General features: G+C 43.8%; 5 protein-coding genes and 1 long non-coding RNA gene across 21 annotated transcripts; 4 read left to right on the top strand and 2 right to left on the bottom strand.

Moving 5' to 3' along the window:
• The first annotated feature begins 2479 nt into the window (after positions 1-2479).
• On the top strand, positions 2480-41609 carry LOC149322914 (semaphorin-3F-like). Of its 3 annotated transcripts, none has more exons than XM_089484637.1 (19): positions 2480-2700; positions 3296-3365; positions 5569-5695; positions 20660-20820; positions 21116-21178; positions 22005-22124; positions 22692-22785; positions 26097-26216; positions 26848-26987; positions 29136-29250; positions 30338-30407; positions 30528-30672; positions 32091-32313; positions 33683-33771; positions 33904-33945; positions 34272-34429; positions 35942-36009; positions 40084-40214; positions 40742-41609. In XM_089484637.1, the coding sequence occupies exons 3-19, from the start codon at positions 5593-5595 to the stop codon at positions 41186-41188; spliced, it is 2289 nt and encodes a 762-aa protein (XP_089340763.1). In that variant the 5' UTR covers positions 2480-2700; positions 3296-3365; positions 5569-5592; the 3' UTR covers positions 41189-41609. The 3 variants fall into 3 exon arrangements, with proteins under 3 accessions (XP_089340763.1, XP_089340755.1, XP_089340771.1); XM_089484629.1 differs by having other exon boundaries at positions 2481-2700; positions 40081-40214; XM_089484645.1 differs by lacking the exons at positions 2480-2700; positions 3296-3365; positions 5569-5695; positions 20660-20820 and having other exon boundaries at positions 26848-26922; positions 40081-40214.
• Positions 41610-43621: 2012 nt separating this feature from the next.
• KDM5C (lysine demethylase 5C) lies at positions 43622-68147 on the bottom strand. Of its 7 annotated transcripts, none has more exons than XM_089484580.1 (28): positions 67350-68147; positions 62840-62917; positions 60950-61072; positions 60556-60726; positions 60161-60295; positions 57712-57780; positions 57191-57314; positions 56932-57113; positions 56209-56367; positions 55880-55999; positions 55315-55473; positions 55014-55195; positions 54250-54412; positions 54020-54139; positions 53614-53808; positions 53246-53427; positions 52308-52432; positions 51663-51810; positions 51277-51373; positions 50805-51163; positions 50510-50648; positions 50237-50416; positions 50014-50154; positions 49053-49592; positions 46381-46438; positions 45964-46163; positions 44597-44800; positions 43622-44468 (listed from the first exon to the last, which is right to left on the bottom strand). In XM_089484580.1, exons 1-28 carry the CDS (start codon positions 67749-67751, stop codon positions 44463-44465), a joined length of 4761 nt encoding a protein of 1586 aa, XP_089340706.1. In that variant the 5' UTR covers positions 67752-68147; the 3' UTR covers positions 43622-44462. The 7 variants fall into 7 exon arrangements, with proteins under 7 accessions (XP_089340706.1, XP_089340712.1, XP_089340719.1 ...); XM_089484586.1 differs by having other exon boundaries at positions 49053-49589; XM_089484593.1 differs by having other exon boundaries at positions 60161-60292.
• Positions 68148-69736: 1589 nt separating this feature from the next.
• On the top strand, positions 69737-100016 carry LOC149322912 (protein FAM3A-like). 7 transcript variants are annotated; one of them, XM_089484692.1, is made up of 11 exons: positions 69767-69818; positions 83326-83436; positions 86492-86515; positions 88389-88490; positions 89678-89801; positions 90826-90884; positions 91211-91261; positions 92927-93011; positions 94812-94938; positions 95122-95246; positions 97556-100016. In XM_089484692.1, the coding sequence occupies exons 1-10, from the start codon at positions 69782-69784 to the stop codon at positions 95215-95217; spliced, it is 816 nt and encodes a 271-aa protein (XP_089340818.1). In that variant the 5' UTR covers positions 69767-69781; the 3' UTR covers positions 95218-95246; positions 97556-100016. The 7 variants fall into 7 exon arrangements, with proteins under 7 accessions (XP_089340817.1, XP_089340818.1, XP_089340819.1 ...); XM_089484696.1 differs by lacking the exon at positions 97556-100016 and adding an exon at positions 83024-83147 and having other exon boundaries at positions 69800-69818; positions 95122-96056; XM_089484695.1 differs by lacking the exons at positions 69767-69818; positions 97556-100016 and adding exons at positions 76203-76254; positions 83024-83147 and having other exon boundaries at positions 95122-96056.
• LOC149322911 (uncharacterized) lies at positions 98540-112843 on the bottom strand. Its single transcript, XR_016272286.1, has 3 exons — positions 112746-112843; positions 100020-100133; positions 98540-98621 (listed from the first exon to the last, which is right to left on the bottom strand). It is a non-coding gene; the product is annotated as an uncharacterized LOC149322911 (long non-coding RNA).
• LOC149322910 (P3 protein-like) lies at positions 106687-118461 on the top strand. Of its 2 annotated transcripts, XR_016272252.1 has the most exons (2): positions 106687-108192; positions 118414-118461. XR_016272252.1 is itself a non-coding variant. In XM_089484678.1 (1 exon), the coding sequence occupies exon 1, from the start codon at positions 106694-106696 to the stop codon at positions 108005-108007; it is 1314 nt and encodes a 437-aa protein (XP_089340804.1). In that variant the 5' UTR covers positions 106687-106693; the 3' UTR covers positions 108008-108429. The 2 variants fall into 2 exon arrangements, 1 of the variants encoding a protein (XP_089340804.1); XM_089484678.1 differs by lacking the exon at positions 118414-118461 and having other exon boundaries at positions 106687-108429.
• A 7947-nt stretch (positions 118462-126408) lies between these two features.
• On the top strand, positions 126409-134364 carry UBL4A (ubiquitin like 4A). The gene is made up of 4 exons (XM_089484699.1): positions 126409-126645; positions 128265-128370; positions 131647-131852; positions 133804-134364. Exons 1-4 carry the CDS (start codon positions 126598-126600, stop codon positions 133912-133914), a joined length of 471 nt encoding a protein of 156 aa, XP_089340825.1. The 5' UTR covers positions 126409-126597; the 3' UTR covers positions 133915-134364.
• Positions 134365-141673: the final 7309 nt, after the last annotated feature.

Below are 141673 nucleotides of genomic sequence, written 5' to 3'. Positions count from 1 at the left end.
GCTTTACCACCCGACACCTGACATCCTGCCTTCTCTGGCTCTGTTGCCAGCGGGGCCTTCGTCTATCTCGCCCCCTTTCCAGGCCTCCACAGGTGGTGATGGTGCCGCCTTCCTCTTCCTCCTCCTTTTTGGTGGGGAGAATCCAAAGGTGCAGGCAAAGGCTCAAGATACAGCAAGTGGCAATGCAGGGGGAGATGGGCTCTACTCCTCCTGGTGCCTTCCTGCCCAATTCCTGGACAGAAAGGAGCCTGTGAGAGACCACTACCATCCTCCCCTGCACAATCCTGGGAATTGTAGTTTGTCAAGGCACCAGAGCTGTCTGACAGAGAAGGCAAAATGTCTCACAAACCACATTTTCCCCAGGATTCCCTAGCACTGAGCCAGGGCAGTTAAAGCAGTCTCGAACTGGGTTATTTCTGCAGTGTGTGTTGGACCATAGAGACGTAAATGCCTGCTGCTGAGTCATGCTCAGAATGGAGGACACTGTGGAATTCTTCCTGGATGGAATGTTGAAAGGGAGGACATGTCCTGGAAAAGGAGGATGTGTGGTCACTCTGGCTCCAAATCTCTTTTGCAAGATGTCCTCACAGAGAAGGAGGAAAACTTGGCACTGCAAAAAAAGTAAGACATTCAAGAAAAAAGTAGTAGGGGACATAACCAAAGAAAAGCTCAAAACACTCATAGAAATGTAAATTCATGCTTCTTGGGCCTGCTCCAAATGGAGGACATTCAAGAAGGATGAAAGACATGACCATATAAAAGTTTAAAACACTCATACAAATGTAAATTCATGCTTCTTAATCATGCTCAGTGTGGAGGACATTCTGGAATTCCTCCTGGACAGAAGGTTGGAATGGAGGACATGTTCTGGAAAAGGAGGACATCTGGTCAACCCTGGTCTGAGGGTAGTTGCAGGGTGGCAAAGGAGGACAAGGTGCTGCGAAAAAATGTAGGGCATTCAATAAAAAAAGGAGGACACAACGCAAGAAAAGCTCAAAGCACTCATGGAAATGGAAATCCCTGCTTCTCAGCCATGCTCAAAATGGGGACATTTTTGACTTCCTCCTAGGCTGAGGAGTCAAATGTATAGGAGATGTCCTGGAAAAGGAGGACGTCTGGTCACCCTGACCACTGCAAGCTGAGGGGCAGAATGATAGGAGCACCCCAAAACCCTATTTTGGATTTCCCGCCAAAAGCACAAGGCTTCAGAGAGGGGAGCAGTTACTTTTGGGATGAGGGAAAACTCTGGCCAAAGCTCTAGAAAGTTCTTCCTCTTCTGCTTTTATTTTGGATGGGGGCTGGAGTAGTGGTTTGGGGGTTGGAGTAAGACTCTGGAGGCCAGGGTTCGAATCCTGGCTCAGCCATGTAAACTCACTGGGGTGGCCTTGGGCCAGAAGTCACACTCTCTGGCCTCCTCAGAGGATGGCCATGGCAAACCCTCCTCTGAAGAAACCTGCCAAGAAAACCCTATGATATGATATGATATGATATGCAGCACTGAATTACAGTTCCTAGAATTCCACAGCATTTCTCTGTGGCAGTTAAAGTGGTGTCAAACTGGTCTATTTCTGAAGTGTGGATGCAGCCCCAGGAGGAGTCATCTATATGCGAAGGAGGTAAGCTTAGGCCTGTTACAGACAGCCAAAATAAAGCTGCTTCGAGTCACAATGGAGGTATGGTGTTTCAATGATGCATGCGTCCTAAGAGTCCAGAAGTTGCACCAAAGCCACGCTCCATCCCTAAGGACTCTGGACTCTTAGGACGCATGCATGCATCATTGAAACACCATACCTCCCCTGTGACTCGAAGCAGCTTTATTTTGGCTGTCTGTAACAGGCCCTTGGGTCCAAAACACACTGCAGAAACGATCCAGCTTGAGACTGTTTTAACTGGCCCGGCTCGGCGCTATGGAATCCTGGGAACTGTAGATTCTTGTGGCAGCAGAACTCTCTTTGAGAGAGAAGTCTTAACATATGTCTCACCAAATGACAGTTCTCAGCATTCCCTAGCATTGAAACCTGGGCAGTTAAAGCGGTCTGAAACTGGATTGTTTCTGCAGTGCGTTTAGGACCAGACGTTTACAGGGCAAGAATGCTATGATGAAACCCAAGTGAAAGAAAAAGGAAAGGAAAAAAAGAAAGAGAGAGAGAGAGAAAAAGAAAGAAAGAGAGAAAGAAAGAAAGAAAGAAAACGAAAGAAGGAAAAAGAGAGAGAGAGAAAGAGAAAGAAAGAGGCACCGTATAATCCAGTTTTGACAGCCCACCACTTTTGGCTGCCATGGGCTCAACGCTGTGGGATGCTGGGATCTGTAGTTTGTGTCGGCACCAAGGGCAGTGCTACAAATCCCGGAAGACTGAGCCGTGGCCGTCTGCCGGAGGGGGCGAAGGGGTTAAGGCCTCCTGCTGCTGCTGCTGCTGCTGCCAGCCTCTCTCTCTCTCTCTCTCTGGGTCTCTGCTCCGGGGAGGCGGCTTGGCGAGAGGAGAAGAGAGGGACTTCGCAGGGAGCCCAGGAAAACTCCCTCCCTCCCTCTCCAGAGCTTTAAATCCGGAGGAGCCTTTGCTCTGGGGGCAGAGAGCGAGAGAAAGCCATGCTGCCTTTGGCCCAGAAGAACATCCCCGGAGGAGCCCTGCTGGCCTTCCGAAGAGCCCCGGGGAGCTAAGAATCCCTAACAATCCCACCTGGAGAGGGCAGGAGTGGCGGGTAAGGAAGGCTCCGTGGGTCCACACTGCAGGGCTAACCCTCCGCTTTGAGACCGCTTGCACCGCCCTGGCTCAAGGCTCGGGAAAGCAAGCAAGCAAGGCGGGACGCTTCTCAAGAGAGAGCCCCAAGCAACTCCTCAACTTGGCCCCGCTGAGCCAAGGCAGTTAAAGCGCTCTCCAAGTGGAGTAGCAGCCCTGCAGTGTGGATGCAACGCCACCATTTAGGAGGGGCTTTGTTTGGTCTCCCCTTCTTTCCACCTTCACCAAAAACCCCTGCAGCTTTGTGCGCAAAAAAGATCGTGGGACTTGGTGGTGGACTACAACTCCCAGAATCCCCCTGGGCAGGGATCCCCCCAGGAGTGACTTTCTTGTTTCCTTAACAAAGGTTGGAATGGAATGGAATGAAAAAGGAGTTGTTGGAAAGGAGTCCCAAGACTTTTCCAAAGCGGGTTTCTGCCCCTGGGTGCCAGTTTCCCCCCCCCCCCCATAGCCGCCCTCCTCCACCACCTTTTATTCTAGCCACTCTCCGATAAGAGATCTACTCCCCCCCTCCTCTTAGTAGTAAGGCTTCGTTTCCCTTCTGCTTCCCATTCCAGACCTCTCTCCTTTTGCGTACTCCGCCGGCAAGAACAGGGTTCAGTGGGACTGGCAGTCTGTCTGTCTCGGGTAAGGAAGCCTTTAAAGGGTCGCCCCTTTCCCTGAACAGTAGCCCCTTCAGCTGGGGGAAAGGCTCCGGGGAGCCCCCTTGCTCCCAAGCCAAGCTCAGGGTCAGACACGTGTCCCTAAGTCACGTCGGAACCCGCCAGAGAAGCCAGGATTCCTCCTGCTACACATCTAAAGGGGGAAGGAAAGGAGAGGGAAGGCAAGGGTTGCTCATCATCACCATCATCATCACCACAACAAGAACAGCAACTACCACGACAACAATTCATAATCTTGGAAGCACACCACAAAATGATTAATAATAATGATGATGATATTGTGGGACTGTGGACTCCATGATGCATTACTTCCTTATTATTATTATTATGATTATGATTATGATTATTAATCGTTTTGTTGTGTGCTCCCAAGTCCTTTCCGACTTGTGGCAGCGACAATGAAGGCTTTGCCATGGCCCTCCTCTTGAGGCTGAGAGAGTGTGACTTGGCCAAAGTCACGTTTCAGGGGGATGAGCTGGGATTTGAACCTTGGTCTCCAGAGGCATCAGTCAACCCACACCACCACACTGGCTCCTAATAATAAGGGTTGTTGTTGTTATGGACTGAGTGTCTGGAGTAATTTTTAGTACGTAGAGAGACCTTGTAGTTGAGACTCACTGAAAGGAAGAAATTGGCAGCAGGAGCTTTTGGAGACTTCAGTCTACTTCCTCAGATGCATTACTTCCTTCACTCTACTTCCTCAGATGGGGTAGTTTTAGAGAGAGAGAGACCAAAACCTTGTTAAAAATAATAAGTTGTTGTTGTTGTTGTTGTTGTTGTTGTTATGGACTGAGAGCCTGGGATAAATTTTTGGAGAGAAAGATGTGACCAAAACCATGTAAAAATAACAAGGTTGTTGTTGTTGTTGTTATTGTGGACTGAATGCCTGGAGTAATTTTTAGAGAAAGATGTGACCAAAACCATGTAAAAATAATAAGTTGTTATTATTATTATTATTATTGCTGTTATTATTGCAATGAGGATGAGGATGGTGGACTGAGTTCCTGGGCAATTTTAATTAGAGAGATGTGACCAAAAGTGTGTAAAAATAATAAAATGTTATTAATGTTGTTACTGTTAGGGACTGAGTGCCTGGGGTAACTGTAATGAGAGAGATGTGTGTAAAAATGGGTGCAAGACAGGTATGTCTACAATCCAGAGAAAGCTGGCTCCGTTGGCACCTGGGGCTATATGTGGGACTCCATGTCCCAGCATGCACTGCTTCGGTGGCTGCACCTGGCTCAGGTATGAAGGCTGCAGGTTGGAGCAGGTTGCCTTGAGTGAAGTGGGGAGACAGGAAAGGGAAGGCAAAGACACAGGAGTGGCTGGCAAATGGATGCCCCTAGGGCCCTGCTGGCTGGCACCAAGTCCTGAACTGGTGCTTTGAAGAAGAAGAAGAAGGGTGGAGGGCGATGGCGACAGCGACAGTGTTGTTGGCATTGTCCCCTGGCACCTGTTCTGTGGCATGGGGAAGATTAGAGCCCGGCTGGGGCTCAGGGAGGGATTTCTGCCGTTCCTGCCCCCTTTTCCTGAGAGTGATGGCGCCAGGAGGCCACGGCAAAAACCCAAGCCTGGGTCCAGAATGGTGCCCTCTCCAGAATGAAGGGGGCTGTCTCAAGGCTGAGCACCCCCCACCCCACTGTGTCCACTAAATAGGCCTGTGTCTTAGCCCCAGTTAGGGGGCACTATGTCCAGGAGAGTGGCACTGGAAGCACAAGGCGCAGGATAGTCCATGAAAGTTGGGTGGCTGGCATTTCTTAAGGGCTTGGGCCCATTTGGGGCACTCCTATACTCTGCCCCCCCCCCCCCCCAGCTTCAAAGGACCGCCAGGCTGCAGGAAAAAGGAGGGCCTGGGGTGGGGGGAGAGTGTAGCAGAAGCTGGCAGAAGGAGACCAAGCCTTTGAAGTGCCCATCAGCCGCTGCCGCCACTCGGGTTACAGCTGCTTGGATGGGTGCCCAGGGTAGGATGGAGGAGGAAGGGCGCTTTGATCTCTGTTACTCCTAGACGCAGCGCACTCTAGGCCTCTTCCCAGCCACCCATCCCCTCAGAGCAGTACCCAGTTGTGTGTGTGTGAATGTGCATATATGCTTAAGCCCTCTTCATGCTTCTCTGGCACTGAAGTGCCCTCAGAAGTGCCCAGTTCCACATTACCTTTCTCTTCTCACAGGTCCCTTGAAGGGTTCTCACTACAATGGTGCTCTGGGCTACCCAGTTCCTGCTGGGGCTGCTGTTTGGTTGCTGTCGGGGCTACAACAGCCTTAAGGGTGCCCCTCGTGTCTACTTAACCTACAAAGGTAAAGGAGGCCCACAGAGGCCCAAGGAGGGTGGCTAAACTGGCTTGATGGATTTGAAACACTTATGGTACATTAAAAGTAATTAACAATTTAAAAACAAAACAAAACCTCCTACTAAGTTATTTACAGAGATATTTTCAGCAACAGACAGGCCAAAATAAAGCTGCTCTGGGTCATTTTGGAGGTATGGTGTTCAAATGCTGCATGCGTCCGAAGAGTCCGGAAGCCACGCCAAAGCCAAAGGATTGGAGCACAGCTTTGGCGCAGCTTCTGGCTTCTTAAGATGCATGTGTCATTTAAATAGCATACCCCCAAAGTGACCCGAAGCAGCTTGATTTTGGCCTCTCTGTTTGCGCCCTAAGATTTCTAATTGGTCAGTCTGATTGATCAGCTGCCCTTTTCCAGGACATGTCTTACATTTCAACCTTCTGCTTCCAGGGGGATTTCAAAATCCACTCTATTTTGAGCATGGCTGAGAAACATATTGATTTACATTTACAGTACATGGTCCAAAACACACTGGAGAAATAAGCCAGTTTGAGACCCCTTTAATTGTCATGGCTCAATGCTAGGGAATCCTGGGAATTGTAGCTTATTGTGGCCCCAGAGCTCACTGACAAAGAAAGCTAAATGTTTCACAAAGGTATAGTTCCCAGAATTCCCTAACATTGAGCCAGGGCAGTTAAAGTGGTCTCAAATTGGATTATCTCTGCAGTGTGTTTTGCACCTATGAGTGTTTTTAGCTTTCATTTGATCATGTCCTACATTTTTCTTGAATGCCCTGCATTTTGTGGTGCCCTGTCCTCCTTTGTAGTGAGGACATCTGGTCACCCTGGGCCAGGTGAGTCCTACTCCATGGTGGGCTGTGGTGGCATGTGGCCCACCTTCCAGGTGGACACTGTGCCTGGGTTGTGTGCACACATATGTGTATTCGGAGAAGTGGGAAAGCTGTGGGGTGGCATTGCATCAGTGGTGAGACAAGGGAGGCATCCAGGAGCAGAGAGGAAGTGTTTGGATTATGGATATCTGTGTGTTTTTAAATACAATTTGTATTGGTTATATATGAACCTGTCACACAATTAAACAATGCATTAATTAGAAATTAATTAATTGATCTTGTTTTGCTTATTTGTAATTGGTTTGCAATCCACCTGGTAAACCTGACTGCCCAAGTAAGGGATTTTGCAGCAGCAAGAGTGTAAGTGTAACACAAATATGACAGAACCAAATAATTAAGCCCAATTAAAAAAAATATACAGGGGATGTTGGTTAACTGTATGACTTTTAATTGATTAATTATGCCTGAGACTGCATGTGAATAAAAGTCATGTATGAAGTTAGGAAGACTTTCTTCTTTTCTTTTGTGGTGTAGATTCCCAATTTCAGATGTAGAGAGATCTTGTAGGACCTTTAAGACTATCTGAAAGAAAGAAGTTGGCAGCATGAACTTTTGTAGACTTAAGTCTACTCCCTCCGATGCATAGTATTATCTTATAATATTATCTTACTACCATTGTATGCTTATGCATCTGAGGAAGTAGATTTAAGTCTATGAAAGCTCACGCAGCCAATTTCTTTCTCTCAGTTAGCCTCAATGGTGCTACAAGATCTCTCTGCATATTGATTCTACAGACAAACACAGATGTATCTTTGAATTTCAGAACAGGTTTCCCTTTCTGCCTGAATGCTTTTCTACAATATTTATGGACTTCAAAATACTTATGGTACATTAAAAGTAATTAACAATTAAAAAAAAAACACCTGCTACTAAGTTATTTACAGGGATATTATCAGCAAGTAAGATTTCTAATTGGTCACTCTGATTGATCAGCTGTTAAAACAATTCAGACCTATTGATAACACATTATTATCACAGGGAGGGTTCATTGGGACAGGAGAGTGTTTATTATTCACACATCATGTGAGTATTAGAGACCTTTGTGGTTGCATTCCAGAATAGCTTACCTGGTTTCTCTCATACTCCTCACATATTAAGTTTTTGCTCTGTACTCCTGATAGTTCTGTGGGACTGTTTATAGCAGCTTGTTTGGGGCTGATTGTCTTTTGGTACTTTGTTGGGAAATGCTTATGTTCAATGTGATTATTATTATTATTATTATTATTAACCTTTATTTATAAAGTGCTGTAAATTTACACAGCGCAGTACATATGGCTGTTGTGGGATTGTTGTGGGACGTGGAAATGAGTCAGAGAGAGTTAGATGGTGTATTGCCAGCACACAGTTGTGTGAAAAACAGAGGCAGATTTGTTAGCAATTATGACAACTTGGTTCACAGCAAGACCTTTGAGTAGAGTATGTACATGTATATGTGCAAATCCTAGAAAATAATTGGAACAAATATAGTATGATGCAATGCAAGTGTAGTGTAGTAGCTAGGACTTAATTAACTTGAAAGTCAACAGGTAATGTTGGTCTAGTCACTGTGCTATGTGGCTCTCAATTTAATGTACCTCACAAAGTGGTTATGAGGATGGAATGGGATGACACACACACATATATGCCCATATACTGCCATGAGCTCTTTGGGAAAAGGGTAGAATATACGTTTGACGTCTGTCTTTAAGTGGAGAAGGGAAATGTGGATTTTTCCATGCACATCTGAGGCATGCCAACACCAATCCCCATATAACAGTCTGCAATTACTAGAAAATGTGAATGAGTCTTGTGTGAGTCCCAGAATCAAAAGGAAGGCATTTATGAGACTTTTCCTGTTTACATAAGTACCTGTGCAAAGGTTCTCTCCAGGGCAACATGTAGGATCCCCTAGTCAGGCCAAATGATTGTCTGTGTTGGGGTTAGAGGTTGGGAGTAATTAAATCCTATAGGCCTGTTACAGACAGCCAAAATAAAGCTGCTTCAAGTCACAGTGGAGGTATGGTGTTTCAATGATGCATGCATCCTAAGAGTCCAGAAGCCACACCAAAGCCACACTCCAGTCCTTAGGGCTGGAGCATGGCTTTGGTATGACTTCTGGACTCTTAGGACGCATGCATCATTGAAACACCATACCTCCACTGTGACTCGAAGCAGCTTTATTTTGGCTGTCTGTAACAGGTCATAGATTTCCTGGACTGCAGTTCCCATCGCCAGCCCTTATCCAGCATTGTGAATGGTGTGGAATGCTGTGACAGCCTGGGAGTTGCAGACCAAGAATATCTGGGGTGGACTCACAGTTTCCACACCTGGGTTAGACCCATGGCCTGTTTTTTGCTCAGGAGAGAAATGATTGCACTATTGGCAATTGGAGCCAATAGGTCTGTTTTCTGTAAACTAATCTATTTCCCTACCCCATTGTTTTTGTTTGCCTTGAAGTCATTTCCACCTTATGGAACCCTAAGGTGAACCTATCATGGGGTTTTCTTGGCAAGATTTGTTCAGAAGAGGTTTGTCTTTGTCTTCCTCTGAGGCTGAGAGAGTGTAACTTGGCCAAGATCACCCAGTGGGTTTTATGGCCCAGTATATATGTGTAGTCAAATAAGCAAAGCATGATAGAATTACTTGTGGCAATGTAATTCCCATAATTCACTCAGCCAGTGTGGACACTGGGGGATTCTGGGACCTGTAGTCCAATAAAAGTATTCTAAGCACTACTCATTGTGTGTGTGTGTGTGTATGTGTGTGTGTGTGCGCCAGAAAACGTAGGAGCAGTTAAGTATCTATAGATGGAGACACTGTAGTGGCAAGCAGATCTCTGGGTGAGGAGGGTCAACTGTGCATGCATTATCTTAAGTGCATTCAAAGAAAGGTGTTGAGACAAATGTTTTCCCAGTGGTCATCACATCATGGATATAAGCATCCCTTGATACATATTAATGCATTTATACAAAATAGTGAGGGTAGTCAATTTAATGCCCAGCCTGGAACAAGTTAGCTGGTATGGCTTGCCAGGGTTGCCAAAGCAGAATATAAGACAGGGCTCCTGTTTTTTAATGGTTGTGTGGAAGAAAGAATTTCCGCAGGTGTTGCTTGCCATGCATGGCCTTTTCTAAATAATCATTAAAGGAACAGTTGCCCTGTGCCTTATTCACCTGCAACTCCACCCCCTGCTGAACTCTTCCTAGGTCATCATGACATTTTGCCTGCCAGTGACAAGTTATATACACATTAGTGTCACCGTACTCTTCAAACCACATATAATTTTGAAATTGTTCTCTAGCATGCTGCTGAAGATAAGAGATTGTCTGGACGGTGTTCTTGCAGTTGAAAATGACTTTGTGTATAGGTGTATGTGTGTGTGTGTATTTCAGCTTTCAGCTGAAAAGGCCAACGTAGTGGATCCTGATGCTTCCTCTATCTCTTTTCAAGCCTCAACCCCCCTCCCCCCAAATCCATAGTCACCGCCATTGCCACCAGCCCCAGGGCCATATATCTCCTGTGACCTTGCTGGGTTCCCCCTACACACTCTCTCTCTGTTCTTGGGGATTCCGGGATCTGGTTACTTGCCAGCCACAGGGGGAAAGGATTTCCCAGAAGGGCTTAAAATACCCAACATGCCATTCAGAGAAGGGGCTGGAATACACTTGGATGGATTCCCCTTTTGAAAGTACATTGTGGGGAAAGGGCAGAGAGAAAGAGAGAGAATGCTTGGGACAGACATGAGGTTGCTGGGGTGTGCATGCCATTGCTCCCCCCCCCTTAAAGATACTATGTTTGCTGTTTTGCTGCATTGACTTCCCCCTTCTTTTCTAAAGCAATTGGGTCTAGCCCTTGGGTGTGTGTGAGTGTCACAGTGTCTGTATGTGTGTGTGAGAGAGATTTTTGGCTAAAGGACAATTCATTCCTTTCGGCAGCAACAGTCTGGCTATAAAAGGCAAAGCTCTGGACATCACTGTAACCTTTGTATGCATGCGTGCAGAAGTATGCACATGCACACGTGTGTTATTTGTTTGTGCATGCTCTACAGGGCTGTATATGAGATTCTGTGAGGATGTATAGCCTAGATTGAATAGAGGATTGGCTGTGCTGGCTGGGAGATGCTAGGAATGTAACATCTCCAAAAGCTAACTTTTCCAGGCTCTGATTTGGACTGGAATGGAGGGTGAAGGGAGGGGGGGTTGTATTTGTGCAGCAAAGTTTCTAGCTCATGGCAAATTTGATTACTGTGTGGGCTTGGCCCCAGGTGTGGCAAGTACCTGCTATGTATGCACCGTGTTCTGTGCTGCTTTTCCACACGTCTGCCACATAGAATCAGTTTATCTGTGCAGAGTGGGGTCTGGTTGTGCCTGATTTTGTTGAGAACAGCACTCAGGGTTTTACACAAAGTGAGGATGTATTTGGGAAGGTCCCATAACTTTGGGCTGTGTTTTAAGTTCCAAGGCTGCAGAGCACAGAATAGCTGTTGTTGTTGCTTCAAATAGTACTCTAAAGCTGCTCTAGTATAGTAGCAAAGAGAATGAGCAAGGAATGAAGAAGTCCCTGAACTGAATGTTGCCTCTGCTGTGAACTCATTAATATCCTTAAGCAAGCTTCTTTCTTTCACCTTCAGTCTTTTGGATCTTCTGTTCCCTCAGCCAGCTCTATCATTAAGCAGAATGAGAGAGATACCTGCAGTAGCAAACTCTGAGGTGTAGGGAAGTAATGGGATTTTCTGAAGACACCAGCCACAGATGCTGTCGAAACGTCATGAATAAACTCTTCTAGAACATGGCCACATAGCCGAAAAACCCACAAAAAAATTATGGATGCTGGCCATGAAAGCCTTCGACTTCTCATAATGGGAAGGGGTTTAAAAATGGAGTGATAGTGCTGCGAGTGACACTCCTTTTACTAGATTAGAAGTAAAATTCGGCTATATGATAAATCTGGTCATTTCCTGTACACATAATGGGGAAGGGAATACCATTTTACTTTTGTGTCCGGCACCAAAATGTCTTAAGCTGGCTGTGTCGCATGGCTAGCATATGCTACTGACCTACCTTATAAGGTTGTTGTAAGGAATGCAATTGCAGGATGCATGCAAAGTACTTTGAACCCTTGGAAGTATTATATGAAGGCTAAGGAATCTTTGGATCTCCAGATGTTGGGATCCAGTTCCCTTAAACCCTCCTCAGACTGTGTAATGGCCAGGCATGAAAGCAATAGTTTTATCAACACCTGGAGGACTGAAGGCTCCTCATTCCTGCACTGTACAAATGTAGACAATACTTATTATAATAACAATCTTTACTACTGGTAGTGGTGATGATAAGGCACGGTAGTCATATACAGAGCTTGGTTACAAGAATTATTTGAAGTTACTTCCTTTTCACAACAACAAAGATAGATCTACATTATACTGTGATTTATAACACAAAAAGGGACAAAGTCCTATCTTCTTGCCATGGTTTAGTTACTTTCGTACATCCATGTGGCCTCATTGAATATTAGTGAAGGAATTATCACATGGTTCACAATGTGCTATATCTGTGCTGGCTTGTGCTATACTTTGTGCTGTGTTGTTGGTGGTGAGATCACAATAAAGTGGACTGGGGAGAGTGAATTTTTGAACACATGCCAACAATTTGTGACATTAGATATCTTTTGCTTTTAAAAAGTGAATAAATGGTATGCACTATTTTAGTTATGCCTGAAATACAGGAAAGTGTCACCTTTTAAAGCAAGCAACTATAATAGTTACTCAATTTTTGAAGGTTCTTGGAAGGACAACTTTAATGAATTCCTTTTCAACAGCGACACATTCAAGCTTTTTAAATATAGCATTTTAGAGTTTTAACAGTCCTAATATGTTTGTGTTTTTTGAAGCAACTTGGAAAGTTAGACAACTTATGATCCCCTTGTTGCTGTTTCTGGGACTAGAGTTAGGGTTGCCATATCCCGCCGGGGGGCGGGACAATCCCGGTTTGGGCGGTGCCAACCCGGTCCCGGTCCGGTTTGGCGCCCAAACCGGGACGGCCCCGCCCACCGCGGCCACCTCAGGCCCCGCGGCGGCTCCAAGGCCTTGCTGAGGCCTGGGAGGGCTCTCCGCGGTTGGAGCTCCAGCCGCGGAGACGCTCCCTCCTGGGCCCCAGCGAGGTCTTGGAGGCGGCTCTGCGGTCGGAGCTCCGGCCGCGGGGTCCTCCAAGGCCTCCGCGAGGCCAGGGAGGAGGAGGAGGCCGCTTCCCACCGCGGCGATCGCCGCGATGAGGAGCGGCCCCTGCCTCTTTCCCGGCCTGGGAGCCGGCCGAGGCTTCCTCCCAGACCGGGAGGAGGAGGAGGACGCTTCCCCTCGCGGCGATCGCCGCGATGAGGGGCAGCCCCCGCCTCCTTCCTGGCCTGGGAGCCGGCCTAGGCTTCCTCCCAGGCCGGGAGGAGGACGAGGCTGCTTGGCACTGCGGCGATCGCCACGATGCCAAGCTTCCCCCCGCCCTTCCCGGCCTGGGAGCCGGCCTAGGCTCCCTCCCAGGCCGGGAGGAGGAGGAGGAAGCCTGGCACCGCGGCAATCGGCGCGATGCCAAGCTTCCCCGCGCCCTTCCCGGCCTGGGAGCCGGCCTAGGCTGTCTCCCAGGCCGGGAGGAGGAGGAGGAAGCCTGGCACCGTGGCGATCGCCGCGATGCCAAGCTTCCCCGCGCCCCTTCCTGGCCTGGGAGCAGGCCTAGGCTAGGGTTGCCATAAGCCGGCTGGGGGCGGGACAATCCCGGGTTTTGACCACTAGGGGGCGTCCCTGCACGGTTTCCTCCTTGTCCCGGGTGGATGAGGTTGCCTTTGCTGGCCCTTGCAGAGCTGCGCGCAGGGCTAATGAGGAGGACTTCCTCCTCCTCAGGCTGGGTCCTCCAGGCCTGAGCCTGTGAGGGCTGGCAGGGGGCGGGGCTGTTCCAGCCCCAGTCTGCCCCCATTGGCCAGCCAGACTCAGGAGGAGGAGTTCCTCCTCTGTTGGGCTGGGCTGCAGCCAGAGGGGAAAGGAAAGGGCCATTTCCTTTGCCCTTTTTTGGTGCCAGGGAGGAGGAGGAGGAGGAGGAGGATGAAGAGGAAGAGAAGGAGAAGGAGAAGGAGGAAGTACTGTATGTGTTTTTTAAACTGTATTTTTAAAGTGCATTTTAAGCTGTATTTTTAAACTGTATTTTAAAGTGCATTTTAAGCTGTATTTTTAAACTGTATTTTAAAGTGCATTTTAAAGCTGTATTTTTAAAGTGCATTTTTAAGGTGTATTTTTAAACTGTATTTTTAAAGTGCATTTTAAGCTGTATTTTTAAACTGTATTTTTAAAGTGCATTTTAAGCTGTATTTTTAAACTGTATTTTTAAAGTGCATTTTAAGCTGTATTTTTTAAACTGTATTTTAAAGTGCATTTTAAAGCTGTATTTTTAAAGTGCATTTTTAAGGTGTATTTTTAAACTGTATTTTTAAAGTGCATTTTTAAGGTGTATTTTTTAAACTGTATTTTAAAGTGCATTTTAAAGCTGTATTTTTAAAGTGCATTTTAAGCTGTATTTTTTAAACTGTATTTTTAAAGTGCATTTTTAAGCTGTATTTTTTAAACTGTATTTTTAAAGTGCATTTTAAAGTGCCTTTTCTGTGTATTTTTGATGCTTTTAATGCTAACAATTGTCCCTTGCTTCGACAAGGATAGTGTGGTGATGATGTGATTTGAGTCAGCTTCTGAAGTTGAGAGAGTGTCACCTTCCAAAGTGTGGCTTTGGTGTATTTTTTGTGCTTTTAATGCTAACAAGTCTCCCTTGTTGTGACAATGATGGTGATGATGATGATGGTGATGGTGATATTGATATCAGCAAGCCTCTCAGGCATGGCCAATGTTAGCTGCTCTGATTTTTACAAACTCATGTGCAGTGAAAAAAAATCAAAGTCCCTTGACTAAGTACACACTTCTGAGAAGTAGAGTTGGTGCAAGAAACCTGAAACGGCAAATCCACTTCTTGTGAAACCACCTTGACATGTTCAATATGCATAGCCATGTTAAACCATGCTAAGTGTTAAACTCAAGGGGTTTGATTATGGAATAAGCCTCTGAACTATGCAAGAGGCCATGTTAAGTAAAGCCACGGGAAGTGCCCAAATGTGCTGTTGTGTGTGTTTTGGAATGGAGGGGGGTGGTTTGGGCAGAAAAGGAAGTCCATTTCTGCCATCTGACTAGGAATAATGCCCAAATGTCCTCCATTTTGATCATGCCTAAGAAACATGCATTTATATTAACATTTTTAAAAAGCATCAATTTTTTCCGCATGTCCTCCATTTTTATAAAATGTGCCCTACATTTGAAAAGGTTGTCCTACATTTGCCCTACATTTGTCCCGGTTTGGAGGTCCTGACTTATGGCAACCCTAGCCTAGGCTCCCTCCCAGACCAGGAGGAGGAGGAGGCTGCTTAGAACCGCGGCAATCGCCGCAATTCCAAGTGCCCCCCGCGCCCTTCCCGGCCTGGGAGCTGGCCTAGGCGTCCTCCGAAGCCGGGAGGAGGAAGAGGCCACTGGAACCGCGGCGTGATTCCAAGCGGCCCCTGTTCCTCCTCCCGGCTTGGGAGAGATCCTAGGCGTCCTCTGAAGCCGGGAGGAGGAGGACAGGGTTTGAAAATGTAGGACTTTTTTTTTAATTTCCTAGCCAGGAAATTAAAAAAAAAAAGTCCTACATTTTCAAACCTGGTCCTACATTTGTCCCGGTTTGGAGGTCCTCCATTATGGCAACCCTAACTAGAGTTGATAGAGAGACATTGGTTTATTTAAGACCTCTTGGAGTGTGGCGACATTTGAACCAGGCTGGTCTCTAAGCACCTTTTTAAAGATGAAGAGGTAGTAACAAATGCAGCTGTAGGCAGCATATTTGGCTACAAGGGTTCATGGCCTCTGGAACTAGATTCCAGAAGCACATCTCCAACAGAGGTACAGCCAAGACCTATTGTTAAAGTTCATGGCCTTTAAAACGGATATCCACTCCTGTTGTAATACATGCCTTGAGAAGTTTTTTGTACCTTCTCCAGCTGGAATGCCTGTGGAATGGATGTACACGTCAGAGACTCTTTCTGCATAGTCCTGAGATAGTTAACCAAGTGCTTATTGGATGAATATATTATGTACATAATCTTATTTGCCTTTTCTGGTTTCCATCTACCCAGCCCAGCTTGTGCACACAGTTTTTAGCCTTTCCACTTTTTGCCATGAACACATCCAAAACACTAACAGTGAGTCTGGTGGCAGCCTAACCTTTTGTGGTAGGACACAACATCTTAGTCTCCCGTGGGTACCTTTTGTTGCAGAATCTACACAAAACTAGAGCTACAAATAGACATGACAATGTTGTTTGCATGTAAAGAATTCCAGCCATTTCCCATGTACCCAATTTTTTTTCCCTCTACACAAAAGCAAAATATATTTTGGACACAAAAATGTTCCAGTAAATATATTTCTTTTTGCATCGAAATACTTAATTGTCCCAGATATTTTGAGGACAAAATTGTGCCATTTTATTTTATTTTATTTTATTTTAAGTTTTTTGGTGGACCATGATGATGCAGCAAGGCAGAATTGTATATGCCTTGGTTGTCAGAAATGTGTCTATTTGAGGAAAAGTGGCATTCCCAAGCAAGGACTGGATGGGGAAGACATTAATTCACTGAGGTCAATAAATACCCCACCATAAAAGAAGTGTATTTATTTAAAAAGTATCTCACTTTATGTTTTCTCCATCTTAACATTTTCTGGCTCTGGATGTTTGGGTGATACACAGAACATACCAATGCTATTTAGAATATGACAGAGCCTGGAAGGTTGCTTTTAAAAAGTAAATCATTACCATTCCTGGAGGACTTTGGAGAGTGACTGTTGCCATTACTCGTTTGCATTATTAAGAAAGACTCTCATTATGTTGCTTGTTCCTAAAAACAACAACAACTTACGGGCATTCTAAGTTACTCATTGGACAATTATTTGTTGCTGTATGCCTTGAACTCAGTTTCGACATACGGAGACCCTAACATGGAGCCTTTGTGGCAGGATTTATTCAGAGGTTTGTACCGTTTTCCTTCCTCTTGGGCTGAAAGAGTGAGATTTGCCCTAAAGCCACCTAGTGAATTTCCATGGCTGAGCAGAGATTTCAACCCTGATCTCTCAGAATCCTAGAGCAACGTTTAGGCTATTACACCATGCTGGCTTTCCGAAGTAACTTTACCCTTGCTAGTTGGGTTACTTTTGCACTCCAACTTTGTTGCACCTGCTTGTTATTACTGGTAGCTGCTAGGTCCCATTTTAGGGTGACAGTGAATCAACTCTGAGCTTTACATCACATGTTAAAGATGTTAATCTGTTCTCAATTTGGGGTTCGGTGGATAGGGTTCATCATCTTGGATATTTCTTTTATAGTGTAAAATAAAACCAAGAGTGTACATTCACTGCTATGGAAAGCAGAGGCTATCACTGGTAGTTAAATGAGACACTACTGCTTTATTTGTGAGTCATTACTTCCCATTTTTAGGTCAAGGAGCATTTTTGTACCTGGCAATACAGTTGAATTCTTGTTGCGGTTAGAAGATGCCCCATAGCTCACCATGATCCAACTTTAGCTTTGTTTCATATCACAGTCCAAGAGGATTAAGTTCATTGAGTTTTGTTTGGCATACAATTTATCAGATGCCAGATCAGCTTATGTCAAATTAAGGTGCCACTAGATTCTTTGATGTTGTTTTGCCAGCTGGCTCACACAGCTACTCCTGTCCTCTGGAAATCCAAAACACCTGCTTGTCTTGGGGTCACAGAGACAGGATGGTGAGAGGTTTGTAGGGCATGGAGTGGCCCTTCTGCTTTCAGATTTATATTCCCTAGCAACTATCTCCTTGTTTACCTGGCAAAGGAATTGCCCCGCTCTGTCTAGGAAGACTCCAGATGTCTCCAATGTAAACCTCATGGGCAGACTGGTCCTTCAAAGAAGCCAGCAGTCTCTGGGGACCCATAGATAGATGGCTCCAACGGCCACCAATGGCATGGCAATAGCACCTGTTTTATCCCTCCCCACCCCAGGAATAAATTCAGGCAGTTTTACCTGATGCCCAGTAACAAAAGTGTAATCGCTGTTAGTATTCAATAGGCAGAACATTTATATTTTGGCACCATGACATGTGGTAACATTTCCAAGTTCTGTAATGGGTGTGTGTGTGTGTGTGTATGAGTGTGCAAGCACTGTGGATGCTGTGCCTTAAAGGTGTTAATCCCCTCTCAGGGCTTATCCAGAAAGGAAAAAAAGTCCTGGAAGTATTAAGGCTTTCCAGTTCTTTTTGTTTTACTTTTACCTGTATAGTCATGGTTTTGCAACCGAACTTCTTGTTTAAATATCCTGGGTTTCCCTCACTCCCCCATCTCCCCCCCCCCCAATCACATCTAATCTTAGGCAACATTTCAGATATTGCTTTTCCCTGGTGTCCACTGAGACTTTTTACATTACTATTCAGGAGTTTCAGTCCAAGTGTTAAAGTGCTTTAGCAACATTATACTAATTAGGCATTAGGATTATTTTCTTTCACTGCTTGCATTCCTCTTTCCCTTGCTTGATTTCTGTTGAATCTGAGTACGGGAAACAGTCCCTGTGTTTCTTGGCAGTGGCCATCTTAGTGACTTCCAGTATAATGTAAATAGACATGTCATGGAGAAGTGCATTTCATTTTGGGAAATACTGTGTCAGTTTAAACTGATCTGGGAGAGAGAATGAAAAGTCCTTGATAATGCTGGGAGTTCCTTGAGAATACTTCAGAACAAGAAAAATGTCATGTAGCTCTCCAAAATAAAATCAGTTTGTACAGGAACAAAATAAATAGTTGGCACAGGAGCAAAACCTGGGACTTTCAGACACTTTTTTCTTGTCTGGAGAGGCTGTCAGTCCTTGTTTTGAGCACCTGATAACCTTGTGTTGTTTCTGTATACATTCCTGAAAGGTTACCACTCCTGATATACCACCAGTGTTATATAATGGTTGCTGTACCTCAGATTTGTGGAGTGTGCGTGACAACACCCTGCCACTGGGCATCCTGCCATGGGGCTGCCAGCCATTTATTGTAGCTCTGTGTGGAGGAAAGGGAAGGCAATGGATGCCTGCCATGCGTGAATGTTTAGGGAATTCCATCAGCTTTCCTGGGTTGTATCCCCAACTTTAAGAATGGGCAGGTAGTGGCTATTCTGACTGTATTGGTACAGAGTGGAGGAATCTGGTGATTGTGTTCTTGAGTTGCCTTTTCTTTTTCTTTTTCAAACTGGGTTTAATTCCTTATCCAACTAGACTCATTTCCCTTCTCCCTCCCACACCTGTCCGGCTCTTAGCTCCCCGGAAATCTGGTCCTCTTCTAGGCTTTAGCCCACTTGTCCAAAGGGATTAGGCCAATTTCTGTCCCTGGTCTCTGAAATCATGCCCAGACTTGACTGCAGAAGGTAACTGGCTCTGGCGCTGATGGATGTCCTCTGGCCATCTCCCCAAGGGCGTTGCAGGTGGGAAGCTCACCATGCCACTCTCTCTGATCTCTAAACGTGGAATGTGGATGGGGGATTGCTGGGGGATTTAGGTTCTTTGCTGTACCAACCGCCGAATGCAGCCCCCCCCAAACCCACCCACGTCGGCTCCGCCTTTAGCCACTTCATGGGACCAAAATACCCATTGAGCTCAGCTCAGGCCAGCCCAGGCCAGGCCAGCCCCACCATTATCGGGATTAATATGTTCCAGCTGCTGCCCTTTCTATATCAGAGAGGAGGGTGAAAGAGGCAAGGAACAGAACTCAGAAATGTGACTTTTGGGTACCATAAATCCCAGTATCCCCCAACCAGCATGGCTGCTACTCATAGTGGCTGAAGAATTCTGGAGTTGTGCTCCATTTTCTGATCTTCCCTAAGCTCTGGAAGAAGGGAGAGTATGATATTGGGTCTTATCCCCCCCTTTTTTTTGTGGGGAAGAACATTCAGTCAGTGAGTCAGAGGGTGTTTGGGTTGCTTTGCGTCCTATTGTAAGAGAGTACAGTGCTCAGATTTAAAGTGTTCCCTCTTTGAAAGCCTGTCCAAAGTCTGGTTTAAAAATTTAAAATTTGCTAAGACCTTGTAGCTGCCCACCAACAGTTAACACCTAAACAGCAGCCACAGACACCATGGTCTCCTTCACTATGAGTGTAGACCTTATCACACTAGTGAAATCCCACTGAGACATGGGATTTAAAGTAGATCTAAATTTAAAAACCTGCAAATGAGGGAAGTTTATCACACGACGTTACTGCTAGAGTTAAATAATGCGCAGATAAAGTGAAAGCAAAAATGACAGCTTTTTACTTTCAGAACATCATGAAAGTAAAGTGCTGTCATTTGTGTCCCTTTTGCCTTCACTTTATTTCCGCGTTATTTCACCTTGGCAGTAACTTCGTGTGATAAACTTCCTGCATTTGTGTTTTCTTTTCTAATTTAAATCTACTTTAAATCCTGTTTCTCAATAGGATTTTGCTAGTGTGATAAGATCCTGTGTTGGGTTTCTAGATAAATCTAGGGGTGGGCAACTGTGATGAATCCAGGGTCCAATTTTCTGGTTCTGGGACCTTCCAGGAGCAACACAGACTGATAAAAATGCCAAAAATAAAGACATGAAACAAGACTAGAAACAGTCCATTTCTTGGTTTGGAAAAAATTGTACAGTATGATAAATTTTGCAAGGAGGTCTTGCAACCTTTTAAAAAAACCAGTTGCCTTCCCTGGAGTGATTAGAAAAGGGGTGATGTATGGAGAGATTGAGGGCCAGAAAAACAGTCTCAGGGACCACATGTGGCTCCAGGACTATAGTTTGTGCACAGTTGGTGTAGATAATAGTCATCATTCCTACATTTGCATATATAGGTATAAGTTAGTGCACACAAACTGTATGGAAGGGTGTGGGTATGTTTGGGCAACGTGTGTGAGTGACTGTTTTCTAGGGAATAGGTTGGCTTTCATGGCAGGAATTTATGAGATCTATTGAATCTGAGAATCTCTCCCTTTCTTCCCACCTACCCCTCCCCTTCCCCAGAACTGCTGGAAACCCGTACTGCCCGTCCCTTCAGCTTTGCCTTCAACACAAGTGATTATCGAATCCTGTTGGTGGATCAGGATCAAGAGCGACTCTACCTAGGAGCCCGAGACTTTCTTGTGGCCCTAGATCTCCACAACATCAACAAGGAACCACTCATTGTAAGCTTGCAGAAGAAACCAAGTTACACCTTGTCTAGGAGCATCCCTGTTTTCAGCTATGGCTGGCAAGATGCTTCTTAGAAGCCTTATGTTGGGCTGGTGTGCAGGTGACATTGGATAAAATAAAGAGTGAACTGAGGCACAGTGGAAATTTTGCAAGGAAAGTCGAAATGTGGGCTTCCTGGGTTCTAATCCAATGTCAGAAGGGGCAAAAATCTGCGGAAGTCCAAAGGTAGGAAGCAATTCCAGTGTCCCAAAGCCCTCTTAGCTCTTTCTCGCTCTTCTTTCCAACCAGATCCATTGGCCAGCTCTACCGAGCCACCAGAATGAGTGTCGTCTGGCAGGGAAAGGCCAGAGGGTGAGTGGTAATAAAAGAGTGCTCCACCACTCTTTTATTTTGTCTCAGCTCGTCATGTCCTTGTGACTGGAAAATTGTTGGCCAAACAATAGTGTGCTTCTGATTTTATTTCTATTTATTTATTTCCTTTAATGCCATCTATGCTGTCCCTTGATCCATCTAAATTCTGTGGTTTTCTTGCATCCCTGAAATTGTTGTTCTGTTGTTATGTGCGTTCAAGTTGTTTCTCACTGATGGTGACCCTAAGGCAAACCTATCATGAGGTGTTTTTGGCAAGTTTCTCCAGATGAGGTTTGCCACTGCCTTCTCCCGAGCCTGAGGGCATGCCTTGTCTAAGGTCACCCAGTGGGTTTCATGGCCGAGCCAGGAATTGAACCGTCGTCTCCAGAGTCACAGTCCAATATTCACACCATGCTGGTTCTATCCCTGAAATACAGGTGGGAATTGTGTGGCCAGTCCAGCAGATGTCATTGGATTGCAACTTCTATCATCCCTAGCCATTGTAGCCAGAGGGGAGTGATTATGAGAGGTGCAGTCTGAACAGCACACACATTCTGTCTGTACTGTGCGGAATGATGTTGCCACCGTGACATCTCCATTGCAGCCTTCTGATTCTCCTTGGTATATAGAAACCGCATGTTTCCAGCTGATCCAAAGAAGTTAATCTCTGTGGCCTCCACCTACCAGAACACATCCTCTCCTTCCCCAGTTTGCTGGGTTACTATTGTGGAAATGGCTGGGGTGAGAAAAGTGGAATTGCACCAGGTCCTGGCTTGCAATACCCTGCCTGCCAGATAATGCTCTATTTCCCTCTTCTGCCCTCTAGGGTGAATGCTTCAACTATGTACGGCTTATGGAGCCATTGAATCGCACTCACCTCTATGCCTGTGGAACAGGTGCCTACCATCCAGTCTGTGCCCTCATCAACCGTGGGTGGCGCTCTGAAGTAAGTAGTAATCTGAGTCATTTTCTATTGGGAAAGAGAAGGACCATATCAGTGGTTCAGGAGCAGAGCGTATTTTTTGATGTAGATCTCACCTCTAGTATCTGGGTATGAAACCCTGGAAGGTGGTTCTCGGTGTCATTGTAGACCTGTGTGTGTGTGTGTGTGTGTGGTGCAGATATTGTTGGAGTACAATTCCCAGCAGCCCTAGCTAGCATAGCCAGTGGTGAAGAATGCTGGGAGTTGGAGTTTAGAGGCATTGGAAAGATTGCTTGATTCCTATGTGTTGTGTAAACAGTACTAATCCAGATTGGAAAAGCACTCTGACCGGATACAAGGCAGTTCCTACATTTAGAAGAGGGTGGAATGGAAGGAGGAAAGGTAGATTAAGTATATCAGGAAGACAGTGGGCCAGGAGGCCCAATGAGAGTAGGATTCTGTGCCTTCCTACCACCAGCACTGAGAGTGGGTTAGGAATTGGAGTTCAAGGCAGGACATGACTTGGAGCTCAAGATAGGTTGTTTCCATGCTAACATTCCTGCTTTTTTCTCCCTTTTTGTCTCTGTGAAGGAGTATCTCTTCCGCATGGTTCCTCGTTCACTGGAGCCAGGAAAGGGGAAATGCCCTTACGACCCCCATCAGCACAGCATGGCCGTGCTTGTTAGTAAGTGGCCATGTGCAAATGAACAGTTGTCACTGGAATGCAATCCAGCTGCCATAGATGAAAGTACAGTTCTTCTGAATGAACTGGCCTGGTTTGTGTTTATCTGTATCTGAATGTTAACTCTTCATTTACTTACAAGTGAATTGTAGCTAGACATGTGGCCCATTTTCCTTATCCATCTCTCTCTCTCTCTCTCTCTCTCTCTCTCTCTCTCTCTCTCTCTCTCTCTCTCACACACACACACACACACACACACACACATACACACACACACACTGGGCCACATGGTGTCATGTGGAATCAAATATCTTGTCAGTGTACAACTAAAGTCTCTGTTACCTGGTCTTTCTTACTCCATTTCATTCCTTTGGCATGCCTTATTATTATTATTATTATTATTATTATTATTATTATTATTATTAACTTTTATTTATAAAGCGCTGTAAATTTACACAGCACTGTACATACAGTCTTTTTAATTAGATGGTTCCCTGCCCTCAGGCTTACAATCTAAAAAGACACCACACAAAAGGAGAAGGGAGTAGTGGTGGGGAAGGGGATGAGGTCCAACAGTTCCTCTCTACCTCCAAGGCCTGGACCAAGGCAGATGGACTGGAGGGAGGGCTTGGCTTCATAATGGATGGTTAATCTTCATCCAGGGAGGCAAGCGACAATTATGCAAGGCCTGGGAACGCTTCTCTGAACAGGACGGTCTTCAACTCCGTTTTGAAGCTGGTTAAAGAAGTGATGGCTCTTGCTTGTGGGAGAAGAAGGTTCCAGGAGTGAGGGGCAGCAAGTGAAAAGGGGCGAATCCGGGATGGGGCAGAGGAAATCCTGGGCTGGGATGGCCGACCATGACTACCAGAACAGAGGGCCCTAGTGAGAAGGTGAGGAGAAAGAAGGTCTGATAAGTAAGGAGGGGCCAGCCCATGGAGGGCTTTAAACGTGGACAGCAGGAGCTTATACTGAATGCGGAAAGGGAGGGGGAGCCAGTGAAGGGATGCCAGCAAAGGAGAGATGTGGTCAGAGTGGTGGGCGGATGTGATAATGCGTGCAGCTGAATGCTGGACAGAAATTAAAGGACGGAGGTGAGAAAGAGGAAGCCCAGCCAGGAGGACGTTACAGTAATCACGTCGTGAGATCACTAGGGCATGGACCAGGATCTTGGCAGTAGAGGCGGAGAGATATGGTCGGATTTTGGCAAAATTGTACAAAAGGAATCTACAAGCCTTGGCTGTGGTCTGGATCTGAGGGATACACGACAGAGAAGAGTCAAAGATAAAACCAAGACTGCGGGCTTGCTGGACTGGTTGAATAGAAATGTTGTCCACAGAGACAGAAAAGAAGTGTTGAAGGGTGGGCTTAGGAGGAAAGACAAGAAGCTCTGTCTTGGACATGTTGAGCTTCAAACGCCGATGGCGCATCCACTGCAAGACAGCAGTGAGGCAAGACGAAACTTGCTGTTCAAGCCTTGGAGAAAGGTCAGGGGTGGAAAGATACAACTGGGTGTCATCGGCATACAGATGGTAGGAAAAACCAAAAGAGCTAATGATTTACCTAAGGACAGTGTGTAGAGAGAAAACAGAAGGGGACCCAGAACAGAGCCCTGAGGAACTCCAACAGATAAGGGAACAGGAGAAGAAGTCTGACCACCTGCAACCACTGCAAAAGATCTGTCTGACAAATAAGATCTAAACCAGTCAAGAACAGAGTCTGAGAACCCAAGGTCAGAGAGTATGTCAATTAGGAGACAGTGATCAACGGTGTCAAAGGCTGCAGACAAATCAAGAAGGATGAGAACAGAGTAAAGGCCGTTAGCCTTGGCCTGTAAAAGGTCATTGGAGATCTTAGTGAGAGCTGTCTCTGTAGAATGCCTTGGGTGGAAACCAGACTGAAAGGGATCGAGAATGAAGTTGGCTTCAAGAAACTCAAGACAGCACGAATAAACAACCCGTTCCAAAACCTTAGGAAGAAAGGGAAGAAGAGAAATCGGATGATAGCTAGAAAAAGAGGAGGGGTCAAGAGAAGGTTTTTTCAGAATAGGGGAAATGAGAGCATGTTTGAAGTCTGAAGGGAAGGAGCCTGTAGAGAGAGAGAGAGATTGAAGATATGGAGAAGCAAGGGCAGAAAAGAAGGGGCGATAGAGATTAGAAGAGGAGTAGGAATTGGGTCAAGAAAGCAAGTTGCAGGTTTGGAAGAGTTCAGAAGTGAAGAGAGTTCATCCAAAGAGGCAGGAGGAAACACAGAAAATTTTTTAGGCAAGGGCGATAGAAGATTATGAGCAGAAGAAGAATCGGGGGGGACTATCTCAGAGCGAATAGTGGTAATCTTAGAGATGAAATAATTAGCAAAGTCATTAGGAGAGAATGATGAAGAGACAGGAGGAGAGGGAAGTTTAAGCAAAGTGTTGAAGGTGGAGAACAAACGCTGTGGGGGCCTCTCATTGGTGGAGATCAATGATTTGTAATAATTCTGTTTTGCCATAGAGAGGGAGCGTGAGAAGGACGAAAGAACAAATTTGTAGTGGATAAAGTCAGCCCACTGTTTGGACTTGCCTTATTAGGAAAAGAGCTGATTAATGCTAAAGAACAGATTAGGGAGGAACAAAGAACTGGGAAGGATATTAAAAAACAGTTGTTGTATTACCATAATAATTTTTGGCTTACTCGTGCAACTTTGTATGTGTGAAGTCTCATGTTCAGTGTCTGACATCTCCAATGAAAAGTGTCTTGGCTAGCAGGACTATGGGAGACCCCTGATATCCTAGGGAGTGCAAGTTAGAATAGACATTGTGTGGCATTATTCTGTGCACTGCATGCTCTCAGACATAAGAACTTTAGTGGATCAGATCAAAAGTCCAGCATTTTATTATTACAGTAGCCAACAAAATGACCCTTCCTCATGTTCCCCAGCAACTGGTATACAGCAATATCCTACTTCTGATACTGGGGGTAATACAGTTGGCCCTGTGTATCTACGGATTCAACCATCCCTGGCCTGAAAATATTTAAAAATAATATAAATTCCAAAAGCAAACCTTGTTTTTGCCATTTTATATAAGGAACACTATTTCACTATGCCATTGTATTTAATGGGACTTGAGTGTCCACAGAGTTTGGTATCCTTGTCCTGGAATTGGTCCTGGAACCAAACCCGAGTGGATACCAAGGGCCCATTAGGGGTAATAACCATAAAAAAGTCCAGATGTTAAACCCAGCTCCCTTGCTCTCAGCCTTCTCTTGGGTACATATGCATCTGTGTATTCATTTCATATTCATCAGATGCCCCATGTGTCTCTCTTCTTTCTCCAGATAACACACTGTATGCTGGGGTGCATGTGGATTTCATGGGCACAGATGCTGCCTTGTTCCGTACCATGGGGCCACGTCCAGCTGTCCGGACTGAGCAACACGATTCCCGTTGGCTCTATGGTAGGAGCCTGAGCAACAGTAGAGAAAGCCAAAAAGGGATAGAGTGGGCAGAAAATAGTGGATAGAGCTTTGAGGTAGAGTGAGACAGAACATAGAATAAAAGAGAATGCAGAGTGGATAGAGGGTTGGGATAAAATGGCATAGAACGTAGAGCGGGTGTGTGGGAATAGAATATCAGGTGGATAGAGTGTAGGAAAAGAGTGGCACAGATAGTGTTGCCTTAGGGTTGTCAGAAGTTGGAAATGACTTGAAAGCACACAGCAACAACAACAAGGTGAACATGTCATGGAGTTTTCTTAGCAATATTTGTTTGGAGAGGATTTGGGTTTGCCTTTGCTTCCCTCTGAGGCTGAGAGACTGTGACTTGCCCAAAGTCATCCAGTGGGTTTCAACAGCCAAGTGGGGATTTGAACCTTGGTCTTCCAGTGTCCTTCTAGAGTCTTAATCCAACTGTGAAACCACTACACCCTGGCTCTCTACGTATTGTAGTAGAGCATCAGTATTGTGTATTTTGGATTGGATTTGTTATGGAATACTTACCAGCAGGGTTGCCTACCACCAGAATAAAATGTTTGCTAGTGCTGCCTAGTGGTAAAACAAAGAAATAACATATTTCCCCCTCTTCCACCAGACCCTGTTTTCCTCCAAGCCCATGTCATTCCCGACAGCTCCGACCACAACGATGACAAGCTCTACTTCTTTTTCCGTGAGAAAGCACTTGAGGGTGCCGTGGGGCCTGCTGTGCTCGCTCGGGTGGGACGGGTTTGCCTGGTGAGCGACGCTTGGAGTGGAGCGCACACACACACCAGGGTCTTTTGCTTGAGGCATGGATGGAGTGCCAAGCCAAGAATAATGGAGAGGCTGGGGGCTGCTGTCTGAGGTCTCTGAGTGTGTATGTGTTTTATTTTGTGGGTGATGGCTGTTACTCCCTCTCATGCCCTTTGCTATGGAGCTAACATGGAGCTTGGAGATCCTTAAGAGGGGAAAAAAGTTCCCATCAGTGTGTTGGATTAAAGGAAAGCTTGGTCAAGTTCTCTTTTGGATTGCAACTCCTATAATCCTCCGACCAGCATGGCCAGTAGCTGGGGGATTCTGATGGATCTTGAGAGATCCTGGGAGTTATGAAAGCAGGGGAGAAAGGAACTTTTCCAAGCTGTGGAGGACTAGGACATGCTATGTGTGCTACACTAGTAGTTTAGAGATTGTGGTACTTGGAATAAATAACAAGAGCAGCCTATCAGCATTCCCTGTCAACTGCTCAGAGGCACTCCTTCAATTATAGATTCAGCTAGTGTGATTTGTAGAAGTAAAAATCTAGTGGGGGAAAGTCAATAGCAAAACATCACCAACAACAACCCCTGATAAATATTCTCTCACTGGCTACTGAATGTTGAGTATTACTGTTTTCTGGGATGTGGTGAGGAAGAAATGGAACAGAATATTCTGCAGGCAGCATGGCTATCTGGTTCACATGGGCTCTTAAGGATCTTAAACAGGTCTCATCAGGCTGTAACATAATTATGACGTGGTACCTCTCCAGTCTACACAGTAGACTCTTTTCTCCATCTGTGTTCCCACAACCGCACAGAGACATAGAAGCAATTACACAGGTCCTATACCTGATGTGAAACAGCTACTGTATATGCCACAGTGCATATATGTCATATGTCTAGCCATATGATGTACAGTGGGCCTTTGCCTTACACCGGAGATCTGTTCTGGACCCCCCTGCGTAAGACAAAAAGCACGTATGCTCGAGCCCCATTGGATTTAATGGGACTCAGGCTTGCACTGTGGCCGTGCGCGTATGCCATGGGCGCACGTGCCATTCTCAGATTTGCTGCGTGGCTTCAGCATAAGCATATGGCATGGGCTCACTGTATATGTTTTGCTCTTCATGGATCACAGGTTCCAAGCACAATTTGCTGAAAAAGTTTTCTGGCAAAAGCCTTGATGAAATTAAGGAGACTTGGAGTAAGAAGACCACAGACTCCTTCCTTTCACTGTAGGAGGATCATGCCCTACGAATACATCACATTTCCCTGGTAGTTGAAAACATGACCATGGTAATCCTGTCATGGAGTAAGGAAAAAGCCATTGTGTTCTTCTAAATTACAGGGAATTACTGGAGCACAATGCTGTATAGGTATAAAATGTTCTTGTATAATTACACTGACTACACAACCTGTTTGACTCTTGTGGCATGGGGTGGTGAGATACATATAACCTAATGATTAACTTGGCCTTAGTGAGGTCTGATGGCACCTTATTAAGGAAGCCTGCAAAGATTCTTTATGCTGTCCTGTTTGCCTGGGGTGAGGGATGTGTGGTCTTCCAGATGATGCTGGATCACAGCTCCCATCATCCCTACTCAGCATAGCCAACAACATGTGTGACATGGGAGTGGCATTCCTGCTTTACCCAGTTCTGAAAGAAAAAAAAGGTCTCTCCTAGGACCCTGTTGTCCATCTGGAACAGCCCTTGGTGATAGTATATTGCAAAAGAAGCGTAGGGTAGAAAATTTTGACCCAACCCACCTCCATAACACTAAAGTCAGGTTTCCAGATCACATCCAAGTCCCAGGGATTCTTCTGGGCTTCCTTTTCTTCCTTTCCCAACCTGACAAAAAGTCTCTTTAAGTGTTAAGTTTGTTGCTTCTTGAAGTTAGACAAGAGACACTTTCTTTCAGTGCAAACCAGAGCATGGAAAGGTTGTTTGTTTGGACAACAGTTCCCAGAATCCTAGTTGGGGGGATCCTGGAAGTTGTAATCCAGAGAAGCAACTTTTCCAAACTTTGGTAGAATTAGTGGGTTTCTCCATTTTGCAGCCCGGAGGTGATTATGCTCATCTGTTTGTGCATCTTACATTGTGGGGGCCTCCTTTGTACTAGTGAAACACCTTGCCTTCTCTTTTTTCCAGAACGATGACGGAGGACAGCGTTCCTTGGTGAACAAGTGGACAACATTTCTGAAAGCTCGTCTAGTTTGCTCTGTAATTGGAGATGATGGCGTGGAGACGTTTTTTGATGAGCTGCGTGAGCCACCATTTTGAAGTGGGGTTTTGTTTTGCTGGTCGGGAACCAATTATGTTGTGGGTGGGCAGACAATTAATTGATAAGCAGTGCTGACCCTACCCTTAGCCCAAGTGAGAAACTTGCTTCAGACATCAGATGACAGGGGCTGGGGAGTAGAGGTGAGGAGTTGGAGGTCAGAGCTGTATAAGCTCTACAACTTACCCTATCTATGCCTCTTAGTAAGACCTAGGAAATGTTACTGTTTAGGACTATAGCTCCCAGCATTCTCCAGCCAGTTACAAAAAGTAACTTTCTTTTTTTATATATATAATATTTTATTAAGTAACTTTCACAAGAAATATTGTGAGTTAGCTTGCTTCCCTGAAGAGAAATAGAGTGCTGTCCATTTCTCTGAAATGGAGAAATGGAGCACTGTCCTGTTGTTGATTTAACTGCTAGTCTGGTTGATTTGAAAACCCATAATTTGTGGAATTGGTCCCATTTTCTAGGCTACATCAGGAAGCAAAATGTTTGAGCTTAGGCCTGGGGCAAAGAGTTTAGGTTTCACCCTGAGAAGAAACCTGGATTTTAGTAAGGTGGGAGAGTAGAGATGGGAGAGAGGATTTTGCCACAAGGTTTAAAGAAAGACGTAGTTTGAATGAATTAAAGCTGAGGCAGAATTATTATTATTATTATTATTATTATTATTATTATTATTATTAACCTTTATTTATGAAGCGCTGTAAATTTACACAGCGCTGTACATGCAATCTTTTTAGAATGAAATGAATTCCACAGAATGACCATCTGTCAGGCATGAGTATATTTCAGGTGCCATTTTCTGTCAACTTTTATGTCCCCTTGAAGCATGGCACTGTAGTAGTTAGGAGCTGAATGTGAGGAAGTAGACTTAGGATGAATTCTAATTTTGAAACAGTTTGGACTAGAACTTGCTGTGTCCCTCAGCCAGCCAGAGCCAGGGTTTTTTTTTTTTTTTTTTGGAGGGGAGTTATAGTTCAAAAAATGAACTTTCCTATTTTCTAGTGAGACTGAGATAGATACACAAATGTGTGCACCACTTACGATCCTCAGTTTCTTCCTTCCCCAGGTGATGTTTTCTTGCTACCAACACAGGATGAAAAGCATCCATTGGTGTATGGGGTTTTCTCTACACTGGGGTGAGTGAGCATCTTGTGAGCTGGTCAGTTAACCATTTGGGTGGCAAGGGCTTGGCCTGTTCAGCCACCCACAGACCCTAAGCCCCGCTTCCTCATGTCTTTGTCTCTGTCTTCCGCAAGGTCTGTGTTCCGTGGCTCGGCAGTCTGTGTTTACTCCATGGCTGACATACGCACAGTCTTCAATGGGCCCTTTGCTCACAAGGAGGGACATAACTACCAGTGGGGCCCATACACGGGACGTGTGCCCTACCCTCGCCCTGGAGCTGTGAGTCACTGAAGCCTTTCTTTCCCCTGATGTTCCAGTCCACTCATGCCTAGATTTCATTTCCTGACTTCTTGCATTGTTCTTGTTGTGTGCCTTCATGTCGTTTCCAATTTATGGCAATCCTAAGGCCATATCATGGGGTTTTCTTTGCAGGTTTCTTCAGAGGGGTTTGACATTGTCATCCTCTGAGGCTGAGAGAGTGTGGCTTGCTCAAGATCACCAGTGGGTTTACATGGCTGAGCTGGGAATCAAACCCTGGCCTCCAGGGTCAAGGTCCAGCGCTCAAACCACCGCACATAGCTGGCTCTCAACTTCTTGCATTCCTTTGTCCTACATTCCTTAGCTCTTTCCTTACATTTAACCCCTTGGTTACAGTAATCAGTGCTTTCCCTTTCCATTCTGGATGAAATACATTTTAAAAAATCAGGATCAAAAACAAAAACTGAACTTTACATTCTTCCCTCTGTCCCCACAAATTTAAATACAACTAGTTTCAAATAAGTAATTTTTGGGAATTAATTCTTTTCCTCAGTTACAAAGGCATAATTACAGCTGCTGCCACACTGCAAATTACTGCAATTTGATACCACTTTAACTGTCATGGCTCTATCCTATGGAATCTTGAGAGTGGTAGTTTGTTGTGGCACTAGAGCTCTCTGACAGAGAAGGCTAAATGTCTCACAAAACTACAAGTTGCACAATTCCATAGCAATGAGCCATGGCAATCAAGCAGTATCAAACTGCCTTATTCCTGCAGCGTAGATGCAGCCTACATCAATTTACAGTTGTAACAAGAGATAATTGCATTCCCCTTGCAGTTTTAACTGTAACTTTTTAGTTACTTTTATAGTACTTATGGGGCACCCTCAATAGATGGTGGAGAAGGATTACCACAGGTTTAAGTGTTGGCGCCTCCTTGTGCAGTGTTGTGAGTGTTGAAGCGATAACAAGACAGACAGGAGGAGTGTGTAATTTGAACCACAGGTCATTGGTTTGTAGTATCCAGAGTAATTGCAAGCAGCTTTTCAAAGAGAATAAACATGTCACTATTTTAGCATTAAAAGTTGCCAAGGACTCTAGTAGCACCTTTGAGACTAACTGGAAAGAAGAAACATAAACTTTCATAAAGTACATAAATTTTCTTGGACTTAGTCCACATAAACTTGTGTTTGAAATGTCTTTTTATCAGTTAGTCTCAATGGTGCTACTGGATTCCTTGGTATCTTTTTACAATCAACTAGTTACATGTGAGAAATGGGACAGTAAACAGGTACTTTTAGCCACTATAATGGCACCTAACCAGTTTTGAGAGCCATGCCATATCAACTATAATAATTTTTTCTAAAATAACTTTATAATTTTTGACCTCAACTCACCACACCTAAGACTCTAACCCTGGGGCTCCTCTTTCATTTCAGTGCCCAGGAGGAACCTTCACCCCAGGGCTCCGCTCCACCCGCGGGTTTTCTGATGAGCTGGTGACCTTTGTGCGTGCCCATCCCTTGATGTATAATGCTGTTTACCCACTTCAGCGCCGCCCCCTCCTGGTGAGGACCAATGTGCCCTACAGCTTCACCACATTGGCTGTTGACCTGGTGGATGCCGTGGATGGGCGCTACGAGGTCCTCTTTCTTGGCACGGGTATGCCCGGAAAACATGGGTTTGACTTTTCAGCTCCAGGAGGGCACAAGCTGGGGAACCAGGTCCTGTTGGGCCCCATGTGTGCTTTTTCTGAAAGTGTTTTCTGTTCTTCTGCTTCTAAACAGGCTAAATGTTACCACACTCAGCTAGGTTATCATCTGACTCTAGCTGGGAGTCACTGATGCTGTGTAACTTTAAAAAAAAATGCAAAGAAATATTATTAAATTTTCCACCGAATTCCCATCTGTAACTTAAGACATTTTCTTAATGTCCCTGCTGAAAAGAAGAGGGGCAGTAAAGGAGAAAGCAGAGGTTTCAGTGAACTCTAGTATTTTATTGCATGCCAGCAGATTAAATTATTATATTTATAATGGCCATGCTCTCGAGGGATTCTAGAGGTTGTTGTCTTCAAAAAGAAGCTTTCCTCAGTTCTGCTCTAATCATTAAAGCCTGGAAGAATAAAAGGCCCTTTCTTTAGGTTTCATCACTATATGGTTTGAGACTTAAAGAAACCTCCATTCCCACATCAGCAGGTCCCTCTAATGAAATAAATAATCCTACAAATGTCCCTTCCTTCAGAAATGGGGAGAGCAGAATGGTGCCAATGTGAAATAGGACCTAGTCCCAACAAGAGAACAATACATGTCCCAGGCAAGGAGAGGAAGTCCAGAGATGACGAACCACCATTGAAAAGGTCCTATTTATTATTGGCATTATCCTGCCCTCTCCATCTCTGTAGTAAGGGACATTTGTAGGTTTCTTCCAAGTTTCAAACCATGGAGTGCTGAAACCTAAAGGAATATCTTTCCTGACTGAAGGGCACATCAGTGGGACCCAATGTCCCAACACCTTTCCTGACATGCTGCCCTCCAATGGTGAAAGACCTACAGTTCACTAAATGTGGTGGATCCTGCATTGTAGAAGGCTGATATAGGCCCTATACAGACAGCCAAAATAAAGCTGCTTCGAGTCACTTTGGAGGTATGGTGTTTCAATGATGCATGTGTCCTAAGAGTCTGGAAGCTGCACCAAAGCTGCACTCCAGTCCTTAGGACTGGAGCATGGCTTTGGTGTGGCTTCTGGACTCTTAGAATGCATGAATCATTTAAACAGCATACCTCCAAAGTGACTCGAAGCAGCTTTATTTTGGCTGTCTGTAACAGGCCATAGTGATTTGATAGTTAACAAGCACCAGTAACATTAATTGTGTTCAGAAATGGAAGAGAACAGACTACTATTGCTCTTCAATGCTCTTTACTGTTGCTGGAATAGGATGCTCTTGTGTGTCTGTCTGTGTGTGTGATTAAGAGAGAGAGATTTCTCAGAGAAGGTAGGCTCTGCAGTTAATGTCCAATTTTTATTTCTTCAGATCAGGGCACAGTGCAGAAGGTGATCGTGCTGCCAAAAGAGCAAGGGGTCTTGGAAGAACTGACCCTGGAGGAAGTTGAGGTGTTCAAGGTGAGCGACCAAGTGGCCCAAATCCATCTTGTTCTGATTCCAGAGTGTAATGGATTTCCCATTTCCCAGGCAACTCCCCACTCACCTTCATCAGTGTCCTTCTCATATCTGTTTCCATTTATTGTCCTGCAGGTTCCTGCTCCAGTGAAGACACTATGGATATCCTCTAAACGGGTAGGTGGCTGGCTGGGGGTGGAGCTGGGGCAAGTTCCTTTATGATTTTGGACTGCATCTCCTAGCATTCCCCAACCAGCATGGCCACTGTGAGTTGCAGTAAAAAGAAAAAAGCAATCTTTCAAAGCTCTGGTTGGGGTAGATGAGTGCTCTGAGATGCTTCATGAAGTGTTGCAGATCCAACCCCGCAACTGTGGTTCGGGAGCAAGAAGTTCCACTACATTTGTAAAGCTGGTGGAGAACTAGGATGCTGGGACCACAGGAGGGCAGGGAGTAGTAAGAACACACTGGTTCCATCCAGTCATTCTGCCCTCTTTCCTTTGTAGCAACAGCTGTATGTTTCCTCAGATGTGGGGGTTTCCCAGCTGAGTCTGCATCGATGCCGTGAGTACGGAGAAGCTTGTGCCGACTGCTGCCTGGCCCGGGACCCCTACTGTGCCTGGGATGGCCAACGCTGCACCCGCTATAGCCACACCACTAAAAGGTGAGGCCCTGAGTGTCATGGGCTGAGCTCAGTATGGTGACCAGTGTCTTTTGCATCAAGGATGCCGTCAATCTGCTCTGGGGTTTATTTCAGATATTAAAGGAATCTGTCTGAGGTGCTGAAACTGGACTCCCAAATCAGGTTCATTGCCTCAGGTAGTGCCTTCAAATTCTGGAATTTAAATCCCATAGCAGAAACATCACACCTCTGATGTGGAAGCCAATGGCCACCACTAATTCTCTCAATCCTTTGCTCAGCCTAAACTACCTCACATGATTGTTGTGAGCCAGAAAGTGGAAGGAGAACTATGTATAATACCTTGAGTTCATGCAGAAAAAAAGAGATATAAATATAATAAATAAGCATCTAAACCAATAAAAAGTACCCTAGAGAGTTGTGAGAGGGGCAAATGCAATAGGGAGGGCACTTCCTAGCAGGGCTTGGTCCCACTGAGATAGATATGCCACTGATGTATGAAAGGTGTTTCTATCATGCCCCCTCTTGAGGATTTTCCCATCAACCCAGCTACCTGTGAGCTGTGTGTAGCAGGAGCAATCCTGACTCCTTGGCCTGAATATATCTGTTCCACTTCTAGATTAGTCTGGCAAATTAGCAGCTTCCAAGGTAGGCTGTCCCTTTGCGATGCTCCTTCTAGGTGGCTCATAAGTGGGCTCCTAGATTTCTTTCCTGAAGTTCTGATCTTTGGGATCATTAGGCATAACAAGTCAACTACTTTTGGCCCCAGATGGTGTGATGGTTAGTAATGGAGTCTCCTTCAACAAGTTACTCCTTTCTTTTGGGGGAAAGAGCTATGTGTACCAAATGCTTATTCTGTGGGCCCAAAACCATACCCTACAACTGTCTCAATTTGGGAGGGACACTCCCGGTTAACCCTCTGCCATCACCATTTTTCAACAGCTTTTAAAATGCCCTAGTTTCTCCTTCCTCCACTTGCTTTCCGCCTTTGTCCTCAGCTTATTTCAGTTGCTGCAAATAGTTCTCACAATGCCAAAATAGTTTGCAATTATTTCAGCAAGGGAGAGCAGAGAGGAAGGACTAGCAATTTGTCCTTCTAGGTCAGTTCAGGCAAAAGCAATCTGCTGCAGCCTCTTCTAAGTTGTGTGTCATTCCTTGTTAACAATGTTTGCCATCTTGACCACAGCCTGATGTTGCTTGGCCACATGTGTTCCAGTTATTATCGGTGAAATGTTGGAGAGTGTACCTAAACTGGGCTACTGCCTTTGGGTGCAATGTCGGTGTCAAAGTGAGAGTCAGTGGCAAGTGCAGTTGAATGGAGCATGGAGCCATCTTGTCCCAGTGCCTCAAAGCAAAATATCTTGAACCTTCTCTGGCCAGCTGGCTGGCTAGCTGTAAGTCAGTTAAATAGATAAATAATAAATACCAAGGGTTGTTGTGCTTGCAGTTTGGTCTTTAATGTCTCAAGGCCTGACTGGGAAGGGATTTTTGGGTGGGAACAGGAATGAACCTGCTGCTCTTTTGCCTCCCATCCAGGAGGAGCCGCCGCCAGGACATCAAGCATGGTGACCCCCTGAGGCAGTGCCGAGGATTTAATGCCAAGGGTAAGCCTCTCCTCCATCATCCAAAGAATAATTCCCATTTGTCTGTTTTTGCATTTTTTCCTTATCATGAACATTGAAATGATTTGGCAAGTCTCAGAGAGTCGGCCTGTAGTTAAAAGGAAATAACCTTTCCCTGGGGATGAAAAGGCAAAGGCGAGCGCTTTGTTCCATCTCATAACTAGGAGAGGAAAGGTTATCCCAGCTCCCTGGAGCAGGACAATGCCTGGTCAGCACTCTAGATGGAAAAACACACGTCATCGCTTCTGCAGGGAAGGTAGTGTAATAAAGGTTGCAAGAAAACCTCATAAGGTTTGGCTGCTACAACCCTCAGCATCATAAAAGCCAGCTGTGCTGCCAGATGAAGAGGATAATGTAAGAAGAGCCTGTTGGGATCAGAATGAAGGCCAGTCTAGTCCAGCTTCTTGTTCATTCAGTGGCTGAGTAGTTGCTTCTGGGAAGCCCATAAGCAAGACATGAACACAACAGCACACTTCTCCTTGTTTTCTCCCAGCCTCAGCATTCACAGGGACATGATACGCCCTCTTACAATGGAGGCAACACTATGCCACCATGATTGCTAATATACAAAGGGACCTTATAGCACCTTTGAGGCTGTGTGGAAGAAGTTGTACCATAAATTTTCATAGGAGATTATCACGCAAAGCTTCCCTCCTGATGCTGTTGCCACTTTTTAAACAGCCGAAACGGCGATTATCACATTACCAAGCAATTGCGAATTGATAACAGGTTCCCCATGAATCTTATCGCACTACTGTTCCCTTTACTTGTCAGCTCTCTGAAAATCAGTAAAGTAGTCTAGCCTTTGGCAGTGGGCTGTGTACAATGAAAGTCCTTAAAACCCAGTTTTTACTGCCCCAGCTGAAATGGTTGCCTGGTCAGTACTAAGAAGTCTTGCTTCTTGAAAGCAGTGGTGGGAATGGTGTGCACATGTGTGTATCTGTATCTGGGTGATGAAAGCTCTTTAAATCCTCTTTCTTCTGCCCAAGCGGGATTGTCTCCTCAGCGGTAAGAAGTCTTGTGATCATTAGGAATGGGCAGGGGTTCAGCAAAACTTGTTTAAATCCCCTTCTCTCTGAATTACCTCAGAATAACCTATGGCACAGACTTCAATAATGGGCTAACTGTGAGATTGACAGCTATTCATGGAATTTTCCCATTCATTAAAAGCAGCAGCAGAAGCATGGCTTGACTGCAGGATGCCTACTGCCTGGCCACAATGTGGTGCAATAAGATCCGTCAATTACAATTTCAATTCTGCTATCCCAGTATTGAAGAACCATGTCATAATCTCCATAGATTTGGTCTACTTCCTCAGATGCAACCTAGTCATAGATCAAATTTATGAAGCTTAAGTTCCATTGCCTTAAGCAAGCCTTGTTCCCAAGTCAGTGGGCATAGGACATTGTTTAGGGAGTTTAAATTTTCTGTATTACTCAGTAGTGAAAAGTAAAGTAACCGCACTTCTGTTACTCCCTAAAGTATCGACAGAGTAATATATTGTATTCCTTGTTAATCACTTGTAAATTATATGGTAGAGGGGGAAAAAGTAAGATTAATAAGAAAATGGCATAAAACTAGGAAACCTCTGTCAAAATGCCTCTATGTCCTTTGATTGTTTCTAGTTACTTTCAAAGGTTACTTTTAGTCATTACATCACTGCGGTAACTTCAGTTTCATTTGCAGCATTACTTTAGAAATGCAGTTTTGTGACAGACCAGGAATTATGTGACACACACACACACACACACACACACACACACACACACACACACAAATACACACAAGCACACACAAAAGGCTGTTAAACTGCTCCTCCTAGCATATTTTGCCATTGGGTAGGCTGGCTAAGGTTTCTGGGAGTTGAAGTCCAACAAAAACTAGAGGACTGCACAATTGCCACCCATTGTATTTCCCCATTACGTCCTGAAGGGGATTAGTTTCAGGAAACAACGTGACTTGATTACTTCTAAGACCCTGTAGCCTTCTTTCCTTGTTCTTAGTAATGTCAGCTTCTGGCCAGGGCTCTTGCAGCTCAACTTTTCAGAGAGATCAGTCTATGAAAGAAAACATTTTGGAGATTTGATGGAAACCAGTGGGATAGGACTGAGGCAATCAGTCATTTATCCTGACGTAAGGTTTTGTTTTTAGTAGGCAGGAAATTGCATTCCACTTATTTTTTTGGATTAGTCAGGAACTTCTTGTAGCATGGGATTTTGTATCCACTGTGCCGCTTCGCAGGAAGGATTTGTCTGTGACGTCAGTCATAATGAGGGTGTCCTATAAAACATGGCTGGCAGCTAAGAAGATAGAGGGAAATGATGCATAATTCGATTTGATTCATGCTGTTTTGCACAGGGAATTGCTTCATTTAATTCATGTTGTTTTGCACACTCGGAGGAGAATGGCTTCCCATGCTTCACCCTGTTCATGTTAGTGTAGTTTCCTCTGGTATAAACAGTGGGAAATGTTTGCCAAAGATTTCCATGTCAGCTCAGACCAATTCACTGTTGAAGCCATTGCCAGATCTTTAACCAGTTTTGCTGAATAGGACTTTATGGTTTGCTTATTTTCCTTGCTGACTGGGACGCTGATATGCAAGGGGTTTAGTCATTTTGGCTTGATCCCATTAGTACTTCGGCACAGCTGTACTGTAGGAGCATCCCAATTTGGGTTTGTTTTGATCCCCAGGGGAGGATTAATAGAGGCTAGTGACTGAAGCTTTCATATTAACACATGGTGCTAGTTCCACTTCCCATTTTCAGCAGTTCTGAAAGTAGCCTTGTGTTAGATTTTTGGAGACCAGAAACTCCTCAAATATTTGGCTTGGATGATCCTCTTTCTGCTTGTAAAAGGGATATTTTTCCTGCACCTTTTAAAAGGAACTAAAATACAAAGCTGCTTTCTTTTCTGTATATTGAAGGTCGTTTTGCAATGTAGATTTCCCTTAAAAGCCCAAAACACTATCCCTGCATGTTAGAAAAATAGAATCATAGAGTTGGAAGAGACCCCAAGGGCCAACCAGTTCAACCACAGGGTTGTAGCCAGGATTTTGAGAAGGGTCCTTGCCAACCCCATTCTGCCATGCAGGAACTCTCAATCAAAACATCCCCATTGACAAATGACTATCCAGTCTCTATTTAAAGACCTCCAAGGAGGGAGACTCCACTATACTCTGAGGAAGGAGTGTGTTCCACTGTCGAACAGCCCTTACTGTCAGAAAGTTCCTCCTAATGTTGAGGTGGAATCTCTTTTCCTGCAGTTTACATCCATTGTTCCGTGTTCTAGTCTCTGGAGCAGCAGAAAACAAGCTCCATCCTCAATATGACATCCTTTCAAATACGTAACAGGGCTATCATATCACCTGTTAACCGTCTCTTTTCCAGCTCCCTAAGTTTTCCCTCATAGGACATGGTTTCCAGGCCTTTCACCATTTTGTTGGTCTTCCTTTGGACACACTCGTTTCTCAATGTCCTTTTTGAATTGTGGTGTCCAGAACTGGACACATGATTATTCCAGGTGAGGCCTGACCAGATCAGAATAGAGTGGCACTATTATTTCCTTTGATCTAGACACTATACCTCTATTGATGCAGCCTAAAATAGCATTGGCCTTTTTAGCTGCCACAGCACACTCTTAACTCATGTTCAACTTGTGGTCTACTTGGACTCCCAGATTCCTTTCACACGTAGTCTCCTCTTAAGCCAAGTGTCCCCCATCCTATATCATTGCATTTTATTTTTTCTACCTAAGTGCAGTACCATACATTTCTCCATGTTGAAATTCATTTTGTTAGTTTTGGCCCAGCTTTCTAATCTGTTCAGTTCATTTTGAACTATGATTCTATGAATGTTTGGAGGTCTATGGATCAAAAGTGAGAATGTATATATATTATTAGGGCGCTTGCTGCTATATTTTTAAACTTTCTCCAGCAAAAACTTTTATTCCTCAGCAAACCATAAACTATGCAGTGTTTACAGAAATAAAGCATAGGCACAGAACTCAAAAGCATCCTGGTTTCCCCTCCTTTGACTCCTTTTTCTTTTCTCACAGTAGAGCAGCAATTACGTGAGCAGGTTCAATATGGACTAGAAGGAGGGAGTGTGTTTCTGGAGTGCGAACCGCGATCTCCTCATGCATCTGTCAAGTGGCTGATGCAGACTGATGATTCTGACAAACGCAAAGTGGTGAGCCCTCTTTCACGTCTCTAGTCTGAACAACCCTCAACTGTGTGTGCATTTGGTCTAGGGAGATGTTAAAAGTATACAAGAGGGGGAAAAGCCAGAAGTTCGCTTACTTTTATTTTGACTTAAATTAAAAGTAAGCGAACTTCTGGCTTTTTCCCCTCTGATGGGGTCTCTGATATTACATGGATAATAAAAATGCATATACACAGTAGGCCTTTGGTATCTACTATGGTTTGGTTCCAGCATCCCCCCATAGAAACCCAAATCCATGGCTGCTCAAGTCCCACTAATATAGTGGTGTAGTAAAATGGTGTCCCTTACATAAAATCGCAAAATCATGGTTTGCTTTCTGGAATACATACATACATACATACATACATATATATATATATATATAGAGAGAGAGAGAGAGAGAGAGAGAATTTTCAATCCATGGATGAAGAAACTGTGGATACAGCAGACCAGCTGTAGTATTAAATAATACAAAAAAGAGCATGTTACTCATCTCTCGCTCTTTCTATTCCCAGTTGCCCCGAGATCGTGTACTGCTACGAACACCTCAGGGGGTGCTTTTAGGCCCTGTGACTCCAGCCGATGGTGGACTCTACCAATGCATTGGCACTGAGAATCGCTTCCGCCACACTCTCCGCCGCCTCCGTCTGCATGTCCTTCCACGTGCCTTGCTTGAGGGGGCCACGACCCAAGGACAGCCCCCTGCTCTTGGCATCTGCGAGAGCTACTGGCAGAAGCTCAACCGAGGGCAGGAGACCCGGCGTGGCCGGAGTGGCCGCCAGTCCCATGCTGGGCCTAGCCTGTGGGACTTGGAACAGCAGGCCAATTGGTACAGAGCATCACAGCATTCTCTGAACTGGACCACGGGAAGTCCCCAGTACTCCCAAAGCAGCAGCAATCGCCGCCGCCATCACCACCGCTCAAAGGCATGGACAGGCCACCGGTCCCCGCCTCGAAGCTGAGTAGGAAGGCAATGGGGGCGGGAAGGGATGAAGGGGCGCTGACCTAAAAGTTTTGGTGTAACTGAGTGACATTCCAATGGACTCTTTGTAAGAGCTACATGGATCTAGACATGGGGAAAATCTCTCCCCACATCTTCCCCAACTTGAGGGGATACTGTTGCTCACAGGGTGTGTTGTGTTGTGTGTCCAGGCTAATTCCAGGGTTTTGCAGGACCAGGGCTCGCTGGCTCTTTCCACAGATGTAAATATAACCAGCGCTGATTCCAGGGGCTTTGGTTTTAGTGTCTATTTTGTACAGTGCTCATTCCTCCTTCCTTATGGCAGGAAACTGGTGAGGCTTTTTTCAGCATTAACCCCATGATTTTATTAACCCTGTGTTTCAGGAACAGATTGCAGAGAATAAAAAAAGTACTGATTTATTTTCTAAGAAAATGTTTAAAGGACTATGCTGATTTTGTGACAGAACGTTTCCATGCACCATGATCCTCATGTTAAAGGAAAGGCAGCTGTAAGGCCTGATTCTCTTGGATCAAAGTCCTACGCTGAATGTCATCAACACAGAATTTTTAAAAAAAAGTAGTTTGAGCTAACAGGAATCTTGGCTATCGTACAAGCATTAAACCAAACCCTTGCTTCAGTGGTAGTAATCAGAAAGATCACTTGTTAGTTGTACAGTGTGTGGCCAAATGAGCAAGTATAATCAACATATATGAAGCGTCACTGAGAAGAGATACAGTTCTGTATGTATATCCACTGCTACTCCAGCTGAAACACAAAAAGCACCAGTGTGGAACTACAGAAGCCAATTCCAGCAGTGGTTATGACTAGGATGAGTGAATGTCTCTCTGTGGGAGGAAAGAGAGTCCTGGGCCACTGGATGTGAGCTGCTTTGTTCAGGAGGGGCCTGGAACACGCAGCAGTCTTATGCTGACTGGTGAGCTTGCTCTCCCAACTGACCAGAGGGAGAGCAAAGACTAGCTGCTGTACTTCAATCACTGGCACTATTCTGTGCACTGTCTGGATGAAAATTCTCTGCAACATGAGAATGACCATCCTCATGTCGGGTGTTTGGAAGTTCTACTTAGTGTCCTCCTGGCTGCTTTGTTCTTGAGATCAATCATCATCATCACCATCACCATCATCTACTGAAGCTTGGGTCTCTTGATATAAGCTTGTAGCAGTGAATTTCTTATGTTCATTACACTTAGTGTGAGACAGCATGTACCAAAAGTGGAAGGGTCTTCCAACATTCTTCCCAAGCTGCCTGGATTTTTCACTACATGAACAAGCTTCTGCCACTTACACAACTTGGCTACTTCCTATTCATTCCTGCCTTGCTTTCATTTTTAAAATGTTACCTAGCATTGAAATATGCTTATAAACAGACATTATCCATATTTTATAGCCAATCATTAATTTCCTCTTCCCAAGCAGCTTTAGTGAGAGGCTGATAAATATACTCATTTTGGAACTACAAGTACTGTATATGCAATGCCTCCTGGAAACTTTCTTGTCCTTTGAGAGGCAACATTCCAGGAAGGTATCGCATTAAGACATAAAAAGTATAAAATAGGGAAACAATTTTGTAATTTTCTTAGTTTTTTTAAACCACTATTGCAATGACTTTGTGTTTGATTTTTGGAAGGGCTGAAGGAGAAAGCATAGGATATAATCATTGTTTTAGTAATGGACACAGATGTCAACTTCCTATAGGCATACTGATGATAATGGCTAATATATCTAAGGTCAGGATCTTATTTGCCAATGTAGCTGCTGCTGCTGGTATTGTTGCACAGACTACTAGTTGCTTGGGAACCACCAAGGCAGTAGCTCTAATACACACAAGCTTTCAGTGCGGCTACATCTGGGTCAAAAAAGTGACTCGTGCCTGTTTAAATGACAAATAGGATTTCAATCCTAGAATTCCAAATCCTCCTCTTTGGCACCACCCTTCAATCCAGCTTTTGAGGTACATTCCCAGAATAAAAAGTACCACAGTTATTTTAGGGACAAAACAGAAAACTGATTAGCTTCTCTCTTCACCTACTGTTCCTATGAACCTCTCACTAGCTTTCTGATTCCAAAATATTTAAAGAAGTACAGTATTTAGTATTCATTTTTATAACCCTAACAATTTGCTTCTGAAGTCCATTCTGTGTTTGTCTCTGAATGTATCTCACCTACAAGCTACAGTGACCATCCATGTGATGTGATTCTCATGTTCCTAACTCAATGAAAATCAGGATGTTAACACCTAGATTTTCAAAGACTGGAAAAACAGCTAGTTGGAGCATCCAGTGATTCCACCACTGTCCATCCACAAAGTACAAGACAAGAAACTGGCCACAGATGTGTGCATGCACCATTTCATGTGACAATGATCAACACCATCCATGACTAATCAGATGGACCTCATCCCAAAAGCTGGGCAAGTTCATTAACCTCCAAAGTTTAATAATAATAAAAAAATCATAATACAATAAAATAACACACCCCTCCCTACCCCCAACAACCCACCCTCCTCTGCTGCAGAAAATAAAGGAAAAACACTAAAAAGAGAAAGACAAAAGACTTTAGTGTCAGAGCCTGAGGCAGCATGGGGCCTATGATTCGGGGGTGGGAAGGTGAGGGTGAAGTAGAGGTTGAAGTGGAACTAAGATTCCTTGCCCTTTCCACCACCCTAAAGAACAAAGTGGTTACCCCAATTCCTATAAAACCCAACAGGTACCAGAGGAGGATAGGGGTGTTTGGGGAGAGCTGCCCCTCTGTCCAACAGGAGGTGCCGTCCCTGTGGTATTCCATGGGATGCTGGTACGAGGAGCCCGGCCCAGCCCTCGGGAGGGCTCTTGACTCCTCCTTCTGCCTGAAGTGAGGCACTGGGGCTAGTCCCAGCACACACTGCTACCACCCAGAACAGGGCTCTGCAAAGCTTGAGTCCTTACAGCAGCAGGGTTAGCATTCTCTGCTGCTTCTGCCAAACGGGAACAAGCGGACCCTGCGTGTTGGTGACCCCTGCAATGCCTCTCCCCCTTCCGAGGTATCAACAATACAAAAGGAGGAAAAAGAAAACGAAATATTACATTGTCCGAAAATAGTCTGGTGCAGGGCCAGTGCTGAGTCCCAAGTGGGGAGGGGGAGTTGCAGTCCCCCACTTTTGGGGCTGGCTACCCCCCATGAAGAGTGCTAGTCAAACCAACAGCGTGACATGGGGCTGCCAGAATCCCTTGCAGTGCAGTGTAGTCCAGGAAGGGGAAACCCAGGCATCTTCTAGCTGTCACAACTGTTAGGGAAGAAGCAACAATGACTATACATGATACAACTGTTCAGTTGATTGGGGGTGGAGGAGGCAAGTGAACCACACTCCCTTTTGGGACTCTGTGCCCTCGCTATGCCCTCTTTACCACTCACCCCAACTCCATTGTGACTGCAATCTGTGCCTGCTGCAGGGGAAGCGCCACCCTGGGGCAGCCCTGGGTCTGCCCCCCGGATCTTCTTTGGCTCTAATTCCTCCTTGGGCAGGGGTGCATAGTCGCCCCGCTCCGTCTTGCGCTTCCGCCGTCGCTCTGAGTCCCGACCTCGCCCACGGGTGACACGCCGTTCTGCTTGTTCCAGCTAGAAAGGAATGAGTAGTCAGGAACTGAACACTCCTGTTCTTCTGCTATATAGGTGGGACTGTACGCACCTTAAACCTCTACGTGCACAGCAGAAACAGGGCTTAAATTACAGATTCATTTGTGATGCAAGACCATAACACACTCCTAACCATCCCAAATTCATGTCTTAAAGTTTGAGGAATCTTCTGAGGCACCAAAAATAAATAAATAAAGGCAACTTTTAATGTCTATGGTCTCAACAGCTCTTCCTTACAACCCAATTTCCCAGCCCACATCTATCTTCCTTCAGTGCTAGCTAACTTAAAATGTTTGCAAAAAATATTCCTAATGCTGCAAAATCTAGAAAACTGCCAACTTATTTGGAGTATGGCTGAAAACAAATGTGGTTTTTCTCACTGTTACGGGAGAAGTCATCAGCATAGGAATGCTACAAAATTGTCCATGTGTGAATGAATGAAGTTTATTGTTAAAAGCTAAAAGCCATCACAATATGTGTGAAGTTTCCAGGGTTACTGCAGAATTTAACACACACACCCCCCAGGAGGGGGGGGAGAAACCACCCTCCAGCTATCCAAAGATTCAAGCCTACTTCAAGATAATCCGCATATGATTCAGAATTCTCTGAGGCAGTTAATTCCATTGTTGGAAAAAAGGCAGGATATATATTTAATAAATAAACAAATTATCTCCTCCTACTCTGCTGTTACCTCATCAGTCAGCTGGCATGACAATGCCTCTCACCTGCACAACTCTATGAAAGTAGTACAACACCTAACATGAAATTCATGCAACATCATCAAAACTACACCACTTATTTTAGTACCTGCTCTCTGATTTTTCTGGACTGTTTATGACACTATCAGAAACGATTTCACAAATGAAAAATGTATTGTACTCTTGTTGTTAAAAAAGAAAAAGTATTCAGTCCCTGAGTGATACCAGCTTTGACAGAAAGTCTCTGAGGTTCTGTATCGTTTAAGCTACTGAGAAGTTACTATGAGGTTCACAGGTGAAATCCCTCCTGCACTACTTCTGTTACAGAAAGTATCATAATGCATTTAAGAATAGCAAAGGATAGAGCGAGGTTTCACACTGACACAAGAAGAAAGAAGATGTTTGCCGATAGTTACGATACACCATATATAAAAGGCAGTTACTCACATCTAGCAGTTGGCGAAATTTTTCAAGCTGGGGGGTATGAGCCGCCTGAACCAGGCGCCAAATGCTCTGAATCTCATCTAACGTCACCTCCAGAAGGTCCCCCTCCATTAGCAGCTCCTTCAGGGGAAGACGGATGGTATCAGGTAGCTCCAGTACAGGGCCCTGCAGCTTTGGCAGGTAAGAGTTGAGCATCTCCAGGTCTGTGAAGGGGACACAAAGATAGCTGAAGGGAAGAAACAGCCACAACCTAGGTTCCTTACCCCCATGCACAGAGCAAGAGACTCTGTTTTCCCCCATATACCTGTTAAAATGAGGTAAGGGGGTGACTGAAATAAGACCATCACCCATGCGTAGAAGTGAAAAGGAGAAATCAGACCACTTAGTCCTAACAATGGAAGGACTTTATTTGACCAATACCTGAGGCACAGGAGCTGTGCTTTTCTGGAGCTGTGGAGTTCCCATTCTCCAATGAAACCTGGGAAAGAAAGGAAAAAGGAGCAATGAAACGAGCAATGAAAATTTCTCTGAAGATGCCAGCCACAGATGCTGGCGAAACGTCAGGAAGAAACTCTGCTGGAACATGGCCACATAGCCCGAAAAACTCACAAAAAATAATGAAAAGAGATTTCTGAGTCAAAGATGCAATCCTCTACAGTATCTCATGCAAATATACTAGATGAAATACCGACTCCTATTGAGGTTATTTTGAGGCCATGACTTAGTCAAACCAAGTTAATGCAAAAACATATACTACATACAATGTCTGTAGTGATAAAACTCCGTGACTCCTCTCACCAACCCAGAGAATGGCTAAGTATCTATCTGCTCAGGCAATACAGCACTTTGCAGACCACCTTCTCTGAGAGGAACAATGTCAAGTTAGCTGAGGACAAAACTTAGTCAGAAGTCAATGATAGTCATAAGACTGCAAAGATGAACCAGAACATCAAGTAACTAAGGCAGAGGCAGGTAACTGCAGGCAGGCTATACTGGATACCCAAAAAAGATTGGAGGGGAGCTGTAGCTCACAGTACTGCTAAATTTTGGTGGAAAGAGTTAAGCCTTTTTCTAAGATCACAAGGCACACAAAAATCATAAGCCTTGTTTTTAAAGTGGATCATGCTCCTAGCTTCTGGGAAGTAAATCAATCTGAAAAACAAGACAGGTAGTATCTTGGAGATAGGACCCAAATTGATTTATGTTTCATACACAGCCTATATACACACACAACTTATAAAAAATACAAGAGATCTAGTTGCATCCAGGCCAAGAAGCAGCCCCAGGGCAGTCATGGAAGAATCTTCAAGCTCCTGTACCTCCAGAGAGCCCACCAGCCACCCACTTCTGCCTTGCAACCCAATCAGCAGGAGTGCTACAGACGCTGCCTCAAAGGCTGAAGTGGGTGTCTGGAAGGCTCCCTGGAGGTTTATCGCTACCTTTGCCCCACACCATTCTATATATAAGGACTTCAGCACAACCTGTCACATGAGGTAAAGTGTGGAATTTTCCACTTGTGGTGTATGTTGGTGTTCCAAAGTTTCAGATTTTGGAATTCTGGCTTAGGGATAATCAATCTGTACAATGAGAAACGAGTTTGGAAATAGAGTAAACAAAACTGAGAGTGGAAGAATGGCTGCAACCAAAAGAACCAATAGAAAATGAACATCAAATGATTAGTGCATACAAAAACCTAGAGACAGGAGAACTTTTTATTCTTGGCAGGAAAGAAGCATACAGGCAAAGGAGAGGTATGCTCTCTAGGAAGTTTTGCCATTAATGGCTTTTCCTGTGATTGTATCATAGGTACAGCAGTAAGGTTCTGTTATATCTGCTGAATATTACATGTTGATCTGGCCCAGACAACCAATTCTTTGGCTCTAATACAGATGGAATACTTTAAACCAATGCTTCTTATGTTCTCTGATGGAGAGAATGTGATTTTATTAACTTCTGATAAAAATTTGTTGCATTTATTAAATAAAGGTAAAGTTGGGTTATTTATGTGGGTATATTATAAGTAGTTAAGGGAAAGGACTGTCAGGAGGAGGTGACAGTATGGAATATTGAGGTGAGCATTGACTGGCTGAATGTTGGAAGGAATTTTTAATAGGCAGATGTGTATGACAGAGACAGAGTGGGAGATATCATTGGGAATATGAGCTGGAGATGTTAGGAGTATTAGGGTCAGAAGCAGAGATTAGGTAGAGTCAAATCAGTTAGGACTGTGAGTGAGGATATGAGTGAGAGAAAGATTAGTGTTAATGTGAGGCGTATTAGAGAAAGATGTGAGTTAGGAGTTAGTCAGGATTTATTCATCAAATAAATGTATTATTATTATTATTATTAAGTTTATTTATATAACACTGTATTAAATAAGTAATCTTTGATGTTATGCTCAGCTTCCATTTGATAAATTGTTGTATATTCACTTTTGTATATGCAAATACTACATAAGGGATACTGGAAAGCTTGAGTTTAGACACATGGAGTCTGTAAGGCAGCAGTCATTCAAAGGTGTGGTGTACAGTAAATTAGATGAATAAAGCTTCACACAGGAAGCACAAAGACATCCAGAAAGTCTCCATAACGGGTAGCAGCAATGAGGCTAGTGGAACCCTTCATAGGGGAATGGCAGCCCCACCCCTCCTTCCAAAGTATGCCAGGGGCTGTCACCATAGTTGTGTCCACTGACTACAACTGTTTCTTTCTTTTTTGGAAACTCTTCAGGGTCCAGCAACAGTCAAGGCCAACACTTTGAGTAAGACTGCTTTAAGCCACATGTGTAAGGTGAGGAATGGTCACCCAATATGGAACTTCAAGATAACAATTGCTCCATGTCCTTACCCCTTATCCTTTTCATTATAAAGCAGAAATTAAAAACTCTTTTAAAAAACCCACAAACCTAAATACTCCAAGTGTAAATTATGCAAAATGTACACTGTTTGGTGTACAGGCATTTGCCACTATTACAGATATTAACACAAAACATGTAAATGTCCCTATTTCTATATGCGAACCACATGTGTAGTATTCCCCTGGTGCTGCCAGCTAGCCAAGCTAGAAGGCAGCCCAAGGCCTCCTGTACTTACCTTGGTCTGTTCATTGCAGCTGCTCTCTTTGAGTGCACCCGCTTCCTTGGCTGAGTCCCCAAGCAGCCGCTGCCGCAGCTCTGCCAGACGCTCCAAGGCAGCTACTACATCGGAGGAGGATAGGAGTTGGCGGGCACGGTCCTGCCATGTAATGGCTCGCTCTGTCAAACACTGCAGGGCTTCTCCCTCAGGTAGCCGTACAGGGAGCTTCTGTAGGGCCACAAGCAGGGCCAGGATTGTTTCTAGGCGAGGCCGACGAGATCGCTGGCAGAGTGGGCACAGGAATTTTGCATCCCATTCCCACCATGCAGGAGAGGGACGAGGGTTGCCCAAGCGGGGCCAAGCCACACAAGTGGGATGGAACCAGTCCTGACACAGTTCACACTGCAGCATGGCAGGGCTTGGAGGCTGAGAACACACACAGTACTGGCCTCCAGGAGAACTGTGTGCTGACGGCACAGGCTTCTGGGCATTTGACTGACGCAGGCGCAGAATCCCAGCTTTTTCCTTCTGTTCACCTTCTTTGAAGGCCAGAATCTGCTAGCACACGGTAAATGGTCTCAATTACATACAATTTTAACCAAATCCATTTCTACTCAGCAAAACTTCCCTTCCCTAAACAAGGCAACACCACAGCAATTAGCAAAAATCAAGACCATGCCCACTCCCCTCAAATTCTTCATATGCTTATGTCAAGTTCAACTGAAGTGAGTCTTTACATCCTAATAGTACTTCATTCTGCTCTACCTCTGAAACCCCTAAATGTTTTCCTGAAACTCTGATAAAAAAAACTGTGTATGGTAATACCCTGGCTGTTATCAAAAATTCTTCCAGGTTACAGAATTTCACGCCAGGAAGAAGAGTCCTGTTGAACTGGTAGCGATCCCAAACCAGCTCCCTTCATAAGAAAAAAGGGCTTGAAACCCCCTTGCCCCAATTTCCTCCCAAGCCAGTCACTCACAACGGAGCCAGGGTCCCTGAGGTCTTGTGCTGAGAGGCCCAAGCTCTCTGTGTCTGATTTGTACAGGCCCGGCTCCTTCTCCCTCTGCCACTTCATACGTTTCACACTGTCTGAGTCAGCATCAGCACATGGGCACAGCACCTGGGAGAAAAAGACAAAGAGATAAAGCTGGGGCCTAAACGACTATGCCTCCAATCTCTAGTCCTTAAGATTCACAACTAACCTCAAGTAGCGTGTAACAGGAGTTTTTCTTGAGGAAGGTCTTGGAGGCTTTCTCCCGCCAGGAATGTGCAGTCGCCACTTGCACCTCTAAGTGACGCAGTTCTTCCAGATGGACTGGCAAATCCCTACCCACAGCCACAAGACCCTCCAGGTCATCCAGGCAGGGATAATGGTCCCCATTCTGTGAAGAGAACAGATGATAAACTGACGTATTCTGGAGCCCCAGGGACAAGCTCATGCTCAGCTAAACCAGGCACTCAGAGTTACAGCATACCTGGATCTCCTCTACATCAGCAATCCAAGCCAGTGCCTTAGCCAGTGCCTCTTTGAGGGACAGGATATTGGGTAGGTGCACTGGGATATTCTCTGCCTCTTTGATGATGGCCTCCAGTGTGGCGGTCAAGTGCTTCTGCCTGTGAATAATGGGGGGTGGAGCTATCAGACAGGGCTTTTCACTGACATTTTTGTGCACTCCCGCAAGAGCAGTTATCAAGCTTTGCTGAACCCACCCATCCAGAACCACAGGCATTCCAGCATCTCTGCCCCGATCAAGGGTAGCCAAACCTCACCTGGCCTCCAGGCACATTTGAGCTTTTTCCTCCCAACGCTGGGCAATGGTAAGTAACTCCTGCAGCTCAGCCATGGCTTTCTCCACAGCTGGGCTGGGTGCAACTCCACAGCCAGAGGTGATGAGTGCCCTCATGACGGACAGTGTGACCTTATCCTGGGGTGAACGCAGAGTCTGTTTGACCTCTTCCAGCCAGACAGCCTGTTGCACCTGCTTCTCCAGTAGTTCCATCTCTGGTACCTCCACTCCCAGCTGTGTTCCCTGTGCCAGCAGCTTATGCAACTCTGGAGAGTTCCCTGGCAGATCCTGCAGGGCCTCTTGAACCTCTGCTTGAAAAGCCTCCACCTTCTCCAACACACCCTAGAAGATGACACATCCAGTCAGAGCCAGAGCCCATGCCCCGAAATCAATCTATCCCCTTCCTTCTGTTCTCTGCTGTAGTCAGAGGCTACTTTACACTCTACTCTGCCTACCTGGACATCCTTTAGCTGGTGCATGACACAGGGCAGGTTGTTCATTTGGTCTAGAAAGGCACGCAATTCCTCTACAGTCATATGAACTGATGATTCTCTGTAAAAGCCAGCAGAGGAAAGAATGGGATGCATTGGGCCGCCATTCAGGAGAAGGACTGAAGAAGAGAGCCCATAGGCAAATGCCAGACAGACCAAGAAGCACCTCATCAATACAATATACTCACCACAAAGATAAGCCTCTTTGAACAAGTAACTACTCAACAAAAACCACAGTTGTGAGACACTCTGAAAAAGGCTGCCTAAGCCCATGGGATAAAAGGCTATGGCACCTGGCTTCACAACACTGATTTAGACAGAAGAGATCATGATGTGTTGTCTTAACTCACCCTGTTTCTTGGCTGCTTATCAGGCCCAGGGCCTCTGAGACACACTTCTCTGCTTCACTCAAACAGCTCTTGAGTCGGTGAAGCAGTTCATTCTCCGGGAACTTCCTCTCACGTGCTTCTGACTCCAGAGCCCGCAGCTCCTCTAATGCTGCAAGAACAGAGACCCAAAGCAAGATTCAAAAACTATTCCCTCTTCTCAGCTGCACAGCTGGCTGCTAAGAGCTCCTGCTTATCATCTCCAGAGAGGAAGGTCTGGAGGGACAAAGCATAAGAGCTACTGAGCACTTTCCAAAGATCTGAGGCCCATTCCTTATCAGTAAGCAAGTAGTTGCAACATATCCTCCCATTCCCAATGGTGTGATCCAACCCCCTCTTAACCTGGAAACCCTTGTCTGTGCCAGAGCACCTTGTCCCATCTGTTTTTCTAGTACTTTCCTTTACAAACATGGTGTCAAAAAAGATGTTGTGCACTTTCTGCTCACACTATGCTTCAGCAAATCTGAAGTTAAATGGGCAGGTTTTTGAGGTACGCAAGTGCTTCCTCATGTAGACCACATATTAATTTCATTTCATAGAAGACTCCAGATTAATTTCATTATGATGAGACCACAGTGGAATAAAGAGTCCAGAGGTGAGGGTTCTTACTTCTCTTGCGCCCATCTTCCACTTCCAAAGCAATTCGAACTTTGTTTGCCCATGTGTCAAAACACTCTGCTCGGACCTTCAGCTTGTGTAACATTGCTGGTAGTTCATCCAGAGTGTACCGATACCTGAATGAAGGAAGAGAAGATATATGCCTGGTATCCTCTCAGAGAAGAGTTCACAGAAGCCTATTCACCACACCAACCCAAATCCAGTTCAACAAGTCTCATTCTTACAATATCCCTTTTTTAAAAACTGTATACCAATCCATCCACTCGTTAATAATAAGTTTACTTTAATAGCAAGCCTCCTTATATGGCAATCATGTCAGAGCAACCCAAGGCTGCTACTTCTCATCTCAAATGTAGCATCTCTAAGATGTCCCATTTGAAACAATTTCTTCTGTAGTAATTTCACTGATAGTGAAGTTGGCAACTCTTCACAGTTCATGATACCTGCTTACAACAGGAGCATCCCCAAATTTTATATGCAAGGCTGAACTGAGGGCCAGTCAAAGAGATGCCACAATCTTCAATAAAGCTTCCTTAGGCCATTCACTACCTTGGGTGTATTTCAAATTAACCATTTTGCAGACTAAGACAGTTAATCCTCTGAAGGTTACTGACTGTGGAAACATCATTCACAAAACCATTGTCTATAGATTTTCCATGGCAATTGTTTTTTTTTTCTTTTTTAATTTTCCCACCCCTGCTCTAAAGTGATAGTGCCAGGACAGCCATAAGACCATGGCTGATTTTCAAAGTCACAAAGGTGTAAGACTAATGCTAAAACAATATTCAAAAATTAACACAAACACCACCTAGTCCATCTCTGAGAAAAGACAGCCAGAAATAAAAAGCTGTGTGAAAAGGAGCAGCAGAATTTGCAATCATAAGGACAGAAAACTCATTCATATAAATTACTGTCTTCTCACTGCCCACCTAAGGTATTGCCTGCTGCTGGGGCACTTGCAGAGGTCATCAATGTGGTAGAGGCAGACAAGACAATCCGGACAGTCATAGCAAGCCAGTGCTGACAGGAAGCAGGTTGTCTTGCATTTGTCACATTGTCGCTCATCATCTGGAAGCAGCTCAAAAGCCTCCCTCTCTGCTTCTGTGATGCCCTGGGATGTGAAGGAACAGTGATGACTCTCTTGGCCTTCCACAATAGGCCACAGCTGCATTCACCCATCACAGGATGCCTACTGACCAGAGCTAGGAAAATTTGCTGTTTTGGACTACTACTCCCAGAATCGCCCAGGCAAAATATATTTTTCCAGGCTCTGCTACCAACTCCATTAACTCCTAACCTTATCAAGGAGAGCCTTGCGCAGTTTACGCTCCTCCTGCACCAAGATAAACATCTCCTTGTGCACAGCAGCTGCCAGGTTTAGGTCTAGCCTCTCAGGACAAGCAGCCATCTTGCAGATGAGCTCTTCGTGTGAAAATACACAGTAACGGCGAAGGCGGCGATAATGCTCAATGCACTGGCGACCAGCTGGCAACTGAGGGTCAGAGACAGAAAAAAAAAGAAGATCACTTGTCAAACCTAATTGTGGAGTATGGCTTCCAAGTGTTTCAAATACCACCTGAAACTTCCCAAAGCCATACGATGCAACTTGAATTCACTGTCCTCAAGTTCCTTTGGGGTAACATTCATTGGATTACCCTATGACAAGAAGATAAATCATGAAGAATTTTGGGTTCTAAACTCACCCAGTCAGCAGTGCAGAAATTGACAGCTTCAGCAAAGTTATAGCCCTGGTTAAAACCACTGTGGTAGGCTCTGGGAAATGTAATGACAAACTCTCCGGCACACTGATTGGTCCGCACAACCTGCAGAAGCAAAAGGAGAAAGAAAGGATGAGAGCACTGACCAGGCAGCAGGGAAGAAAGGGCAGCAAGAAAGCACACATAAGCTTGTGCATACAGAGACACAGACTCACCGGTACCCCATGAGCCATTAATGTGTTGGGGTTCATAAGAGTCACCAACTGGTGCAGCAGGTCTGGCTGGCTCTCAAACAGCTCTGGAGTCAGTTTCTTCATTACCTCTTCTAGATGTTCAGCTGCAAAGGATGGGACACCATACCAGGTCTTGGGCTCACCCCTAGGAAAAGCAAGGCCAAGTCAGGAAATGCTGCCTCCATTTATCCCAAAGTTGTGGAAAAAACAGCCTGAGTACCCATTCACACTGTCTCACAGCTTCTTCTTCTTCTTCACCCAATTGTTTATGATTATTAGTAAGTAGGAGACAGGTCCCCCTTAGAATGTACAGGAAGAAGAACATATAGCTATTTAGCACATACACACAACTTTTCAGGCAGTCTTGTTTCTCAAAGTGGCTCGCATCAAAGTTTTGAATCAAGTCACAATGGAAGGGAAAATGTTATAACATAAGTAAACACTGGAGCCAGCTCTTTCTGAATACTTTTAAAAAATAAGATTACAATGAAGGGTCCTTTGTATTAAGAATTCTAATCACAGCCTTTTTAAATCCTCCATAAATTGCAGTAAAATCAGGTTTTTATTCACTGTTTTTCTCTTTTTATTTATATTAAAATAACATTTAAAACTTTCATTTTAAAACCTATTTTTTAAAAACATCCACCCATCTGTACTGCTTACCTGTACTAGGGAAATATCTGTGTTTTAAAAAGTCTGAGATCTCTACACAACAGATTTCCATCTCTCAAACACCAGTATCTTACCAGTGGAGGTAGTTAATAGAGTAGCTCCAGTGATCCTCTATATGCCAGCAGAAGGCAGAGAACACCATGCCCACATACAACCATGGAACCTTCATGCCTGAAATATCAGCATTGATGTGGCAGAGCACTGACTGCTTCAGCACGGGCATCACATTGAGGTTCCAGCCACTGGCTGCATATTCCTGCAATGACAGCAAGGAGCTTAGAATGACACTTTGACCACTGCTATGGATCCAGCCTTAAATTGTAAAGGACAGAGTAAGAGCGCATTAAAGAATGCCTGTAGTAAAATGATACACACCTCTTCCTCAGGAGAGAGCTGCCGTTTGCCATCATTAATGGGGAAGCCACTTCCAAATTCCTTGGAATGAATATCAGCACCATATTCCACTGTTACATCTTCCTCAATACTGTTTACTAAACGCCAAAACTCCTTTTCCACCAGTTCTGTTGGCACCATCTGAAAAATATAGTTGTGAAAGAGTTAGAAAAACAGACCCTAGGTTCATGATGCTACAAAACCTGCATGGCAGAATCTGCAAAGGACAGGATGTAGTTTGTCTTTCAACACTGTCTCTGCCACCTTATCATAAGTAATATGGCTACTGCAAGCCCATGACATCACAGATTATTATTTTTGTTGTTATTTATTTATATAGTGCCATAGGTTTCCATGGCGCTTTACATAATGAACGATCAAAAACCAAATAAAAATCTGCTTAGTGTACAGTCTAAGAGTAAAAAGCATATCTTTAGAATAATTCAAAAACAATAAACTATAAAACAATACATCTTAAAACACATTATCAACCGTCAGAATCAGGTTGTAAATTGGAAAGCACATGCCTAAGGGTACTAGGACTCACATGCACAGGCATATTGAAGTAGTCAGCCTTGAAAGAATCTGCCATCTCTCCAAAGCTCTGTAGTGTGTACTCCCGAGTCGCCTGCTCAAACCCAAAAGCTTCTGGAGGTCGTTTACATTCCTAAAGATGGACAAAGACAGGGAAAATAGATGGAAGGATTCACACCACCACTCTGATTCCTCAATCATATTTGTGACACACTTCAAAATCCTCTTATAATCAATTATTCCAATAAATCAAGCAGTTCTACTCATAGCCAGAAAACACAAAAGATCTAGGCAGGCAAAGAAAAAAAAGTTTGCTGAAAGAGACAGGTAGGGACTTCTTACCGCCATGACGCATTTGGGACACCTCCAGACACCTTTTGGAATCTCAGGCAAGGGTGGCAATAGGCAGAAGATGTGGTAGTTGTCATCACATCCATCGCATAACAACAGCTTGTCATCTTCATCTCCTCGTGCACATATCCGGCAAACATAAGACTCAATCTGGAAGAAATTAAAAAATAAAGGTAAGAATGGTCACACAAACAAAAAGTGGGCTGGCTCGATCTGACACCACCCAGCTGTGGATAGTTCAAAGGAAAGAGCAATGCCAGGGCTACTATGAAGCAGTTCAGCCAGCCAAGACATACAGGTTAAGTATCCCTTATCCGGAATAGAAATATCCAAAATACTCCACAGGTAACCAAGATTGGGACACCTTTGCTTTCTGATGGTTTAGTGTACACAAACCCGATTAAAAATATTACGTGTAAAATTATCTTCAGGCTATATGTAGAAGGCATATATGAAACATAAATGAGTTTCATGTTTAGACTTGGGTCCCATTTTCAAGGTCTCTCATTATGTATTTATAAATATTCCAAAATCTGAAAAAATCCCAAACACTTCTGGTCTCAAGTATTTTGTGTAAGGGGAAACTCAACCTGTAACCTGCTATGTATGCCCTGCCTTCCTCTCCCAGAATAGTTCATGCAGTGGTAGACCACAGAAGCACAAGGGACAAGAACCTTACTGATAAGAAAGGAACACCTGGGTGACTCCACTTACAAACTGAGTGTTGTGGTTGCGACGTAGGCGCATTGTCATCTTGGTGCAAGGTTCCGGACTGTGCCTTAATTCCTCTTTCATATTTGCATAGCCTCGGGGCGAGGTGGGCTCAAGCTTTGTCTCTGGAACAGGGGTCTCCTCTTTCACGATCACTGTTGGAGGGCACTCAGGCATCTCCTTGTCTGTATTAGGAAGAAATAAACTTAGAACACAGAAGGCTGGCTCCTCCTCAAGCTCCCTAAATGCAGGGCTACCCCACCTTTCTTGCGCATGTTCTTGTCCTTGGCTACAAGCCCCAGACCCAGCATCTTGGGACCAGCACCATAGATCTGCAGTTTCTTCAACTCCGGATTCTTCTCAATGTCTTCTTCTGTTGGTTCTGGCTGCAAGGAAGGTGTAGTCAAAGATAAGGACAACAGAAAGAGGCTACCAGCTTTAAAAACTGTATCCAAGAGACTTTTAGAAAATTGAAGCCAACGGACACAGACTAGGGTGGAGCGGAAGAAGAATTGTTGCAGAACTAGATAATAGGACAGTATTGAGATGTGACTGAGCTTTGTGTGGCAGAAACCTCATCTTGCTGTGATGCACAATTCTCAGCAAAAATAGGGCATGCCCAACATTCACTGCCAACTGAATGAAAAGCAGTGCACATTGGCCCATTACATCTCCTTAAGCCACATTTCCTGTTGCATGTGGTCCATGAGTTCCCAGCCATGAAGCAGGGTAAGCAAAAAGTATGAGAGAGAGGCAGGAGAATGGACAGAACAGGCATAGTACCCATGCTTGAGGCGCTTGCTCGGGAAACAGAGCTGGGGCGCTGGCAGGTTCAGGGCATGATTCAGATTCCTGTAGGAGGGCGACAAAATGCGTGGGGAGCAGGGATCAACAGCAGGCCTCCGGGAATTTTAATGAGGGAATAAGCAAAAAACAAAGGTATGGGGGGATTACTGGATTGTAATTAAGGAGGTGGCTAGATGGTCTTTAATGTTATTTGCTTGAAATTAAAGGCCTAAAGCCAATTCACAGTTCTACCTAGAACAGATCCATTTAATCAATTCCCATTCCCATTCTGTAAGAACCAATGGGTCTCTTCAAGTTGGAACTGACAACTGGATTTAAGCCATTAAATGAAAATAATAAATAATAAAATAATCCTACAGCAGAGAGCCAACAAATGGAGTTACTACAAACAAAAAAGTGGGGTTTAGAATTCCTTGGAACTTTTTAACTTTTCAGGAGGGGGGTGGACAATCGCAGCTGTCAATTAACTCCCATTTCAAAGAGAGAACACAAACAAAAAAGGTGTTTGGAACAAGAAAAGCTAAGAAAAGGCATCTTGAAAACTTCATTCTTACCACTTGTCCACTAGAAGAGCTTACTTAAGGATGCCTAAACCTAAATTTTATTGTTTATCCTAACTAGAGTAGATTCATTGATTCAGTTTAGATTTATCTAAATGTTAAGTCACCATTCAAAAATTAATTTGATGGATCCACTCTAGTTGGGATTACCCAAAAGTATTCCAACAAATATCTTTGTCAAACTTTTGCACAACTCTTACACCATCTTGAATGTGATGATGTGGATTGAAAAAGTTTAATTTTGATCAACTTTTCAATGAAAGTTTTTGCAAATAGAGAATTTCAATGTTCACCTTTGAATGTGAACATGGAAACTGTGTGTGTGTGAGCAGAAAATTAGTGGTTGTTTTAGCTTCTCATGTGAAAGAACTAATCTTGTTCAAAAGTTATAGCTCTGATTACTTCTGGCCCCTGGACGTTTTGTTATTATAAGACATTTTTCACTAAAGACCTGAGGAAAAATAAACCAAGCAGACCAATCACCAATTGCACTCTCAGCCACCATGTTCATCTGCCCAACAAGTTCAGAGGACCTTTAAACCCAGCATGGCACTGGGATACCTCAAAGAAGAGCTGCTCTTGCATGATCTTGTTTGCCCATTGAGATATGGTGAGAGGATCTCACTCTGCATTCTTCCACTCTTTGCAATATGGCTGGTGACTATATATGACAGGGCTTTCCCAGAGCTTACTTTTCTGGACTACCATGTTGGACTACATGTTGACTAGGGAGTATATGTACAGTGGTACCCCGGGATACGAATGCGCCGCCTTACGAAATTTCCGGGTTACGAAAGAAATTCACTTAATTAATTGTTTCCGGGTTACGAAGGTTATTCCGGGTTGCGAAAGAAATTTTGGTGCTTTTCGGCGCGATTTCGCACGAAATCGCGGCTTTCGCTATTAAAGCCTATGGGCTTTTTCGGCTAGCGAAAGTTTCCGGGTTACGAAAGCGGCGGCGGAACGAATTACTTTCGTAACCCGGGGTACCACTGTATTCTAAAAAGCTCTGGTTCTCTGTTATAGCAACTAGATGTTGGAATGCCCTCCCTTCAGTGATCTGCTTAACCTCTTCCCACTACTGAAAAAAAGCTACTTAAGATCATCCTGTCTAAACAGTCTTTCAAACAGGAATAGCTTGTACTGCTTTCCTCCACCCAAAAACCCCAGTGGCACTGCTTTTATCCATCTTAACCCAGCAACAACTGATTTGAAGTTGATCACAGAAGTTTGTTTTCCCCCCCTTCAAAGCACATGTTTATGTTATGTGCAGCTCATAAAGACCACACAGAGCTGAAACGTATTTCACAGTTCTTCCACAGCTGTCATGTTTAAACCTAAAATACACATTTTCTGTTGATTTAAATTTAGATTTAATTTTGTATGCAATATATATTGGGATTATATACTTGATTTGTAATTCAGATGTTGTAGTTAGGACCCTTAAATTCAACATTATGTTTCCATCTCCTGACAACAATGTGTTTGGTTTTTATTCTTTTTTTATTTTATGCTACTTTCTAGGCATCTGCTGAAAAAACCAATAGCCAGGTATGTTTAAAACACACATACACAGCTACACATCAAATGTATATAGTAATTAAAAATCACCAATCCTATTAAGTCTAGAGTGAGCAGATGTTTTTACCCAGTTATGGGAAGGGATGGAAGCTGACAAACTTTCCCAGGTTTTAAGAAGGAAAACATTTCTTTCTGTGGGAAGGATGCATGCCAGAATATTGGGATAAAATAAGGCTATCTGCAGAGTTAAGGAGAAGGGCACCTATAGTAGCCCTAAAAGTTATGGGCTCACCCAACCTGAACCAAAATTTTTATTTAGACATGAAATTGTGCTCTACACTCACCTCTTGCTGCAGACGCTTGGCTCGGCGTCCATAGCTGTTGAGCTTGGAAGGCTGGACTGACTGGCGCAAAGGGATGCTGTGTGGCTTATACTCCTTGTCCTTTTCCTCATTGTCAAATGGATGGGTATTGCACTGCTAGAAGAGGGAACAGCATTAAGGCCAAGTCAACTTCCAGGCTGTACCCACTCTGCCACCAAGGATTAGAAAGCTCTGCCTGGGAAAACAGCAGTATCATGACAATGGACAACATGGCAGTTCTGCCTCCACTCTTACAAACCATTCTATTCCTCGTTCTGAACTTTTCTGTGGCCAACGAGCCAAAAAAGGAAATAGAAGGTGACCTGAAGTTTTAAAAGTGTAAAGGAGAGCCTCCCAGAGCGAGACCTAAAACTCACCACCAGGTTGGCACCCGACTGGTACATTTCATAAGGGTAGATAATGCGTTCATAATGGGAGCGAAGAAGAGAGCCAATATTCTTTCCTGACGGATAGGAAAGGCGCTGAGCCACTCGAGCCCATCGGCGATCCTTACAGATGGCTTCATAGCCACCTTCTTCCATCACAATCTGGGACACAAGAATATTGAGAAATAAGAATCCTCCCAAGCACAGCTAGTATTGCACAATCACCATGATCCACAGCTTCCTTCATCCCAATCCTGGATTCCTTTTATCCCTGCTAGTAGCCCCCAGGTTCAGCTAGTAGCTCACCCAAAAAATTGTTAACCCTTACTCTACTGGTCTTCACAAAGCCTGAATATTATTTTTCATCTGTGTTTCTCCAACTTACTTTGCTCAGGCTGTACAAATCAAGGATTCGCCTCTCTACGTTAGGGATTTTCAGTGCAGAGCCTTGTATCTCCCAGAACTTTGCAATCTGGTCTAAATAGTTCAGCTTCACCCTGGTCTGGGCCTAGTGATAGGAACAAGACAAATTGCTCTCAACAACAGAAGCCACAAAGGCACAAGAGAGCTTTCTACATAATCATGTGATATTTCAGGCACCAGAAGCTGGTCTCAAGATTGTTTTCATGATGCTGAGATGTGGCCAACATTGACAATGCGAAAGGCACCCTAAGTATACAACAATTTGGGCTGGTATCTGTTTTAGTTTCTGGGCACTAGCTGGAAGTTTCTTTTTGAAAAAGTTTGTTCCTTCAACTGCAACTGTTTGTCACAATCCAGAACACAAGAATTCTGAGAAATAAGAATCCTCCCAAGTATTCATTGAGCAATACCACACACTCAATAACACACACACCTATACATATTCAAATAAAATTGTGATTCCCTTCTTCAAATCATGATCCATAGTTTCCTTCATCCCAATCCTGAATTCGCTTCAACCCTACTAGACTCTGCTAGAAGTCATTTTTTGAAAATTGAATTTGAAATTAAAGGGGAAAAGATTACATCATCAATGGGAAGTGGTCCTCCATATGTTGTAGGAATACAATTTCCATCATCTGTCACCAATAATTTTGTTTGACAGGGCAGACAGGAGTTGCAAACCAATATACAGAGAGCAGAAGCACATACCAAGGATCAGAGAGTTGCTTTTTGTTCTTCCAAACCTTCAGTGGGCCACAACAGTACAAGGGTAGCTGCCAGAACAGACACTGTAAGCAAGTGGAATTCACTTCCACTGATTCCCCACCCTTTTTTTTTCAGGCTGCGGGGACCCTGGAATCTTATTTTGGTTTTAAAAAAGCATTTCTACCTTCACAAAATTCTGGATTTGGTGAAATACACAGGGCCAACGTTAATAAAGGATCTCGCAGCCCACACAAGGGCTGGATGTGACCCTCAGGTGCAGGATTCCTACCCCTGATCTAAAGAGCCAAGGGTTTCTCATCCATGGTCTATGTATTTCAGATATATGCAGTAAAATAACATTTCATCTTCTCGTCTACACAGCACAGCCAAGACTTGAGCATTTCTCACCATAATATCTGTGAACAAGCCTTACAGTACAATCCACTACACATTCACCCACATGTCAGTCAACTGTGTTCAGTGGTATTTACTTTACATGGCACATCTGTTCAGAACTGCGAACTAAAATAACTGGTAAAGTAAAACTCAAAAGAGTTTTAAATAATAATAAATAAATAAAACGTTTATTTGTATCCCGCTTTTCTGTGACAAGACAATCAAATTCCACATGGAAAAATGCAAGGGAAAAGAACAAGATAACCTAAATAGCAAACCGAAGAAGTTGAGGTTAAATGTTCATAAGAAATTGCAAATTAAAATCATGCAAATATAAATATTAACCAAAAGTGACTTCTATTAAAACTACAAATGCTCAAATATACCACAGTCCTCTAGAACAACCACACAAAAGACGACCAAACTGGAAACACTAACAAGCTCTTAAAATAACACTGTTTGGGAGTCAACACTGTGAATAAGCACTTTTGAGAGGAAGGTTCATTAACAACAATTCAATATACAGTAGTCTTATAACAACAAATTAATTATGAGGAATTATATACTTTTAGGCTTTTTAAATTCTTGTATGTATATATTCTATTATATTAACTGTTCTGTGACTTACAGAAAAAGGCTGCCCTCAGCAATCTTTTCTGATACAAAAAGAGGTCTCGTATATGGCTTACTAGACTAACTGGCCCTATCAGAGAACTGCAAGGTAGAGATTTTTCACATTTATACCTACCTCTAGTTCATTGAGCCTCTGTATCCTTGGGGTAAACCGGAAGTTATCCACCTCCACAGCAAAGGGAGGCTGCCAATCCTGAGAGAGGGATAGAAAGATGACACAGTTAGAATCCCAATGCTCTGTGTAGTACACACATCAAGTCTGTTACTATGCCTGCAGCACAAAAGGTTCCAATGATTTTGTAATGATTTTGCACCACCATGGTCAATGAAGTCAGATAAGTACACATTTCAATAAGCAGACTATCCCAGAGTCCCAATTCAATTTCATAGACAAGGAGTGCTAAAGTGAAAGAATAGTTAAAAGACAGATTCACGCAGGAACCCTTTGACAGGAGGGAAAGACCCGTACTTCTGTGATGGAACAGTTTTCATAATATGCAAGAGAGACACAGCTCACACAGGGATAACACTGGCATTTGTGAAAGACTTAGCTTTATGCATGGATGCTTCCTAGTGAAGCATGAATGCATTAGGCGCTCTACAGAGAAATGCATGTGTGCTTTCGTCTTAACTATTACATACAGACAGTCTGACATAGGAGGGCCTCTTTAACTAATTTACAAATCTTCATCCCTAAGGCACTGGACAGTGGACACACGGGAACTATGCTCGTGATGCTGACAGACAGATGCTACAAGGGTGGGTCAATTGTTTATTGTCATCAGCTGCTGGGGACAGGAAGACAAGGAAAGGCGTATGAGAGGCTTGGTGTGCCTGTGTGGGTGAGACTCAAGGCCTCACAACACAAGCTTTTGGGAAGTGGATCAAACTGATGGTTAGTTGGAACAGTCATCAGGATTTCCTCCTTTCTCATGTAAACCACATTAGTATATACCATGTCTTGCAACAGCAAGGAGAAATATTTGCTTCTAATAGTATGATTCAACTATGCAAAATAATCCTGTAGCACCTTTGAGACTTACCTTTGAGTCTCAAAGGTGCCACAAGATCCCTCTGAATGCTGATATTCCAGGGTAACATGCCTATCTCTGAATTCTACTATGCAAAAGGATTTCAAAAAGTGAGAAAAGCAAATATGTATTATGTGATCAGGTTGCTGATTCCTTTTTCTGAGTGTATGGGTGAAGAATAATGGCAGATTTACAGTATCATAAATTGTGCCTAATCCACGCTACAAAGTCATCTTGCAAATCATAATGAGTAGATTTTTAGAAAGGAGAACTTAAAGACCCCATTATTTATTAAAGAACTAATAAAAGATAATCACAAGCAGAAAGGCAAGTAAGTGGCCATCCTCTAAACCGGATTACTCCATAAACTCTCAATCTGGAAGCTGGCTACCAAGTAATCTAAAATAAGATTGACAGTTCCATAGAGACAAAGAGAGGAGCTATATTTTAACAAAACCTACTCCCTCATCCTTACAAAGCCCTTCACTGGATGGGCAGCACTGGTCCTTTGTGCTCAGAGAAAAAAAACAACCTATGTTTCTCAGTAAGGCCTGGAAAAAAGGGATGCAGACTTATTCTATTCTAAGATCTTCTTTGGGACTACAAGGAAAAGTTGCTCAGTTAAAATCAGTTTGCAATTAGCTCCCTCCTCCAGACACATCTACCTGATTTTGAATCAGCATTTCTGCCTTCTGTTCCAGAGAAGTATCAACCCTCCATGCTATGCCTCCTGAGGGAGAAACTCTGACAGAGAAGCTCAAATACACCAGTACTTCCTAGAATCCCCCCCCCCTCTCCCCGGCTGGCCACTCAGACAAAGGCTCTGCTACTGGCAGACATATTAGATGTGTCAGTTTTACTTTAAATACCCAGAAATACTATTTAAGGAGTCTTATAATTTCTATTTTCCCTTCAAAACAACTTTGCCTATGATGGAGTCCCCCGATCAAAAAAATATAGCAGGGAGTTAAATCTGGAAAAATCAATGAATAAAATTTATCCTCATCCCTATGGGATGAAATGTTTTGCTGCAGATGCTGCTAAACTACTAGTGGCAGAAACCTGGGAAATTCAAGAGGGGTCAAGATGTAGGTGAAGTCATGAAGTTCCAAAAGCAGCTGATTCAACTTGCAACTTCCCTAACTTCTCAAGTGTAAAAAAGCTCTCCAGAATGATAGCAGTTACAGTCAAACACAGGTGCCACTAAGGCATGGCCAACCCATGTCCCTACACAGACATGATCTGCAATTCTGTTAAGTCTGGACAATTAAAACAGGAAGTCCTTTCCAAGCCTACTGACCCCAATGCCTGTATCAAACCCTGTAATATGTAGATCAAGAGCCAGTGTTTCACACATGAAACCTGTCTGCTCCATCACCATGCATAACCACACTATATCAGTGCGTCCCAACCTTTCATCTCCTTTTTGTTTTAGACTTCAGCTCCCAGAAGCCTCAGCCAACTTGGCCAACAGTGAGGAATTCTGGGAGCTGATGTCCAAATCATCTGGAGGACCAAAGGTTTGGGAATCACTGCACTATATCCTGCCACTGCCACTGCACAAGTTATGCTTTGTTCCGCAGGTTACCTAGTCATCAGGCAATAATGCTGGGCATCACTGCCTCCAGCATCCATTTTGTCATCACATGGAGACAAATGTTCCTGTCACCACCACAAGGCCTTTTGTCTCCATGTCAAGATACAATGAATAAGCAGGGTGACTTGATGGAATACAGTGGAAGTTACCCAAATCTTTCAATCCTCTCCATTCAAGACTATATAGCTTCAACCAAGATTCCATCCCTTCCATGAGCCACGATTTCTATCATTTCTTTCAACTATTTGATGTTGTTGTTGTGTGCCTTCAAGTAGTTTCTGACTTGTGGCCACCCTAATCAGAACCTATCCTGGGGTTTCCTTGGCAAGATTTGTTCAGAGGAGGTTTGCAATTGCTTTCCTCTGAGGCTGAAAGAGTGTCTGACCCGAGGTCCATGGCCAAGCTTGGATTCGAACCCTGGTCTCCAGAGTTGTAATCCAATGCTCAAACCACTATACCTCGATGGTGTTACCTCTCAAAAAACTGGCATCCATAACCAAAGCTGTATCCACACTGCAGAAATAACTTGCTTTGTTTTTGTTAACTGCCCTTGTGTGGATCTCAACCCATGGCGGCCCTGCTGATGAGACATCTCCAAGACTCCTTGCCCTCCACTGCTCTGCCCAACTCCTGAAAACTCATATTCGTGGTCTCTTTAATAGAGTCCATCCATCTAGCATGTGGCCTTTCTTTCTATTTCCCTTTACCTTTCCTAGCATTACTTTTTCCAATGATTCATGCCTTCTCATGGTGTGTCCAAGGTATGACTGCCTCAGTTTAGTCATCCTGATTTCCAGGGATAGTTCTGGCTTGATAGGCTCCAGGACCCATTTGTTTGTCCTTTTGGCTGTCCATGGGATCCTCAACACTCTTCTCCAGCTCCACATCTCAAATGAGTTGATTTTCCTCCTATCCTCCTTCTTAACTGTCCAGCTCTCACATCTGTACTTGGCAATAGGGAATACAATGGTTTATATGATTCCAACTTTCGTACTCAATTGTATATCTTTGCACTTTAGGATCTCCTCTAGTTCTTTCATAGCTGTCTTTCCCATTCTTAACCTGCTGTGCCTCCATGCTACAGGACCCTCAGAGCTGTAGCTTGAAACTCCCAGAACTCCACAGCATGGAGCCATGGCAGTTTAACACAGCGTCGAAGCGGGTTATTTCTGCAGTGTGGCTGTTTCACTCAATACTAGTTTCAGTCAATACTATCACAATGTGAAGTCAAAAGCTTTCACGGGCAGCACCCATATTGGGGAGGGCGCTTTGGGCTGTGAGGCTGCGTTCTAGTAGAGTTTATTCCTGACGTTTTGCTGGCATCTGTGGCTGGCACCTTCAGAGAATCCTATCACAATGTGAAGTTGACGGCTTTCACGGCTGGCATCCATGGTTTTTTGGTGAGTCTTTTGGCCTATGAGGCCACATTCTGGAAGGGTTAATGCTTCCGTTTCTCTGGCATCTGTGGCATTCAGAGAATGCTGGCATGGCTGCGTGCCCCTTGGTTGAGAGCATGTGCTTTACCTGATTGCCAGTGTATTGCTCTGTTGCTGATGGCAGGGCCTCAGAACAACATGGGAATCCCTCCTCCTTACCCAGGATCACACAGTATATATACATATACAGGCATACAAACGCACACTCTCTTCCATTCCAGCATTCTCTGAAGATGCCAGCCACAGATGCAGCCAAAAGGTCAGGAATAAACTCTTCCGGAGCCTGGAAAGAACCCAGACAAAAGAACAAAGTATCACAGCTTCATGGATAGGTTCCCCTGGGCTCCCCAGTCCCCTTGAAGGAACCCTGTGCTTTCCTCCCTTTGGCCAAGTGAGCCCCTGCGACGCCTCCCATCCTCCTCCTCCTCCTCCACAGAAGCAGCAGCAGCAGCAGGGCCCCAACCGAGGGACGCCGCCGCCGCCGCCGCCGTCCTCCGGGGCTGCCCAGAGAGCCCTTCCCCAGCCCGCCCTCCAGGGCCCGTGCCTCCGGGGGGGACTCACGGCGGGGGGACGTATCTTGCAGATGCCGCTCTTCTCGGCGATGGGCCTGATCTTGGCGATGTAGCCCAAGGGGTCGCTGAACTCGTCCCAGCTGGGCTCGAAGACGGGGCACTCGGGCGGAGGCAGGAAGTCCTCCGGGGGCAGCAGGAGCGGGTCCGCATCCAGGGGCCACTCCCCGCCAACGCCGCCTTGGTCGCAGCCCCACGGAGCCTTCAGGGGGGCCCTCTCTCCCCGGCCGCCCCCGTCCTTCCTGCCGCCCTCGCCGGCGTCCTTGGCGCCCCGGGGGACCCCCTTCTCCGCCTTGGCTCCCCCGTCCTGGTCTCCCTTCTCCCCATAAGACAGCGGCGGCGGCAGCGGCGGCGCTTGGTCCCCGCCTTCGCTCGGCTCCTCCCGGGACTCCATAGCCGTGCGCCAGTGGAGCCCCTCAAGGGGCCATGCCCTGCTCCCTGCTCTCCGCTTCCTTCCTCCCTCCCTTCCCTCCTCCTCCTCCTCCCTTCGACCTCTAGGCCTCACTAGGCCCTAAGACCAGGACTCTCCTAAAAGGCCCTTCTCCCTCCTCTCAAAGCTCCTGCTCTTCCTTTGGCCTAGCAGCCGCCGCTGTCGTCGCCATCTTGGACTCCCTCTCTCAATACCCCTCCGCTCTCCACAACAAAGCGTATCCTTCCGCCAATCTCCTCAAGGGGCCGACCTAAAATTTCCCCCCAAACTTCGCCGCACCCGTCTAGAAAGACGCGGAAAGTGCCCAAACCCCCTTCTATAAGCCGACTCCAAAAGAGAGGCCCGATTAAAGGTGCCTCCGGAGCGAAAGAAAGCAGGAAAAAAGTCCCTCGAAGGGAGGATGGAGGGGGGAAGGCAAGCGGAGGGATTCGACCAGCAAGGGAATGTGGTCGCCGGGACTCCTTGCGCACGTTTAATGGGCCTCAAGGCGCCTGCGCGAGAGGAGAGAAAACAGGAAGAAGGGGGAGAAGAGACTCGGAGGGCGGGGTTACATTAAGCCACGCCCACTCGGTTGTCAGAGGAACAGCCAGAGCCCAGCAGCAGCTGTCAATCGGGTTCGGCTGAGTTCAGTTCTTTTTCCTCTCAGAGAGGATCAGCAGCATCAGCATCACTGTCCCATTGGCAAAGCATTGGCAAATAAGGATTTACTTTATCCTGCCTCTTATTTGTAAATACACCATCCATCCATAAACAGGGCTTAAAGACTGATTTTCAGCCTTGGGTATTTGCAGTCCAAAACAATAACAATAGCATTATTATTATTATTATTATATCCCACATTTCTCCCAACACAGGGACTCAAAGAGGCTAATAGCAAATCTTTTTAAAAACAACAATACAGTTTAAACACAATACAAAATTAAAATATATATATATTTAAAAAATTAAACAGTTTCAAAAGTTAAAACAGTTGTTGTTATAGTTATTTATTTCTCCCAATTTATGGCGAGCCTAAGAAGAACCCAGCATGGAGTTTTCTTGGCACAATTTGTTCAGAGGAGGTTTGCCATTGCCTTCCCCTGAGGAGGCTGAGAGAGTGTGACTTCTTGCCCAAGATCCCCCAGTAGGCTTGCTGGCTGAGCTGGGATTCGAACCCTGGTCTCCAGAGTTAAGGCAGATAGGCCAGATTTGAAGGCTCTCCATTAAAAACTACAATGGTCTAAATGTTTACAAAGTTAAGATCAGTTGTCTGAATTTTTAAACATTGGTCACAGGTTACCTGATGAACGCCACTGGCCAGATTTGAGAGAGTCCAAAGAGAAATAGCCAAGCAGATATTGTTATCTATCTTTAAACTCTGGACTTAACACAAAGGATCCCTTCTCTGAAATACATTTTTTTTTCGTTTTATAGATTTTTAAAAAAGGTTTCTACACACAAAAAACACGTACACATTACATTTTACACTTTACATTTTACAACATATCCATTCACTCACACATTTCATACATACCAATATGCTTCACATCTCTACATACTTACACTAACCCTAATCTTTAATAAAACAAAATTTCCTAGTATCTATGTTCCTTAATATTGATCTGTCCTTCACTTTTAGTTCCCATTTCTTTTCTATCATCCTCTTCCTTCCCATTCTAACCTACTATCTCTTATTTCGTTAATTCCTGTCATATAATATTTTATTACTCTTTCCCATTCTTAACTTAACCCTTTATATCCATCTGTCTCCTTTCCACTGACAAGCTTCTAACTTATCCTGGAGAATTATTGTTTTTCTTCAATGCAGAGTATACAGTATTTCTTCTTATATATTTAACTACATCTGGTTAAACTTATCATTTTATTTATTTCTGATTAGACATTTTTATTGGTCTTTATAAGAAAGGCAAATTTCTTTTATAAGAAAGGCAAATTTTTCAGCTCATAACTGGTGCCTGATTTCTCGCTTCTAGGCGGAGCATCCCACAGAAAAGATGGCGGCCATCTCAGCAAGAAAATGGAGGCGCAGAGGTACATGTATGTAGATTTGGGAAGGAAAAGTCAGGGTTCCCAAGGTGAAGGTGCAAAAAATATTATCACTGGAAGGGAAAGAAAGCATCAAGCGTCAGGGGCAGAGGAAAACGTTGAATACCTCTCAGCAGGGCTGGCCGCTCAGCAAAATCTATGGCAAGGGAGAAGAAAGATTGTTCACAAAAGTTGCCAAGGGACGAGTAGGCCCAAATAACTTATTTCTGGCCTGAGGAATGTGGTTGGACTGCAGTTCCCCTGATGCCCAGCCAGCAAGGGCTGTTTGTTGTTGTCGTTGCGTGCCTTCAAGTTGTTTCCGACTAGGGTTGCCATAATGGAGGACCTCCAAACCGGGACAAATGTAGGACAAGGTTTGAAAATGTAGGACATTTTTTTTTTAAAATTTCCTGGCTAGGAAATTAAATAAAAAAAGTCCTAGATTTTTAAACCTTGTCCTCCTCCTCCTCCTCCCGGCCTGGGAGGGAGCCTAGGCCTGCTCCCAGGCCGGGAAGGGTGCGGGGAAGCTTGGCATCGCGGCGATCGCCATGGTGCCAGGCTTCCTCCTCCTCCTCCCGGCCTGGGAGGGAGCCTAGGCCTGCTCCCAGGCCGGGAAGGGCGCGGGGAAGCTTGGCATCGCGGCGATTGTCGCAGTGGGAAGCGGCCTCCTCCTCCTCCCGGCCTGGGAAGAAGCCTCGGCCGGCTCCCAGGCCGGGAAGGAGGCGAGGGCCGCCCCTCATCGCGGCGATCGCCGCGGTGGGAAGCGGCCTCCTCCTCCTCCCTGGCCTTGCGGAGGCCTTGGAGGACCCCGCGGCCGGAGCTCCGACCGCGGAGCCGCCTCGAAGGCCTCGCTGGGGCCCGGGAGGGAGCGTCTCCGCGGCTGGAGCTCCAACCGCGGAGAGCCTTCCCAGGCCTCAGCAAGGCCTTGGAGCCGCCACGAGGCCTGAGATGGCCGCGGTGGGCGGGGCCGTCCCAGTTTGGGCGCCAAACCGGACCAGGTTGGCACCGCCCAAACCGGGATTGTCCCGCCCCCCGGCGGGATATGGCAACCCTATTTCCGACTTATGGCAACCCTAAGGTGAACCTATCATGGGGTTTTCTTGGCAGGTTTCTTGAGAGGGGGTTTGCCATTGTCATCCCCTGAGGCTGAGAGTGTGTGACTTGCCTAAGGTGACCCAGTGTGTTTACATGACCAAGGTGGGATTCGAACCCTGGTCTCTAGAATCATAGTCCAGCACTCAAACCACTACACCACAATGGCAGTAATCCAGGATTATGAGATTGCCATCTGAGCACCATTCGGATTCCAAAAGGTGTCTCAGACCTGAACTGGTGGGTACATTCAGATGCCTGGCTTCTTGTTCAGGCAGCAAAACCTTCCGGTTGGTTCTGACACCATATTGTTTCAGATCCATTGAGGGTGAGAGCTATTATTCTTAGTAGGAGACCATATCCCAAATTTTAGCCTGGGCGCTCTGACATTGGAGGGTACGTGTGTGGGTGACCTATTACAAGGTCCCTAGTCCACACACATACCTTCCAACTGTCCTGATTTGGCAGGGACAGTCCCAGTTAGTGGTCTGCCATCTCACTGTGTTAACTGTTTTTAAAATCTCCCAGTTTCTCTTTCCTCTTCCCACTCTCCCACTTTGTCCTTGGCTTACAAGTTCCAAGTACAAAAGTAATTTGTATTCCATTAATTTAGTAGGGAGAGGAGAGGGTGGGATCTTTGTCCTTCCCAATAGGCTCAGGCAATATACAACTGCTGCAGCCTCTGCCAGTTTGTGTGTTCTTCCTCACACTCTTGCCCTCTTGACCATGCTCTGAGGTGACTTAGTCATATGCGTCCCAGTTTGGATCTGTGAAATGTAGAGAGTATGCACACATGGAGGCCCACTTGGCATAGTGGTTTGAGTATTGGGCTAGGACTCTGGAGATCAGGATTTGAATCCTGGCTCAGCATGAAACCTAGTGCCATACTCTGAGGCTGTGAGATGGTGACCATGGGCAAGTCACACTCTCACAGCCTCAGCGTATGGCAATGGCAACCCACCCTTCCTAAACTTGCCAAGAAAACACCATTATTGGTTCACCTTGGGGTTGCCATAAGTCAGAAATGACTTGAAGGCATACAACAACAATGCACACATGACAGAATTATCTTGGTGTTGACATCACATATATGGAATTCCCCTTCCGTCAGACATCTGATAATTCCCCCACCCCATTTTCTTTTAGATGCCATTTAAAAACAACTAGCTGTACAAGCTGCTGCTGCTTGTATCACATTTATTCTGTTTTAGTAGAAATTTATTATTATTTTTAATATTTAAAATAACAATCATATGCTGCTATATTACAATAATTGTAATGTGGTATTCTCAAGGCTGGGGAAATGTCAAATGCACTGTAATGCTTTCTCTTTTCCACTGTGCTGCTACAGCTAAAGCAACAGGCTTCTCCATGATGCATTTGAAATGTAGATTTGTGGCCTCTTTTCTCTTTTGGGAAATTTGCAAGCTCTGTCAGGACTTTGGGTGGCAAGAAACACAAGTGGATACAGGGTGTTCTAGTAGTATTTCCCCTAGGAGTATTTGAACACCCGTCTCCTGTTTCCCAATCCCTGCATACGTTTCAGTTGTTGTTGGTGTATATACTGTACCTTTAGTTTGTTTCCAACACACAGCGATCCTGTTTTCTTGGGAACATTTGTTCAGAGGGAGTTTGCCTTTGCCTTCCCCTGAGGCTGAGAAATTGTAGTCCAATGCTGAAACCAATACAACAACACATTGGTACTTGCTTTGCTTCTGTAGAGCATCTCATATTGCTTGACCTCTCCCTGCCTAGCAGAAGACTCCTTTCCTCCTTTGGGTGAATCTCACATTATTGCCTAAAACCTATCAGTGTGTTGGTCCTTATTGGAGGCCTCCAGCCAAGGAAGCTCATTGGGTGCTGCTTCTTTCTTTCTTTTTGCCTGGTAATGAAAAACAACAGCAACAACCATGTTGTGTGCAGGGGTTCCCAGGGACATGTGACTGGGGCCCAAAACACACTGTAGGAATACAATCCAGTTTGAGACCACTTTAACTGCCCTGGCGCAATACTAGATAATTCTAGGAACTGTAGTTTTGTGAAATATTTAGCCTTCTCTGTTAGAATAATAATATTTTAATATTTATTATTTATACTCCCCTCTTCAGCCAAAAGGCTATCAGACTGGCTTATAAATCATTAATTAGGCATTTCCCTGCCCTCAGGCTTACAATCTAAAGAGACAAGACACAAAAGGAGAAGGGAATGGCAGTGGGGAAGGGGGAAAGTCCAGCAGATCTGCTCTCCCTCTGATGGCTGGATCAAGGCAGATGGCTGGAGGGAGGGCCCTTCTTCTTACTCTGATTAGCCCCAGTGGAGCAGGCCTGCCCCTCTCTCCCTCTGGATGGTGGATGGAGGGAGGGCCTTCTTCTTTTCAGGCAAGGTCTGATGGAGCTGGCTTGCCTTTCTGTCCCTCTGGATGGTGGATGGAGGGAGGACTTATTTCAGGCAAGGCTCAGTGGAGCTGGCTTGCTTTTCTCTCCCTCTGGATGGTGGATGGAGGAAGGCCTTCTTTCAAGCAAGGCCTGATAGAGCGCTCTGGTGCCACAATAAACTACAGTTTCCAGGATTCTCTAGCACTGAGCCAGAGCAGTTAAAGTGGTCTCAAACTGGATCTTTTCTGCAGTGTGTTTTGTACCTGGGTTGTGGCTGTCTGTGCCAGAGGCACTTGCGTGGCAGAAGATGCTTTGCCAACATCATGTCTGGTGAGTTATCTACAGAGGGTGGAGCAGGACAGATGCCCCAGAGATGTTTTCTAATTGTTGTGAATCAGTAGACTGAGGATATGGAGACTGCTGATGTAATGTTGCACTGAATGCTAGAATGTGGGTTTTATGCTCTGTGCCCCTCCCTTTCTCCCTCCTGCAGCCAGGTATCAAAATAAAAGGTGTCAGTCAAAGAAGAACCAAATAACAAGTGGCTTGCTATTGCCGTCAGGGCAGGGTGACCAGATGCCCTCCTTTTCCAGAACATGCCCTACATTTCAACCTTCTGTCCAGGAGGAATTCCAGAATGTCCTCCATTTGGGACATGACCAAGAAGCCCATCAAGAAACACCACACTTGCTGTTCCCCTATAGAAATGTGTCTACTTGTCAGCCTGTCCTTGCTGAAAATAGGGGATAGGTTGGATCCTTCTAAAGGACTTTTTCTAGGAACAGCAGCTGACAAGACTTGCCCCACAGCAAATGTTTCAGACAATGGGCTGCTTGAAGACACAATGGAAATGTTGAAAGCTTTTTCTTCCCTTAGTGTCAGCACAACAGACAAATTAAAGGAAGAATGTTTGATTCAGTCAAGGCTTTGTTGTTAGTCAAGCACAATTTAAGCACTTGTTTTGCTCAGTACTGTCAGCATATTGCAAGCCAAGAAGGTATTTTAATATGTTAATCAGAAAAATAGGGGTTGAGTACACATAATAAAATACAGTATAGGTAAAGTAGCTGTAAAGAATCCACATGAAATGCAGCCATATTTATATGAGTTTGTTTAGTTTTTAGTTTGTAATGCTTTACATTTTTCTTGAATGTCATATATTTTGTCGTGCCTTGTTCTCCTTTGTGGGATATGTCATCTGGTCACCCTGCCTCAGGAATTCCTTATTCATCCCAAGCATTCTCAGGCAATAATTTTTTATATATATATATATATATATATATATATATATGGTACAGAAACTGATTCCTGATTTTAAGCCAAGAGAGACATCTTTTAATATTTAAATTGGAATGATGGTACCTCTTTCATTTTGGCAACAATTCATGTAGTTTGGACTGAGAGTGCATGTAAACTGTAGAAATAATGCAATTTGACATCACTTTAAGTGCTGTAGGTCCATCCTATGGAGTCCTGGGATATGTACTTTTACAAGTCTTTAGCCTTCTCTGCCAAAGAATGGTGGTGCCTCGCAAAACTACCAAATCATAGGATTCTGTAAGATGGAGCCATGGCAGTTACAGTGGTGTCAAACTGCATTATTTCTATGGTGTAATTGCACCCTCGGAGAATTACTACATAGGTTGCCTTCAGCTTCCAGGTATGTTAAAAGCCAACTTGCATTGGTTTGCTTTCTTCTCATTTTTACTTTTTTTCAATGTATCACAGCATTGTGTGTGTGTGTGTGGGGGGGGGGTTATGCAGAAGCATTGATCTCTTGATCTCTTGTTTTCACTCATTCTATGTGATTTTTAAAAAAAGAGCTTTGCCTTAGTTCAGGGTGCCATCGTTACACTCAAGAACTGGGCTGAATAATATTTGCAGCCAGAGGACAGTCCTAAAGTATCTAAAGAAAATAAGGGTGCCTTGTGATACCTGTAAGACTATCAAATGTATTTCAGCATAAACTTGGTCCATGACAGGAGTTATGGTCTTCTTTGCTGTTCATGTAAATTTGTTTCAGCTTACACTGAAACAGATGGGTTAGTCTTAAAGGTGCTACAAGACACCCTGTTCTTTTTATACTGAAACAGACTAACATGGTTATCTATCTAATGATTGCCTGTTGCAACTGATTTATCTTGGCATTCCTTTTACAAGGGTTGTAGATGCATAGTATATTTTTATAGTGATTGGTGGCAATTATATTGCCGTAAATAGCAGTAATAAAAACTGTTGATCATGCTTTCATCTGAACTGCTGAAAATTATGCCAGCTGAGGAGCAGTTAAACTTGACAGGCAGAAAATGAATTATTCTGCTATCATGGCAGACATGCTAGAAATACACTCTTCTGGCAGAGATGGTTAACTTGTGGCTCTGTAGATGCTGTTGGTCTGCTAAGCCCAGCATTCCTGAACCTTTGGCTATAATGGCTAGGGCAGATGGGAGTTAGAGTTGACCCCACATTTCTAGCTTTGCAGAGATTGAGACACTGGAAATTATTTACATCTGGATCTCTTGGTCACTTTGCCTCTCACATTTGGTTGGATGCCTATCTCTGAATGGTGAACTGAATTTTTAAGTTACTACAATGCTACAGGGACGTAGCCAAGGGGGGGGGTCTTGGGGTCCGGACCCCCCCTTCCATTAGAAAAATGAATGGTGTGCGCTGCTGCGCTGCCACCGCACTCAAGCCCCATTATAATGGTGGCACTTAGTCTGGACCCCCCCTTCCCAAAATCGCAGCTACGTCCCTGAATGCTAGCAATGTAGGGAGAGAATGAAGCATTAAGAGGGGGGGGGGAGAATTGTTATGGGTGGCAATGTCCTCATTTTGCCCATCCTGTAGCCACACCATAGGTATGTCTGTTATTTATATACGTTTGTTGATTTATTCTTCAAGAATTATTGATGCATACAATCAGCCCTCCACGGATTCTGCATCCACAGATTCAACCATCCATGGCTCAAAAAGTATGAAGTTTTCCCACCCCACAGCTCCACCTTTTATTTCAGTTTTAAAAAGCAAAATATAAAATATAGTGAATTTGGCCTCTGCCACCAAGTCAATGGGTTTTAGCATTCTTGTTAACATCGTTGCCAGACATTTAACAACTGTCCAGCGGCATAGAAAGTGTTAATTTGTATTTAGTAGGCCATACTAGATCATTTCATTTTAGCTTGACAGTTCAAGGCTGGGGGGAAAACCAAAGGCTGGGAGGTCCAGTGGTGTAAACTTTACTTTTTAGCAACCTGCCTGTATGGTTCTTATCACTGCTGAGATAGAAGATGGGTCACGCATGCCTATGCACTTCAATTTCTTTTTTGATTCTATGCTATATAAATCTTGAGAGTCCATCTTCTATGGTCCTTTCTGGGGGGAGGGAACAATAGTGCTGGTCATGGGATAGTTTAGGTAGAATTAGTTGTGTCCAAGTCTAAAGGGCACAGTGGACCCAATCAGCTAAAGGACAAGGATTCTTCCTCTGCTGTTGATCGTCATGTACCACCAATAAACCTATGAGTGATGTGTAGCAGCTTTCAAAAGCACATAAAGCCAAGGGGAAGGCTAGCATTATGCCCAGTTCCAGTTCAAACAGGAAGTCAGTCATTTGAGTTTATCCAGAACCTGAAAGGGTGATTCATCACTGAGATCTGAAAGGGTGCTGTTTTCACTGCCTGTTTGACTAAACTGGTTGCAGGTTCAGCTGCAAGTAGTCAAAAATTCTTGTGTCTGATTTTTGCACATTTTATATGTGTACTACTAAATCTCTCTATCTCTACGATTTTATGAGACAGATTCAGATGATACATGCTGAACTTTGTCCTGGGTGTGTTAATCTATGGTTTCCTCCGGACATGGCAAATGTGTGAGAAGGCTGTGACATTTGTTGCGGTATATTTTGGGATTTTTTTTAAAGATCTAAATGATGTTTTTATTGACCCACACTATTTTCTGGCAATTCCAGTTGGAACATTTTATTGTCATCCTTGAATGGGTTTATTTATAATTCTGAGATATATCATAACAATACACTCCTTTCTTTCTCTCTTCAATTTGGAGTCACAGTTCTATATCGCATTAGCAAAATGGAATTTTTGCAGCATAACTTGAAAATAATAAGAGAGGAGTAAATTTGCCCTTCAAAACCATAGGACTGCCTGAACAAACCATGCCCGTTTTAAACCAATGTGACTTCTGAATGGAGGATTGTGTGGCTGTATAATCTGAATTTGTTGTGAAGAACCTCAATGTTTAACATTATAGTCAAGCCCCAGAGTCGCTGCAATTCTGGAAAATCTGGGGCACCCCAGATTTTATTGTACATGTAGATAAGCCCATAGAGACAGCAGCTGGCAAAAACCCATGGAGTTATATTCTTAACCTATTTTAACTTATTCACATGTTTTATATGTTTTAGGCTATTTAAATGATTGTATTGTTTTAAACTGTTTTTATCTATTCATTTTGATTTTATTTATATGCTGCTCTCATGCTGTAATTTAATTAATAGATAAATAAATTGCAGGAATGTGTGCCTTTTTAAAGACTGATCTGGAAATGCTGAAGAAGGCTGCATCAGCATAAGAACATAGAGGGGAATTAATATTAATTGGAAACAGCTTTCAGTATTCTGAGGAGTCAGTTTAAAGGACTTTTATCTACAGAGTTGTTGGTGATGGAGCCAGGAGTGAAACGTTTTTTTAAAAAGTTAGAATTGCAATCTTATGTACACTGCTGAGTCCAGTGGCGCTTGCTTTGGCATAAGTATGCACAAGTTCAGGCTGTATGACAAAACTGGGCCCACTGCCCATAATTTGTTCCACCAGACAGCGCAGACCTAAATTCTCATCTGTTTGGTATCCTAAAATGGTTTGGAAATTTGAGATTCACTGACACAGCAAAACTGTATAGTAAAATATCAATTAAAAGCAAAGCACAGCATGGAAAATAACATCCAATTAAGTGGCATTCCTTTCTTCTCATTGATGCCAAGAAAGATCCAAAGTAAGACAAGAGTAAACACGACTACAATTGTGTTGTGCTGTAGGAGTGTGAAATGTAAACACTAAAACAGCACAACTAATGTGGGTCAAAAGCAATTGTGCAGTATAGAATTACATTGTGTGAACATACTGACATTACAGCATAACTGGCAGTATAACTGACAGTCAAAAGAAAATGGAGATTGCTACCTCCCTCTTTAAAAAAAGGAAACGTTTTGGAGGGCAATTTGATCTGTACTTGTGACTCACAAAAGTACTTTTTTCTGTTTTTCTGTATGTATCTACCTGTGTGTTGTCCACCCTAATACATTGTTCACATTGAGTGTGTGTGTGTGTGTGTGGATAGATAGATAGATAGATAGATAGATAGATAGATAGATAGATAGATAGAATAAGTAAATAAATATAGGGCTGCCAACCAATACCAGGTGTTGTAGGCTATATTTCAAAGGAAGAAATTAGCAAAACCACCTCTGAGTATTAAACTTGAAGGCCTATGTGTAAATGTATGTGCATGTGCCTTTTTGGAAGTCTCCTATCCAAGTACTAACCAAGGCTGGCCCTGTTTAGCTTCCAAGATTGGATGGGATCTGGTGCCCTTAGGGTATTTAGGTACATTTGTTTTGTTTGTAAACACATTCCCTTCAAGTCACCTATCAGTTTATGGAGACTCCATGAACTTCATAGCGTTTTCTTAAGCAAAGAATACTCAGAGGGGATTTTGCCATTTCTTTCCTCTGATGTATAACTACAGCACCTGGGATTCATTGGCATTCTCCTGCCCAAGTTCTAACTAGGGCTGACCTTGTTTAGTTTCCAAAATCAGGGGATCTGGTGCCCTCAGTGTATTTAGGCATGTGTGTACACCCACACACACACACACACAGAGAGAGAGAGAGAATTCAAAGCTGTGTTATCTGTGGGGGTTTTTGGGCTATGTGGCCAAATTCTGGAAGAATTTATTCCTGACGTTTTGCTAACAGCTGTGGCTGGCATCTTCAGAGGGTGGTGGCATGGAAGTGTGTGTACATATATACCTGTGGGACCCTTGTTTGGAGGAAGCGGGTTTTTACATGTTAATGGCGGAGTTTGTGTGTTGTACTGTGCTGAATGGCGCAGCCTGGAAGTGTGTTGTGTGAAGGATATGTCAGGGGGATTTGTGTCTATTTAACTGGTAATCTTTTCTGTTTCACCATAGACAATGGATTACATGTGTGTGTATACATGTGTGTCTATGTATATATATATGTGTGTGTGTGTATGTATGTATGCATATATGTATGTATACATATTTGTATGTATATATATATGTGTGTGTGTGTGTGTATGTGTATGTATAAATGTATGTATGTATACATACATATATGCGTGTGTGTGTGTTTGCATATGTGAATGTATATATACACTTGTCCCTCCATATTTGCTGGGGTTAGGGGCACAAGACCCCCGTGAATATTGAAAAACCACTAATAACAAAAACACCATGTTTTTACCTGAGAGGACTCCTCTCTAGGAATCTCTAGGTCCTCCAGGGAAACTATGTGGCCAACGTTAGACAGACACTGAACCTAGAACTGCCCTGAAGTAGCTACAAAGGCCTAGAAGAGCATGACCTAGATATCCCTAGAGAGAACATATTAATAAAATCCGTGAATAATCATATTTGCAAATATAGAGAGATGAGTGTATATGTGTATGTAGACGTGTGTATGTATATATGTGTGTGTATATGTATGTATGTATATGTGTGTGTATGTATCTCTCTCTCTCTCTCTCTCTGTGTTGTATATAAGGAGCTGGATATAGTTAATAAGGAGCTGTGTGTGTGTGTATGTACACACACACACATAGAGTGAGCTCCTTATTAACTCTCTCTGTACTGAGTGCATAATGAATGAGGGAGCTTGTGATCATGTGGGAGGAATGATGCAGGCCTGGGGCTGGTGGGTCAGTCACAGCAGGGCAGGAGGAGGAGGAGGAGGAGGCCCTGGGGCTGGCCTCCTCCTCCTCCTGTTTCCCAGAGGGAGGCCTGGAGCACTGGGGGCCAGGCGAGGGTCTGCTCCGCCTCGGAGGAGGAGGAGGCTGGGCGGAGCGGCCAGGCCAGGCCAGGCCCCTGGTTACCGCTGCTGGAGCTGGATCTGTGTGTCAGGAGGCGTCGGCGTCGGCATAGAGGCTCTTCTGCTGTGGTGCTGGTGGTAGTTTGAGGCCTGTGGGATGAGTATGTGGGGCCCTGAGGGAGGCTCAGGCCAGGGGGAAGTGGAGGGCAGGCAGGCAGGGGGAGGGTTCTTTTTTTGGGGGGGGGGGCATCTGTTTAAAGGTGCCTCAGGGTGGAGGCTTTCTTCCCAGGGGCTGCATCCACACTGGAGAAATAGCTGCACTGCTTTAAGTTCCCTAGCTCTGTGGCTATGGAATCCTGGGAATTGTATTTTATTGTGGCACCAGAGCTCTCTCTCTCTGACAGAGAAGGCTACATGGCTCTCACAAAACTACACTTCCCAGCATTCCCTAGCATTGAGCCAGGGCAGCTAAAGCAGTCTCAAACTGGATTACTGTATTATTCCTGCAGTGTTTTTTGGACCATAGTCCTGGAGAAAAATAAAGAATGTTATGTGTGTGTGTGTATGTGTGTCTATGTGTGTATGCATATGTGTTTATGCTTTATATACAGTGGGCCCTTTGTATCCGCTGGGCTTTGGTTCCAGGACCTCTATGGATACAAAAATCTGTCCAAGTCTCATTGAATACTGTACAGTGGCATAGTAAAATGGTGTTCTTATATGAAATGGGGGGGGGGGGAATCAAGGTTTGATTTTTGGAATTCATCTGTGTTTTGTATTTGCAAACCATGGATACTTGAACCCATGGATAAAAACAATCCGAGGGCTGACTGTGTCTGTGTGTGTGTGCATTCTGTTCATATTTCTGAGACTGGACAGAGGTGGCAATATCTTACCAAGCCTGTCCTTCCCAGTTCATCACACTTTAACTGTTATGGCAAAACATTTTGTGAAATCCTGGGGTTTGAAGTTCAGCTACAGTAACTTTATGGCTGAGAATTTGAAAGGCCTCTCCTTAAACTGGAAATCCCAGGATTCCCTAGACAATTAAAGTGGAACCATATAACTACACAGTGTCAATGAACCCCTACTGGAACAGAATGGCCAGATGTCCTAACTAACCGCAAAGGCAAGGAAAATGTAGGGCATTACAAAATAAGAAGTAAAAACACTAATATAAATAGAAATTGATGCTTCTTAGGCTGCATCCAGACTGCAGAAATAATCTGATTGCTCAATGCTATGGCTCAGTGCTATGGAATTTTGGGAACTGTAGTTTATGACAGCCCCATGAATTTCATAGGGTCAGGCAAAGAATACTCAGAGATGGTTTTGCCAGTTTCTTCCTCTGAAATGTAGCCTAAGCAACTGGTATTTTTGGTGATCCTCCCATTCAGACGTAGCTTAGGGTCCTTTCAAGATCAGGCAGCATCTGGTGCCCTTAGGATACGTAGGCCCCTGAGCCCAAACTACAATTCCCAGAATTCCATAGCACTGAACTATGGCAGTTAATGTGGTGTCAAGCCAGATTATTTCTGCAGTGTGCATGCTGCCTCAGTGTGCATGCAGTCTCCATGCTCAATATGGAGGACATTTTGAAATACCTCCTTGACAGAAGGTTGAAATGTAGGGCATGTCCTGGAAAAGGAGGACATCTGGTCACACTGCATTGGAGGTGCCAATTGTGAGTAGGCTAACAAATGTCCACATTCTGGAGGGGAAAAATGGAAGCAGGGTTTAGGTATGAAAATTCAGGGATTTTTTTGGTTATTATTTCCAGCCATTTAAAATGTACTCATATTTACCTTTGGTTGTCTTTGATTTACAAAGAAGGAATGGAAACAGAAAGAGGGATTGATTTGCTCAGGGTCAGCTAGAAAGTCCACAGTGAAGAAGGGGTTTTGAAGCTTCGCCTTTCTTTAATACTGTAATATCCTGACTTTCATGGCCAGCAGAAGGAGCAAACCAAAATTGTGGTACAATTTGGAGGTAGCACAATCACCTTGTTGTACCACTCTTTGTTAGAGACTACATTTTTGAATGCCTTCCAATATAAACAAGCAAACAAAGCAAAATTACGTTATCTCAGGTTAGAAAAGCAGTACAACAGGACAGTAAATATTGGCCCAACCTTTGCTTGTTTTCACCCTGTTGTGCCGGGTTTCATTTTTTTATTTATATTTTCTATTTTAATGTATAATAAGCCATGAGTACTTTAAAGAAGGCTTTGGGGATCCTTGGCTTTTGGGGTTCTTGGGAGGGGGTGTTTATGATGCTTCAGTGCTTTATGTCATTGAGATCTTAATTTAACCTTTGTATTGTGGCAGTCATATTATTTTACATGGTTTTTAAAAATGATGATGATGATGATGAGTTTCCACTGGGGCTTGTATTGGCAGGTTTGGTAGAATATAGTTTTAAATGAAATTAAAAGTTGGTTTGGTCATGACTGCTTGATAAGCAAGCAAACTGGGCTTTGTTGGCTGTCGTGAGTGACCCAGAGCCTGAGGACTTTATGGGAAGACTTTTAGATAGGTCATTTTCTTTGGGATCCCACAGTGGATCAGGAAAGCTGTATTTTCCAATTTGAGACTTGGCCGATAGTGAAAACTTTGTGGTTTGTTGTTTTGGTTTAAATTCTTTGGGCTGATTCCGACTGCCATTTCTGATCTCTGTAGTTTGGAGGGTGCATGTGACTAACCCATCTCAGAATCCCTCACCAGCCCTGGCAACTCAAGAGCCTTAGTAGCCTTGGACGGTCACTGGTTCTGGATGCTCTAAGGGGAGCCATGAGACTAGCAGGTGAGTTGCAGGTGGGAGAACCCAAAGGGCAAAACAGGAGTTGGTTAAGCAGCCAGGGCATCACTGCCAGGGGGAGATGAAGCAGCTGGGATGGTATGGCTGTAGCAGTTGAGTTCAGCCTTCCCAGGCTTTGTTAGTGTTATTGCAGGCCAAACCATGCCTTTCCTCATCCTCTCAGGTCCGCTCCGTGTGGTTGTGATCGTCTTGACAGCTGGGCTGACCTGGATCCTTGTCAGCATCTTGTTGGGCACCCAAAGTGGCTTCTCTCGACTGCAGCAACTCCTCAGCAGTAAGAGCCGGAACAACTGGTGTTGAGGGCGATGGGTGATGGCAAGGGTGGGCAACTGTCAAGGCTTGGGGATTGTCTAGGCCTCCCGTTGGACCTTGAAGGACCACCACCCCTCCAAGTCATATGTCCCATATATTTTTTTAATGGAGATATTTTCTCTCTCTCATTAAAAAAGCCCCTACTTTGGTGGTAGGCAGTCTTGCCGCATTTTCAAACCTGGTAGGCCCAATCACCATATGGCCTGGGAAGTATGGGGGATGTTTTTTTATTTTTTAAAAAATCCAGTCTGCAATGGGGAGGGGGAGCTAAGGGCCTACAAAGGGTTTTGAGGGGTCACCCCTTCATATTTTGATGGTTCTACTCTATAATAGGAACACTGAAATATGGAGGGTCAGGGTGGGGCTACTGTGTCCTGTTCTGTGCATGTCTTTCCATGCCAGTCATTTTGCTGGTTTCAGTTGGAGGAGGAGGGATAGCTATAAGTTTTAGATAGCTTTGTGAGGTTGGAAGTAAGGTAGCCAGAAAGTGAAAATGCTTTGAGTTTGACCAACAGTTCCCAGACTTGGGTGTTCAAATATTGTTGGACTTCAACTCCCAAGAACCCCAGTTGCCATGTCTGGTGGGTGAGGAACTCTGGAGTCCTTATCAAGAGATGGCTTTAACCTTAAGCTGGAAATCACCAGGTGATATTGATTTACAGAGGAAAAGTCTAAGGACAGCTTGCCACTGACTATGAAATGAAATTCCCATGCCCTGATGCAGTATACCTCTTTACAGTAAATACTGGAGATGGATAACAAAGAGAGGTCATTACATTTATTGGTTGTTCATCAAGGTTGTTCCAGTCATCTCTTAGGTGGCTGTATGGTAGGTTGTGGGGCAGGTTACTTCATCATATGAGTCTCTGTCTGGGAGTGCTTAGAAGGCCCAGCTAGCCCTATGTGCAATTATAGCTAGTAAATTGTATTGTTCAAAGAATGAGATCAGAGATCATCTTATGGAGTTCAACTGAGGGATAATTTATGTCCATATGTCTGCTTCATGTGGGATTAGAAGAGCACTTTGGGTTAAAGCAGAAAATGTCTGTAGACTTCTGTTAGGCAAGACCTTTTTAATTTACTAGCTATAATTCACTTTAGAGTCAGCGCAATGTAATGGTTGGAGTGCAGGGCTAAAACTCCAGGAGAACAGGATTTGAATCCCTGCTGTCCCACAGAAACTCACTGGGTGGCTTTGGACAATTCACATTCCCGAAGGCGCGTTACAGACCGCCGGATTGCGGCGGTCTGCCGCCGCTGCCGCTTGCACCACCCAGGAGCCGCATCCTTTAAACGGCACGGCTCCCGGACGCTGCCGAGAAGGAGTGCGGAAATTGCGCTCCTTCTCAGGCCCCGGAAGAGGTGCCGCAAAGCGCAAGGGGCGCATTTGTGGCGTCATTTCCGGGGCGACACGTGCAGACACGACGCGTCCAGCACGTAAAGATGGCGGCGCCCATGTGTATAGGGCGCCGCCATCTTTACGCCCCCATCACATGCTAGGTGTAAGGCCGGTATGGACGCTAGGGCCTCGGCCAACCCCTAGCACATGACGGGGGCATATTAAAGGCCCGTCTATAATGCGCCTCTGTCTAAACAAGAAGCCAAATATCCTCAGAATAATTTTTTCTAAGAAAACGTTAGCATATAGTCCCAACAAGTTGCAGTTTTGTGTAGAGGATTAATTCATCTCTACTTTTTAAACTATTCTAGTGAATAACCCCAGGGATACCTGATTGCATAATTTCCATGAACCATTAATGCACTTTAAGTGTCTTAGCTATGGGTAGAACCAGCATTTCTGTATAAAGCAGATATGTAACTGTGACCCTAGATGTTGGACTGCATCTTCCAGCACTCTTCATCATGGGCTATGCTGGGTAGGGCAGCCCAGCAGCATCTAAAGGACCTTGTGTTCCTCACCTTTCATTTAAAACAAGCCACACAGGGATCACACAGGGGGAATTGTTTATTTCAATGGCCAAATTTTGCTGATGCATCATATGGGGTGGGTGAAGGCCTGCCACAGCTGTCCATCCTCAGCTCAAATAATATCTGAGTCCTCTTGTTCTTAATTTTTGCTGTCTTTTGAAGACATTTCTTTTGCCATGAAATTTTTATTCTTAAGGCAGTGGTTTTCAAACATTTAAACTTTGTGACCCCCTTTATATCTACATGCGGACATTGCACACACACCCTGCTTGACATAGTATATGAATATAAAATATTTTGTTTGTTTAGTGCCTGTACTTTTGTTCACACTTCCATTTATATTCATATTTTAATATTTTATAAGGAAATACCTCTCCTCCTTCTCCCGCAGGCAGAAGCTACATCCTTTGCTTTTCTTCATTTCCCCATTTCCCGGACAGAAATTATTTGTGGGGAGGAGGGGGGATCAGAGTCTCCAACTCTTGTGACCCCTACCCTTGAGCAACCCTTGTGCCTTCCCAGGGGTCCTGCTCCATAGTTTGAGAATTACTGCTCTAAGGGCTTGTGGTCCCTTTGATTTCTTGCCTGAGTTGCTCGTCTAATACAATGCCTCTCAAACTATTTGATGTGGGAGATGAGCAACTTTTTTCCTGGAAATTTGCCAGGGACTGACAGCCAGTGACCTAAAGACCACTGCTTTGAATAGCACTGATCTATTATATTTTTGGTGCATAGTAATGTCCCCATGCAGAGTGTTGTACTGTTGTGTTCAAGATAGAAATAGATCTTCTCATTCAAGATTGGGTTAGCAAAAGGAATCATTCAAGCGATCCAAGCTGGGTGTCTTCTGGTTTTTAAAAGATGACAGAGCCATTCTTTTCATGCTTTTTGAATTTCTGACCCAAACCTAGTCAGTCTAAAACCCTTCCAGTTGGATCCTTTGATATCTGCTCTGCTGATGGATTGAGAGACAAGGATAAATTTAGGCTTGGTATTTAGAAGCTGCTGCATGCTTAAGGTGATAAGGCCAGGTGCATTCATTTATTTGGGAGCAGATCTTGCTGATACTCTTGTCTGTTTTGTTGCAGGTCCTGAGAATTCTCCCACTTCAGGTAAATGATTTGGGCTGCTTTCCCAAGGGGTCTACCACAGCATTTCCCTTCCCAAGGCAGTAATTTGAGTTGAACTGCAACTCTTATCCTGCTTACTTAGCACAGACTTTAGGTTTGCATATTGTGCGTGTGCACTTCTAGACCAGTCTCCCTCCAAGTTAGTGACCTGCAGATGTGTTTGGAGTACAACTCCCATAATTCCCCGCAATCATATTTTGCTATGTAGGAATGGTGGAAGATGTAGCCCAGGGCAGAAAGTTAGGGAAAGAGCACATACGTACATGGTCTACATATGTTCTCCCATGAGCATCATTGCAAACCCAGAATTTGGAGAAGTTAAATTTTTGGATAACTTTTCCAAGATCTTGCTGCTCATGGTGGCTGGGATATTCTATTGTTGTTGTCCAGAAATACTTTTTCCAGCTGTTTCAACATTGCTTAGATCCATGCAGGCCCAGAGCTTTGATGTTTTGAAACAGATGTTGAACTGCACTTTCACAAAGCTGAGACAGTCTTTCAGCTTTCCCCAGTAGAGCAAAGCAGAATCAGCCTTCTTGTTTTGCCGGTAATGCTTGCTCCTGTGGATCAGTGGAAGGCAAGTGAGAAGACAAAGAGAAAGGCAAAGCAGGCTCTGCAAGGAATAATTAGAGGAGATAATTAAAATAAAGGAGAATGAGGCAGAGGAGGTTGCTTCACTGTCACACAGATCAGTCATGCAGCATCATTGTCTAAAGGGCCTACAGTTTTTCACATACCAGTTAATAGAAGGAGGGAAATGTAGCCAAGGATTCAGAGTATGGTGGGAGAAGCAGGGACAGGTTAGTAGAGGGGTGCAGGGGATGTGGGTCACGCCAGGTGACACCCTAAGAAGGCTGAAAGCACTTTCTTTTAAAATTTTCTTTAAAAATACCACATCTTACTTTAACCACAAGAAACTATGTACAGTGGGTCCTTGGTATCTGCTAGGGTTTCCTTCCAGGACTCCATGTGGATACCAAAATCTGTGGATGCTCAAGTCCCATTAAATACAGTGGCATAGTAAAATGGTGTCCCTTATATAAAATGGCAAAATCAAGGTTCTCCTTTTGGAATTTTTTAAAAAATATTTTCAATTCATAAATGTTTGAATCCATGGATAAAGAAGCCCGACTATATATGTAAATACACTTAACCTGTGCATATGATATTGTAATTTAAAGATATAATTTTAATTTTACCAGTTTTTCTCTTACAACTATTGCTGTTGCATTCAGTGATATATGGAAATAATGATTTATGAGTAACATTTATACAGAAAAATATTACTATGGATTCTGTATGGTGTAGTATGGGAGAATATCAATGGGGGCGGGTGACACTATAAGTTACAGCACCAGGTGATGCCAATCCTAGTGACACCACTGGGAGGAAGCTTGTGCTCCACAATTCTCAAGGAGATCAGTTTTGCTGTTCTCAGCAGCTGTTCCCAAACAAACCTCTTTTCCATTTGGATTGGCCTCCCCTATTATAGTGTAGATCCCTTGCAGACAGTTTGAGCAGGATGTATGGTGGACCTGATTCCTCACCCAAAGAGGAAATGGACTTGTGGTAGCCTGAGGGGTGGTGGGTGGGGGGGATACTTGCAAAGGAATGTGAAGTACAGTCACTCAAACTTGATTCCCTAGATGCTGTTGGACTACTTTTCCAGCCAAGGTAGTCAATGGTTAAGTTTTCTTGACCTTATAATCCAACAACATGTGGGGCCCAAAGTTTGGGAACCATTAGTGTAGTAGGAGATTGCAAGTATAAATGGAAGAGCAGCTTTCCTCCTTTTTCCCCTCTTTATCTGTATGATTTCTCCATCCTAGCTTTATGTCTCTTTTGCCATGCCTAGAGTTTTCATTTCTTCGCCGATTATCACCTTTCGGTAACGTTCTTGATCTGATCAGAGTGGTCCCAGCACAGGATAATTCAGGCAACAACAGTAGGCGTCGCAGTGAGTTCAGACAAGTTGAAGTGGGTGGGGGTGAAGGATAGGGCCAGTGCCAGCCTTGTTCCCAAATGTATAAAGTTACAGTTTAGGCACTCAGATTATGAGGGGCCTCCAAGTACCACTTTTAGAAACTAAATGTCAGGTATTAAGTCATTTCTAGAATAATAATTTTTAAAATAATAACCCTTATGTGACCTGTTAAACTGGGTATAGTTTAGGTCAAAGGTGGGAATCATGGGACCTCAGTGTCCTGTTATTTTGTAGACATGTTACCAGTAAGAATAGAAAGCTTTAGGTTAAATGAGCCACAGCCTGGCAAGGGTTTTTTTTTTCTTTGACAATATGCAGAATCTTCCAGCCAGCATGGCACACTGACTACAGGGGCTTGTGGCATCTGTGAATTGCTGCCCCTAAAAGTAAATTTGCTAAACTCTGTGCTAAACCAAGGGTCAGGCACCACGTAAGACAACTTGAAATGTTCTCTGGGACCAGTTTTCCCCCCAGCTGGTTTGAAACAGACTCTTTTGATTCTTTGAGGCAGAGCAGGTTTAGCTTAGTGCAGTCTTCCCTATCAGGGCAACCTTCTGGATGGTTTGGATTGCCACTTGGCAGTGTTGTCTGGGGATGATGAGATATGTTGTAATTAACACACCCGGAAGGCTAAAGTACTGCCATGTCCCTGGGGGGGGTTTAAGCATTCAGTTCTAGGCAGATATATTTGAAATGGTTAAGACTGGCAGGATTTTAATATTGGGGGTGGGGTGAGGGGGATATGGATTAGGACATGGTCACCTTGTAGTCCTCTAGATGTTGCTGGGCTGTGAACTCTCACTATGGGCTGTCCTGGCTAGGACTAATGGGAGCTACAGTCCAACACCGTCTGCAGGGCCCCAGTTGTCACTGCTGTTTATCTTAGGCAGCCATGACAAAGGCTGAAGTTTTATGCATATTTATGCACATTCTTCTACAAAGAAGGCATCAATGGAACCAGTCGGAGTTACTTCAGAATATTTCATCAGTGTAGATATTTATAGGATCACATTAGTATAGGATATTGTCAGAATAGTATCCTGTCTCTCCCCCCACCTTAACATCAATGCAACAAAAAGTAGAGACCATCCCATTTGGAGCAGTGGGTACAAGGAGTTTTTTGGGATCTTGCGATCTTCTGATCTTTGCCATCTTCTTAGAATCCAGGCCCAAGAAGTATAAGTGCGGCCTTCCTCGGGCCTGCCCAGAGAACTCCTTGGCCTTCCGGATTACAAGTGGTGCAGCGAATGTCATTGGGCCCAAGATCTGCCTTGAGGATAAAATGTGAGTCACTGACAATGAAGACAGAACAGCCAGGTGTCTGGTTCAGAAAACCCCAATGTCAAACCTTCCTGACTAGAGGTGGCAAGATAACGTTCATGAGCTGTATCCCTTTATTCAGGCCCAATTCCATATTCCAGGGGATTGAAACTTTTTCAGGGCAAAGTGTCTTTTAAAAATGTATTACATTGCTATTCCTCTTTTTCTTCAATGAGCTCAAGATAAAGTACCTAACTCCTCAACCTCCCAATGACAATCTTGTGAGGTAGGTCAAGCAAATAGAAGCGGGGGTGGGGTGGGGTAGAGAATTTTGTATCTCTAGAACCTGGAGCCCTGTCACCCTACACAATTATACCACTTTAACCTCCATGGCGGCATCCTAAGGAATCCTGGGGTTTGTAATTTGGTGAGAGGCACCAGAGGAGCTCTATAGTTGAGAATTCTGAATGCCCCTTCCTAAACTGCAAAACTCAAGATTCTGTGGGATGCTGCCACAACAGTTAAAGTGGAATCATAACACTATAACTAATATGAAAGAGTACTTAGAGAACACACTTGAGACTAACTGAAAGAAATAAATTGGCAGCATGAGCTTTCATAGACTTCAGTTTACTTCTAAGATACATTTGGTGGAGTGGAAGCCAGGCACAGACATATATATGTCATTGATATGTGAGGATGTCAATTCAAATTACAAATCCTTTATGTATGAAAATGAAGTTGCATGTCCAGTTTCAACGATGGTCATAAGTGCACAAAGGCATTGGAAACTAGCCTTTGTACATGAGATGAACTGGCAGATCCAGTTTTGCAATGGGACTAGCTTGTGGTGAGGGGAATAGATGAATGTAGGGAAACTCCATGAGGATGGAGTCAGGTAGTGTTGAAGTGTGTCTAGTGTGTCAGGAAGCCATTGTCTCCTTGGCTTTGTCTCTTCCAGTACAACACTCTTAACCCCACACTAGCTGTTGCTTTGCTAAGGAATCTCTCCATGCCTGTTTCTGACTTGCCTTGATCATTTTTTCAGGCTAATGAGCAGTGTGAAGAACAACGTTGGCCGGGGCCTAAATGTTGCACTGGTGAATGGTGAGTTGTACAATTTCAGTATTAGTGATAGTTTGTACATCAACCTACAGCACTAGGAAGAGCCAGTGTGGTGTAGTGGTTTGAACATTGGATTATGACTCTGGAAACCAGGGCTCAAATACCAGCTCATTTATGGAAGCTCACTAGTTGACCTTGGACAAGTCGTGCTCTCTCCGTTTTAGAGGGAGGCAGAGGCAAATCCCCATCTCAACAAATCTTGCCAAATCTTGTGATGTGTTTGCATTAGGGTTGCCATAAGTCAGAAATTACCTGAAGGCACACAACAACAGTACTAAGGTCTAATGCTGTTTGGCTCTGTTTTGCAGGGGTGAACGGAGACCTGATTGATGCCAAGTACTTTGACATGTGGGCAGGAGGTGAGTTTTTTTGTGTGGCAGTAGTTAGGTACCCCAGTAAGGCAAAGGCTGTCTGGATGAAGTTTTCCTGAGGAAGAGGTATTCCATGCAGGAGAGTATTTGACATATCCTGAAGATAATCTTAGGGCATGGGCCACCTTACATGATATGGAATGATTTAGGAAAGGTAGAAGCTGTATGGGAAGAATGGGTATAGCTTGGGGAAGTTACTTATTTGAGCTATTGCTCCCAACATCCTTCAGCCAGGTTAGGGATTGGTGGGAGATGCAGTCCAAAAAACAATCTTTCCAAGCTCTAAAGAGAGCTTGACCCAGTCAGCGGGCCAAGAGATGGAGGAATGGCTCAGTAAAGATTAACACATGGTTGTGCTGAACTAGGAAGCCATGTGGTAATGCCAGCTCATTGTGTGATCGGTTGTTGGTGCAGATGTTGTGAGGTGCCTACTGGGCAGGGGAGACAGGGCTGTGCTTCGAATAACATGCAGAGCCCTCTCTACAGCCTTGGAACTGAATCCCCGTCCCTCTACTCCCCTATTCTTTTTATCCTCATAACAAACTTGGATGTTGCTTAAGCCAAGAAATAGTGATAGAGGTGTGCTTTATGGCCAGGAATGGTATATGATTAGTGGGGGCTGTAACAAAATTAAATTTATGTAAGGTTAACAGTATAGAAATATTTTTTCTTGTTATCTGAATAGTTTAGGAGTTATGCCCCTTCCCCAAGCAGCCCCATCTTTGTGGACTTTGTGCAACAACATTAGTCCATGCCAACATGACCATTGGTGAAGAATGCTGAGAGCTGCAATCTAGCAACGTTTGGAGAAGTTGCATGATTCTTACCCTGTATATAAAATGTGTATTGAAACAAAAAATAAAATAAGTAAGATTAAATAAGTAAGAAATTGGAGTAGCCCACTCCCATCCACTCCTCCACAGGCCACACATTATCTCCTGAGCTCAGGAAGGGAACGTGAGGCCTGAGATAAGCAGAGGATCAAGTGCAGTTGCCCCTATTGTGCAGTTGCCCCTGTTGATCAAGTGCAGCTGCCCCTACATGTGAGTTCCTCACATGCAGAATTTGGAAAAATTATGTTTACAGTAGCCAACATCTTTATATGTGCAAGGAGATTTGAGGTGCTTTGATCCAAAAAAGTAACTTTTCTAGGCTCTGTTCCAAGGGCACCTGTAATATTAGGAAACCCAGAAGGCACATCATTTTGATGATGTAATAAGATATCATATTTGCTTGCAAAATTAAATTGCACAAATTGAGCACACTTGTACATTTCTCTTCTTGTATTCCATTACATCTGCATTTCTTTTCTTTCTTTCTTTCTTTCTTTCTTTCTTTCTTTCTTTCTTTCTTTTTTCCCCCCCTCTACCGCTTTATCATATAAGCTGTACCTCTAACCCTTGGGATAAGTATTTAGTCTCCACTCTGGCTCCTGAGATTGTGCCAGGTATTCCTACACACAGTTTCAAGCATATCCTCACAACCACAAGGACTAGAAACATGTCTCTGAATCCTGCACCCAATCCTGTCCTCCTGCAGTATTCTTGCATTTGTGCAGAACTGTGGCCTACATGCTGCCCAGGCTTTCAGTTCCTGTGCTCTTGGAGGAACAGTTGTGATGAAGCCTCAGTGTGTGTGTGTCTCTCTCTCTAGATGTGAATGATCTGTTAAAATTTATCCGGCCATTGCATGAGGGGACGCTGGTGTTCGTAGCCTCTTACGATGACCCTGCCACAAAGTGAGTATTATGAATGGGCAGACAGCCAGGGTTCCAGTCAACCTGTGCAGTTATATTCTAGCCTCTAGACATCACACTCATTTTTATTTCTTGCTAGAGGTGTGAACTAATCTTCCTGCAATGTTTTGCTTCTGTTTTTTCAGGATATTGGCAGTGGCATCACAAGCCAGGGTCTCACTTGGGTAGGGCATGTGTTCCCTCCTCCTGCTGCTCTTTTGTCAGGCTTCCTCCCCAGAGAGGCAGCCTGGTGATGGAGCAGCCAGGAAGGGTGTGTGTTTGCCCCTCCTGCCACGAAGGGAGAGGAGGGCCCGACAGGGTATCACTCCTCCTCTGGAGGGCCCAACCAGATTTCATCCCTGCTCTTCCCGCCCCCACAAAAGTGATGCCATTGGGTGTGGGATTTGCACTTTGAGAGGCAGGCCCTTTCACACTACACTTGTCCCTCCACATGTGTGGCTTTGACTTTTGTGGATTTGATTGTTCACGGATTTTATTAATATGTTCGTTCTAGCAATAGCTAGGTCCTCCAGTGCAACTCTATGGTCAACTTTAACCAAATGTCATACTGAAGGACCTAGAGATTCTTTACTAGGCATTCTTTACAAGACACTTGTAGCTCCTCCAGCACAATTCTGTGGTCAATGTCTGGCAGCTGTTGACCACAGAGTTGCACTGGAGGACCTAGAGATTCCTAGAGAGATGTTCTCTCTCAGGTAAAAACATTGTTTTTGTTATTTGCAGTTTTTTCACATTCACGGGGGTCCTGTGCCCCTAATCCCAATGAATGTGAATGGATGAGTGTATACAGTTATAGTGCTATTATTCCACTTTAACTGCCACAACATAATCCTATTCTGGGGTTTGTAGTTTGGAGAGAGTTACCAGGGGAGCTCTCTGGTTGAGAATTCATAGGTCTCTCCTTCAGCTACCAGTCCCAGGATTCCATAGGAGGCAGTTGTGGCACTTAAAGAGGAGTCACAATGCTGTATAGCATGAAAAGGCTCTTAGTTGTGAGTAGTTATGGCAGATGCAACCCTGTCTAGATGGCAAATTTCCTTGAGCCAATGTATTCACACATACAGTATGTGTGCCCAGCAGACCAGCCTTCCCCAACCTTGCCATCTCCAGATGTGTTGGACTACAACTCACAGCATCCTTAGCCATAGGACTCACAGTCTTGCTCCATCAGGATGATGGGAATTGTAGACAACACATCTGGAGGAAGCATGGTTGAAGTAGATGGCACTTAGCCCATCAGGTAATGGAGTGCAAGCTCCCACTAAGAGTTAATTTCAGGTAAGAGGTCGGAGTTCTCCTTCCTATTGCACTTGGTGGATCCAGTGACCCACACAACGACTCTTGGGATATTCCTTACCATATGGTGGACATGGGGAGTTGTTTCCCCTTTAAAAAGGGAACATACTTTCCTCTTAAGCAACTGTAGTGGGAGTTCTTTGGGTCCGCTTTGAGAGTATATCCCCAGAAGCAAGCTGATATCAATGCAATCTGGCTAAATTTTGTGCCCTAGTAAGATGGGTGTGTATATGTGTATGCATAACTTAGGATATATATGCTCTGGAAGACAGGGACAGTAAGGATGCTCCCAGTCCTTTATCATTGGCTATACAGACTAGGCCTGATGGGAATTACAGTCCAATAATGTCTGAAAGGCCACATATTCCCCACCCAAGACATCAGTCAACTAGAGAAGGAAGAGGGGAATGGAGTGGGAAGGGAGCAGGAGGAATGCAGGGTAAAAGTCTGTTGGCTCATACTTTTTTCTCTGCTTTTCCTCTCCAGAATGAATGAAGAGACCCGCAAAATCTTCACGGAACTTGGCAGTACAATTGCCCGTGACCTTGCCTTTCGAGACAGTTGGGTCTTTGTGGGAGCCAAAGGGGTGCAAGACAAGAGTCCCTTTGAGCAGGTAGTGAACCTTCTTCTTTCCTCAGAAACATATGGTGGTCCTTTGACACCAACTTGAAAATATCTCTTGTGGAGTTTGTTTGGCTCAGAGAAAATCCCAAAACAAGTAGTGAAGGGACCAGAGATAGACACAGAAGAATGTGAGACACTCACATGAATGCCACCCTTTTTTGTTTTTTTACAGCACGTCAAGAATAGCAAGAGTTCTAACAAGTATGAAGGCTGGCCTGAAGCACTTGAGATGGAGGGCTGCATCCCACAGCGAACTGCAGATGTCTAGTGAGGATTTCTTTCTTCAGACTCTCCAAGGTCTCTTCCTGATCTCGTCTTCCCTTGCAGTGGCAGCTGTTTGTTGTCCTTGTCTTTTGCCTTAGCCAGGCAATCCAGTTTTTTCTTTCTGAAGGACATGTCTGGCCCAAACCCTGGGAAGTGGGGTATTGTAGGACTGTATCTCTGGATGACCTCCTATTATATATCCCTGTGCCCTGCCAACCTTCCCTATGTGCCTTATTTTCTCTCCTGGAGGGAGGAAATAATTATTTTCCTTTATTCTCTTCAAATGGATTTGGAGAACTAATTCATGCCCTTGTCTGGAAATATTGGCTCAGGAACTCAGATTGGACAAAGTTGGTTTATTTATGTGGTTTTCTTTCCACTGTGATGTATTAAAGCTTAAGTGAAGAACCTCACTTCCCTCCCACCAACAAAAATGCACAAGGTCCACATTACCCCCAGGAGTAAAATTGGGAGGTGGGGTGACACTGATAGGTGTAGCTAAAAGTCCAAAGTAGGAAACAATACCTGATCCCACCCATTTGCTTAAGGAACCACTCTTTTCCTGTCCTTGTTTCTTTGTCTCAGCTTGACCTCTCTGCCACCACAAACACACCCTGGTTTTTTGGTACTTTTGGTCAACTCTTGAGAGATGCCTAGATGTTGTTTCTGGAAAGGTTATGTTGGTGTTTCATTTGTGGCAGGAAGAGGTGAGGGATCTGAGCCCCTTGCTTTTTCCCAACACATTTCATTATATGTTGCAGTGGAGAGAATCGAAGCCGAGTATTTTCCTTTTGAAAATCCTTGTTGCTTTACAACATCTCCAATAAAGTGTGTACACAACCATTGAGACTTGGCTGTTGTTGTTGTTCTAAATGGAGGCATATCCCTCTCCTGTGAAGAAACTTGTTGCCAAGAATCACACACTTACAAAAATGCCATCTATTTTTGCTTTACTGAAGACCTGCACCCAACATTTCAGCGTATACCAAGTGATTAAAAAAGAATGGAGCAAAAGTAAAGCTGTTCTTATTTGATTTTGCACCATGAATCATCCTATGTAGGTTGGAGTCTTGCCAGTTAGTTCCAAGTAGTTTAGAGCCGTTGAATGCTGCTGAATCAACACATAGGTAAATGCAACTGATTCAATTATTATTCCCAACTAACAATAGAATTTTAAACCACAGCTTCTATTGCACACACACCCTTCAACTGATTGATTCATGTTCTCTTAATCCTCCCAGTTTATGCCACAGGTTAATCCACTGGCACAGACTTTCCCTCTACCATGTATCTCAGGGGTGGGTAACTCCAGATGTTTGGGAGGAGAGGTCGCCTGTAATTCCCATCAGCTCTAGCTAGATAGCCAATGGTGAAGAAAGATGGCAGCTGTGGTAGAAAAACATCTGGAGAATGTGAAGCACTTGCTGTAATCTTATCAGCTTTGATGGGGTGAAGGATCTGTGGCCCTCCAGGCTTTGCCACCATCCTTCATAGAATGCTATCATCTTGCATCATTAGCAATGCTGGGAAAGGCTGAAAGGAACTGGAATCCAACCACATCTGGAGGACCACAGTGCTTATTAGTAATCTATTAGATACTACTATATCCCACCTTTCTTTCAAGAAGCTTAAGGTGGAAGTATGTGACTCTTCCTCACAACAAACTGGCAAGGTATGCCAAGCTGAGACTAAAGCATTGATCTTGCCTCTGTCCTGTGCTCCCATTCAACACTTTTGCCGCTATATTGCACCAGGGTTACTGCAGCTGCTGTCTCCTGCTGTAGCAGACGCAGAATAATCTAGGCAGTCACTTTTGTAGAATAATTTAAGTTTCCTAAGATTTCAGCCTATAGTAAGGAAACAAATATATTGAAATATTAAAAATGTCAAAGCCAAGCCTGTTAGGGTCTAGCTTTAAATCAGCAGAGTAGCAGAAGTGTGCCTTTGTCTAACTGTGCTTCCTTAAGAACTGAGACTGACTTAAAAACAATGAACACGTAGTTTGTAGTTTAAAACAAAAGTTTACTAATGGCTTTATATATACATAAAGGCTGTATCCTAGCTAGTGAATTGTTCGGGTAAAAAGAAATCTTTGGCCTGTTACAGACAGGCCAAAATAAAGCTGCTTCGAGTCACTTTGGAGGTATGGTATTTCGATGATGCATGCGTCCTAAGAGTCCAAAAGCCGCACCAAAGCTGCACTCCAGTCCTTAGAACTGGAGTGTGGCTTTGGTGCAGCTTTTGGACTCTTAGGACGCATGCATCATTGAAATACCATACCTCCAAAGTGACTCGAAGCAGCTTTATTTTGGCCTGTCTGTAACAGGCCTTTGTCTCACTAGGTTTCCAAAGAAAGGTGAGAGATGAGGAAGATGGAAAACATGCAGTTCAGCTGAAAATCTTGAGAGACAATATCTGTTAATCCCAAAGGAGGAGTGCCTTAAATCACATTGTTTGAATGAGAGGAGTTTGCATGCAGGAAATCCCTATCTATCTAAAAAGGGGGAAAGAGAATGCAAAAATCTTCCAGCAACTTTCTGCCCATTGTTCCCCCCTCTCTGCCTGCTTGTTTTCATCCTCTTCCTTCTTGACATGTGGCTTCTTTAGGTCAAAGCTTGAGGACCACAAACTTAAGATGGCAGACAGCAGAATGGCAAATCCTATAGGAGCAGCTGTCTTCTGTAATAGGAGCATCATCCAGTAGGGGGCAGCACTTCCACCTGGACTCCTGGCATGCCTGTGTTTTTGCACTTAACTACATTGCATTATTTACATTTCTTTTAAAAACATGCTCAAACTATCCATTTTTAATGCTAAAGAGAGAGCAGTTGGCCTCTGATCCAGAATATGCTCCTGAGATGAATTAAGACTATATGACAATTTCATGCTGAAAAGTCTTTACACTGCTCAGCTGATATTTGCTCCTATTGGTGCCTTTTGCTGCTAATAGCATCAGCAAGGTGAAGGGGTAGAGGGCAGAAGCCTGAAATTTGGGGCAGGAAAAAATGCATGGGTTGTTGCTGTAGATGAGAAGCATGTTTGGAACTGGGGTCCTGCTGCTTTTTATTCAGTGTAAAATTGGTCAGTTTGAGCAAGCTTATTTTTTTAAGTGTGAAGAACATGCTATTTTTGCCTAGTGACAGAAGTGGGCAACTTTTAGCCCTCCAGACAATGTTGACTGCAAATCCCACGAACACTAGCCAATAGTGAAGGATGATGGGAGTTGCAGCCCACCTTTGCCATCATAGACCCTTGACCCTCTTTGTGCCAGTAGTTATGCAATGTACAATAGCATCCAAAATCACCAAAACAGTGATACCTTTATTGGCGCAACCAAAAGACACAAAATACATGATGCAAGCTTTCAGAGCTGCACTGGCTTCTTCATCAGGCAAAGGTGTTAAAAACCTTACAGGAGAAAGAAAAATATGTTACAGCTCTACATTTTGCCAAGATGATGTTCTCAGTTAAGATGGTATGGAAGGATATATTTAAGAGTAGCTCAGTGTCTATAAAAACAGGGCAGGCTTAGTTTATCCCATGCTCTTATCTATGCAGTCCAATAGGAAGAGCATTTACAGCAGCCCGGGTTCATTTAATCAATTTAGTTTGTTAAGCAATAGGGAAACACATCCTCTGACTCTTTTCTGGCAAAAAAATAAGGCTCCAAGAAACTTCAAATGCTTATCTGGAGTGGAGATTTTACTGGTTTTGAGGTTCTTTCAATATATCAAGAATGAGAAACCTGTAGCCTACCTAAGGCTGTTGGACTCTAACCCCCATCATCACTACCCCTCTAATCATGCTGGCTAAGGCTGATGGGAATGAGAATCCAAAACCTAGAGGCCTAGAGTTTCTTGTGAGCTGGAACAATGTAAAGCACTGGAAAGCTCGTGCCAACTAAAATTGGTAGTTTTCAGAATATCACAAGATTCTTGACTGTTTTCCCTGAGATAGGTTATGATAGCTTTTACCCTTGAAAGGATCTTACAAAACCTTGATGATTTACAAGGCTATTACTGTGTAGGCTTTTGTTGATTAAACCACTTCATTGGCTATATAAATGCTAAAGCAAATTACAGGAATATGTACATATGGGACCAGGAATAGTAAACATCAATGTCAGTAGAAACTTAAATGCAAAAGGTACAGAGATTGATTGCATTACAAACACTCAGCATGTACAAAACATTGCAATTGTTGGGTGAGATATTTATATTGTTCTGATGATTGGCTCATGTCATATGATTTTTTAAAACTAGAAACTTTGCTCCAGTTTAGTCCACAAAAGTGGGCAAAGCACAGCTCTCCAGATGCTATTGGTTTGTAACTCCCATTAGTCCTAACCAGTGATGGTGAACCTTTTAGAGACCAAGTGCCCAAGCTGCAACCCAAAACCCACTTAATTGTTGCAAAGTGCTGCATTCTTCTGGCTTTCTAGGTACTAACTCTGGGAAACTCTATACTGGGGTGATGGTGCGCATGCCCACAGAGAGGGTTCTGAGTGCCCCCTCTGGCACCCGTGCCATAGGTTCGCCACCATCAGTATAGCATATGGTGAAGAATTTTAGGAGTTGCAGTCCTACAATATCTTGAAAGACGTGCATTGCCCACTCCACGATTTAAAAACAAACATTTCTTTATCTGAAATGTAGAAAAGGAGACAAAGTATTGTCTTTACAGTTATATTCTGTAGTGTGTCTGTGTGTTTAGTACGACATATCTTTCTTTTAAACCACTACTATCTTGAGGTTCATCGTTCATGTAATATATTTTTATAACATAAAAAGTAATAAAGGACTTTACATTTTTCTTAGGGAGCTGTCACCGCATGATTCTTGGTTCAAACAAATGAGTTTCAGTCCTCGGGAGATGAGAGCCGAACCTCTTGATGATGGCAAAGTGACTTTGAAGTCCCTGCTGCAACAGAATGGTTTAGGAGATTAGGAGCTGGTTTTGTGTGGAAATGCACACAAAGTTAACCCACACATACACACTCACACTTCCCAGCTCCTCTTCCCTTGAATTAAGAGATCTGCACCCCCAAACTCTAAAATTCCTATGGGAGCTATACCCATTTCCTAGGATTCTAATCCGCTTTCCTTCTGTTTCAGCAAAGAAGGAAAGCCCCTAGTTTAAGTGCATTTAATTGATACAAGTGAATCCATAATCCCCGTGAGGCAAAAATGCCTCCCAATCTCATCAACCGGAGGATAGAAGGCCCTAAATTGCCCAATCAAATAAAAGGATGAGGATATAATCTGGTGCATTGCTCCTTAATCCCATTCAGAGAATGTGTGGGCGCACTGGAGTTTTTGACCCAACCAATCAGGCAACAAGGGTGGGTTTGCCTCCATCCTGGGTTTGTTTTTTCTTTTTTGGCCAAATGACTGCTAACGGAGTATTAATCTTGCATTTAGGACGAAGGCAGGCTCCCTCCAATCAGATCACACAGTACCCCCTAATCCTATTAAACAAGGCATACTAACAGGTTAATGCTGCTTGCTGCTATTTGAGGTTTATGTTGATGCTGCCGCCGCCGCTTTTTAAAAAACCCATCCATTACAAGGCAGCAGGCTAAAGCCAGATCTAATATGTTTTCCCTCCCCCTCCCTTCATTTTAAACAAGCTTTTAGGGAACATATTCAGGGACAACCGTGTTGGCCATATAGCAACGTACAATGACATCCAAAATCCACAGAACAGCGATATCTGTATTCGACCAGTCAAAATGCACAAAATATATAGATACCCCTCATAGAACAACGCAACAACAACACCTTGAGAAAATGCAGGTCTGGGACTAACATCCTCATTTTATTTTTATTTTTTCCCCCTGCTGTATGATTTTTTTTAAACACCTTTGCCTGATGAAGAAGCCAATGGAGCTTTAAAAGCTTGGGTCATGAATTTTGTGCATTTGGGTTGGTCAAATAAAGGTATCACTGTTTGGTGGATTTTGGAAGCTTTTGTTTGTTGTTAACTGCCCTCAAGTCAACCCTGAGTCGACTCATGGTGACGTTGGGGATGAAACATTTGCAAGTGTCTTGCACTGTTCTGCTCAGGTCCTGCAAATGCAGGCCTGTGACCTCCCTGAGTCTGGTTTATGGTCTTCCTTTCTTTCTACTACCCTCCACCTTTCCTAGCATGATTGTCTTTTCCTATGAGTCCTACTTTCTCATGATGTGGCCAAAGTACAACAGCCTTGATTTAGTCATCTTGGCTTTCAGGGAGCTTACGGTCGATCTGCTCTAGGACCCATTTGTTTGTCCTTTTGGCTGTCCACGGGATCCTCAACACTTCTCCATCACCACATCTCAAATGAGTTGATTTTCTTCCTATTATTTTAACTGTTCAGCTCTCGCATACATACATACATGGTGATAGGGACTACAATGGCTTGTATGATTCTAACTTTTGTGCTCAGTTGTATGTCTTTACATGTTAGGATCTTTTCTAGTTCTTTCATGGCTGCCCTCCCCATTCCTTGTCTTCTGATTTCTTGACTGCAGTCTTCATTCTGATCAATGTTTGAATCTTAACTATTTCAATTTCTTAATTGTTTCCCAAACTTTGGCCCTCCAGACATTTTGGTTTTAGCCCCCAGAATTCCTGACTTTTGGTCATGCAGGCTCAGGCTTCTGGAAATTGAACATCCGGAGGACTAAAGTTTGAAAATCACTGGTCTGGACTGAGTGTGTGTAGGTCCTCAGTGGTCATTATTGTTTTCTTTATGTTCAACATTAAGCCTGGCTTTGCACTTTCTTCTCTGATCTTCCTTAGTAGGTGTTCCAGGTCTGTGATGTTCTCTGCTAGTACTATGGTGTCATCTGCGTATCTTAGATTGTTGATATTCCTTCCTCCTATTTTCACTCTTCTGGTGTCCAAGCCTGCTTTCCTTACAATATGTTCTGCATATAAGTTGAACAGATAGGGTGATAAGATACAGCCTTGTCTGACCCCTTTGCCAATTGGGAACCATTCTGTTTCTCCATGTTCTGTTCTGACAGTAGCCTCTTGTCCTGAGCACAGATCCCTAATCAGGACTATCAGATGTTTGGCTCTCCCAATGTCTTTAAGGATGTTCTATAGCCTTTCATGATTTAGGCAGCCAAAGGCTTTGCTATAGTCTATAAAGCACATGCTTTCTATTGGAATTCCTTGTGTGCTCCATTAGCCATTGTATGTTTACAGTTTGGTCTCTAGTGCCTCTTCCTTTCCTGAACCCTACTTGAACCTCTGGCATTTCTCTCTCCATATGTGCACAGTGTAATTTTGCTTGCATGGGAGATCATTACTACAATCCTATAGGTGCTGCAGTCTCTTGTGTCTCCTTTATCATGGATGGGGATGTCTATTGCTCGCTTCTGATCAATATATATCCCCATCAGGATGACCAGATGTCCTAACTGCAAAGGAGGAGAAGGCACCACAAAATGTAGGACGTCCAAGAAAATCGTAGGGCATGTCCGACTAAAATGCTGAAACACTAATGGAAATACATGCTGCTTGGCCGTGCTTGAAAAGGAGGACATCCAAGAAAATGTAGGATATGATTGAATAAAATCTGTGGACACTTAAATTTGTGCTTCTTGGTTATGCTCAAAATGGAGGGCATCCAAGAAAAATGTAAGACATGACCTAATAAAAGCTATGGACACTATTAAATTCATGCTTCTTGGTTAAGCTCAAAAAGGAGGGCATCCAAGAATGTAGGGCATTACCAAATAAAAAGCTGCAAACAGTGTTAAATTCATGCTCAAAAAGGAAGGCATTCAAGATAATGTAGGACATTACCAAATAAAAGCTATGAACACTTAAATTCGTGCTTCTTGTTTATGCTCAAAATGGAGGGCATCCAAGAAAAATGTAGGACACGACTAAATAAAAGCTAGAAACACTTCATAGAAATATAAAGTCGTGCTTCTTAGTCCTGCTCAAAATAAATGGAGGACATTTTGCAATGCCTTCTCGACGGAAGGCTGGAAATGTAGGGCCATATATTAACCCACTGGGTCACCTTGGGCAATAAGTCACACTCTCTCAGCCTCCTCAGGGGAAGGCAATGGCCAACCTCCTCTGAACAAATCTTGGCATGAAAACCCCATGACAGGTTTGCCTTAGGGTTGCCATAAGTTAAAAAAAATGACTTAGAGGCAGGGAATAGATTTTAGGGAGGTGATGCAAAAACTACAACTCCCAGCATGCCCTGGGGCGGCGGGTGGCTCCTCCCCGGGTTCGCGTTCTGAGGTGGGCGTGGCCTTCGATTGTGACGCGCCACATCGGGTGGGCGGGGCCAGGCGCTGTAGGAAAGGAAGGGAAGAGGCAAAGGCGTCCCAGTGGAGCGGTTGGCTTCGGGGGCAGCAGGTGAGACAACTGGGGGAAGGCACCTCTCTGGGTTTGGGGAGCACCAGGGCTGCCCAGGAAAGCCTGGCTTGCCACCTTAAGGTGACTTTCTCATGGGGTTTTCTTGGCAAGTTTCTTCAGAAGGGGGTTTGCCATGGCCACCCTCTGAGGCTGAGAGAATGTGACATGCCCAAGGTCCCCAATGGGTGCAGGTTATGGGGTTGTTGTTGTTGTTGTTGTGTGCCTTCAAGTTGTTTTCTGACTTATGGCCACTTTAAGGCAACCCTAACAGGGGGTTTCTTGGCAAGTTTCATCAGAGGAGGGTTGTTATTGCCATCCTCTGAAGCTGAGAGAGTGTGACTTGCCTAAGGTTCCCCCAGTGGATGCAGGTTATGTTGTTGTTATTATTGTTGTTGTGTGCCTAAGGCACACCCTAAGGCGACCTGATCAGGAGGCTTTCTTCAAGGGGGAGGGAGTGCCATGGCCATCCTTTGAGGCTTTCATTGCTGCCACCTGAGGCTGAGAGAGTGTGACTTGGCCAAGGTTCCCCCAATGGCTGCAGGTTATGGGGTTGTTGATAATGTGTGCCCCAAAGCACACCCTAAAGCAACCCTATTAGGTTGTTTTTTTGGCACATTTCTTCAGAGGGGGGGTTGCCATTGCCATCCTCTGGGGCTGAGAGAGTGTGACTTGGCTAAGGTTCCCCCAGTGGGGGCAGGCTGTGGGGTTGTTGTTGTTGTTGTTGTGTGCCTTCAAGTCGTGTCTCAACTTACGGTCACTTTAGTGGGTGCAGGTTATGGGTTTGTTATAAATAAAGGTTAATAATAATAATATTATTTATACATAAAAGAACAAACAGTCAAACCCAAAACTATGGGAAGAGAAGAGAACTAGATGATTAAGTCCTTAGATCCTTTCTGACATGCCCCTAGGCTTTACCCTCGACTTATCCATGGGTCATATCAAAATCCATAATTTGGGCCCCAAATCTGCCCTCGACTTATACATGAGGTTGACTTATAGTTCAGTATACGGTTGTAACAGAGATGGATGGGAGGGTATCCCTCCTCTATTGCTACTAAAAGGACAATTGGAGAGTATGGATGCCAAGGGGAGACATTGCAAGTGGGATGACTGGAGAAGAAAGGTTGCAAATAAACCTACAGAAGGGAGAAGAGGAACTTCTGCGGCCGGCAGCTTCTTTCCCAACAGGTGTTTATGGCTTTAAGAGAGAAGTGACTCAGCTGAACTGAGGAGGAGGAAGAGAAAGAAGGAGGGAAAGGAGGAGAACTTCCCTGTGCTGAATTCTGCAGTCCAGCTATCTTTCTCCCTTTCTTTATTATTCAGACCCCCCAAAGGGACTTGTCCATCTGGCACGATGCCTGGTTCAGGGCTAGCTCCAACCTCGGCGTTTTCCTTTCCTCCCTGAGATTGCTGTGGGAATAATCCTCAGCAGAAAGGAATATATTTGGTGGAGGAAAAACCTACTTTTATTGCTTGCATTGACTCCTGCTTGCAAGTGATAACAGTATCACGTTTTCCACCAAATATGTATTTGTTGAAGGGTTGAAAAGAGGAGCATTGGAAAAAGAGAAAGGATGAGAAAGTGAGTGAGGTTTGTAGGCAGGCGAAAGAAACACATATAGAAAGTAAGGCTATTGGTTACCAATGGAGTTGGCTGATGAGTCTCCTAAAATATAACATAATCCTAAAGTGACAAGGCCTGCGTGTTGTAGAAGCTGTAATGATGGCTTTTAAACTGCAGGGACATCTGTTTAAGATTTTCATGTTAGCCCTTGGTGTCCGCTGGGGTTTGGTTCCAGGATGCCCAGCGGACACCAAAATTAGTGAATGCTCAAGCCCCATTAAATACAATGGAGCAGTGAAATGGTGTCCCGTATATAAAATGGCAAAATTAAGGTTTGCTTATTGGTATTTATATATTTTAAAAATATTTTCAAGCCGTGGATGCTTGAATCCGTGGATAAAAAAAATCTGTGGAGACAGAGGGCCAACTGTACAGGCAAGATGAGGGTTCATATCTGCCACAGGTAACTTCAGGTGTTAACTTCTTTTCAATTATTTAGCATCACACCAGTCTGCCATCCTGTTTAGGAGAACGTGGGGCTGTCCAAATGTTGCTGCAGCTCCCAGCATCTCAAATGAGTACAGCCACTGCTCAGGGAGTCATAACCCAACTATCTGTCCCATAGACCTGGGTGAGACTTACTTTCAAGTGGAGATAAGGTTGCACAACCAATGGTCAAGAGCTGATAGAGAGCCTAGTCTGCTATCATTTTTAAACATCTGCCTGTTTGTTAACCTTTACAACCAGGTTTTTGCCTGGGGGCAACAAGAGAAGATCAATTACTCTTTATCATGTAGAAAGCTAAAGCTGTTGCTCACTCTTGTACAACGCCATGTCCGAGACTGAAAGCAGCATCTCTCACTTACATATGCACACAAATTCCTTTCTTGAAGTTATTTGCTTAGTTGAGGCTGATGTTCCTGAAATTTGGACATGCTAGGTGATGCCCTAGTTTGCCTGTATACTTAGGCTGGCCTAGGTTGGATGTTGTTGTGGTACACAGGGCTGCACAAACTGTGACGATTGCCACACTCTGGAGTACCTTCTGTCTCTCACTGTTCTGGTTTGTCTGTCCAACCCCCATGGGGCAAGCCTGGTGAAATTATGGCTGAAATTTAATACACGTGGCCCTCCGTATGTTCTTTAACTCCCAGCAGCCTTAGCTAGCCTGGGCAGTGCTGAAGCATGATGGAAGTAATAGTTCATTTCTCAGCCTCAGAAGAAGGCAACAGCAAACTTCCTCTGAATAACCCTTGCCAAGAAACCCCATAATAGGCTCACCTTACGGTTGCTATAATTTGGAAATGACTCGGAGGTACATAACAGCAAAAGGCAAATATACTTAGCTTATTTGTATCTGAATGCATTCTCTCTCTCTCTTTCTCAAAATCCTGATTAGGTAAAATGCTTCTGTAGCATCGCTGTGGTCTCAGCAAGGGCTGCCAATGGATCTGAGTTTGAAAGGAGTGTGGCCTGTGAGCAGAGGATCCATGTTCCATGCATGCCAAGGAAGGAAAGCAAGCTCTGTCTGGAATGAGTCCGTGGCATGACTTGGCCAAACATTTGCACCATGTCTGGGCAAAGTCTTTTCTTTTTCCAGCTCATCCATCTGCTGGTGGTTGTCTGGGCCCAGGGAGAGGCTCTTGACAGCCCTTACCTTAGCATAGGCGATGGGACCGTTTCGGAATTCAGCTTCCCAGAGCACAGCCAGGGCATCTTCCTGGTGTCTTCCCGCTATCAGGGACCTGAATCATGGCTCACTGTAGACTCCTTAGAACCGACAGTGGTTGTCGTTGAGAATGTCAGCACGTCTTGGGGAGGGGGTTTTATCGTTGGGTTTCAGTCTGGCCTGGTCGGTCTGGCCCCACTGCAGCTACGTCTGTTGGATCAGAGCCACCACATACTTGAGGAACGTGCAGATTTCCGGATCCGGGTCCATGCTAGTGATCCGGAGCCAGCTGTCCGGTCAGGACTGGGCCATTTCTCAGAGAATCCAGTCCTCTATGCCCTCCTGCCTTTGATCTTCCTCAACAAATGTGCATTTGGCTGCAAGGTGGAAACAGAGGCTCTGCGAACTCTTGTACGGCAGCCCCATCCAGTCATGCTGGGTATATTGGGCCAATTTGTGGTCATGCCCCTGTATGGCTACCTCATGTCTGTGGCCTTCTCTTTGCCGAAGCCGCTGGCCTTGGGATTGGTCATTTCCTGCTCCTCACCTGGCGGAGGCGGCGGCTACCTGTACAGCCTTCTGCTGGGTGGGGATGTCACTGTGGCCATCTCCATGACCCTCCTTTCCACCGTGGCAGCCACAGGGCTCATGCCACTCTCCTCAACGTTCTATGGCTGGTTGCTCGGTGCCCACGAGACCCTCCACATACCCTTCCTCAAGATCCTCATCACCCTCCTCTTCATTGCGGTGCCCATTTCCTCTGGGATGCTGGTCAAGTGTAAGCTGCCTCGCCTCTCCCGCCTGCTCCTGCTCCTCATCAAGCCTTTCAGCTTCACACTCATAATTGGGGGGCTCTTTATGGCTTACCATATGGGAGCTTTCATCCTGGCCAACGTGCAGCCCCCGATTGTATTGGCAGGAGTCACCGTGCCCGTCTTTGGCTTGCTGCTGGGATACCTCCTGGCCTGGTGTTTGCGGCTGCCCGGGCCACAGCGTCGGACGGTCAGTATCGAGGTCGGGGTGCAAAACAGCCTGCTGGCCTTGGCTGTGCTGCAACTCTCCTTCCAGCGGGCCCAGGCCGACTTTGCCTCACAAGCTCCTTTCATTGTGGCCCTGAGTAGCACTTCAGAGATGTTGCTGCTGGTTTTGGGGAACTTGGCGTACAGTAAACTCTGCTCAGCTGGCTCCTGAGAGCTCCTGGATAAGTACAGGCAGATACCAAAGAGATCGAGCTTCAGGCATGGCTGTGAGGCAGATACCAAAGGCCTTAGGATCAGGGCCTAGGTCTCGCTCTTCACGAGGGAATGTGTGAATATCAAGACCTCGGCCTTTCAGCCTCTTCTGGGGCAGGTCCAATACCAAAGGAGCCCTTTGAGGTGAAATATGTTCTGAAGGCTGCTGTGTTTTGGGAATCCACATTGTCTGGCCTTCCTTTTTTTTAAAAAAGAAGAAAAAATCATACTTGTTTTTCTACACAGCAAGAGGTGCCTCTGGAGTTGAGGTAGAATTGAATAAACTAGGAGGAAGAGGATGGGGGTGGGATCATCCCATTCCTTTTTTCATGTTTACTGGGAATACAGGGTGTGAATAAAAAGAAAGAGGAGGTAATATAACCTGTATGCTTGTTGTTTCTTTTTTTTTATAAAAACATTATTTCATGTCAGGAGTTGCAGAAAGGCAGCGATATTCAAATAGGGAGGCAAATTATATTGAAAATTCATTTATAAATCCTCCAGTATGAATCTGCTGTTTCAGGATCATGCTAGAGCAGTCAGGTTAAAATGCTTGTGTCCAATAAAAACAGTAGCAAATAATTTTAAATAATAGCTCTCTTCACATTGTTACAGGTAATAAAGAAAGAGGTGTTGTAGCCTGTGTGTGAGAGACCATGCACTCCTTCGTAGTGGTTGCAGGTGTGCAGGTTTTTCAGGTTGGAGAACATTTGCCCCCTAGATATTTTGGACTACTTGTCCCATAATCCTTGACTATTAGCCATCTTGTATGGGCTGTTAGAAAGGCATCAGGAGGGGCCAAGTCTTCACCCGTGTTTTAAAAGTTCTTGTAGTACAATAGTAGTAAGGAGCATGTGGCTACCCACATGTTGGTTTACAGTTCCCATAATTTCTGGTCTTTAACCATAAAACTTCTGGAAGTTGGAGTGTACGCTTCCAGTCTTTTTTGACCAAATGTCAGTTATCTGAACAAAAGTGCACTTCCCTTTTCCAGGCAAACATAGCCCAGGTTTGCTGCCCTCCATATTCTGCTAGTCCAGCTTTAGCGCTCAGGTACTAATGGCCACTGTGGGGGAGAAGAGGTGAGGTGTGGATGTAAGTCAAGTGTACTGTGTGGCAGCTAACTGGTTTTCACCACTTCCACACTGGCTGTGGTGCGTCATCTTCTTTGTGTTTTGGCTCCTAGGCTAACAAAGGGGGAGTTGAGGCATGTGTGCCTAATTCATACACCCATTCCCTGGTGTGGAGAAACAGCATAGTTTGTTCTGAGGGCAGTGATTGTTTGCTACAATGGGGTGTAGCTCTTAAATTAGGTTTGGCCTAATGCCCAAGGGCTGGGAAAAATTGTCAGCCTTGCTACTACTAGGTCAGCCTTCTTGTCTATCACCTTAAAGTTCAAGCCACACTTTTGACAAAAGGTTCAATTCCCAGCATTTCTGTTTTGAGGCAGTCCATCCTTTCCTCTCCCCAGACCCACTATGCCATGGCATTACTGAGTGGATAATGCTAAAGTTGGGCAGACAACAGAGACCTGCCACACGGCAGAAATAAAGCAGTTTGACACCACTTTTAACTGTCATGGCTCCATCCGATGGAATCCTGGGATTTGTAGTTTGGCAAGGTATTCAGCCTGGCCCATTGGGGAGCACTGGTGCCTCAGCAGACTGTAAATCCTAGGTTTCCATAAGATGGAGTCATGGCAGTTAAAGTGATTTCAAACTGCTTTAATTTTGCAGTACCTAAGTGAAGTATGGCCTAAAAGAGGACCCCAGTCAAAGTGGGAAAGTGCTCCTGTGGTGTAATGATGGAAGACACCTATTCTGCTTTCTCTTCACAGTATGTGACATGGTCTGTTCCTGTGTCACATGAAAAGCGAGCAAAGATGACCCCCTTATTACTGAAAGCTGCATCTTATTGATCCTGATTGGATATAAGACTTATTTCTGACCAACTTTGCATAAGATTATATTGTCACTTTTACACTGGCAAACAAAACATTTAGGAGAAGGGGGGAAAAAGTAAAGCCAGTCTGGTGGGGAGGGAATACAGCAGGCCTGGGTAACATAGTGGGCCTATACTACTCCCTCAGCCAACACAGCCAAAGGTGAAGGAATCTGCAGTCCAACAATCTGGAAGGCCATATGTTCCTTGTCTTAGTAATACATGATTGAACTTCACTTATGGAGATTTTAGTTCAATTCTCATGTCAGGTACAAAGCTCACTAGAGAGGCCTGGTCCAGTTTTTTGCCTCTCAGACTTCCCTTCTTTTCATGATTGTAATGATAAGATGGGCCATGAGTGAGAACTCTCGTATGTGCCCCTCAATTTCTTTTGACGATGCCTTGGAGTAATATATAAAGATATTTGGAATCTTCCAGATCTTTTTGGGCTACATCTCCCATATGGTCCAGTTAACATGGGGATTATGGGGCCATAGTCTAAAAACAGCTGGAGAGAGCCAGGTTGCCAGTCCATGAATAAAAATAATGTAGGATGAATGAGAATAAATGCAGTTGTTTTTATCTCCACTTTGCTAGTCCTGAATGAGGACTAACTTCACAGTGCTTTGTCTATTCACCCGAGAGTAAGCTCTTTTGACATTCTGGGCTTTCCTTCACAGAAAAGGAAAGCTCTGGAGAGGAGGGGGAAAGTGAAACATTATTGACTATTTGTATATCAGGGACAGAGGAATGGCCCTTGAGTTATGATGGGAGCTACAATCCAACCATATCGGGAGGGCTACATGTCTCTCCACGCTGGGGGTATGTGTCGTTTAAAACGTTTAAAACAGTTTTAAGGCAGTTTAAAACACAGTGGCAGTAAGGGAAACTGCAATTAGCAGACTGGAAGAAGGATGTCTTCTCCTTACACAGCTTGAGAGCTGCCTAGGGGCAGATGAGAGTGTGAAGCCATGATACATGACTCAGTTGGCATAAAACTCCCAATCCTTTATTCTTTCACTAGGCAGTACTGGGCTGATTGTCTTGGCTGTCTCTATTACTAAGGTGTGTGAATGTGAGAGAGACAAAGGAAGGTTACTTTCCGTTCTAGAAATAACTCCTTTGTGGTCAGGTGTCATGTTTTGTTTTCCAGCATAGGGTATCCCATGTCAGTCTTCCAGGATGTAAGTACCCATTTTGCCAACACCTTCACATCTGCAGCTCATTGGGTAGCAATACTGTGATCATGTATTGGAGCTTTGTCACTTTTCCCTGGGGAATGCATCTATTGTTGGAAGGCTGATAGTTCAAAAATAGTAGTTCTGGAATTTAATCCTTTTGACAGTTCCTAACAGGAGAGCAAAATTTACTGGAGAAAGTGAAGTTAAAGCACCGGGGCTTCCATGGGCTCATTCACACTACACAATTGTAGCACTATGGTTCCCCTTTATCTCCTGTGGCTCAGTCCTATAGGATCCTGGGGGTTGTAATTTGGTCAGAGGCACTGGAGTGCTCTGGCTGATGATTCTAAGTACCCATCCCTAAACTACAAATCCCAGGATTCCATAGGATGGAACCATGGCAGTTCAAGTGGAATAATAGTGCTATAATTGTGTAATGTGAAAGGACAGCAGACTAGTGAGGTGGGGCTATGCTCCTGGTTTTTATCCAAACTCTAAAGAAGGTGTCTAAGATGCTGGATCTTACCCCACTACAATAAGTTTAGCACTCTGAATAGCTACTCTAAAGTTACCCCAGAGTCAGTTCACCATGGACACAGAAGTACCAGCAATCACCAGCATGTTATTTAATAGTTAAAGGGATAGATAGCACAGGGAGTACCAACATTTGGGAAGAAATATTTAAGGTTGTTTTTTTTTAAAGAATACAAATATCTCCCCAAATGTGTGTCCTCCTCAAAATGCACCCTCCTCCAAATTCCTCTATTTGCCAGAAATGAAGTGTGAAATAACAATTTGAAATCTGAAAGAAAAAACAGGAGAAATTCACATGTCTGATTGAATATTAATATACTGAATGCAGTTAAAGTAGATAGCTGCATTTCCCCTCCAAATATCTTGTTTCCAATAGGATCTGTCCCATTGCTCAGTCTGTGTGCTGAATAGGGCCTTCTTGGTTTCTGTTATATTTGGCTGTAATATACAGACCCCTATAAAAGAGGGTGCAAGATCAGAAAGTGAGCTGGCCTGAGACTTCATATATTTTGAAACTGGCCCTGCAGAATGAGGATACTGACCCTGTTCACACAAAAAATGGTGGCTACATGATGGAGTTCTGTTTGTCTGAGACAGATAGGACTACCTGTATTTGGTTGCCCTTACTACATATTTGTGGGGAAATTAACAGGTTTTCTGCTACAGATTGGTAACTGTTGCGGTTAGCCTCCTTGAGCCTCATTATTAAGAGAAAGATGGGGTATAAATTAATAAAATAAACTGGCAGCTCAGAGGCTCAGTTCAGTCCAAAAGGGCCTTTCTAACTGACCCACAGCCTGCCCCTCAGACCTAATTACCTCTTTCAACTATTACTGCACAACTCAGTTGTGTTATCTTGTTTTATCTTCGGCTTGAGGTGAATATGTTTTTAGTCACCATCTCCTTAGAATAAAGGTGGGACTCATGTAGCCCTCTACTGTTGTTAGACTGCAACTCCCACCACCCCTTGCTAGCACAGTCAAAAGTGAGCATGGATAGGAGTTATACAGCCACATCTCTGGAGAGCTGCACAGTACTCACCTCAGCTTAACATTAATGGCAATAACTTTGTCAGGAATTTCTCCTCTTTGGCCTTTCGATTTACTCATCTAGCAGAATCAGCCACACCACTTTAGACTGCAGGTAGTAAAACAAAATTGTATTTCTTTACCTATCATGTCTTCTGTGTTGCACTCAAGACAGTTTATGAGAATAGATGTAGTGGGGAATATGGTATTGCCTTCCCAATAAGAATTCTGCTCCCCCCATGAAATTTTCCTTCATTCCCCAAATTTCTAGCATTGCAGAGAGGGAGACACTAAACATGATTCACAACAACTATTACATTTTCAGTTTGCATTCCCTTGAGAACGCTACCTACCCTTAACCCTATATCCAAATGCCCAATTATTGCAATGCCAGATATTTAGGATGGAAGGAAAATTTCTTTTTGGGGGCAGATTTCTTACTGGAAGACACCACCTTCATCCCTCCCCCATAGCTACACTCTGACAGTTTACCATGTTAAATATAGATGCAATAATGCCAGTTAGGAATTCTTCCCCCATTTACAAAGCTCCTGCAATAAAAATGAGGTTTGGTCCATATTGTATGGCTTTTGTGTGGTGTTTTGTTCAAGTTTATTTTTTGTTTGTGAGCAGCATTGCCAACAAGCCTCCAAGATATTCCCCGGAATGTTTTACCAAAATCCCCAGAAATCCCGAATATTTATTATTATTCAGTCAAAATCCCCAGAAAGAAATTAATTAAATTCCCCAGATTCCAAGTTTGCAGTAGATAGTTGAGGGGGCTTAGTATGGGTTCTGCTATTTACACAGCAAAGAAGGGATAACAGCCTTTGGCCTGCCACCTTATATATCACAGGCCAACCTCTTCAAAGCTCTCTCTCTCTCTTTAAATTTTTGATCTGCATGTCCAAAGATGTACCTCAGGCCATTAACCCCCAGAAAAGATCAATATGATCCTCCTCCAGCTCTCCATGAGTCAACAGCAGCCCTTGAGGGGGTGGTAGATGGTTCTCCACTCATGGATCAGAGAGCAGCATAGGAAGTGACTCAACAGATGAAACCAGTGCCACTGGTATCTCAACCCAAAAGATGGCTCCTGGTATAACTGTCATACTTTAGCCATTTCAGGAGAAGACATGACTCACTAGAAAAGGCAATAGTTTTTTTGTGGGATTTTTGGCTATGTGGCCATGTTCTAGAAGAGTTTATTCCTGATGTTTCGCCAGCAGCTGTGGCTGGCATCTTAAGAGAATGCTGGCATGGAAGAAAGTGGGGTACATATATTGCTGGTTGAGAGGAGGTGATTTGCATGTTAATCTGTGTATTCTGCTGTCAAATGGCAAGGTCTCAGGGTGTCCATTTACGTTGAAATCCGTAAACACCTGGGCAACTTCAACAGGAAAGAAGAAACCCTGAAAGTAAACAAAGTTTGGCTACCTGTCCTGAAAAACACCAAAATCAGGAGCCAGCAAATGCAAATGAAAAACACCCAGAGTGAGGGGGATTCCTACCAGACAATAGATCATTAAGTCAATCATAGGACTATAACTGCATAACATGAAAGGCCCCCTGGAATTTGGGGATTGTTTCTGAAATGAAGCTTACTAGTTAAAGGATAAGGGTACCCAGATCAAATACTCTGTTCCTGAGCTGTCATCACTTCATTCTAATCAATGTGGAATACCCTATAGTGTGTGTGTATGTATACACACAGGGGTCATTCTTTATTTTTTATATATACAGTACTACACTCCATTTTGCTTCTCCATTGACTGTGAAAAGACAGGGGACACCTAAAGCGGTGAATAGTTCTGGAATAGTTCCACAAATCCCTTCACTGCTATTCTAGCCTCCCCTCCCTTGCGTCATATCTAACTTTGATGATTATTTAATTAATTTTTGCAATCGCCAGCCTGTCACTATGTCAGCAAGTTACCTCGGGCTAAAAGTCACCTTGCAGAGCCCTAATTTTTAATGAATAGAGGAATGCAGAGCTACAACCAACTGGTGCAAATGAATCTGTTATGCAACCAAGTTGCACATGTTGGTAAAGTTGCAGAAACTCTATCCTGTTTTTCTTCAGGGTTAAGAAATGTGGTAAACAAGGCACTGTTCTTAAGCTTTGCTTCATACTCATTTTTGAGAAATGGCTTTCTAGCTTGCGGGGTTGACTTTCTGTCCTTATTTGGATTGGTGTTACCAGGTAGCAACTGTCCTGGAGAAAAATATGTCTGTTTCTTTAATGTCCCCACAACTCTAAAGGAGAACAGAGGTAGCTGCAGCCCCTCCTGGCCTTTTCCTATCCTTTTCCCGTAGTCCACTGTCTCTTCTCACTGTTTAAGCCCATTTTGCAGCACAGCAAGTAGGAGGAAGCTGGTATTAGACAAGGAGACTCCCCAGACAGCAGGGTTCTTAAAGAGGCAGGGCAGCTCTCTGTACTGCAACTGTTCTTCAAATAGATTTGGCTTTGCTCCCATTGATTTTCAGTAACAATAGATTCTAGTCGTCTCAGAAGACTCACCCCTGTTCTCTCTCCTACCAGCCCCAGCTCATTATTTCAAAAGCAGGCTGGAAGAGAAAGAGAGAGAGAGAGAGAGAGAGAGATCAGGGGTGAATGCAAATGTACATAATTGGCGTAATGAGGCCAAAGCAGAAAGGCATGCATCTTTCTTTTTCCTCCAAATACTGTACAGAGCTTGGAAAGTTACCTCTTTAGAACAATGGCCATATTGACTGAGGGATTCCGGGTGTTTTAAAAAGTAACTTTTCTAATCTGTCTAATAAACAGTGATTTCTCCAAGATGGGGTATGGGGAAGAATTATTTGTGTGTACTGCAGAAGAAGCTAGTCTTGCATAGGAGCGATTAGGTGGAATCGATGACACATCACAAACTAATTTCCCCTCTCACCCAAAGCAGTTTTTCAGTGTTTCAAAAATGAAGTAATTTTTTTAAGGATGTGAAAATAAATTAACACATGACTGAATACTGAATAATACATGTGGTGGATTAAGAAGAGATCAAGAGAGCTGGGCTGAGGTGCAAGACAGAAAAGTGAGTCAACACTTGAGTCATTGGACAATACTCCTATCAAGTGTGTTCAAGGGTGAATGGAAATTGGACAATACTCTTATCAAATGCATTGCAATAAGGGTGAGTGGAAATTGGACAATACTCTTATCAAATGCATTGCAATAAGGGTGAGTGGAAATTGGACAATACTCTTATCAAATGCATTGCAATAAGGGTGAGTGGAAATTGGACAATACTCTTATCAAATGCATTGCAACAAGGGTGAGTGGAAATTGGACAATACTCTTATCAAATGCATTGCAATAAGGGTGAGTGGAAATTGGACAATACTCTTATCAAATGCATTGCAATAAGGGTGAGTGGAAATTGGACAATACTCTTATCAAATGCATTGCAACAAGGGTGAGTGGAAATTGGACAATACTCTTATCAAATGCATTGCAATAAGGGTGAGTGGAAATTGGACAATACTCTTATCAAATGCATTGCAACAAGGGTGAGTGGAAATTGGACAATACTCTTATCAAATGCATTGCAACAGGGGTGAGTGGAAATTGTGGGAAGAAAGGACATTTAGCATGTCTTGCTTTGTATATTTATCTGTATACAATCTGATGTAGAAGAGACAATCATTGTGAATTAGAGCTAACTTAGATATTTGGATTCATCATATGGGATGGAGCTTCTGGAGCTGTCCTTCAGATCAAAAGTGGGGAATTATGAAATACAGTACAACATTTCTCAATCACTGTACAAACTAGAAGACCAGTCATCTCCTAAGGACACTCAATTTATGCATGTAACAAACAAAAATAACCTCCTCCTTTAGAAATCTGCGAGCAGAGCCTGGATGACCATCTATTGTGAATGCGTTGATTGTGTATTCCTGCATCGCAGACTGGGGTTGGACTGGATTACCTTTGGCAGGGGGTTTCTTCCAACTAGGATTCTATGAACACTCCCCCCCAGGAGCATCCAATCCCACACACCTATAGCCTGAAATGGTACAGTTCTAGACATTCTGTACTGTACCACTTGACTGACCTGCATGTTTGACCATCAGCTTTGACATGGCGATAAATCTTTGGAGCAGCTCAAACACGTAGCGATTGTTTCAACCCACAATCAGAGATGGCACTTCTCCACTCCAGAGAAAACAGAGCACAGCTGTTCAGCCAGAAAAATGAAACAGATTCATACAGCTGCTTTACAACTTCCAGTTGTGCCTGATAGTGTTGTTGTTACTTTACATTAAAAGTTTAGTCATCCTTTAAATGGTGTGAAGCAGGCATAAAATAGAATGTTCTCTGCATATAGAAACACTGGCCAATGGAACATAAAGCCAATATGATAGCCTAAGCCTGACTAATTTTTCAGGTGCAACCTGTATGATTTGGCATTTCTTGTATCATTGCCTTTCATGGGCTAGTTACAGAGATAAGATGGCCATTGCTAATTATGTAGATGTCAGATTACTGTTCCGATCCATATGGTTTTTAATTCTTGTGGGGACAAACGGAGGCTGCTACATCTTATAGTCCACACTTCTGTAGATATATTGGGTAGAAATCAGGATAGAATTACAGCAAATTTCTGGTTTAACTTTTGAAAATGTGTATTTAAAACTTTCCTTTTCTTGGATTTTCTATAAAAATGTCTGTTATAATTGGCAAACTGCATAAATATGGGGAAATTTGTCAATTATCAGAGAGGATTGTCTAGTATGCAACAGATCATAATGCTGCAGTTGCATGTTGTAGTAAGCCATGGTTTATGATAGACATGGTTTGTTGCTTTAGCCATTAATTGCCTTTCAGATCCTATTTCAGGATGAGTAGCTTAGATTCACAGAATTAGAAGAGACCACAAGGGCCATCCATTTGAATTCCCTGCCATGTAGAAGACATGACCAAAGCAAACATGACAGATAGCTATCCAGTCTCTGTTTAAAAACCTAGGGGGGATACAGACGGATGAAGGCCACAGCAGACAAATGCTGTGGCCTCCGTGAGGCCTAAAAAGAACCCACTTCTAGTGAGTTCTTTTTGTGCCAGGTGCCATTGGCGCCTTCACATGCAACGATCCGTATGGCATGACAATGTTTGGGCGCTGCGCCATGCGGACGTCATCGTTGCATGCCTCGTATGGATGGGTGCGTGCAATCATGGTGCCCGCGTACCAATTGTAGGGCTGGGTGCGTGTGGACACCCAGCCCTACAAAACCCTAATTTCAGCCCCAGACTGGCACAAAGCGCCGGTCTAAGTTAGAAGGAATCTACCATTTTGGGTTGAACATAAGCACAACCTATGGTTTAAAAAAGCATTTGTACAACAACCTCTGTTTTTGGTTTGCAGCTGGCTAACAAACCATGTTTTGTTTGTGGGGATAGACACAGCAAGAAACCAAAATTCAACAGCCTCAAATTGGCTTACTTTATGATCTCCTAGATATTTTCTTGACCCTGGAATAATGCTCCACTATCCTTGGTGGAGTGCGACATGTGAATGGCTTGGGGGATCCTCTGAAGTAGACAACACTAAGTCTGATGGATCAGTTTTCAGACTTCTCACTGTTTCCCATTTTCTCTCTTGTACTTTAATCTATCTATGCTCCGTTTAACAGACAGGCCTTTTCTCTTGTTTTTTTAGGTCACAGAACAAAGTGCTCTTCAGGCAATTAGCAGTTGTACCTCATCATCCTATCCTGTACAAAGACTTTCAAAGTTGTAAAACTGTCTCAAGCAGAATAAAGTTGGCAGTGAAAGGGAGCATATCAAAGGCATTAAAAGTGACTAATCAAAAATAAACCAGGGGATTGTTGCCAATATTGTGGCTTGTCTGGTAGTTGGGGTGCTCTACACTGGGAATTTCCACAGTCTTAAAATTACAGAATTCAACTGTAATACTTCACGGTCTGATATTCAGTTGACTTTGAAGCATTTACTTCAGTGAAAGTCAGTGTGATACAGTGGTTAAGAACAGTGTTGCCAATTTCCAGGGAATTCCCTGGAATACGGGGAATTTAATTAATTTCTTTCTGGGGATTTTGACTGAATATTCCAGTAAATATTGGAGAATTCCGGGGATTTTGGTAAAACATTCCGGGGAATATCTTTGAGGCTTGTTGGCAACACTGTTTAAGAGTACTGAGTGAGGACTTGGGAGATCCAGATCCTAAGCTTCACTGAACTACTTCGGCTCAGTCACACTCTTTCACCTGACATACATCATAGGGTTGTACTGAAAATAAACTGGGGAGGAGGAAAGCCATGCTGCCTTGAGCTCACTGGATAAAAGACAAGAAACAGGTGTGAGAAATACTGAATAAAGCTACTATCATTCAGCATCTGGTCTTATAGCAGCATACAAGTTATCCACAAATATCATTTTATATTATCCTTAGCTCCCTTTCTCTGAGCCAAGCATCAAGGCAAAAAGACTGCTGGATGCAAAGGAATGAAGTGAACTAATACGGGGGCAAGGTTAATCTCGCTTGACAAGGCAAGTGGAATGTAATCCTCCTGCACACACTTGTGTACGTATGCACACCTTGGTGGCGGCACTGTAGATAGAGAAATTTCCATGAGATAAGATCATCCTGAGTAATTACCTCCAGTTTGCAAAAGTAAAGACATCCACTGCCTATGAAATTGGAGAGGTATATGTTTTAGCCACAACATTGCAAGATGGTTCTACAGTGTCAACAGCATTGAAATGTACTTAAAGAATGGGGCATAGCAGGACCAACATGACTTTTTATTTGAAGTAATAAATATGCCATGTGCCTCTAAACACCACACAAATCTGCATATGGATGTGAATGCCAATATATGTAAACACACTCTTTCCGATTTCTAGCTGGCTCTGTCCCTAAGATTCAGATCTTGTTAATAACTTAGTCATGTCATCTATAGTTAATTGGAATGTTAAAACTACATCATATGTATTGTTTACAATGTAACTTTTAAATTATACAACCTTAGCACTCTGGCATAGGTACTGCTGAGCATGTAATATTTAATAGTCTTGAAATCATCCCAAATGTTAAAAAGAGACTATCTGGCTGGCGCCAGGTTTTTTAAAAAAGTGATATACTGCAGACTAGGCAGTCTTTGTTCTTGCAATGCATACCAGCCTTACTTTACCTTCTGTGCCTCTCTGGCAAACAACTGTGGCAATAACCCTGGGGACATGGCTAATTGTACTAATAAGAATTGAGTTGCTTTATGTCCCAGACCTGCTGCTGCCTTGTTGTTTGATCTTTGCTTTTATATTCTTGGCACAGTAAATGGAGTAGAGCATGGACACTGTGAGTGACAGCCAATGGTTCCCATGTCAATGAAGCAGTGAATCCACCTTGGGCTCTAAGAAACTACCCAAGCTACTGAACCTGTTTTGGAGATATGGTTCTGTACTTTTGCATAGCAGCTTCAAAAAGTGGACTGAAGTTCAGGATGGATTTGCTGCTCCATTCACAAGAAAGCCACCAACTGCCTCAGACTGTTGAGATGTGGGTTCAAATTCTCACTTAACTGGTGTAGCTGATGTGGTGGTCCTTTAAAGATCAAGAGTACAAGATTTTTAGAGCCTCACTGAGTGTGCTGCCTAGAACACCCAAAGCATGTGTGGAGATTTATGTCAACATGTTGCTTACATATGTCCTTCTAGATATAGTGGACCCTTGTTATCCACAGGGGTTTGGTTCCAGGGTCCCCCGTGAATAACAAAATCCATGTATGCTCAAGTCCCATTAAATACAATGGGATAGCAAAATGGTGTCCCTTATATAAAATGGAAAAAATCAAGGTTTGATACTTGAAATTTATACTTTTTTTGGGAATATTTCCAAGCCGTGGATGCTTGAATCCATGTATAAGAAATCCTTGGATAAGGAGGGCAAACTGTATATTGCTATAAAATTTTTAAAAAAGAGAGTGAAGACATGCTTCCAGCCACAAAACATATTCTAGAATAAGGTACCTGCTGTCAGTAATGCCTGAATGAGGTTGAACAAATGGAAACTTTATTTAGACAAGTCAAATATGCGCCTGGTCAGTGGAAGAACTGATTAGAAATAAGGATTAAGTCTGTGCTGGCGAAGGTTATGCTCCCCCTGAAATCTCAGACTTGTAACTTGGGTGTTTTATTGGATTCAATGCTGAGCCTGGAAGCCCAGGTTTCAGAGACAATCAGGAGTGCATTTGCACAGTTAAAACTAGTGTCCTGCTCCCAAGGATAATAGATCTGACTATAGTAATATATACACCTTGACTACATCCTATTTGGATTATTGTAACATACTTTATGTGAGGTTGCCGTGAATCCTACATCAGGAGAAGGTGGAAAATAAATACATACCATAAGTGATACTAACAATAGTAATTTTTTTTTTTGGGGGGGGGAGATGGGAAAATAATGTATTCCTCCCAACATATAGGAGCCTCACTGCATGGCCAACAACAATAACCAGGACACTTTCAATTTTTTATTTTTATTTTATTTTTTTGCAGAATGTGCCGACTTATTTACTCCAGACAGGCTCTTGGAATCTGGCAAGACAATTATACTATGGGTGAAGATTTTTCTAGCATAGTCACAAGGGAGCCTTAAGCTGCTACACTACTATCTATTGAGTAACTACTAAGGAACAGGAGTCCTACTGAGATAACTGGTTGACAAAAACAGATATCTGTTCTTCCCTTTTAGGATCTGCCCCATTAGTAGAGCAGTGCCATGAAGCTTATAACTGGATTAATAAAGAGAAGAGTGCATAACATAGCGGTTTGACTCTTGGACTGGGAGACCAGGGTTTGAATTCACACCAGGCCATGGAAACTCACTGGGTGGTTTTGGGCAAGTTGTACTCTTTTCCGCCTTAGAGAAGGCAATGGCAAACCCCCTCTGAGTAAATCTTGTCAGGAAAGTCCTGTGACAGGGTTGTCTTAGGTTCTCCATGTCAAAAACTACTTGGAGACACAAAACAACATGATAGGTAAAGAATTTAGTACAATCTGGAGTCAAGTAGCCCTCAAGATAGAGCTCTAAGGTGGAAGAGCAGGGAGACAAATTATTATTAGGGATTGTGACTCATGCACTCTGTGCAGAGATGGCCTTGCAGAGTGACAAGAAACAGTTATCTGAGTTAATTTTAATGGAATGGGGGGCACTGCCATGGCAAGTGAGCCAGTTGTTGGGGGGGCACTACACTGGAGTCTCCTTCCTTGGAGGTCTTTAAACAGAGGCTGGATGGCCATCTGTTGGGGATGCTTTGGCTGAGAGTTTCTGCATGGCAGAATGGTGTTAGACTGGATGGCCCTTGCGGTCTCTTCCAACTAGGATTCTCTGATTCTATTTTCCAGCCTAAACATACCCAGATCCCTAAACAGCATGATTTCACGACTTTTCACCATTTCAGTCACCCTCTTCTGGACGTGTTCCAGCTTGTCAATATCCCTCTTGAATTGTGGCGCCCAGAACTGAACACAGTATTCGAGGTGAGATCTGACCAAAGCAGATGAGAGTAGTACTATTACTTCCCTCAGTCTAAAAACTACATTCCTGTTCATGCAACCTAGGATCATACTGACATTTTTAGCTGCTACATCACAAATCTTACCCATTTTCAGCTTGTGGTCTGCTAAGACTCTTAGGTCCCTTTCACATGTACTGTTGTCAAGCCAGGTGTCACCTTGGAAGTCTTTAACAGAGGCTGGATGGCCATCTGTTGGGGATGCTTTGATTGAGAGTTCCTGCATACAGGTGCTTGGACTGGATGGTCCTTGTGGTCTCTTCCAACTCTATGATTCTATGGTTTTTTGTGGGTTTTTTGGGCTATGTGGTCATGTTCTAGAAAATTTTCTTCCTGATGTTTCACCAGCATCTGTGGCTCTATGATACTATGTTTCTATCCTATATCTGTGCATTTTGTTTTTTCTACTAAGTGTAGTACGCTGCATTTATCTCTGTCGAAATTCTGATACTTTGGATCAGTTGTGCCTAGCATGTGGCAGCCCCTCTTCACTTTTCTGAGTATGGGATTTCATTCTCCCTACATACGAAACCATTTGTTCCACCAGTTGACTAATCCCATGTAATCCTCCTGGGTTTTGAGGTTGAGAGCTGTGGGAAAACCAATATCCAACAGTGTCTCTACTCCTTCCCTTTATACCACACAGAAGGATCAAAACATATTAAAAGTTTAAAAACACCTTTACACTATCCCATTTTAAGCAAAAACAATGAGATAGTGACTAATTAAATATGACATACCTTTTCTCATGAATTTCAGTGGCACTTTAGTTTCCCTAACTTCCTCTTTCTGGACTGGGGCCAAAGAAGACATTTTTCTTCCTGAAACTCAAAGTGTAGACAGCATGCTTGTTATGAATCAATGGATCAACAAAATCCAAAACTAGCTCAAATTGCTAAGGCGGCTGTATGTAGCCAAATAAAACTACCAGGCAAACAGGCCAGTTAGTGATGTGTACATGTCTAGCAAGATAAAACAGTAATAATCAAGACTATAATAATTTGCATACACATTATCACCTGAGCCTCTGCTATGCCAGATTTAGCCAGTTTTTCACCAAGAATAGCTTAAGTGACAAATGTGAAAGTGGTAATTTATGCAACTGTGTGGGACATTATGTAAAGGAAAATGCCAGAGAAAACTGAGCCATTAGCTCAGACTCTTTCTCTAGCCACAGGGCATTCTCTCCATTTGTAACCAATGTTGGATTTATGTGACTCCTTTTCCATATTCTCCAACAGCCCCAATTTGGCTGGGGCAATCCCAATCAATTCTCTGTAACCTTACTTTCATGTGCTCTTAAAATGTCCCAGTTTTTTTCTTCTCTCTGTAATTTCTCCCTTTCCCCACAGTTTACTTCAATAGGTACAAAGTTAATTTAAAGTCCAAAATCCATTTGCATCAACTAATTCAAGAAGGGAGAGGAAAGGAAATGGAGAAATCTTGCCCTTTCCTGTCAGCTCAGGCAAAAGCAAACTGCTACAGCCCCTCCTAGCTTGTGTGCTTCATTAATAACGTTTCTCATCTTGACCACACGCTGATGTTGCTTGGACACAGGTGTTCCAGTTTTCATCTGCTGAACATAAAGAAAACAAACATAATCCACATAAATCCAACCTAGATAATGAGGAACTAGTTAAAAGACTTTCTGTACCAAGGATCAAACACTGATTGGAACAAAGACTGCAGTCAAGAAACAATAACAAGACTAGAAATGGGACACTGGATGACCATCTGTCGGAAGTGCTTTTATTGTGTGTTCCTACATGGCAGCAGGTTGGACTGGATGGCCCTTGAAGTCTCTTCCAACTCTATGATTCTTTGAAGGGCAGCCTTTAAGGAATTAGACAAGTGGCTAAAACCAACTCTGTCGATTGCAAGATCGGCAGGTTGGAAGTTTGAGGCCCAAGTGCTGCATGATGGGTTGAGCTCCTGTCATTATTTCCAGCTTCTGCCAATCTAACAGTTTGAAAGCATGCAAATGCAAATGCAAATAGATAAATAGGTCCCACTCCGGTGGGAAGGTAAACAGCATTTTGTGCAATCTTGCTGGCCACATGGTAATGGAGTAGTCTCTGTCAATGCTGGCTCTTTGGCTTAGAAACACAGATGAGCACTGCCCCCTATGATCAGACATGACTTGACAACCTTGTCACGGGGAATATCTTTTCTACCTTTTTAAGGTTTACAAACTGAGCACTAAAGTTAGAATTATCCAAGCCATTGTATTCCCCATTACCCTGTATGGATGGATGTGAAAGCTGGACAGTGAAGAAAGCTGACAGAAAGAAAATGAAGTCTCTTGAGATGTAGTGCTAGAGAAAGACAAACAAATGGGTCCTTGAACATATCAAACCTGAATTGTCTCTGGAAGCAAAGGTGATGAAACTGAGTTTTTCATACTTAGGCCATATAATGAGAAGGCATGACTCATTAGAAAAGATTATAATGCTAGGTAAGGTAGAAGGAAGTAGAAAAAGAGGAAAACCTCACGCCAGACACATAGATTAAATCAGAGAGGCTGTGGTCCTGAGCCCGCAAGGCCTGAGTAGGGAGGCTGAGGGTAGGGGAGATGTCTCATGTTAACAACAATAAGAATGGGGTTTTCTACTAATTATGGTGTCGTTATCAGAACTAGATAAAAACAATGAGCTTGAGTAAATGGCTTTTTAGGGACTTTTGTTTGTTGTCCTTATATGCCTTGAAGTCATTTCCAACTCATGGCAACCATATCGTGGGGTTTTCTTGGCAAGTTTCTTCAGAGGGGTGGGGGGTTGCCATTGCCTTTCTATGTACCACTCCCCAGCCAGCAATGGCTGTAACGGCTGGGGGATTCTGGGAGCTGTAGTCCAAAAAAGTAACTTACCCAGAGACTCCACGTATGACTCATATCAGGTTAGAATTATATCATATCATATCAGTAACCACATGAGCCCTCCCTTTGCCATCTACATCATCAGACTTCAGAGGGAGAGTGAGGCCTGCCAGCTCCATCGGGCCTGGCCTGAACTAAGCAGAGCCCTCCCTCCAGTGCATCTGCCTTGGTCCAGGCCTCAGTGTCGTGTCTTTCAGATTGTAAGCCTGAGGGCAGGGAACTGTCTAATTAAAAATAATAATTGTAAGCCGCTCTGAGAGCCATTAGGGCTGAAGGGCGGGATATAAATACCATAAATAAATAAATAAATAAATAAATAAATAAGACTCTTTTGTATGAGATGGGGTTCAAGACTGAGGATATTCCCAGGGGAAATGGCAATTATCATAACCTATATGCCTTGCCCGAGATCCAGCATAGAGGAGTGGTTTTAATACTTGACTAGGAGACTGGGACACCAGGGTTCGAATGCCGGCTCGGCTATGGAAACTCACTGGGGTGACCTTGGGCCAGAAGTCACACTCTCTCAGCCTCAGAGGATGGCCATGGCAAACCCCTTCTGAAGAAACTTGCCAAGAAAACCCCATAATAGGGTTGCCTTAAGTCTGAGATAATTTGAAGGCACACAAACACAACCCCCCCATAACACACTTTGTTGTTGCTGCTGTTGTGTGCCTTCAAGACTTACGGTGACCCTAAAGTGAACCTATCATGGGGTTTTCTTGCCAAGTTTCTTAAATCAGAGGAGGGTCTGCCATCGCCATCCTCTGAGGCTGAGAGAGTGTGACTTCTGGCCCAAGCCTACCCTCCCAAAGCAGAGCTCAATCATGTTAGTGTTGAATTTTCACATTGATTCCCATTTTGCCTAGGCATGCAGTGGATAATGTGTAATGCAGTACTACAGAAAAGTAAGCCCTATTCTAACATTATTGGGACTAAAATAAAACTGCATCCACACTGGAGAAATAACCCGGTTTGGCACTGCTTTAAGTCTTTGTGGGCTCAAGGCTATGGAATTCTGGGAGTTGGAGTTGGGGTCCGCTCTGGACCCCACAACAAACTCCAACTCCCAGAATTCCATAGCCTTGAGCCCACAAAGACTTAAAGCAGTGCCAAACCGGATATGGATACAGCCTTAAGAATTTAACGGACGCTCTAGCCTTCACTCTATGGTAACGAATCTAGGTCACATGACCGCGAGCGGTCAAGGGGGTCAACTTCCGCTTTCCGGTCCTGCCCTTCTAGTCCGTTTTCTCTATGGTAAGTGAACGTGCGGCTCTGGCGAGAAAATGGCAGCGCGCTGGAGCATCTCTTCTTCGCCTATATAGCCTCCCAGTAACCGGCGACCGGGCCGCTCTTCCTGCCGCCTCCGAGTGTCTATGGTTCTCTTAAAGGGGCCGCTTGGCTTTCCCAGCTGCGGGGTCCCGAAATGCTGCTGACGGTGAAGGCGCTCCAGGGCCGGGAATGTTGCCTCCAGGTAGCCCCTTCCTCCCTCCCTCCCTCCTTCCCTCCCTCCCTCCTTCCCTTCCTGGGCTCCCAGCCCTCCCAAACCCTGAAGGAAAGGGGGCCCAATGAATGGGGCTTCAGCCTAGTTTTAGCATCCCCTAAAATGGAGGACAATGGATGTGTCCACACTGCAGTAATATATCGGTTTCATACCGCTTTAGACTGCCATGGCTCCATCCTACAGCCTCCTGGGGCTTGTAGTTTTACAGGGTCTTCAGCCTTCTCTAACAAATAGTGCTGGTGCCTAGTCACAAAAGTACAGGATCCCATAGGATGGAGCCATGACAGTTAAAGCGGTATCAAACTGCATTATTTCTATAGTGAGTTCCCATCTAGATACTGAGCCCTTCTTGTGCCTTCGAACAACCTCCTTGCAGAGTCTGATTTGCTTCCAAGAAGTCTAGTCCAAAGCTTCTTTCATTTTAGAAATGCAAAGAATTACAATCATTACACAACGTCTTTCATAAGGGTTTCAGGCATACGATCTCAATGGTCTTTAGAACAGAGGAAGACCGACATGACTTCTGTTCCTGGGTAAAGGCTGAACTCTCTCAGCCTCAGAGGAGGGCAATGGAGAACCCCCTCTAAGCAAATCTTACCAAGGAAACCCTGTGATAGGTTCTCCTTGGGGTGGCCATACTTGGAAATGACTTGAAGGCACATAACAACAACAACAACAACAACAAAGGCTGCCTGTGACTTGCAAAAGGGTCTCACCACTAGACCATTTGGATACATCTGCTAAGGAAAAAGAGCTGTATTTGCACAAAATGAATGCTTGGTAATACTGTTTGAGAGCCAGCATTGCGTAATGGTTTGACCACAACTCTGAACACCAGGGTTTGAATCCCTGCTCAGTCATAGGAACCCACTGGGTGCCCTTGGGCAAGTCACACTCTCTCAGCCTCAGGAAGGCAAGGGCAAACCCCCTCTGAACACATTCTTGTTAAGGAAACCTCATGATAGGGTTGCCATAATTCAGAAGTGACCTGAAGGCCCACAGCAACACAACAATCTTATTTAATAGCTCCCTGACTAGCGGAAAATATCCATGTTGGGAAAAGGTGATATTACTGGCTTTCTACTTTTCATGCAATGCTTAGTCAGCAGAGCTCTTTCAATAATTAAAATAATTGTCAGTCATAAATCAAATGCAGAATAAAATGCCTTCATTTGGAGCAATTGTCAGTGGAGCAAATAACCAACGGACTTTGGGCATTTGAGCATGCTTTCTTCAAAGGACCTGGCAAAGGCCCGGGAGACTACAGATAGGTCTTTAGGTTGGCAAGGTGTCCAGTAAACAGTTGGACCAGCATTTTCCTAAGGTCTCTCCTAATCCTATACATGAAATGCTGATATTCTGTACAATGAAGCTCTCTTCCTAAGACTGAGCCCTTTCTTGCTGCACATTTTTAGCACTATGGTTCTCCTTTAATTGCCATGGCAATATCATATGCAATCCTGGGATGGGCTGTGTAGAGAGCAGTATTTAGCAGTTCAAGTGGAATCACAGTGCTATAATGGTAATGTCAACCTGTGAGCCTAACCTCAACTCACTTTCCCCCAACCTGTCACCTGTTTCCTTCCTAGGTTTCCCCGGAAGAACGCATCTCCTCTCTCAAACGCCTCGTGTCAGAAAAGCTGAATGTCCCAATATCCCAACAACGCCTACTTTTCAAAGGCAAAGCTCTGGCTGGTGAGTACTGGTGGTTAAACACTAGGCAGTTGAGGATAAATAGACGGCAAGCAAAGCCATCTAGGTTAGGAGGAAGAGTAATATTAATTCAAAAGTGTATAATTGGCTCCTTTCAGGAGGCAAAGTAAGCTTCCTGATTGCTGGCTACAGGAATAGTCATACTTACAGTTTCTTTTTTTAAAATGCTTTTTTAAAACCCAAGATAAATACAAACCAAATTAAGAGGGGGAAAACCCCATCCAATTAATATGGGCTAATTGGATGTTAGTATGTTACTAATATAAACACAATAAACATACTAACCAGAGCCATTGCTCGGGTTGGCATCACCTGGTGCAGGCGTGGATGAACTGCCTTGCTCCCTCTGCCCAGCCAGACTACAGCAGCCCACCCCCCTCTGGCCTCTGGAATCCCATGTGAATTTTGCTGCGTGGCGTTCTGAAACTGCTCTTTTGGAGTCCCGTGTGGTGCTTGCTGTGCGGGGCTCCAGAGGGCACTCCACCCGGCCTCATGAGTTATGCATAGTGCTCGACGTGCAGGGCTCCAAAGACTCTTCCGTCCCAACAGGCACTGCTGCCGAGCATCCGGGGTGTCATCCGGTGCTGTCCGCAGCCCCCTAGCAACACCAGTGATACTACCAGTAAACACAATAAAAGAATTCCTGCTTTATTCTGCTGTAGTCATTAGCATAATGTTTCCTCTTATCATGTGAGGCTAAACATTTTGATTAAATCTACCTAAACGTCCAATTCACAGACTGTGATCTTAGCTTTCACCTAACACACAGCTCTTACCTTTAGTTGATTTTAGTTTAAATATCAACTACTAAAATCTATTACCCTTGTATCCCTCTCCCTCTGTTGTACATGTTCAGTAAATAATTTCTGTTCTTTCAAGAGACCATTTATAGATTTTCCCCTAATCAGATGCGACAGCTTCTCTATCCTCACAATTTCCATTTCCTCCCCACCGCTCATCAATATTTGTAATTTTGGGACTCTTCCAATATTTTGCGTAGACTAATCTAGCTGCCAATACCACATACCAGACAATCTTTCCATGTTCCTTATCTATACAGGGCAAGTTGTTACCTATATAGTATTTCTGTGTTCTGTTTAGTATGATTTGGTTCCTAATAGTAAAAGCCATTTGTGGAATTTTCTGCATCAGGTGCCAGAAACATATTTAGGGACGAAACAAACTTCCCTGGAGTGGCATCACGCCCCCAACCCAGCGTTTTGCCAGCTCAAAAAGAAGCATCAGAAAGCTGTGCCACCAGAGCGCTAAAAAGCTGTCGCCATGTGGTCAGGCAGGCAGCCTCATGGTGGCTTGGGGGCATGCATCGTCTAAACAACATACCCTGAAGCTGCCAGAAAGCTTCAGCAAAGGGGCTGTCTGATTCACTCCATGTTGCTTTTGGCTACTGTGCACTTTGGGAGTGATGCTCTTTGCTCATTTGCTTCAGGCAGCAGAATTACAGAGTTCTACACAACAGTTCAGCTATCAGTTCTCTTCACTACCTACAACATGCCTCCCTCAGTTATAACCATTTGTTCACAGCCCCATGGACCTCTGTCTCCAGATGCTTCCTCACAAGGATGGCCCAAGACATTTTTGTATATCCATTTCAGAGAAGTAGCATTTACATAGTATGTGCATTTTAAAAAATTAAAGAGAACATAGGTGTAATAGTAGTGCATTTTTTAAATAGTTGCAGACCTATTTTTAAAAATAATACATACAAATGAAGCTTGATTATTTCATTTCACACCTCTAATGTCTCCCAAATAACCCATCTTGTAGCACTGAATGTGTGGGTTGCTTTTTTTTTAGTTTTTTTAATAAATCAATTTGTCCTTATTAGCTTTGAATCTGTAGGATTGAGTTTCATGGATCAGCAATGTCTTACATAGATCATTAGTAATGTCTTAAATAATACACAAGTAATTTCCTGGTATTTGCCAGTCTGTAGGCAGCCAGTGGGTTATAGTGGTGTGAGTGTTGGATTGCGAGTCTCAACACCAGGATTCAAATCCCCTCTCAGTCATGAAAGCCAACTGGGTGACTTTGGGCAAGGTACATCTCTCAGCCTCAGAGGAAGACAAGGGCAAACCACTGCTGAACAAATCTTGCCAAGAATACCTGATGATAGTTTTGCCTTGGAATCACTATAAGTCAAAAACAACTTAAAAATACACAACAAGAACAAGGCAGCTCTTAGGTGTAGCTGTGGGGGTTCATATTTTATGATGGTAGATAATAAGGTGGCTTTCATGAGCCAAAATACAGATATTCTTCATTTTATTTGGTGTATACATGTGTGTATAGTTGATCTAGCATCTCGAAATGTTGCCTTTGGAAGTACACGTGCTTTCTGCTGTTTAAATACAGAAGATGATGTTTCCAAGATATGTAACTGACCACATGAATGCCTTCAGCAAAAAAAAAAGAGTTCTGTGCTATCTTAAAGGGGAACAAATTTGTTATGATAGATGGTTTCATTGAGCAGTGCCCCCTTAATTAGATGCATGAGGTGTCATCCTAAATTCGCAGGTGAATTATTATGCTTCATTATTCTGGTGGACTGGATTTGATCTGCAAATCATTTGCCATTATAATTTTATTTATTTTTTTGCATTTCCAGTAACAGGTTTATCTGGCTTGTTTTTCTTAATTGCTATCAAGTCAGATTCAGCTTACAGTGACCCACTGAATGAGAGATCTTCAAGATGACCTATTGTTGACATCCCTGCTCAGAACTTGTGGATTCAGGACCATGGCACTCTTCCTCTTTTCCTACTGCCTTTCACTTTCCCAAGCATTATAATCTTTTATAACGAATCATGTCATCCCATGATATGGCTAAAGTATAAGAGTCTCAGTTTGGTCATTTTGTCTTCTAGGGAGAATTCAGGTTACTGCACTGGAAATAGTTACAGTCCAACACCCGTATCCATGGGGGATATATTCTCAGAATTACTGCGGATAATGACAAATAGTATATTTCTGCTGGAGGATGACCATAGGGTTTTGTTTCAAGACCTCCAGATGTCTAGAAAGACTCTTTTTTCTGGATGTGAATATGTGAAACAGTGGTTACTGATTCCGTGGAAACGAGGGTTGGACTGTTTATTTTCTCCAGTAGGAAAGTAAAGCATTTAGATCCATGTGAAAACCAGGCATAATCTTATGACCCTATGATTCTTTTTGGAGCAAATGTGAGGCGTCTCCCTGGTTGGCAGTTGGTCACTCAGCCATCTTATGTTCACTTTCCAGATGAACACCGTCTGTCTGATTACTCCATTGGTCCCGAATCAAAGCTCAATCTTGTAATCAAGCCACCAGAAAAGACCTCACCAGAAGAATCCAGCCGTAGAACTGGTCCTCCACAGAATGCTGCCATCTGGCATACAGTTGCCCAAGTCCTGGGCAGGCATTTCAGTGGAGCTGATGCTGAGAAAGTGTTGGAGCAACTTCAAAAGGTAATGCCCCTTGCAGAAGTGCAGATGGTACATAGAAATAGAAACCCTCAGGTGTGGTTTTACTCTTCTACCCTTTCTGCAGCATGGTCCTCCTTTATTTAGGACCAAGATGAGACTGCAGCCTTCTATATTTTGTTGGACTGCAACTCCCATCATTCCTCACCATTGGCTGTTATAGTCCAGTAATATCTGGAGAACTAAACATTTCCCAGCTCTGATTCTTGCTGAAGCTTAATTTGTAGTACAGGAGTGAGTCATCTACATCCCTAGTCCTAATGTCATGTGTACTTCAACCTCATTTTAAAAGCCCTCTGCAAGCAATTGGTTCAGACCTTTGGCAAGAGGGATTTGTTTCTTCCCTGGTGACTGCTTGGAAGTGGGAATAGAGAAAGGGAAATAGAGCAAGAAATAGAGCAAGAAAGAATGCTATGAAGAGTGTTGTTTGAGAGAGAGATGAGTGGCAAAGAGTGCAGACCATCCCATGTAGACTTGTGGCCCTCAACAGACACTAACATTTCCCCACCTTTTCTCTATTGTGTTTAGGTCTGTGCCTTCAAATTGTTGCTATTGCTGTCTTCCTGCTTTATGACACTAGGGGGCAAACAGGATTTAAATGAGTTAAACTAGAGAAAACCAGGAAATGTCATGTGATAAACATCAGGCATTTCCTGTTTTTCTCTTGTTTAATTCTCGTTTAAATCCTGTTTTCCCTCTAATGTGATAAAGCAGTATATCTCATTTGCTTGCTCTGTATACCAAGGGTGGCCAACTGTCAGGGACTGAGGGCAGCATTCACACACACACACCCCCAGGAGATTTCAGACAGCTGCACCGCCACCACATACCCTACAAAACCGTATTATGCTTTCTTCTCAGATGGCCCCAAATATCCTTTAGGGAGCAAGCGAGATAATTTGGTGATGACTTTACTCCCTCTACTGAGCCAATTTAGGTCCAGAAGAGAGGGTTTTTTTTACAACTGGATCCAGAAGTCAATATCCAGGTTACTTCCTGTTAGGAAAAAAAGACCTCCCCAGGCCTAAAACACCCCAAGGTTCCTAAAAACATAGAGGAATTGCCCCTCAAATGCCCTAACACACATATTTGGGTAGCCCATGGCCTGCCCTTTCCCTACCCCTGCTATAGAGCTTTGAGATAATCTGCTACTGTTTGGTGGATGAGAAAATTGAGACAGATAGCTGGATTATTCATGCATGTGTCTGGTCTACACATGCAAGTCATTGCTTGGTATTGCAGTTGTCGGTTTCATGACTCGCCCAAGGCAGTCCAATTAGTAGAACAGGAATTTTCAATTCATGTCTCCCTTGACTAAAAAGTATCAGTGTATTTAAATGATTGCACTTGCTCATCCTGTCTACCTCCCTGTCTTAATATGCAATTCAGGCTATTTAACAACCAACCTTGTATGACACGTCATAGCAGCATATGTTACCTTCAGTTGGGCTCAGGGAACTCTGGCCCCATTAATTTCCCTGAGAGTTCAGATTTCCTTAACAGGGCAATAAAAACAGGTTTCTGGTCCTTTTTACCAACAAAGATACTAGGAAAAGTGCAGTGGCATTATTGTATCCAGTTGCTCAATAGTGTGCTTCCATTTTCTAACTAGTGAGTGCAAAGACAAATGGGATGCCTGTTGACAACTCAGCATTTTATTTTTAACATTTTATCAACCACACTGCCTTTTTCTAGACTTGGGTACAATTTAATCACTTTAAATGTATTAGGTTCATTATATTTAGAATCTGATCTTTTGTGCTGATTTTTTATATAGCCAAGCACACATACATATAGGATACTCTTGGAGGATTCCTGGTTTTACATCTCTGGCTATGGAACCAGCAGTGGCAGTATATTTATGGACTATGTAATAATTGTGTGCATTGTCTCTCTGACTTTTTCCTCTCTCCTCATCTTCATCTCCCAACTGTAGGATTATGAGCGGAGCCTCAGACTACTGAGTTTGGATGACATTGAGCGCTTGGCCACACGCTTGCTTCACCCCGAGGTCGCTGAGGCTGTAGAAATGGGCTTTCTGGATTAGATGCCAGTCTGGGCACGGGAGCCCTGTCTGCCTCTTTGGACAGAGAACCTTGGGGGCAGGACCCAGTTTGGGGCATAATGGGATCATTTCCTCTGGACTGCTGTTGAAGGGGCCTAAAGCACCTGTAACTTCTCCCCGTCCATTAAAGGTGGTGGGTGAAATTGGTCCATTCTGTCTAGTGTATTTGGCCGAAGTGGATAATGATTACTGGGAAGAACTGCTTGCCCAGTATTGCGAGATGAAACGGTCTTTGGGATTGGTGGCCGCTATGTTTACACATGGATTTCTTCTACATTACCAAAGCTCTGGTTTCTGTTCAGATGGTATAAATACAAGTATATCACCAAAGCTTGGTTGCATCCGATAAACTATATTCATTGTTTTTCCAAAGTCCATCCCAAAAATGAAGATGAAAAATGAAATTTGAATAATACACATTTAAAATACAAATGTTGGAAGTCATAGTAGTGATATTTTCTGGTCTGAGTACATTAACCTCAAGAATATAATAGCTTGTGTTCTGAACTCCCTAGTGTTATCAGATGGGGCAAATATCCAGTATTTTAGTAAGTATGTTTGCATTACAGTTATATGCAAATGTCTCAAAATACAGACAAGTGAAGCTGTGTATCTTGTGAATGCATAGTATTGGCCAATTTATTCTAAAATAGGATTTAAATTATTTTCTCTCCTTGATTTCAGTGGGGAAAGATAAAATGAAGGTTGCATCTTGCTCATCTGCTGCCACACATTTTCCTGTTGTTTTTCTCTCTTCCAATCTGGGAATAATTTGAATGCTGCAGCCATTCTGTGGATGTAATTGTGGTACCTCATCTGGTGTGGAAATGTGAATTTGTCAGTCAGCACTAAAGCATAATATTCAACATTACTAGAATAGTAGATTCTAACAATAATCATTGTCTGCCTAATTTTAAATGTAGCAAGAGCAAAAAGAGGTGCTCAAGTGATGTGCCCTTTTCCAAAAGGACTCCAATGCTCCAGTGAGAAAGCATTTCCCACTTCTATACATGGGGCATTTAAACAAATAGTGTGGAATATCTTCCATCTACAGGACATCACAAAACAGGTCTCCACACAACAACAGCAACAAATATAGCTACTAACAGACATGGGATCTTACAGTTAATAGGTAATAGTAGGCTGTATGACATTTGGTGTAGAGGAGGAAGAAGAATGTCCAATGGGATTTCTCATGGCTCTATGACCCTGCAACTATTTTCAACAAAAGTTGTATTTCTCAATCAAATAGAAGAGCCAGCAAGATTAGTGCTGCCTTCTGATCTCCTCCCATGGGAGCCAAGAGGCAGGCGGGAGGTTCTTTAATCCTTGTTTGTGAGCAAGGTATCAGCTTCTGTTTTCTTGTGGCAGTGCCTTTGCCTTATGCGCTCTGGTTGCTCAGGTCAACTTGTGGTGTTTTGCTTTAGGCATAGGAATTAATATTTGAGATGCATGAGGAGAGAACTCTTGTGAAGCAGACATCTTTACAGTCCGTGCATTTTTCTCACACAATAGTGGGATGGATGAGTTAAAGGACCTATGGCACCAGGTTTGGAACAAAACTAATGTCTTACAATAAAGTCAGGGAACACTCAGAGCTTCCGCTAGAGCCCCTTTGGGCCTGTAGGATGCCAGTGAATCTATACCCACCCAAGGTTTTATTCATAGAATCATAGAATCATAGAATCATAGAGTTGGAAGAGACCACTAGGGCCATCCAGTCCAACCCCCTGCCATGCAGGAAATCCAATTCAAAGCATCCCTGACAGATGGCCATCCAGCCTCTGTTTAAAGACCTCCAAGGAAGGAGACTCTATCACCCTCCGAGGGAGTGCATTCCACTGTCGAACAGCCCTTACTGTCAGGAAGTTCCTCCTAATGTTCAGGTGGAATCTCTTTTCCTGTAGCTTGCATCCATTGTTCCGGGTCCTGTTCTCTGGAGCAGCAGAGAACAAGCTTGCTCCCTCTTCAATATGACATCCTTTCAAATATTTAAACAGGGCTATCATATCACCTCTTAACCTTCTTTTCTCCAGGCTAAACATCCCCAGCTCCCTAAGTCGTTCCTCATAGGGCATGGTTTATTTCCATGTGACTCCCAGTGTTTTCCTTCCAAAGCAAAACAACCAGCTGTGCAGCCTTCATCTGGTGTGGTTGTTCTGTGTCCTGACTGCAGTTCTTTGCAGCTGGATGAAAATACACCACCCATGCTTAAAAGGACACTGTCTGTTTTACTTGTTCAAAGATTCAAAATATCATTCTAAACCATGTTTGGGAGTTGTTGGCCCACTAGAGGTCTTTGCCTACAATACTCATAAATTTGTCATTTTTAGGCTGGGAGTTGTCAGTGAAAATATTTGGAAGACTCAATTCCCCACCTGTTTTACTCTGAGACCCAGAGCTCAGGCTCGGACATTTTGGCATGACAGTGCTGCAGTATATTTGAATTGGGAGGACATCCTTGTAAATATTGGGTGCTGAATATGAGAGATAATTGACCTGAATCCTACGGATAATTCTAACTAGAGAAGAACCGCTGACTGAACTGGGTTTTTTAAAGCATTAACTCACAATTCTGTAATTAATTTGGTTTGGTGGGTCTGTTCAAGTTGAGACTAACCAACAGTATTCTACTGAATGTTTGCATAAGGAATGAAGAGCAGAATTTTACATAATTCAAAAGTGGACGTGAACTGGAGATGAAAATTATTATGTCCTGTTAGCTTAGCGATGGAAATCTGGCTTGAGAGCTAGATAAAGCCTTCATGTTCAGGAACAGTATACTTTGGAATATCTGTTGCTATGAGGTAAAAAGGGGAATGTGCTGTTGTTATCATGCACTATTTGGAGACTCCCTGGAGGTGTCTAGTTGTTCTAATGGAAACAACATGCTGGGTTACACTGATCAATAGCTCTGTTATGAATGAATGCTTGAATTAAATTCCTCTTTTGGAGTGTGGAGGTAGATAAGTCTATTTTCTTTCTTGCTCAGTATCAACATCTCCAAACTGGACTACTGCAATATATTATCTGTGAATCTCAGTGGTCTGCAGGCTACACCTGATACACAGTTACCACAGGAATGCTAAGGACACAGAGACACAGGCAGTATATCAGAAAAGTTAGCACCTGTATCAGTTGTGGTATGTATGCCAATAGGTTTCAGACCCCAGTTTAAAGTGCTGTTGTGTAGAGAAATCAGACAATAGCCAGCTGTCTGGTATGAACAGTTTAATTGATCCGGATCAACTGAACTGACATTGCTGGTCAATTCAGTTGACACTGTGGCCAATACAACTGACAGTGTGGTCAAATCAATTGACAACGAACTAGGTAAGCCCATTCCTTTTTAAAGACAGAGACAAACAAGTAAGAAATGCAGGATAGTTAATCATAGCATGGCTGGTTAACCATGGCGGGATACAAACCGCCGCTTTGTGGCGCTTCCCCGCCGCCGCCGTTTGCTCCGCGCGGGAGCTGCAGCAGCCAAACCGCGCGGCTCCCGCGCGGAGCAAAAAAGAAGCTCCAAAATGGAGCTTCTTTCGGAGTCGCGTTTGCGACGTAGCAAGGCGCCAGGGGCGCACTCACTACGTCACAAAGGACGCGACGCGTACGGACGCTCAGCGTCCGATACGTCAAGATGGCTGCGCCCGTATGAACAGGGCGCCGCCATCTTGTACGTATTCAATACGTATTAGGGTTAGGGGGGTGCGGAAGCACCGCCCCTTCCTAACCCTAGTACGTATTGATGACGTACTATTTGGCGGTTTGTATCCCGCCCATCTGTGCCTGACCTTTGGGTTTGTGTACTTAGTAATAGTTAACTTTATAGTTTCCTGAGAGGAATAGTAAGATTTAACTTTTATATCTAACTATCAGGAGATTCTTCCTTTTGATCTGACAGATAAGAGGCTCCACAGCTATTCATGGGTGCGCAATGGGTGTGCAAACAAGGTTTTTCAGCACGTAGGAAGAATCTCAGCACATACGGGAAAAATTTCTCTATACTAGCGAATCTTTAAAGACCTGAATAGCTTGGGATCTGGCTATCCAGATGGTTGCCTGTGCCCATAAATCTTTACTGCAGAAGATCCATCGTGAGGATCCTGAAATGCCTGCTGCAAGGCCAATGAGGCTGGTATTAAGAGGAAATGGAGCCTTTTTTTTATTGTGGCCCTCAAGTCCCTAGAACGTCCATCCTTATACCTTGTCCGTTATGTTGGCATTTAGTTGGGCTTTCAAGAATCCATCTCCAGCAGCTTTTCACCAGTTCCATAGCTTCCCTTTTCACAAATAAATGTCAGGATATTTCCCCATTTTTTCCCTAGAACGGTTGTTTTGATGAGACTGCTATTTTATTGTACTTTTCTTCATACCTTTGTCATTGTATGTGGTTTAGTAAACCACAGTTCTAACAAGCAAATACCTGGCCACAAGAACAATTACACCTTTCCACTGCACACCAAGTGTATGATGATGTGTTTCTGAAAATATCATGGCTTCTTAAAACCTTTGGCCCAGACCTCTTAGCTTCAGGAAGAAGATAAGCTTCAACAAGAAGTTGTTGCATGTTGCAAATGCTCAGCAGCTGGAAAGGCAAAAAGGGGCAAATCCAAAACTGACATTGCCAACGTTCAGAGCCTACGGAAGTGTCTTGCATACACAAGTTACTAGGATAGGTTAGCTGTGACTGAATGAACTGAGGAGACAAGTGGCTGCTCTCTTTATGTAATCTGTTTCAGTGAAGACAGAAGATCTCTCTAGTGCAAGTCCCTGCTTGCCTGTTATCACTGTGTTACAGATTGTCTCCCTTATTTGGACTTCCAAAATATTCCAAAAACTTAAAACCTGTTTTGTGAGTCGCTGAGATGGTGACACCTTTGTTTTCCTGATGGTTCAGTGCATGCAACTTTGTTTCATGCACAAAATTATTTTTAAAATATTGTACAAAATTACTGTGTAATTACAGGGTATGTGTACAAGGTGTATATGAAACATAACTGAATTTTGTGTTTAGACTTGGGTCCCATCTCCAAGGTATTACATTGCGTATGTATGTGCAAATGCAGGTATTCTGAAATCTAAAACACTTCTGGTGCCAAGCATTTTGGATAAGGGAGACTCAACCTGTACCAAGTAAAGACTTGAGTGTGTGAATGTGCCATCACCAAAGTTTACAGTCATAACTTATGTATCTCCTCACAACTGTAATGCTTTTTGATGGAGTTAGTTCATGCATTCACTAGTGAATTGAGGAAGGCCTTGTTGGCTCTTCCAGTATGTATGAATGGCTTGTTTTTAGTAAAGGCCTGTCACAGATATGCCACCATGGTTTTTTACAGAGCATCCCAAACACATCTTTGCAGAAGCGCGAGTTATTCAAACACGCAGCTGCCACTCACCATGAAGTGGAACATCATGTAATGATCTGCATGTTTGAATAAGTTACCACACAATACAAATAGAAGTTAATATTGGTTTCAGCATTCTTCTCAAAAGGGAGCAAAGAAGAGCTGGTGATCAAGTGTAATCACGTACAGAGAACTCAAGTAATACATGTATGTGAACCTACCTCAAGCATAGAATTGGAATTAGGTTTGAAACTTGGGATGGCCATGGGTCATGGCGGCCCTGCCACCAGCTGTTCGGCCTTACGCTCCATTTTGCTTCTTGGTTAACTATGAAAGACAAGGGACATCTAGAATGGTGATTGGTTTTGGAATAGTTCCACAAATCCCTTCACTGCTATTTTAGCCTTCCTTTACTTGCATTACATATAACTTTTATGATGATTATTTATTTATTTATTTGTAATTCCCCAGCCTGTCACTATGTCAGCAAGTTACCTCAGGCTAAAAGTCAACTTGCAGAGCCCTGGTTTTTAATAAATGGAGGAATGCAGAGCTACAACCAACTGGTGCAAATGAGTGTTATGCAATGAAGTTGCATATGTTGGTAAAAGTTACAGAAACTCCATCCTATTTTTCTTCAGGGTGAAAGGTGCTAACCAAGGCACTGTTCTTAAGTTTTGCTTCATACTCATTTTTGAGAAATTGCTTTCTGGCCTTTCGAGTTGACCTCTATACTCATTTGGATTGGTGTTACCATGTAGCAACTGTCCAGAAGAAAAATATGTAATATCCTCACAACTCTAAAGGAGAATGTAACTGCAACCTTTTCTTATTCTTTGCCCATAGTTCATGTTCTCTTCTCACTTGTTTAAATCATGTCATTTGTTGTTAATTGCCCTCGATTTGGTCCCGAGTCATGGCAACCTTGTGGATGAGAAATCTCCAAGATCCCCTGTGCTCCATTGCTCTGCTTAGGTCCTGTAGATTCAGAGCTGTGACTTCCCTGATTGAGTCAAAGCATCTGGCATGTGGTCTTCCTCTCTTTCAAATGCCCTCCACCTTTCCCAGCATCATTGTCTTTTTAGTGAGTCTTCTCTTCTCATGATGTGCCCAAAGTATGACAGTCTCAATTTAGTCATGGCTTTCAAGGATTGTTTAGGATTTATCTGTTTTAGAGCCCTTTTGTTTGTCTTTTTGGCCATCCATGGTATCCGTTACACAATGGTCCACATCTCAAAATGATTTTATTTTATTTCTATCAGCTTTATTCACTGTGCAGCTCTCACATCCACATATGGTGATGGGAAATATGATGGCTTGATATCTTTGCACTTTAAGATCTCGTCTAGCTCTTTCATCGCTGCCCTTCCCAATCCTAATTATCTTCTAACTGTAATCCCCATTCTGATCAATGACTGATCCAAGATATGGGAAATCTTTTATTTCAGTTTCTCCACTGTCTATACTGAATTTCTTTGTTCTTTCCATGATAATTATTTTTTGTTTTCTTAATGTTCAACAGCAAGCCTGCCTTGCCACTTTCCTCTTTGCCTTTCTTTAGTAATTGTTTCAAGTCTTTGATATTTTCTGCTAGTAGTGTGGTGGTGTCTCCATGTCTTACATTGTCGATATTCCTTCCTCCAGTCTTCACTCCTGCTTCTTCCATGGCTAAGCTTGCTCTGCATATTATATTTTCTGAATACAAGTTGAATAGATGGGGTGATAGAATGCAGCCTTCTCTGGCCCCCTCCTTGATTGGAAAGCATTCTGTTTCTCTGTATTCTAAAATGGTAGCCTTCTGTATTGAGTGCAGGTTACGCATCAGGACAACTAAATGTAATGATACATCCATGCCTTTAAGCTCACTACATAGTTTTTCATGATCTATCTAGTCAAAGGCTTTGCTGTAGTCTATAAGACACATGCTGATTTTCTTCTGGAATTCCCTGGTGCACTCCATTATCCATTGTATGTTTGCAATGTGATCCATAATGACTCTTCCTTTTCTGAACCCAACTTGCACCTATGGAATTTCTTGCGTCATATATGGTAGGAGTCTTTGCTGCAGAATTTTAAGCAGGACTTTGCTTGTGTGGGAGATTAATGCAATGAAAGATAAGGCACTGGTACAATTCTGATGTATTCATTTATGGTCTTGGTACTAGATGCAAGCAATGTTAGTGTATTTATGTCTTCCCACATGCACTGTCCAGAAGTTCATGTGTAGACACAACTTCCTTTACCGCTAATGTTGCCAAAATATCAGATAAAGGGGTAGCCAACATTCATTACATGCAAGGCTGATAATCAGGAAGTAGTTGTTAAGTTTGTGTTCTTACAGAAATATCAAATAAAAGTGTTGATTACAGGCAACCTAGCCATATCTTTGT

Source organism: Sceloporus occidentalis, unplaced genomic scaffold, assembly GCF_023333645.1.
Source record: "Sceloporus occidentalis isolate IW3139 unplaced genomic scaffold, rSceOcc1.0.p SCAF_1, whole genome shotgun sequence".
Lineage (NCBI taxonomy): Eukaryota > Metazoa > Chordata > Lepidosauria > Squamata > Phrynosomatidae > Sceloporus > Sceloporus occidentalis.
The sequence above is the reverse complement of the archived record's forward strand: the minus strand, read 5'-3'. Positions and strand labels throughout refer to the sequence as shown.

Excerpts from the sequence above, each read along its gene's own strand:
- LOC149322914 (XM_089484629.1), top strand. The coding sequence starts at position 5,593 with ATGGTGCTCTGGGCTACCCAGTTCCTGCTGGGGCTGCTGTTTGGTTGC. Across the intron at positions 22,786-26,096 it reads CAGCATGGCCGTGCTTGTTA|ATAACACACTGTATGCTGGG; the intron begins GTAAGTGGCCAT and ends TTCTTTCTCCAG. Across the intron at positions 33,772-33,903 it reads AGGAAGTTGAGGTGTTCAAG|GTTCCTGCTCCAGTGAAGAC; the intron begins GTGAGCGACCAA and ends ATTGTCCTGCAG.
- KDM5C (XM_089484580.1), bottom strand. The coding sequence starts at position 67,751 with ATGGAGTCCCGGGAGGAGCCGAGCGAAGGCGGGGACCAAGCGCCGCCG. Across the intron at positions 56,368-56,931 it reads GCAACCACAACACTCAGTTT|ATTGAGTCTTATGTTTGCCG; the intron begins GTAAGTGGAGTC and ends AATTTCTTCCAG. Across the intron at positions 51,811-52,307 it reads GGAAGATGGGCGCAAGAGAA|CATTAGAGGAGCTGCGGGCT; the intron begins GTAAGAACCCTC and ends CTGTTCTTGCAG.
- LOC149322912 (XM_089484692.1), top strand. The coding sequence starts at position 69,782 with ATGGCGGCCATCTCAGCAAGAAAATGGAGGCGCAGAG. Across the intron at positions 89,802-90,825 it reads ATCTGCCTTGAGGATAAAAT|GCTAATGAGCAGTGTGAAGA; the intron begins GTGAGTCACTGA and ends TCATTTTTTCAG. Across the intron at positions 94,939-95,121 it reads ACAAGAGTCCCTTTGAGCAG|CACGTCAAGAATAGCAAGAG; the intron begins GTAGTGAACCTT and ends GTTTTTTTACAG.
- LOC149322910 (XM_089484678.1), top strand. The coding sequence starts at position 106,694 with ATGACTTGGCCAAACATTTGCACCATGTCTGGGCAAAGTCTTTTCTTT.
- UBL4A (XM_089484699.1), top strand. The coding sequence starts at position 126,598 with ATGCTGCTGACGGTGAAGGCGCTCCAGGGCCGGGAATGTTGCCTCCAG. Across the intron at positions 128,371-131,646 it reads CAAAGGCAAAGCTCTGGCTG|ATGAACACCGTCTGTCTGAT; the intron begins GTGAGTACTGGT and ends TTCACTTTCCAG. Across the intron at positions 131,853-133,803 it reads TGTTGGAGCAACTTCAAAAG|GATTATGAGCGGAGCCTCAG; the intron begins GTAATGCCCCTT and ends TCCCAACTGTAG.